A 144179-nucleotide genomic window follows, 5' to 3' on the forward strand; every position below is an offset into this window, starting at 1 on the left:
GTTTGCTACTAATGCAGGGGCTGCCGCAACTTGTTATATAATTATCTTCCAGTATTTTCATGCAAAATTAATCAAGCTTTAGCCCTCCACTGGCAGCTGCCTCTCCAGAGTCTTCCACAGAGTTAGAAAGCAGATGGAACACGTCATGTCCGGCCCCACCCACACTTACAAACCAAAATATTTTTCCTGACACCACTTTCAAGTTCGGCCAGCATCTCTCGACCAAAGATGTGCATGTCCAGCTCAAATAGGAAGTTATCGATCATCCTAGCAGAATCCAGGGCCGTGCTTTGCTGGTAATAGACCTGAAAGGGGCCTTCGCACAAGATTCCATCTTGGCCGATGTAGCAAGGTCAAATTGTGATCAGGACACTTATGATTACGTGAGGGCCGTTCCTTTTCGATCAAACTACCGCCTTGAGAAACCGAGATGTGCATTCTGAACCGATGCATTTTACATGTCGAAGCACTCCACAGGGCTAGGTGCTGTAGCCAACTTTGTTCAACGCTGCGATGGCTATAGTTCCTCTTCTACTGTCTAGAATTAATGATGTGCAAAATTCTCTTACTCCGACGACATCACGTTCTGGATTACGAAAGGATCGCGAGGCCACAATTAAGACAAGCAAATCAGCTTGAAACATTAAAGATATAGTTTTCAAGAAGGCATAGAGGTAACCCTGCAGTATGTCACTGAGCGGGCTGCAATGCGCGCATGAGAAAGTAAGAAGGGCTTGTTATAATTGCGCACGCGCGGATGCAAGTAGTCCAGCCCGAAAACATCAACCTTGAAGGTACTTCCATCCTAGAGTGCCATTCTAGAGTGGACACACTAAGGGTGCTGGGCCCGTATATGCATTCTAACGGCCAGTCGACATATACTATAGAGCTGCTTCAGATGCAATTCAGCAAGTAGCGCATTTCATTCGCGGCGTTTCCAACCAACGCGGGACCCCAAGAAAAGTGACACCGTGCCGATTATATAGGCGCTGTTGATCAGCCAGGTGATATCGCATGCATTCTATCAACGGCCGAATCGAATCGAGCTCAATCACCTGAAAGTCGTTCTCCGATCAGCGGTAAAAGCAGCCAGCGAGCTGCCCCTTCACGCCGCAAAACATTGCCTGCTCCAAATCGGCGGGCACAACACGGCAAAAGATCTGATGGAAGCCCAATGGACCGGCCAGCCTTATGCGCTTTCTAGACACGAGAGTGGACCAGGCCGTTGTGCGCCGGCTAGCCTACCCACAGCCGACCACTTTGTTGGTTCAGAGGCCCACAATTAACATCCCGCCCAAATAGACAGTTGGATTCAGAGTTGTGCCAGTTCCGAAAAACATGCACCCCAAGCTCCAGGTAGTTTTATTAATCTTGTTCAGCCCTTCCAGGACAGCCTCATGCTTTACGTTGTCGAAAGTATTCGTGAGGTCCAACCCCAAAATTGATTTTGTATATTTATACCTTGATCCTATTATGTCCTGTTTGATTTGGTGCATGACGTCCTGCGTACACAAGTAAGGTCAGAATCCGACCACCTCATATGACCACAGATCGCGCTGCTACATGAAGCTCGTTAGTTTTGTCTGGACGACGCGCTCCATTAATTTTCCCACGCATAAAGTTAAGAAAATTGATCGCACATTTTTCACTAGAGGAACCTTTCCTGATTTCGGTATTAAATTAATGCTTGCCGTCTTCCCTGTTGTGGGAACTCGCTTTTTTCTCAATATATCCCTGCATGTACCGTTAAATACCTAGTGGAGTCATCGTCTAGGTTCCTCAACATTTTGTTCATTACACCATCATGACCAGGAGCCGACTTCGTTTTAAATCTTACAATCCCCGCCCTCACTACCGCTTACGCAATGCGGGCGTCCGGCGCCTGGTTAGATGCTCCACCATAACCAGGAAGTGGAGTTCTCCTCGTACGTCTCAATTTGTTCATGAAATCATCATCGTTGCCTTCGAACACGCGTCTCACTTTTACCAGTCTTATACCGGATTGCGTCTTCGAGGTTTCGGAGTCCGACAAGTGCCGGAGGAAGCTCCATACCTTGTGGAGGTTCATGCACCCCTCCATTTCGTCACACTTGTTGTCCCAACTGTGTTCGTATAATTTCACAGTATAATCTTCGATTTCCTATTATGTCTCGCAAATCTCGTTCTGAGGTTACGGCTCCATTCATGCTTTTTTAGACGACGCTCCGTGCTTTTCTTAGCTTCCCACATGTGCAGAAGACGACTGTCAGCAATCCCCGGGGCGCTATCCCCTTCGAGCATTTTTGTCGCCTCTCTAACATCAGATTTGAGTGCCGTTCGATGTTTCTTATAGGGTCCAGTTCCTGAGTCCTCCTGATATCTCTAAATTGACCTCACTCAACGATGATTGGCGCGTGAGCCCTACACCTTGTAATGCCCTCTTTCAGTGTGGAAACAATTATGTAGTGGTCGCTGCCAAAGTTTTGATCCGAATTATGCCATTCTAGACCTCTTTACATTTTTCAAGGATGTCAAACCTGGAGAGGGTCCGTGTGTAGGGTGAGCCCAAGGTCATGCGGATCCTTCCGCAGCTTTTGGTCATTGGTGCGGGTACCCCGTTCCTGGTGATGTGCAATAAGTCCCCCACAAACAAAAGTGGCTGGTTGCTTGAAATTTTGAGAGCCTTGTGAAGCAAAGCCCTGAACCTCACCTCCCTTTGCTTGGGTGAGCTGTATAAATTTAGAAGGAACAGACTAGGGTCCTTTGTTTTCCGGCTAAAAATTTCGACAAATACGTTCTTGATCTCTCTCGACTCTACATCGTGCTCAGTGGCAGCGATATTTCTTTTCACGAGCGTTGTGACCGAGGCCTTCTCCCTCTTCCCCTGTCATATAGCCTGCCAGTTTTGCGCGCCTCGCAGCTTCCTGGAGAGAAGTCGCCAATGGAGTCTCATTTAATAGCAGAAGGGGTACTGTTGGAGTATCGGCTACTTGTACAGGAAGCCAGAATTGATTTTCAGTGGCGCGCCAGGCCATTTTGCAGATGCGAGACAATGTATTCCACATTTCGGTGCCCCCCTTTTATGGCGGCCATCTCATTCATAACCTTTGGCATTCCTCGGCCTTTTTCATTACTGCCCCGATGGCAGCTTGAATTTGGATGTTGATATGGTTCATAAATTCATTGATCTTGGTTTCTAACCTTTCCAAATTTTTCATAATTTTCTCCAGTCTTAATAGGGCCAGTGTCTTGAATTTTGCGTTTTACCGATTTGCGGAAGGGACGGTTCGGTGACCTCTCCAAGCGGCTGTTGACGTGCCGCTGGGGAAGTCGTTTGTGTAATGGGTTGTTGGGGAGAAGTGGTTGCCTGCCTCTGTGGTTTAAGTTTTGGATTTCTAACCGTCCCTATTCCACTATCCCTGTTTTTTTTTTTACCATTTGCTTTATTTCTCAATTTCTTCGTCCCGTTTCTCTTCGTGATTATTTCCTTGGAGACCTTGCCCGCAAAACTCTCACCCTTACTCTCCTTGCTCCCACCTCGTATCCATGGGTTGGCGGGATCCCTTGAGCCCCTGGACTGGCTCCTGGCATGGGGATCGGAGCGTCGTCTGGGATCTCGCCCTTAGCGGCTATAGGCATAGGCTAGAGATGGTTGGATAGGCAAGCTCAAATAATTGGACTCGAGCGCACGAAGCCTTCCCTGGAAACTAGGCTGCACACGAGCTGACTCGAGATCTCTACCACCAAGCTACTACAGGGCCCCTTAATGACCGGGGGAGCGGAGAGCGCATGCTAAAATATCGCGCAGCATTATAACTTGCATCGTAGACTGGTACCCCTGCCAGACCCGAAATTAAATAACAGAGAACCTGTCACGGGAAGGCGACTGCAAACTTAAACGTATCCGCCCACGGTTATGGCGAACCACATGTTCGCTGATTCCAGGAGCGGTAAGTTTAATCTTTGTGGGGCGAGAGGGACCCCGAATACTTAATAGGAAATACCCGTAGTTCTCCTGGGGGAAGCACAATAGAGAAAGTAGAGACGCCTGGGAGACCGCAGCTCTGACCCTGAGCTCCAGCTCCTGCTCGTTCAACTGGCTGAAGAGGTTGATGAGACCCAAGACTTCCCAGCCTGCATCTGAGGCGGTAGCACCCGCCTCTTGACCTGCGTTTCGGGGGTTGGGTAGACCACCTTATTTGCTGGACATTAAAGTTTATCTAACCCCGAGATTTACGCTGACCGTAGAGCAGAAAGAGCGAAGGCTCTCCTGCGGCCTTCCCAAAAACGTCCCTGTCGAAGCTGCGAAATATCAAACTGGCAGAGACGCTATGAAATTAGCGCTTATAGACACCAATGGTTCAGTTAGAATTGCTGCCTATTTCGGGGGAAAAGCCCAAGCACGACAGCTGAGGAGACCGCCATATTTGTGCTACTCGATGATTTTATACTTCATGTAGGCACACGCGACGAACGCCACACTTGTCTGACATACAGAATAATTACAGATTCTCAAACATGTGCCGCGCTTTCGCGAAGAATGCATTATATTAGCAGGCTGTGCGCGTGCTGTCACCAGTATGCCCGGACCAACTCCCCAGCGTACGCATCGTACGGACATTTGGTCACGCCTCCCTTACCGGCAACGAAATTGTGCACGTGCGTAGCGAGAGTGAAACGAGAGCGCGAGGCGAAGGAGGAAGTAGTACCAGAGGGTGCCTGCACGGCTATGCACTCTTAAACTACATCCCTCAATATTACTGCACACAAAAGCATACCCAATTACCTCACCCACAACTCAGCAAAGCATAGGCATTGGATAGGTGGCGCAGGTTGCGATACGTATGACACGTTTCTTAACCAGTACCGCAAACACTTGTTCTTCCGCATTCGCAACCCAGAGAAGTGCCCCAACTGCCAACAAGATAGTTACACTGCGCCCTTCAGTTTGGGCCTGCTCAGTTTCATCTGGCAGCATTCCAGCCAACAACTTCCCCACTCTTCCCTCTTGGGAACAAGCCTAAGCCAACACCGAGCCGGCCAACCAGCGTCGTCTGGTGCTAAGAAAACGGCGGTGGCGTATTGGCCTCTGGAATGAGAACAATCTTTTCCTGAAACCGCTCTCATCAGCACCAGCCCGAGAGACCAGCGACAACTGCTCTATTGGGCCTGCAAGATATCGGCGGCTCATACAACCCTGGACAGAGGGCTCCACTCAAGTAGAAAACGATAAAGCCTCCTTTCCTCTTGGGTGCTGCGTATTTCGTGCGACTATGTCATTCTGCAGGAAGTGGGACTAACCGCAACAAGGGAGGAGGACTTCTCCAAATGGCTCACCGACAACAATAACAGCAGGAGCCTATTCCGGTTCCTTACGAAAAATTTACACGGGCTTTTATAATATGCCTTATGGCAAGCTTGCGTAAAAAAAATGTCGGTGGCAGTTTATGATCTCGCGGTATGTTAGTAGAGAAGAAGATTCGGAGGTGACGGCGCGGGCGTCGGAATGTATGACCTCGAGTTATCCTGTTAGCCACGTCATTGCCCTCATGCCTTTGTGGGCCTGGATCCAAAGAAGAGTGACGGGCGCGTGTGTGCCTAAAGGGTGACTCCTCATGACGCAGGCCACCGCTTGCTGCGAGTCACTCATGATGGTGGTTATTTGCTGTGTGGTGTGAGCATGCTTGATTGCAATAGCGACCGCGACTTCTTCAGCGTCCATTATGCTGTTTCGGATTGGGACCGTAGCGCTGGCTGTCTCCTCCCGAGGTCAATTGTAACAGTTGCTAACGAAGTCTCCCGATTTTCGTAGGGGCTGGCGTCAGCGTAAAGAAGGTTCGCTTTGCGCCGTATCAACTTATGCTGCATTTGCTTGGCTCGTGCCGTTCCACTATATTGCGAAACACACAAACCCGCACACTATAACGAACCCAGCTCGACGTAATAATATTTGGCCCGCCTAATACTCCACAAATCCATGCCCCGCCTGCGGAGATCTTCGACATCCTCCACATGGCTTGCAACCGCCCCGAGCAACGTAAAGCTTACAGATTGCAGGAACTTGGGCCATGAGCAACATGGCCCAAGTGCGTCCCTTGTGACTGCTGCCCACACCCAGTTTGTTTTCTTTTAGCCCTAGCTGACCTGTGAGAACCCGACCTTTGCAGGTCATTAGTTGTTCGAAACTTTAAGCCCTCTATAAGGAGCACAGCAGGGTTAGCAGAGCCTCTTCCAAACGCGCCGGCTGATCGGTCAGGCCAGGAAGACCGTATTCGCCAAGGTTCCCAAGACATGGGTGAATACCCACGTGGTTACTTTATATTTATAAAGTTTATTCTCTCTGTTATTTTCCTCATTACGACAAATATGTTTATCTTACCGCTTTCACTACCTCCTTTCTCCCTTCCCTTACAGCGCGATTCAGGTGTCCGCGGAACGTGTGTGTCGGGTACTGCGTCTTTCATTTCCCTGCGAACCAATTATTATTAATATTATTACAATTTTTATTTTATGTGCTTGTATTATCTATTTTTCACATTTTTACAATTTATTGCTTGTACGTCATCTTTCAAGAGAGAGAACAATTTTTTGTCCAACAGAATGACTCTCCCGCTTGTTATCGGAGGACACAACTACAGTTTCGGGGGTTAGGAGGAGGAGGAAAAACATTTATTACGTAAACTTCCTTTTCTTCCTGAGTGGAGCCCTCAGTCCAGGGCTCCATGTGCCGCCTCAATCCTGCAGGCCCGCCAGAACAGCTGTCGCTGGTCTTGCGGTTTGGTGCTGATGAAGCGGTCTCAGAAAGAAATAAATACACGTCAGTCCATAAGCCCATGGGCCACGGCAATCCTCTCGGCCCGCTCGATTAGCCGGCGTTGTTCGGCCAGCTCCGTGCGGGACAAGGCATCTTCCCAAGATGAGAGGGTGGGGTGAGGTACAGGTGGAATGCCGCCGGGTGGCTTTGGGCAGGCCCAAACAGAATGGTATAGTGTAGGTCGGTGTTGTTGGCAGGTGGGGCATTTATCTGGGTAGCGGGTGGGGAAGAACAAATGTTTGTGGTACAAATTTGTATACGTGTGAGTCTGCAATTGTCGCCATGCCACAGCTTCGGCCTTGGTGAGTGTTGGGTGCGGCGGTGGCAGAGTTCTTCTTTGTGTGCGGTAATATAGTGTAATGTGGGTGTAAGACTGTGGAACTGTGCTGGGGTCCTCTGTGTCTACTTCCCCCTCCGCTTCCGTCGACAGCGCCCGGAAGGTTGCTGCTCGGGCGAGCGCGTGCGCACTCTCGTTGCCAGGTAGGGAGGAGTGACCAGGAGTCCAAACAATTTTAACAATGGGAAAGGTATGATAGTTTATAGGTGAGAGCACGCGTGAAGCCTCGAAAGATAATGTATTCTTCGCGAAGGCGCGACACGCAGCTTGTGAATCTGTGATTATTGTGTATGTCGGACTGGTGGGATGTTTGTAACCTGTGTCCATGTGGTGTATGAAGGTGAGTGCTACCGCTATGGCAATCTCCTCAGCCGTCGTGCTCGAGTTCCTGCCACGAACGGAGCCTGTAATCTTAATTGAGCCGTTGGCGTCCGTAACAGCTAGCGCCATAGCGTCTGTGCCCGATGGATATCTCGCCGCGTCGACATATAAAACAGTTTGGACACCTCTGTACTGGCGCAGGAGTGCCTTGACTCTAGCGGTCCTACGACCAGTGTGGAGTGCGGGGTCCATATTCTTTGGAACTGGCGCGACCCTGATCTTAGCCGCCAGTTTGGGCGAGATGGCATGGTACCTCTGTTGCTGCGGTGTTGTCGGCTCCGGGTAGCCTAGTCTACGGAGAACAGTCCGGCCCACTCTAGTGTCTCGAAGGCGCGTGAGTTGGCCATTCCTTTGGGCTTCTATCAGCTCTTCTGCGGTATTGTGGAGGCCAAGCTGAAGCAGGCGATGCGTCGAGGTGTACGGGGGAAGTCCGAGGGCTGTCTTTACTGCCGATCGTAGAAAGATGTTCAGATGATTGAGTTCAGTTCGATTGAACTTGTGATAAGGGGCGTGAAATGTCATACGGCTGATTAATAGCGCCTGCACGATTCGCATGGTATCTCTTTCCTTGAGCCCCCACGTCTGTTGGAAATACGGCGGATCAAGTGCGCCACCTGCGCGAATTGCTTCTTCAGCAGCTGTATAGTGTAGGTCGCTCTGCCGTTGCTCTGCAGATACATGCCCAGTACCCTTAGTCGATCCACTCTAGGGATGGGAATTCCTTCGAGATGCAAGTCGATTTCCCGGTTGACTACTTGGGTCCTCGCTCGTGCACGAATCACAAGCAGTTCTGATTTCTCAGCCGCGCATGTAAGCCCGCGCTCAGATGCGTACTGCTGTGTCATCTCAATTGCTTCTTGAAGGTTGTCTTGGATGTGGCCGTCAGAGCCTTTGGTGATCCATAACGTGATGTCGTCAGCATAGAGCGCATGATGCAGATCAGGAATTCTTGACAGCAGCGGAGGAAGTCCTGCCATCGCCACGTTGAACAATGTGGGCGACAACACCGAACCCTGTGGGGTGCCTCGACCAGTGAGACGTATCGGTTCAGAGCGTACGTCTCCGATACCCAGGGTAGCAGTTCGATCCATGAGGAAATCCCTAACGTAATCATAAGTTCGTTGACCACAATGTGAACTCGCTAGTCCCTCCAAGATGGCATCGTGCGACACGTTGTCGTCAAAGGCCCCCTTCAGGTCTAAGGCCAGGACACCACGGGCCTGGGTCCTGCCGGGATGATCGATCACTTCCTCTTTAAGCTGAAGATGAACATCCTGAGTAGAGAGATGCGGCCGGAACCCGAACATGGTGTCAGGGAAGAAGATGTTGGTTTCCAAGTGTGGGTGCAGCCGCCGGAGCACTACATGCTCCATCAGTTTCCCAACACACGACGCCAAGGATATGGGTCGAAGATTCTGAAGGGCGAGCTGCTTACCTGGTTTCGGATCGGGGGTTAGACCCCGAAGGTGATACAGTCGCCTTAGTTTCAGGCCGGTACCGCCTGGACCACGGCGGCATCTTCGGCCAGTTGGGCTCTTGGGTCTGAGCTTCTCAGAAGCGTCTCCAGATGTATTTTGTTATATTTTAGCCCTACTTGATGACCTCGCGCATTCCCATATTATGTGATCTAGTGATCCTCTTTCCTTACATGGTGAACATAGGTCTGATCTTAATTCCGGCCGCGTATGGTTACAATTAAGAGGATATCACATGAATTTACTTTTTTTTTACATTTTTTACTTAATTTGGGCATTCACGTGCTCAACTGCGCAGGCGCTCGTGCCAACGAAGCACAAGGCGGGCAACACGAGCCGACGGTAGCGCGTGCAATACCGCTGTTGTAAGTGCTCGAAGAAGAAAGTGCTTCATTACATCTCCAAGCCTACATGCTTGCCAAGATGGCTGCTTTCTTTTTTCCCAAAGTGCTCCACTCAACCAGACGTTCGCCAGGCAAGCAGGCATCACGAATGCAGTTTCTGCCTCGCACCAAACTCCTTGCGGCAGCACCTTCAGTCTGCAAGCAACTCTTCCTGCTTCTGAGTTCGACTGCTGCTCTGCGAGCCACAGCGTCCGCTGAACGTCGTGCCTCGAGTGCCAGTGACGCCGCACCAATGCACAGTGAATGGAGAGGTAGGTAAGGCTGCACACAGCAGCAATTTTTTTACGCTGTCGATTTTTTCTAAGCGCTTACAGCAGCTTTTTGCTTATAAAAAACAGCCGAAAGCCAGTGTGCAAAACAACCATCGCGATTTAATTCGTGGTCTTCAGGTTATCAGTGGCGGGTTGGTATTTTGCTGGTATCACCTTTTGTGAGATGTGCACTACGACTTGCTTTGATGCGTGATGTGTTGGTGCGAGCATCATCGCCCACCGATTCTAACGAGAAAAGCGACATGTCCAATTCCACAAGTGCGCAGGATAGGTGCCGCAAAAGGCAAAACGCGAGACGAGAACGCCAGCGTCCGCGCCTTACGCCGGTCTATTGACGTTGAGTGATCTCACAATGTGTCTGCTCGCGACTGTAGCAAGTGAGTGCGTGTAGTATTGCAGAAACAAAACTTCGGCTGTGGTTTAATTTTACTAAACTTAGGCGAAGCGAAATCATCGTTTTGCTTGGTTTTGCTTCAATTTGGCTCTGGTTTAGACATGGGCAGTCATGGTTTTGCAGCGATTAAACCGACAAGACGTGGAGTCAAAAGAGACCTCAACTGCAAGAGGGCACACGTGACGCTGCACTGCCCGTCAAAGGTCAAGGTCAAAGCTCAAGTGTTGGTACACCGTCGTTAAGCTTTAGAGCCACATGTGACTTCTGGCTCGTTCAAGGTCAAATGACGTCAAGACTGACCTTGGGTAATGCATGGCGTAGTGAAGCTCTTGCTTCAAACGATATGTAGTAATTAACAGAATGAATGGGCGCGAGTGGGGGTCCGAAAGAGCAATAGCAGATAGAAGCTACTAACGCTGCCGAGTCACACCCTTGACGACAGCCCCGCCGCGGTGATACAGTGGTTAAGACGCCCCACTTCTGTGCCGGAGTGCCCGAATTCGATCACGGCCGCCAATAGCTGCGTTACGATGGAGGCGAAACAGAGTGGCGTCCATGTAGTGTGAGATATCAGTGAACGTTTTAGTAAAGAACCCCAGGGGGTCGAAATTTCCGGAGTCCTCCACTACGGCGTTTCTCTCAGTCTGAGTGCATTGGGACGTTAAACCCTAAAAACCGACTAAACAAAACACCTTTGACGACAGAGTTCTGGCGTTCCCGAAGTTTTAGCGACAAGTTTAAGAATGCTGGTTCCGCAAAAAAATGTTAATTGGTTGACAGAAAAGGGAAAGCTCAGTATCTGACGCACTTCCCGGTGGACACCTAAAGCACGCCCGTTTAGAAAGAAAAGGAGGAAGGTTTGGTTTGTGGTGTTTAACGTCCCAAAGCAACTAAGGCTATGAGAGACGCCGTAGCGGAGGACTCCGGAAAATTAGACCACCTGGGGCTTTATAACATGCACTGACATCGCACACCACACGGGCGCCTTGCTTTTCGCCTCTATCGAAAAGCGGCTGCCGAGGCCTGGATTCGATCCCGCGTCCTTGGGAGCAGTAGTCGAGCGCCTAACCACTGCGCCACCCCGGCGGTGTTGGGAGGAAGGTGGAGGTTAAAGAAGATGGAGGTACCTCTGTGGAAGGCAGACTAATAATTTCGACCACATGAGGATCTTTAACGTGCACTGATACTCACAGCACGCGGACGCATTTGCGTTTCTCCTCCATAGACACGCGGCCACAAAATGCGGCTGCGTAGCGATCGAGTAGGAAAGCGTTAACGAGTCGGAAAGGCCGTTAGCAAGTATCAACGTGTATTTTGGCCTTTTATATCCGCTTCCGTTCGTATGGCATTGTGAAACTGCTGTCCCACGCCGCTGACTGTAGTGATGCCGCGCGGGCAATAGATTCACACTGCTCAATACACATCTCTTTGGAACGCTTCTGTGTGCCTTCAACGTTCACTGCTCGGAGGCGGCCTTCGTGCTATAAACTGTGCAACTTGGTTTGTTATATCAATGCGCAAGCTGTCTAGAGGACGATAGTACGCTATCACTTTATAGCCTCACGCGGAGCTGGATGCCAAGCTAGAGTTCTAGCTTAGGCATCAGTGCGATTTTGTATCGTTAGAGCGCTTGACTGCTGAACTCAAGGATGCGGAGGAATCAAATCCTTGCTTTGGCGGCAGCTTTTTCATGGAGGCGATAAGCAAGGCGTTTTACTGTGCGATATCGCAGAGCCCGTTATAGAAACACAGGTGGGCTAAATGTATATGCCTCTCTGTACGGTGTCCCCCGCCATGAGTCAGTTTGAGACAGAAGTTAAAATTTTATAAACCAAGCCAAATCAACCAGGAATAACCGGCGAAATCGGTCGTTCAGGTCCTTTCAAAGCGCACTCGAAAATTGCTCGATTTCTTAATATGCGCTACAGTTTAACATGCACCCGCCGAGAGAAAGCTCTATCGGCTGAACGCGCCGCTTGTGCGCGTCTGCGTTCAGGTCCTTTCAAAGCGCACTCTAAAATTGTCCGATTTCTTAATATGCACTACAGTTTAACATGCACTACAGTAATAATAATAATAATGATAATTGGTTCATAGGAACCCAGTCGGAAAATATTACAGAAAATTTTCTGATGTTACGACAGAATTTCTGTGCAGTTTTTGACGGGAAACCTGTTGTGACAACAGAACATTCTGTAGTAACATCAGAAATTTCTGTGGTTACAACAGAAACGTGTTACAGAACTACATAAAACCAAAATATACTACAGAAAAACTACGTAACTACAGAAAAGTACTACAGAACTACAGAAAACTCTGATGGTTACGACAGAACTACAGGATATTTTGTCGTATTTTTGACTAAGTTCTTTAGTTTTTTTCGACTGGGAAGGGACAGACGCAGTATCTATCACACTTTTTTTCTGTGGACACCTGAACCGCTCAGTAAGGGGGGTATGAAGGCGGGATTGAAATTGGAAAGAGAAGAGGAGCCGTATTAGAGGGCTCCGGAGTAATTTAAACCACCTGGGGATCTTTAACGTGCGCTGACATCGCACAGGGTGGCAGTTCCTGGCCCTACGGGTGGTTAGCCTGCCACAGAATTTGTCTGTTGTAGGCCGTCATTGCACCCGCCGCCGTTTTGGTGGTGGACGACGGCTGTTGTTGCGGCGCGGGTCTTTCTCTCTCCTCCTTTTTTTTCTTCTCTATTTTCCCTTCTGTCTGCACGAGGCAGCGGAGGTGGCTCGGCTACAGAGCCAGGAGCAGGCCCGTGCATTTTCTTTTCCTTCTTCCTGCAGCCACAACAACAACAAATGGCCCTACGGGGCTGGGACAGTAGGCCAACGCCGCATGCGGCAGGGGCTAGCCAGCCACCGAATTTGTATCTATTGTAGGCAGTCATTGGTGGCAGACGACGCCCGTTGCGGCGCGCGTCTTTCTCTCCCTTTTCTTCTCTTCTTTCTTCGGTTCGGCGAAGGAGCAAATTCGAAAAGAGCATAATCTACACTGACTCAATAAGCTTAATCACAGCACTACACTCTAGAAATGCAACGCAACCCTTGATAGGAAAAATAATACATTGCATAAAAACAGTAACAACACAAGGACGTGAAGTGAAGATCTGCTGGGTGCTCAGTCATGTAGGGATCAGTGGAAATGAGCGAGCTGATGTATGCGCCTCACCCGCTCGGAAAGCTTAGAAAAAGTAAGCATAACGCATAAAGATGTTCTAAAATTCATACAACGAAAACTGAAAGAGAAATGGCAGGATTCATGGCACAAGGAAGTAAGCAACAAATTACACTTAGTGAAGCCAGTGATAGAGGAATGGAAATCATGTACTCCCTAAGAGCGTTTCATCGAAGTAGTTTTATGTCGCCTCCGAATCGGTCACACACATTTAACACACAACTTCATACTCACAAAACGAGCTTACTAATTGGAGAAAAGTCACGCATTGATATTTCCCACGTTTTTTCATTCCTTAAAGTCAACTTTTTAATTTCAAACCTTGCTCTTGGCGCATGATGGCCTGAGTCGCCTATGTGCCATAAACCTCAACACATCACAACACATCTTGGGTAGTTGTTGGCAACGAATGGCGCGACAAGCAGTCAGCATCACTGTGGCGACGACCACATTTGTAATTGACAGAAAAGTCATATTCCTTCAAGCGTAAGGCCAGCACGTCAGTTGACCAGATGGATCACGTAGGCCTATAAGCCCGCATAAGGAATGATGAGCTATCACGGTCGTAAACCAACGTCCATGTAGGTATGGGCGGAACTTGTTGACGGCGAATATAGCAGCTAGGCATTCCAGCTCAGTTAAGGTGCAATTTCTTTCTGACTTTGTTAAGTGCAGCTGGCTACGCATTTGCATGCTCGGCACCGCTAGCACCACCCCAAGGCCGACGGCACTAGCGTCAGGGTGAATCTCCGTGCCTGCGGCGGGATCACAGTGGCGAAAAAGGGGTACTGAGGTGAGAGCAAATTTCAGCCGGTCGAAAGCCAAATCGGGTGTCTAACCAAACTGCGAGACGTTCACACGGGCGCATCGGTATTTGCCAATCAACGGACGAGAAGTACGACGCAGAGCGGCACAGACAGTCGACAGCGTCATCAACGAACGGCTGTGGGTAACCGTCTTTTTTTTTTACCCCATTCAATCTACGATAATTGACCCTAAATCGCCATGAAGTCTTTTTTCTCACTAGTATCACGGGTGTACGTAACCGTCTTTTTTTACCACATTCACGCGACAATAATTGACCCAAAATCGCTATGAAGTCTTCTTTTTTTCTCACTAGTATCACGGGCGCTGCCCAGGTACTTGAAGGCTCCCTAATGACTCCTTTCTGCAGAATCTCTTGGACTTGATCGCGAATAATTTTGCAGTCGGCTGCAGAGATTCGATACCGTTCCTGTCAGATTGTATCGGCATTTCCCTTGTTGATTGGATGTTGCATGCAAGAGTCTGGCACAGTTCTTCAACGTGCACTGACATCGCACAGCACACGGGCGCCTTGCTTTTCGCCTCCATCGAAAAGCGGCCGCCGAGGCAGGGATTCGATCCCGCGTCCTTGGGAACAGTAGTCGAGCGCCGTAACCACAGCGCCACCCCAGCAGAGTGGCACCGAAGAAAGAGATCATGTCCTGGAAAAGTCAGGCATAGAAGCACGAAACGCAAGAACGTCCTGCAGTGCACGTCGAGAAGTAGAGGATAGCGACTTGCTGATCCTCGCTCCTAACTCACCAGAATAGTCCGGGCATCTTGAGTGAAGTTCGGGGCAATCAGAAATGGCCGGGATAGTTTCGGTACAACAGTATTAAAATCAAGTTTCAAATCAGCCGGCAGACGCGCAGGCTGTGCGGACAGGTTCAGGGCTCACACGTCCATGCCACCGTGTTCTGCGTCGACAACAGCGCGAGGGACGTACACACTTTTATCCAACACATTGCTGGTGTCCGGTTCAATTCCAAGTTGACAATGCCCCAGTCGAATTCCGGAAGTCTGCGTGGGGACAAAAGCGGCGGTCTGAGCTGGCAAGGCAACACCTTGCGTATGAAAAAGTAAATCATCGCGACTTGTGAATAGGAGCGAAAACCTTATTAAGGTCTTACATGCTTTAGCAAGGTTGTACAAGATTTGATGGTGTGGATTAAAGGGAGAGTCACTTCCCTCTAAGACTAAACGTGATAGCGCCCTTAGAGCCGCCTTTTCTTTCCGTGATTCTTTTATATCGTTCGAGTGGTTTGAAGTTAAATGTCAAAGTGTTTCCTCAATGGCCAACGAAATTTGAAGTTTCACCCCCAATAAAAGAGCTTATACGCTCTAAAAACGGAGTTTGGACTAACACGTAATGTCGGAGCACGGAGGCGCTTGGAATATCTCAGTAACACACGTTTCCTTCTTGGTAATCCAGTAGTCTGCTGATGAATTATACCTGTTGCACAGTTATTAGTTTGCCCCCACACAAAGTTTCATTGAAAATTTTGGACGCTTTTTCTTCAGCAAGATACTGCACGCGCTGGGCAGACTGCACGGCGCAGAAAAACGTGCACTTACATTTTAGCGATGTGCAACTTGTCTTCGAGTTGTGCAAAAGCTTACGGTGGATGGAATCAAGGGCGTTTGTTGCCTTTCTTCCTGGAAATCGCGCTGTTTACCACTGTTGAGGTTTTTGAAGAATGCTCTCTGAAACATTGCTATTCACATTTTGTGGATAGCATACTCCTTTCAGCCGTCTCACTTGCGCCTCGAAGCTGTCATTAGTGTAAAGATCAAAGTGTCTTCTCTCCATACGGTAGTGCTCATTAGAGGCTGGTAAACGAGGCATAGTTAAATAGCCTTCAAGAGGCAAACTGCTCAATGTGCAACGGATATGGTGTACATGGTTCCTTTGCTTTGTCCCGATTCATATGTCGGGCAGAGAGACCGATGTGTGAATGAGAGAACGAGGGAGAACCGACTGTGTCAGCAATAGTACAGGCGGCCATTTAGCCGAACCTTGAAAGAAATGCGGATGTGAACCTTCTTATGATCCGCAATGCGATTTTCACTGTGAACCTCTACTCCGTAAGTCTAGATATAGGCCAGAGGGAGGTGATCGACGTATGGCTTATTTCCGAGAGTGGGGAATAGTGCGTTAGTTCAGCGCTTGCCCTGCGATCTTGTCCTCCCGTTTCTTCTGCACTGCCGCTTTATACTATGTTTTTGTGCCTCGTTATATTTTCCACGTGCTTTTCAATTATTTTATTATGCACTGCATATTTTGGTGCCCCGAACGCTGGCATAAACTGACACGCAACTGACGCCTTTTGATAACGCAGGCAACGAGCAAAGACGTTCCACTAGGTGCCTCGCTGGAAGGGACAGACGAAAGAACTGGGATGTTTGTCCACGCGCCACTCGTCCGTTCTGGTGGCAAACACCTGTGCACGGGCTGCAAATATCTGCCGTGGAACCCTAAGTCACGCTGTGCAGATGGTAAGGTACGATCGTGCAGACTGTCGACCCCTGCGGGTGTTTTCTTTCCCAGCGGAAAGCTTTTCAGCACACCTGTGAAAGATCGCGGCTACACATCATCGTGTCGGACACGAATAACTCTGAAATATATTCTTTAGTGGGACTACGATACGTTGAGATGCTAATTTTTATCAGGTGGCCACAATAGGATAAAGGCAGCGCCCAGATAGTTACCTCGGAAAGTTACCCCTAAGTTTTATGTCAGGCTGTTTTAGCAGGTTGTCCTGCTGCTGCTGGAATTACGTAAAATGAAATAAACAATAATGCAAAGATGGTGTTCAATTTAATTCACAAATTAGTTCCGCCAAAAAAGCAGGAATCTGTCATTCAGAAAACACTAAACGCCAAATAGGAATCGATCGCCAGATGTAATCGCGCCTGAAATTATGGTAATTTGTTTTTGTAATTTCCACCAGGAGGACCCGCGTTGCAACCGTTTTATCCTCTTCGTACAATTTATGAGCCACACTGTAAGTGGCTGTTAATAATAATTGGTTCACATTAAAGGAAAGGCGCAGTATCTGTCACACTTGTTTCTGTGGACACCTGATTGATTTGATTGATTTATAGGAAGGGAAAGGGGCGGTAACTGTCTCACTTGTTTTCTGTGGACACCTCAATCGCGCCGTAAGGGAAGGGAGGAGGTGGGAGTAAAAGTGGAACGAGAGAAAGAGGAGCCGTAGTGGAGGGCTACGGAGTAATTTCGACCACCTGGGGATCGTTACGTGCGCTGGCATCGCACATCACATGGACGCCTCTTCGTTTCGCCTCCATCGAAACGCAGCCGCCGAGGTCGGGTTCGAACCCGGGAACTACGGCATAGTAGTTAGGCGCCTTACCACTGCCCCACCGCTGTGAGGCATGTAAATGGCTGTTCATGTTCGAATTTCTGTCCGCGTATTTCGTAGCCTCTGGAGAAAACTAACCAAGCAACCTAAATCAAACCAAATGACAACAAAAATTAGATGGTCTCTCAGTTGTCTTTTCCTATAATTTGCCTCCCATCGTTTCCCTCTTATCGTCGTTCATTGCAGTGCTACATATAATTGGCTTACAGGAAAGGAGAGGCTCAGAATCTTGCACTTTCTCCGGCAAGTGCGCCCCGCCGGGGTGGTGCAGTGGTAAGACGCCCGACTACTGTGCCGGAGTTCCCGGGTTCGAACCCGACCTCGGCGGCTGCGTTTCGATGGAGGCGAAACGAAGTGGCGTCCGTGTGCTGTGTGATGTCAGCGCACGTTAAAGATCCCCAGGTGGTCGAAATTACTCCTTAGCCCTCCACTACGGCCCCTCTTTCTCTCTTTCCACTTTCATTCCCACCCTCCTCCCTTCCCTTACGGCGCGGTTCTGGTGTCCACAGAGCAAGTGTGACAGTTACTGCGCCTTTCCCTTCCTGTGAACCAATTTAATTTCTCCGGCATGTGCGAGTTTGGACGCTACATCATCCCTCCTGCCGCGTGGCGTTCATTGGCGCGCTTTCAAGTGTGGGATTGCAGATGGCAAGAACGCTTGACAAGAACTAATCTCGAATTTCTCGAGAGATGCACTAATCTCATTTCATGACTACACTAATCACTTTAAACTGGAAAGGCGTATATATCCTCCACCAGACAAGAAACTAGACAAAAGTCAAGAAGTAATCTGGCGTCGGCTCCAGACGCGTGCCTTCTTCAGCCCTTCTACATTAGCGCGCATGTATCCAGCACAATACAATCCAAATTGTAAACACTGCGGCGAAATAGCAGGATATGATCACTATGGAGCTGCAAAAAAGCGCCGCCACCAGCGGACCTACTACCAGTCCCTTCTTTTGAGCGGTGGGAGGCTATACTGGCCAGCTCAGACCCGTTAACACAAGTTCGGGCTACTGAGTCGGCTCAAAAGGTCGCCGAAAGCAACGGTCTTGAGGCCATCTAAGTGTAGCGCCCACAAATCGGTCATTGCTGACAATAAATGTTTTCCAATCGCAGAATCTCACCGAATATGACTGACCTCGTTCACAAATTTCGCGCACGGGACTTCGTTCTATGAGCGTAGAAAGGTGTTCGCCTTAAAAGTGGAGATTCTCTTAGATGTCTGGTGAAAGTCTACCCGTCCTCTCATATCATTTGCCTCTCCTTTTTGCTTCTTATTGGCACTTGTTGAATCGCTACATATAATTATTAGTTTACAGGAAAGTAAAGGCGCAGTATCTGTCACACTTTCTGCAGCAAGTGCGTTTGGTTGGTACATCATCGCTCCTGCCGCGTGGCGTTCATTGGCGCGCTTCAAGGATTGCAGATGGCAGGAACGCTAGAAAAGAACACACCTTGCGGAATCTCGCGCAGAACTCCCGCGCACAGGATTTCGTTCCATGAACCTAGAAAGGCTTTCTCCTTAAAATCCTTCATGCATATAGCGATAGTTCTCTAGAGCGTGTCCTTTGCCCAGTTGCATCGCGTATCTCCTGGCTCATACTATACGCGATTGCATTGCAGGATTCAAGGCAGCGGCAACTGAGTGGCATCACGGACTCTCCGCAGACCACCGATGTGCTCACCGATGCGCGGAAGACGGAGTACTGCACTCGTGGAAGAGCGTTCCTGCTGCTCTTGCGCGGCTGGTACTAAATTCACGCTGCGATTAATTTGGACAAAGTTCGATCTGCTGCATCAGTGTGATCTCGCCGACGTTTCTGCCATGGGCGAATCGCGTTTGAGTTACGAGCTCACGACGATGACGCCGCGGTAGGACAAATTCGTTTTTAAATACTACGAATAAATGTACAATATTGAAACGAAAACGGCATCTTGTTCCTCTTTCAGTTCACCCGCAATTCTCGAGTTAAGGTCTAGTTCAGGGCGTGAGTTCCCGAAGATACGATTTTTGAATAATAATAACTGGCTGACAGGAAAGGAAAGACGCAGTACTGAAAAAGAATGATTTATTTATAGGAAGGGAAAGGCGCGGTAACTGTCTCTCTTGTTTTATGTGGACACCTAAACCGCGCCGCAAGGGAAGGGAGGAAGGTGGGAGTGAAAGTGGAAAGAAAGAAAGAAAGAAAGAAAGAAAGAAAGAAAGAAAGAGGAGCCGTAGTGTAGGGCTGCGGAGTGATTTCGACCACCTGGGGATCTTCAACGTGCGCTGACATCGCACAGCACACGACGCCTATTCGTTTCGCCTCCATCGAAACGCAGCCGCCGAGGTCGGGTTCGAACCCGGGAGCTCCGGCACAGTAGTCGGGCGTCTTACCACTGCACCACCCCGGCGGGGCAGCGCAGTATCTATCACACTTGTTCTTTAGGCACGTTGTAAGGGATGGGAGAAAGGCAGGAGTGAAAGGGGCAAGAGACAAAGAGGAGCCGTAGTCAAGGACACTAACGTGCACTAAAATCGCACAGCACACGAACGCCTCTCCGCTTCGTCTCCATCAACCCCGGGTACTCCGGCATAGTAGTCTGGCATATTGATCACTGCATCACCACGGCGGGGAGAGATGCGTTTCTGTAATTCCAATTTCAAGGCAACCTCACCGCGGTGGCGCAGAGGTTAAGATATCCGATTACTGTGCCGGAGTACCCGGATTCGACCCCGAGCGCCGGCGTCTGTGTTTCAATGAAGGTGTGATGTAAGTACACGTTACAGATCCCCTGTGTGGTCGAATTACATCACCTTCCATTGTGGCACCTCTTTCACTGATATACTGTTTACATAAAAGTAAAGCCAGGAAGCGCCGTTAGGTGCAGTTAGTAAGTGCAAATGTTGTTGTTGTAGCAAGAAGGAAAAGAAAATGCAAGTGCTTGCTACTGGCTGTAGCTTAGCCGCCCCCGCTGCCTCATGCGGACATAAAAGAAATGAGAAGAAATGAAAGAGAAGAGGGAGGGAAAGACGCGCGCCGCAAAAACAGCCGTCGTCCACCACCGAAGCAGAGGGTGGTACTTCCCTGATGGGGCTGGGACAGGTAGGTCACCGCCGCAAGCGGCGGGGGCTAGCCTGCCACAGAATTAGCAGCTGTAGGCCGTCATATTGCACCCGCCACCGCTTCGGTGGTGGACGACGGCTGTTGTTGCCGCGCGCGTCTTTCTCTCTCTCTCTCTCTCTTCTTTTTCCTTTCTTCTCTATTATCTCTTCCGTCAGCACGAGGCAGCGGAGGTGGCTCAGCCACAGAGCCAGTAGCAGGCCGTGCATTTTCTTTTCCTTCTTCCTACAGCCACCACCACAACTAGCCCCCGCCGCAAGCGGCGTTGACCTACAGTCCCAGCCCTGCAGAGCCAGGAACAGCCACCATTCACCACCGACGACTGTTGCAGCGCGCGCCTTCCTCTCCCTATTTTTTCAAGACGAAAGCCTTCAATGGCTCATGCTGTTGTTGTGGCTGTAGGAAGAAAGAAAAGAAAATGCACGGGCCTGCTACTGGCTCTGTAGCTGAGCCACCTCCGCTGCCTCGTGCAGATAGAAGAGAGAGAGAGTACAGAAGAAAGAAAAAGAAGAGGGAGAGAAAGACGTGCGCACAACAGCCGTCGTCCACCATCGTAGTGGTGGTGCACGTCAAAGACGGCCTACAACAGATAAAAATTCAGTGGCTGGCTAGCCACCGCCGCAAGCGGCGCTGACCTACCGTCCCAGCTCCGTGGGGCCAGTAACAGCCACCCTTCACCCGCCAGTAAGTGCAAATGAACACAGCGTCACAGCAATTCTTTTTTTCACGCGCAAAACAAGCAGTTTTAAATATGCCATATCATTCAGCACTTGCGGGCAAACTGCACATACGCTTGTTTCTAAAATCCCCTTCCCGCAGTCACAGAAGTTGCTTAATGATCTTGCGTAGCGTTTCCCATTACTTTCTTGTGACAAAAAAAAAAAAAAAGAAAACAAACTGCGGGAGTGTGCTTGTCTGCTTACTTGCAGTAAGTAATGAAGCATTAGTTATATTGTTTGGTCAGGAATCCTATTTTATTGCTTAGTACCGCTGCTTACTTGCTATTTATACGGTCAAATTCTAGCGAAGTCAAATTTTGGGGCTATAATAATCGGTTCGCAGGAACGGAAAGGCGCAGCATCTGTCACATCTGTGTCTGTGGACACCTGAATCACGCCGTAATGGAAGGAAGGTGGGAGCAAAGTGGAAAGAGAAAAACGGATGCCGTAGTGGGGGCTAATGAGTAATTCGACCATCTGGAAATCTTTAACGTACTCTGACATCGCACAGCACACAGACGTCTCTTCGTTTCGCCTTCATTGAAACGCAACAGCCGGCAGTGGGGATCGAACCCGGGTGCTCCGGCACAGTAGTCCGGCATCTTAACCACTGCATCACCACGGCGGAGCTCAATGGAGCAAATTTCAGAAGTCGCTCATCTAAATTTGGAGGTTACCACCGAGTTGGCCATACTCCGATTGGATACAATTTTGGTATCCTGGTTATTCTCGCGGTCACACAGGGATTATAACTGCTGCGGACACGCTCTTTCTACAGCTACCGCCCACAGCCTAATACGCTAAATTAATAGGCCAATCATTTAAACCTTTGTGTGGTCGAACTATTCTTACTATTTACATACGCGCCTTATCAAATGATGTATTAATTACGCATGCAGCCGATTATTGCGAGTTCGTGCGGACACGCTCTGTGCATATTGTCCACGCCACCCACGAGCCAAGAAATATTTCCATAATTAAACATTAAGAGGTCCTGGTATATGCAATGTTTCAGAAAGCTGAGCCAGACAGTTGTGCCAAGGCTCAGCATATAGCTCATGTGCGCGGGAAATAACCCAGGCAGCACAAGCGTTTTGCGCAATGTTGGTACTACGATGGTAAAGTACGATCCTACTTAGGAACGGGCATGGCTAACACAGTTCCAACGCTGCTTCAAGATTTGTGGCGCCTAAGACGCACGCACGTTTAAAGTGAAGGCTTTACTGGTCCCATTACGCGAAAATCCGGTCGCCGGTCCACGAAGCGTTCTAGGGGACACTGGATCACTAAACTGAGATGAGGCGAAAGGTTTTCTGAAGCCCTCCACTACGACACCTCTTTCTCTTTTCCCTCCCACCTTCATCATTTCCCTTACGGCTCGGTTAAGGTGTCCGCAGAGAATTGTGACAGATTTTGCCCCTTTTAGAGCGCAGCTGTTTGGCGCTCGTTTCTGATGGTGGTGGTGTAAACTTTATTGGCCATTAAAATGCAGGTAGGGGGCAGAGCCCGCCCATGACCCGCGCAACGGGTCCTCCCCATAAATGGTGTACCAGACCCTGTAGGGCTAGCCTGTTAGTGGCACTGGTGATCGTGAGTCGTTGATCCCGTAGCGATGAACTCGACATGAGCTGTTCCCAGTAAGCGAGCGCCACCTTTGGGGAGGGAGGATGTCGGTATGTGGAACATGTGAGTAGTACATGCAAGAAATCGGCTGTCTTGCCGCATAGTCGGCAGGAGGCGGAGAAAAGGTCGGGGAAACGTCCGTGCATAACTATCCGGTATGGAAGTGTACGAGATTGTAGCCGCCGCCATAACGTTGATTGCGTGTTGGATAGCGATATGTGAGGAGGTGCGTATATCTGCCTATTGCAGCGATAATATTCAAGAATGTATCTGGTTTAGCCGACACTTCCCACCGACGGAAGTGACGTAGCGCTATCCCGCCCGGAGGGTAAAATCTCGGGCGATGGCGTGTGCCTCTTCGTTTCCGGGTAGTCCCGCATGGCCTGGCACCCAGATGATTGATTGATCGAATGTCCTTTATTGAATGGGAAGGCTTATGGCCATGGATGGGGATAAACGGGAGTAGACAAAATCTTCATTGTATAGGTCGTCACTCAAATCACATTGCTCTAATCAGGCCACTAAGCGAGTCATACTTGGCAAATATCATCTGTGTGTTAGCGCACGGCCGCTCAATGGAGGCGCACTTGGGTGCGGCCCGTCGCGTCGCCTAAAAGAGCCGTATTGTGCCTAGTTCTCATCGCCACCGCTGCGGCGCCACCGCTCCGGGACGAGTCCGGGCGGAGAGCTGCGCGCAGCGGCGGTGGCTGTGCTTTCGTTTCGGCGTCCGCGTGGTCGGCGGTTGCTCAATTTAGGATTATGAGCGGCGTTTCACACATTATGTGATGCTACGTGCAAGTTTGCTATTGATAAGGTGATAGCGGCAAGTCATCATCACTAGGCTTTTTCCAAGTCATTCGTGGTCTTCCGTTTACAACGAGAACGAGGCAGTCGTGTGCTTCGCTGAGTGCCCTAATCTAAAAACGTTGCTGAGTGCGCACCCATTTAGTTGCGTTTCAAACACTGTAATAACGTATTAGATATTACAATCTTGAAATCGGCACACGGTTTGGGGCCATTTATTCAGCGTGCACTTTTCTGGAAACTTACAATTCAGGACGTAGCGTTCAACATTATTGTTCAGCCTGTTCCTCCGTTTTCACTGGAAATAATATTCGGTACCACCACGAAGACATACTAGCTAGCACAAACTGTTGCAAAAGAAACAACACAAGACAGCCAGTTCAACGACCCCCCCGCAGGCTCAGGCAATTTTTTTCTCGTTTGATTATGAAGCCGCGTGATGCACAGAAGACACGCAAGCTTATTTTACAAGTGAAGAACTTTCCTCAAAAAAGATTTATATGCAAGCGTGATTTTTTCCACTGTCTGATTGATGTTGCCTGTCCAGTAGGTAAGCAGTGGTCGCATTAGTGTGGTTAGGTCCTTAGTGTGACTGCAGTCTTCTCTCTCGCAAATCAACTCTGGAAATTGCACAAAATAGGGAAGAAGGGATGAAACTAACATGTTGCATAGCTTGCTGCTTCTTATGACCTGCGGGCACTTCATCACCTTGCTAACAAAGGTGTACGGGGGTTTTCAGATACCTTAGGCGTCCATCATCAAGAATTTTGATAAGTCCAGGGTTTTGCAGGAATCACAAGGCACAAAGTTAATAAATGGATGGGGACTAATAAAATAAAATTATTGACACTATAAAGTAAGCACTAGAGGTTATTCAAACTTTGGTAATATATAAATATAGAAAACACAGGTAGGCAGTGAAACAGAATAAATAAAAATGTTTCATGAGATTCTGTAAAACTATTGATACTTTCTCTTCAAATGGACGTGCAAGGTAACCAGCCAAGAATGCAATCGGTGCTAACTCTATGTTAGCTGCTGGTTTACACCACAGCTGACATAGACTCGAAAACTCTCTCGCAGCAGGCGTGATATGGCAGTTGGCAAGGTACGACTTTCATAGTCACGAATGCCAAGTTTTATAGCTGCCTAATTGTTGATAGGTGCATTTGCAGACTTTGATGCTTGCAATATGCCAACCTGCACAAAGCATGGCAAAATGTGTATAATCTCAGTCGATATATATATATATATATTTCGCTAGTGGTACCTTCAGTATTTTCTCCGAGGTGAAAACTGCAGCCCTTGCCTCAACTTTATCGTTCCCGCCTTTGAATTGCCCTAGGCGGCTAAAAAGCGATACTATAGACCCGCTTTCAGAGCCTGCTTTAGGGCGTATCGGAAGCTGAAAATAAGATTCGGGTAAATGCAATGCGCTAGTAAGGCACACAGAAGACATTGTTGTAAGATACTTGATGTGATCAAGAAGGTCCTTAATTTGCGCCACTGTGGATCTGGTTGTCATGATTGTTGCTTCGTACGTTTGTTTGGTTAGCCTTTGCTTCGACGTGCCTCCTTGGACCTAAATGTCTTCGATATGGCAAAGTCCAACTCTAACCAAGAGTCGCTCGTCATCTGACAAATAGAACGGCTCCTCTTGGTGTCTCCATGGCTTCACTTATGCGATGTTGGACAAGGCATACCATTTTGATATCATCGTCATAAAAGTAATCGTGGCGTAGCCATCTTGAAACACACATGCTTCTGGATGACATGGGAGTGTCCAGGAGAAAATGAAGTGTAGCTATAACAAGTGGGGAAAATAAAGCTATTAACATGCGCACATTAATTTTTTCAAGGTTGTTTAGCTCAGCATGAGCCCGCGTGAGTAACTTAACTTTTAATGTGGGCAGTTCGGGAACACGGAGGGCACAGCTGAAGGAAGCAGGATCTTCAGCTTTATGTTCTTCCTGTAATCGTCAAGTGCAGTGAGTACACTAGTGACTTGTCACTCGGCTCCCACCGGCTTCCTTTTCCATCGTGGTGCACAGCGGCACACAGCAGTTGCCCGGCATGGTGCTGCATACGCTTAGGACGCTGTTGACACAGGCACCGATAACACGCATGCAGAACTATCAGAACCACGCGGTTATGCTGAGTAGTCAAAACGATAACACGCGCCAACATAGGCAGCGCGCTCCTTCCGCGTCGTCTGCTCGTCCGTGCCGGCGGCGCCTTGTCCTGGAGTGGTGGCGCCCCCGCGGAGAATGACGGCGGAAACTGTAACTTCTCCCAATACGCGCTTCACCAGCCATTGAGGCGCGACGCGATGGGCCGCACCAAGTGCGCCTCTATTGAGCGGCCGTGGTTAGCGTCAGTTCCTAGAAGCAGAGTTCCTTACACTACCTAGAGGGAAAGCTGAGGGCGCTGCACTTCAGCCACCATGGGCGCGCTAAGAATCATGGGCCGGTGTGCTACTTGCTGCGGAACAGTCGGGTTTTCTCGGGTACGTGGAGTGGCGTTACTGCGATGTTTCTTTTTCGTCATCATCATCATCTGAAGGTGCGTACATAGACCGCGAAAAGCCATAGTAGCGAAGGCGCAAATGCAGACGTCGTCAATAAATGTTTTCTGTTTCCCGAAATTCCACTAAAAACTTTCTTAAGTGATTGTACAACCATAAATATTTTCATAACGTTTTTTTTTTTATTTCAAAGTTTGGGTATTAGGTGCGAAATATGGGTATTTGTGCTGCTGAAAACTAAGCCAATAGGAGAAAGAGCCATCACTTCTATTGGATAAATCTCACACTGACATGCTGTTTCTCTCTCTTTTTGCAATTTATAGTCACAATATTTAATCTTATGACATTATTTACGGTCGAACAACGTTTATCTTTGGATTAGTTTTGGCCAAAAGTGGTTCTGCACTCGGTAGCTCTCCGGCCCATGATGCTTTGAGCGCCCATGGTGGCTGAACTGGCCGTCTGGAAACTCCATGTAAACTCCCATAGACGGCAGCACAGCTTTCCCTCTAGGTAAGAGTAAGAAACTCTATGCCTAGAAGGGAACGGTAGTTCAGGCGGTAGAGTTTGATCAAAAAAAGCAGGGCAATCCCAGAGTAGATGAGATATGCCGCCGCGAGTTAGAATCGTACAGTGGGGGCACGTAATCATTTTTTTTTGTATACTGACGCCAGCGGGCCATAATACGTGGCGTGTAAGCCGCATGGGCAATGAATGAGCTTGTTCAAAAAGACGACTTCGGGTGAGGTGGGTTTTTCTCGTAAAAGGTGGGTCTGGTGTGGCCACCTGCATGCGATGCTGACTGAGGCTACGAAGACTGGTCCGTGTATAGTGCATAAGGGCAAGAGAAGGGGTGAGTTGCCCGCCCAAGGTCGAGTAAGGATTAATCAAGGGGGGTGGAGAAGTAAATGTGGACATCCCACTTGCCAAGGCAGCCGCGGCGTGTGCCGCCGCATTGCCCCCTGATTCGTCCGAGTGACCTGGGGTCCAGTGAATAGCGACAGTTCTGGTCGCGAGTTGGTGGCGTTTAAGGAGAGGCTGTATGGCCGCAGCTGTTGCATCTTGTGAAGCCGGAGTAGCGATTTCCTTGTAAGCTTCATAGGAATCAGTAAGAATACGTATTGAACCATTTCCGGTGCAAGGCACTCCTGACAAGGCTCCCCAAATCGCGAGGAGTTCAACATGAAGAGGGGTACCTTGAGGTACGTGGCAGGCATAAGCGCCTGAAAGGAAAGGGTTGTCATCGCATACCCAGCCCATAGATGCAAATTCGCTTGTAATCGATGCGTCGGTGTATATGTCAGTCGTATAAGGGATTCGCTCTTGTCGGTGATGAGCAGAGCTCTCGGGGAATGACAAAATCGTGGTTTATAGGTCGGCTATGGAGGCGTGCGACTACTGGCATCTCCCAAGGGGGAAGAGATGCATATAGGGCTGGTGTTTTGTCGTTACGCTGTTCATCCCAGGCCAGCAGGCGACGCCCTTGGACAGTGTTCTCTAAATGTATTCGATGACGCGTCTGTGACTCGGTAACGATGGTAGTGAGCGGTAGAAGAGCGGCCAAACGCTCAAGTTCGGCTATAGGAGTGTGCTTAGGTAGACCGGTAATAGTGCGTAGTGTTGCGCGATGAAGGCATTCGACCTTAGCGAAGTGAGTCTTCGACAGTTGGAGGACTGGTGTGCCATAGAGGATTTTTCCGACCGCCGCTGCTCGGGCCATCGCACGGCAGGCATGTTGCCGCGCACCGCCGTGCCGGTTGGACAGGCGACGAATAGTGTGTAGCCGTGCTGGCCAAAGGCGTTGTAGCTAATGAACCCATCCCTGAGGATTGTTGCAGCTTGAGATGGGCAGGCCAAGAATGCGGATTTGCCCATTTGATGAGGTGATGGTGTTGCCTCCGATATGAAGATGAATCTGCATACTGGGGTTGGTTTTATGTTTTCCGTCGATAGTAATCAATTCTGTTTTACGTGGTACGAGTTCGAGGCCAATTTTGGTTAGTGTATCTTCAAGACAAAGAAGGGCCGCCTGAAGTTGTCTGCATAGAATATTTGTCTGCGTAATCCGCTGCCTCAGTCCAGAGGGTAATATCATCGGCATATATAACGAATCTTGCGCTTGTGCTGATTTCCAGATTCTCGGCGATGCGTGTCATGGCCAAGTTGAACAATATGGGTCCGAGAATGGAGCCCTGAGGCACACCCCTATCTAAGTAATAGGTTTTGGACACCCATTCCGGAGCTTTCAATGTAGCTGAATGGGTATAGATGTCAAAAAATTGCGGATCCAGATTTGGGCACGAGTACTAGGAAAGCGTTTGGCGAGTTCCTGCAGGATAATCTTATGGCGAACATTGTCAAAGGCTTTGTGTATATCGACAGCCAGGAGATAGTCAGGTAGCGCTTTACGATGAGCTCTATTCAAAACTCTTCGCAAAAGCCAAAGGCAGTCATGCGTTCCGAGGTTAGGGCGGAAGCCGGCTTGAGCTGGATGAAATCCAGGACTGACGTATTCAATGTAGTGACTAATTCGGGTATGCAGCAGGCGCTCGATGAGTTTACAGAGATGGGAAGTCAGGGCGATTGGACGCAAATGACTAGGAAGTCGAGAGTTTTTGCCAGGTTTAGGGATAGGAAGAATAAGAGAAAGCTTGAGAATATCCGGTACCGTTCCGGTCTCCCAGTAAGAATTAATGATGTCGGGAAGGGCATCCTGGGCTGCCGAGTCGAGATTGCGAAGCTCCTTCCAACTGACTCGCTCATGTCCAGGTGTGGCGCGAGCTCGGCCTCTTCCGAGGGCTGCTTGCAGTTCTCCCTTTGAGAATGGGCGATCCAGGTCTGGATCAGGGTTTCTGACTGGGAAAATGGAAACTGCTGGTGGAGGCGTTAGGCTGGCGTGTGGTGCTTATAACTTCATCTTCAACATCAGCCGGGTTTCCATTGAGAAGGAGATCGGCGAGAGGTGAGGCCCCGCGTGCCTTGCCATTTAGGCCACGAAAGATGCACAGTTGTGATAGGCCCGTAACTTGTCCAAGGACGGTCGCATGTAAAGTGCCAAGCCTCACTTTGCAGGTGAAGCTGGTATGCCCGGATAAGCATTGTCGTCGAAGAAGCGCAAGATCTTTGTGACGTTTTCCGCGTGTCCGAAAACGTTGCGTGAGGTGATCTGCGCGACGCTGTTAGCACCCAGATGAGTGTTACCTTCTTGTTGGGGTCCAGCGGCTGAGTATGGCGCTGGCTGGCCAGGAGGTGTGTCCAGGGCTAAAATTTAGGATGACTGAGAGTCGGATATAATTTTGGTGGCAACCGAGGAAGAGATGGCTCGAGCGATATCCGCCTCCTCAGCCGTGGTTGTAGATGAGGTCTAAATGGTTCCTGCTGTGACAGAGCAGCCGACGCTGCGAACAGCCACTATCCCTGCTTGTGCGCCTGATGTATAGCGAGGCATCAGTGTATACAAAATTGGGATCATCTCTGTACTATATGTGCAGTGCCAAGGCCTGGACCTTCCATTGTTTTTCATCGCGTTCTGGATGCATACATGTGTTTTGGAAGGGGGGTATCTGGAGTGCAGCTCGTGTGGACGTGAGTATTGGGTCAGTGCCAGATATTTCACCGACGGGCGATAGGTGAGCGACTGCAGAAGAGGTCGTCCCACAGAAGTTCGTATGAGCCTGGCTAGTTGTGCCATTTTTGTTGCTTCACAGAGTTCCTCGAAAGTTCTGTGGAATTCTAGTCGTAGGAGGCGCTCTGTGGAAGCGCTCGGGGAAGGCGTAAAGCGGCACGCGTGCTGCTCCTAATGAGGCCGTCTAAGCGTTCCCTATTTTTCGCTAGGAGGGGGAGGTATGGTAATGCGTATGTGATTCTGCTGGTAATTTTTCCGCAAGCCATTTTTCCTGTGCGCCAGACGTTTGATAAGCCTAATTGTATGTTGGGTGCGCTTTTGGATTATTTGAATTGTATCAGTATGAGATCCGTACGTCGTGAAAAACATGCTGAGATCAGTTCGCACAGTCCTAAACATTCGTTCGTTCCTTCGTTACGCGCCGTCTCCGTTGTCCCTTTTAGCCAGCTCCGCAGCAGGGGCAGCGCGCTGCTCTAGGTGTCCACAGAAATAAGTGTGACAGATACTAAGCATTTCCTTTCGTGTGAATTTTTGTCGAAACATGTACAGCATAGTAACAGTTCCATGCTGACTTTGTGTGTTGGTTTATAGGAAAAGAAAGACAGTGTCTACCACATTTTAAGGCGAACACCTTTCTTAGTTCATGGTCAGAATCTCGCGTCCGCGAGATCTGTTCGCGAGTTATGTTCTTGTCTGGTGTTGCTCCCACACTTGAACGTGCGTCGAGGAACATCCAAGCACATCTGCCAGAGAAAATGTGACAGCGCTTTTCCTTTCCTTTAAACCAATTAGAATTGTAAATAACATGCAATGAGTTGAGTTCAACTGCAACGAACGCACGCCAGGAAAGGAAATTTCCACTGTTCGGCACGAGTCCCCGCCTTGCTGTATAGGTGGCGGCGGATCTCGATATCTGCATCGCCCGAGCCGAAACATCAATGCGAACCCCATGCACTCCCTACGGCTTGCATTAATCGCCCATCGATCCACACCAATGTTAGCAGTGAGGGACTTTAATGTAGGTATAAATACAAACAGGAATTTCTTACCACTTATGCGGGAGAACATTCGGTTGCGGAGTACCCGGTTCGATCCCGACCGGGGCGGCTGCGTTTCGATGGAGGCGAAACGAAGAGGTTTGCTGTGCGATGTCAGCGCACGTTAAAGATCCCCAGGTAGTCCTCCCTAACCCTTCACTACGGCTCCTCTTTCTACTTTCTCTCCCACCTTCCTCCCTTTCCTTACGGCGCGGTTCAGGTGTCCATAGAAAGAAGTGACAGATTGAGCGCATTTCTCTTCCTGTGAACCAATTATTAAGGCGAAAGCCTTTAATGGCTCATGCTGTTGTTGCGGAGTGCCTTGTTATTGACGCGGTGTGCACCAGGAGCCGGTGGTGCGGAGCGTCAATAGCGCGCATCCTGCTCGGCTGCTCCGACCTGCAGGCCCAACGGGCCTTAGTCGGGCGAGCCCGAGCGGCGGCAGAAGCCACTGGGGTCCCGAACTAGGGACCTCCACCTAGTGTTTGTGAGGGTTGGCCCCTTCAGGGTCAGCTCATGCGTAACCTCCTGTATTTGTATCCTCTATAAATGTTTTCCACCACCACCACCATTTACCTCACCCAGGGAGATGTCCGCATCAACGTTGGGATTTGAGGACCCCGAGTAAGCAGGAGACGTATAGGGGGCCTGTGTAGAGGTAGCGTTGCCGGGCGACCACCAGAAACTCTATAACGGTGAGCGGTGACGAGTGAAGGAGAAGGAAGATTTCCTTGCGCTGGGACGTTTTGGTGCGTGTAGGGTCTAGAAGCGCCCTGAGAAGGCCCAGGCTGCATCCCATGCGGTTGCAGGTCTGGCCCCACTGTTGCCAAAGACGGGAAGAGCAGTGATCCTCCATATCCGACGTCAGCTGCGCCTATGAAGACGCAGGCGGCGATTGTGTTTTTGGGCCTGCCAGCAGCGAACAGCGTGAAAGGCCTCCGAGAGGTGCAGCAGACGGCTGTCTGCAGTAGCGGAGTTTGGTGCTGCAGGGAGTGTGGATGTGGCAGTGCGGACAACCGTAAGAGGGGTCTGAGTCCAGGCAGAGAGATCGGTGATCGGAGTAGAGGAAGAAGTGGAAAGGCATCAAGGAAGTGGAATCAACTACCTGCATGAGAGGAGTAGAGTTACATATGATATCGTAGCTAGTGATCGTTACCAACTGATGACAGTGGATACTCTGTATTAGCCCAGGTCGGATCGTAAACGTTTTTGGCAGCGGAAATGCCTGGATTGGTGTCTCGTTGAACAAACACTAAATGTGAAACGAAATACACTCGCTATGGATGAAACTCAAGAGTGAGTTGCCCTTGTGGATGTTTTAGGAATAACCCCAGCTGGTGTGGAGGCATTGAAGTCGCCTAAAACGATTAAGGCATTGCGGCCTGCGCAAGAAAGCGGTTTACGAAGGAGGTGAGGGGTTGAAGGAACTTTAGGGGGCTGTGTACAGTAAAGGTTTGGTTTGGTTTGTGGGGTTTAACGTCCCAAAGCAACTCAGGCTATGAGAGACGCGAACATAAAGCTTGCCTCAGTGCGACTACGGGGAAGGATTTCGAGGAGATTGAGAACAGTCCGGAACGTCCAGCTGATGCAGCATCGCAGCAAGAAATTTGCGATGTTCCAGGGTGGCAACATTTGGGTGGGTGTCAGAAGAATGAAGGGAGAGGTAGTCGCGCAGTCTCACAGGAGTTAAGGTTTCCTGGATTCCTAGGACGGAGGGGGGAGTCGGGACGGACGTTCTGGAGGTGCTGCTGCAGGATGCTTCGTCTGCCACGGAACCCCCGACAGTTCCATTGCCAGAAATTAAGGTGCGGGGGTTGTCTGGTCATGACGGATGGGTCCTCGGAAGTGTTTAGGAGAGGTCCCTGGATGACTGTGATAGGAAGTGCGAGGTGAGCTCCGGCGGGCCTCTAGTGCCATCACCCTCGTATCTAGAGCAGTGAGGTGAGATTCAATAGCGGCCACGCGGGTGTCGATACTGGCGACGCGCTCAAGTTGCGTGAAAAGCGTTATGATGCGTTGCTTAGACGCCTCAAAGGACTGGTGAAAAACGTCGAAAGCGTCGCTCGAAGGGGATTGGTGTTTTTGCATGGGGCAACGGGTGGGAGAGGAGGCACGGGATGAGGCAGCCGAGGTTGGCCGAGGGTGTTCATCGGCTCCTCAGCTGGCAACGGCTGTGGCTCTAGAGGCGCGAGAGCTGGGGAAGGAGGAGGAGGAACGGGGGAAGAGAGCGCTAGCGAGGTCTGCAGCAGATGCGACAGCTCATCTATTTGGAGCTGCTGGCACAATAGTGGTCTCTAGGGCCGTGATTTTGGGGTACCGAATGTCAGGCTACGATTTCCAGCTTACCGGTGTCTTCTTGGCGGAGTTGGCGATGAGGCAATGGAAGTCTCTGACCTGGGCTGAGGCGAGAAGGAGAATATATGAATTGCAATAACATTTAAAGCTCAACCCTACAAAGTTTACTTGACTGTTATACTAATACTTTATATCATGCAAGCATTTTGCAATTTACATTATATCTTTATGAAATTATTTTCATCTTCGGTGCTACATGAATGGTTTCGTATCTAGCGCTGAAAGAATGTTTTGCTGTTGCAGACGAGTTGCTGTCATGTTAGCCTTGAAGAAGCTTCGATGTGATCACTGCTCATTCAGTTTTTTTTTTTTTTGTTCCTATTCTTGTACAGGCTTTGGAAAAATTCGCATTAAAATGGACAAAAGTAGCTACCATGCCGCAATGTATGCCATGCTTGTCGAACATTTGTTGAACGACAGTGTTTTTATATCCGTTCACGTGTGTAAAACGTTGCCGACATGCCGCTGCGGCATCTACCTTCTGTGTTCTTTCATTTCGGGGCTGCACTCACCACGAAACTTGCGAGCGACAGCGCGAAACTAGGCAAAAGCCACCCGCCGCCGCTGAAGCAGACGCGGAGTGAACAGTGAGCAGGTTGCGCCCCTTGCGGCGGCGGGGAGTGCAACTCAAGGAGAAACGTTCCCATTGTTCCCGCGGCGATTGAGAAGGCCATAGAAAGAGAGCGCGCTCTCCCTCGAGACCGGCCGTGTGCGCGGTGGTGGATCACGGTAAGCTAAAAATATGTCGCGTCGAGGGAGCCGGCTGGTGGTACTTTGGCGCAGCCAGGCCAGGAAGGAGTCCCCGGTCCGGCCATGCTCACACGAAGCATTCACGGCTGCACGTGCTGCAGTGCATCCTCCTTTGCAGGGCCGCGCTTCAGCGGTACGCAAGCGTTACCAAAGTGATTTTTCTGTGCGCTGGGAGCCGGGACCATCGCTCGACTGGTTTGTGGTAAAATTGCAATCGACGCATTCCTTCATAGCATCTGTAATCTTCAAATTATAGCTGAGCTGAAGCATGCTGTCACATATGACCAAATCTACACTGGCATATGGGGATGCAGAAATTCTTGACATTGTCCAACACTTCAAATTAACAGAGTTCGTTGTGGTAGTACAGATCTCACAGTAGAGAATCATTTTCTGACTGTCTGATGCAAGTACTGGGTGTTTCATGTTTATCTGTCTGGGTTTCAAAACGTTAACACTTGAACTCGCCTGCGTATTCCAGATTCAGCAAAAAAACTGCAGCTAATTGCGGCAAATCTCTTCATTGTGGTGAGTGGAGCTGCAGATTTGACAGAGGCTGCAACACTTGGCAAACTGCGAGGATTACCGCCGCCCTGTTCTGGGCATTGGTTGCCACGCAGTTTGCCAAATAGTGTGCCATTTGGCAAACTGCACCAAATTCCTGTCAAATTTGACGAAACGTTCTGCGGCAGCAAACTGCAGTTTTTCACTGAATCTGGAATACGCAGGGGAGTTCAAATATTAAATTACTTATAGGAAAAGGCAGAACATTAACAGCTTACTCGTGGTCGGACTTTGAGCCCAAATGGTCCAGTAGCTTGCACAAGAGAATTTTCAAGAACCTGGATAGATACTGTACAGAACACCCTGTAGATTTTCAGTGCATACGGAGGGAGGAAAGGGAAGAAATATGCAGTTTTTCAGTTTCTTTGTCTTAGTCTTGGGTGTTAATGGTGCATGACACTCGTCCTCGGGTTTGCAACATGCAGAACAATAACAGCTTACTCGTGGTCGGACTTTGAGCCCAAATGGTCCAGTAGCTTGCACAAGAGAATTTTCAAGAACCTGGATAGATACTGTACAGAACACCCTGTAGATTTTCAGTGCATACGGAGGGAGGAAAGGGAAGAAATATGCAGTTTTTCAGTTTCTTTGTCTTAGTCTTGGGTGTTAATGGTGCATGACACTCGTCCTCGGGTTTGCAACATGCAGCCGTGGGGAACGGTCTCTCGGGTACATGGCATGTGTGAGGACGTGCGTGTGGCGACTATCAGTTGCACAGGCATTTATGGTGTTCTTTTAAGAGATTTTTTTCCCTGACCTCTTTGAATGGCGTAAAATGCGACAAGCAAAGCAAGTACTCCATTGTTTAGGCGGTTTTAAACAAATACAGACTGAAAGCTGGGAGCTGAAAAGATTCATGTGTTCTTTTTTCAGCTATGATAAAAAGGACTCAATCTTCAAACGAGAAAACACACAAGACATGGAGCTTTTCTTTATTCTTTTATCCCAACAAGTGCCAACCTAGGCAGCACAAACCCTCCGCCCAGTTGTAGCGTGTCGGCAATATACTGGTCCTATGCAGCGCCAGACATTGCCAACATACTTCCAATACTGTGTCGATGGTTTGTGCAGCCTGAGAAGCAAGTGAGAGGCAAGTCAGATGTGATGAAGGGTTAACCAAAGCCAAATTCGCAACTTTTGGTCCATCCGTAGAGGGAAACGGCCGAACAATGTGACTGCTTCCACCAAGCACCGAGCGGTAAGGAGTGACCTGCAAAGGGGACATTTAGAATGAAACTAGTGCTGCAGCGGGGTACAGTAGCACTATTATAGCCATGAGAAATCTCAGATGCCCAATGATGAAAGCCAATATCTTTGTTTCCTCTATGACACTTCAACTCAAATAGCATTATCCTTATTCTTAACAGGCTCCAATCAAAGGATATAGTTGAACTTTGCAATAACAAAAACTATGAAAAGTACGAACTTCTCAATGAAATGAAATATTTCAAAGGCCCTGGCCAGAGTATGCAAGATCCAATACATTTCATTTCTTTCAAAAACACAACCCAGTCAGACGTGAATCCTGCAAGAATAGAGGTTTCTGAAGTAGCAGTCCACAGCTTTTCTCCGTGCATAAGCCATAACCAGAAAGACAGACAAAAAATACTGGCTTGCGCTTACAGTTGAATCCCGCCACAACGAATACCGCCACAACGAAATTTCCGCGACAACGAATAATTTTTTATTCCCCGCGAGTATCCTATAAGAATTAATGGCCTAAATTTCTCTGCACAACGAACCATTTTTGCAGAGCGTTTCCGCTTCAACGAAATTTTCGCGTTCAAAATCGAAACCGAAACTAGTTTTATTGGCGAGAAGTCCAAGTCAAATCCAAAGCCACATTAAGCATGAAATCACGTGATTGCAGTTCCGCCATTTTGGCTTTGTGTCGTGGTCGCGTTGTTCACTCGCTGCCTTTTCGACAACGACGAGTTTTCATCCGCAGGACACGATGGCAACGCAAGTGAAAAAACGCAAAACTCTTTCCCTTGAGCAAAAAGCTCAAATAATCGCCCAAGCAGAAAGCGGAAGGAAGAAAGCGGCAATTGCTGAAGACTTCGGAATTCCTGCAAGTTCGCTGTCAACGATTCTAGGCAATAAGGACAGCGTGAGAATGGCACTTGCTTCAGGCACATCCTTGAAGCACAAAAAGGTGACGCGGCCCCTCCATGAAGAGTTGGACAAAGCAGTGCATGCGTGGTTTGTGGAAGCACGAGCCAGCAACGTCCCCCTGTCCGGAAGCATCGTCCAGCAGAAAGCCTTGAACTATGCATGCCTACTTGGCATTGATGATTTTAAAGCCAGCATTGGCTGGCTACTAAACCGTTTCAAGGCCCGCCATAACATCGTTGGAAAAGTGTTGTGCGGCGAGTCAATGTCAGCAGACGCGGACGGAGCAGCTGCTTGGAAGGCGAGTAACATGGCCGGAATTTTAAGCAACTTCGCGCCTGCAGACATTTACAACGCCGACGAGACCGGGCTATTCTACGAGATGTTGCCGGCTAGGACGCTCGACTTCAAGGGGCAGCGCTGTCACGGCGGCAAACACAGCAAAAAACGCATCACAGTGCTGCTTTGCACAAACATGGATGGCTCGGACAAGCGTCCGCCGTTAGTCATAGGCAAAAGTGCCAAGCCGCGCTGTTTTAAGGGAACTCGTAGCCTACCTGTGCAGTACAAGGCGAACAACAAGTCATGGATGACCCGCGCTATTTTCACCGAGTGGATGATGGCATTCGACCGCGACATGAAGCGGCAGGGCCGTAAAGTTTGCTTGCTTTTGGACAATTGTTCAGCGCATCACTCCGACGAAGTCAAGCTCACTAACACGGAGCTGAGGTTTTTCCCTCCCAATTGCACGTCTGTCTTACAGCCTCTCGATCAGGGCGTGATTCTTAGCCTGAAGCGCGCTTACCGCGGGAGGTTAATTCAGCGGCTGCTTTTTAACACTGAAACCGGCCGAGACACGAAGGTGGACTTGTACGTGGCACTGCAGATTATGTCTGCTGCCTGGAGCACACTGGGGCGCTCAGTAATTGTGAACTGTTTCAGGCACGCCGGATTTGCCGAAGGTCGACCCGTACACTCTGCTGGCCTAACACCAGGTGTTACGACGACGAAGAGGCGTCACCGGCTCCGGGGATCGCGGCCGCCTGGAAAACGCTGGGAGAAATAGGAACCGTGCCGCCTAATCTCGAGCTCGACGAATACATCGGCGCTGACGCTTGTGTTGTTGTTCACGAAGATGTGAGTGATGAGCAGATCATAAAAGCTGCCCGGAATGATAAGGACTCTTCCGATGAAGAAGACGACGACGTACAGGAAGCGCCGGCTGCGGCAACCGCCGTACAGGTGATGGACGCTTTTGATGTCATCAGGAATTTCGTTGCTGTCCGAGACGACGATGTTGCAATGGGTTTGCTGACCGAGTGCGAAAATCGCGTGACGGCGTTGCTCGCCGTGAAGCGTAAGCAAACCAAGCTTACAGATTTTTGGCATTAAACGCCTTTGCTGCTGCTTGGGCAATTCTTTCTGCGTTTCACGTCAAATTTTTGCGATAACGAAGTTCCGCGAGAACGAATTTTTTTTCGTGCACCGTGAATTTCGTTATAGCGGGATTCAACTGTAACACCTTTCAAAATTTTAAGGAACCCCAGGTGGTTGAAATTTCCGGAGTCCTCCACAATGGCGTCTCTCATAGCTTGAGTCGCTTTGGGACTTTACGCCCCACAAACCAAACTAAACCAAACCAAAATTGTAGCTACACCCACACTGCCAACAAGTCGGTGCATGACTCTCTACCCCGGTGCCTCAGTGATTAGTGCACTCGACTGTTGAACCCAAAAATGCAAGATGAATTCCCAGCCGTGGCAAGGTGTTGTGTAGAGTACGATGGCGGTGTGTGTTAAAACTCAGAAAATTGAAACTACGTAAGTCCTCCACTAACGTGCCTCTTTTAGACCAAGTCGCTTTTACGTGTTGAACTCGGCAAACCAAACCACATGACAGCTGTGAATGTTCGGAAAAAAAAATATAATTTTTAGTGGATTTTAGGAGGCAACCCCTTAAAGGGGGGGGGGGGGGGGGGAGCCTGGTTCAGAGACCAACTTTCTTTTCTTTTTATACATTTTTACAAAAAATAAGCAGACTTATGCAACTTTTCGCACTGATTTCATATATGCATTCAGTTCTTGCATAGATCAATTAGTTTTTGAGATAATCAGTAATTAATTACCAGTGTATTCAGGCTTAATTGTGAGAGATTAGATAAATAGAAATTTAATTTTAACACATGGTTATTAGCCCAAAAGATGATGAATGCAATGTTAGAAGTAGTTTTTTTATTTGACTGTATTACTTAATTTATGCTGTATCAAAATTCTCTCTCTGAAATGCAGAAATCAAGTGTCAAAAAAATCTTCCAACATGTCATAAAACACTCGTGCAGCTTTCTATTGCAAACTTTTTTTTTTATGTATCCACTCTAGGTGCTGAGATATTGCAATTGCAAGGTCAGCTGACACAAAATTTCAAAAAATGCATCACACACACTTTATTAAAGAAAAATGAAGGTGCTTTGTACATATTCACAAAAGCACCAGGGTCCAGGAATGTAATCATGTTGATGTTAAGCACTGCAGTGGTGCTTCTTTATTGCTTTTAGCACATTTTCGGCTTCTGAGTGCTTGCAAGTAGATCGGGTCTCCCACATCTTGTCCCTTTCTACTGATCGTTTGGTACTTTTTAAGGCAGAATTCAAGGAGAGCTGTTTCAAAATATTTTCAGGTGCCCTCAAATTGCCTGCATTAAAATGCATCACTGCCTGAGCCGGACCAGTCTGAACTGTGAAAAGTGAAGCATGGCGATGTTTTGGAGCCAGGGACTATATGAGAGCATGCAAAGTCTCATTACTGTTCTGTTTTGCCCCTTTGGCAATGCTCGATAAGCTTCCTATCTGAGAGCCTTTCATACACAGGAAGCAGGGCTTTACACACATAAGGCAGCACCACGAGACTGCCTCTGCTGGACAGAAACTATGATTCGAGGCTTTGTCATTACAGGTGATACGGTGGTAAGTGGCCATTACTGCCTTCTGAGTTGATACTTTATGGGATTTTACCCCGCCGGGGTGGCGCAGTGGTTACAGCGCTCGACTACTGTTCCCAAGGACGCGGGATCGAATCCCGGCCTCGGCGGCCGCTTTTTGATGGATGCGAAAAGCAAGGCGCCCGTATGCTGTGCGATGTCAGTGCACGTTCGAGAATCCCAGGTGGCCGAAATTTCCGGAGTCCTCCACTACGGTGTCTCTCATAGCCTGAGTCGCTTTGGGACGTTAAACCCCACAAACCAAATCAAACCAAACCTTTATGGGATTTTAGTGCCCAGCCATAGTCAGTTTGGAGACGAGGTCTGCAGTCAACTTTCCCTTGCCACCAAGACTTTCTTTGCCAGTTCCTTGGTTTGGAAGTTTGGAAAGCAAGGTGTGCAAAGCTGATCCCATTTGCTTTTGGACGTGATTAATACAATCCTCCTTCTCAATTTTTATGTAGCTGTACATATCTGCCTCCTGCAGGACAGGAAAGGTACGACTGTCACCATCATGAACTATGGTGTAGTGAAGGCCATATTTCTGCAGTGACCTTTCAAATAGTATGAGCCCTGCCTGCACTTGCATCTCTCCTGCCTTTTTCTCAGCATTTTTCTGGCATAGATGTTTGGTCCGCCAGGTTTGGTAAGTGGGGTCACCTTTCTTCGGCCCTTGAACACACCCAGCACAGAAATTGCTCAGGACAACAAAATCAAGCATAAGCCAAGAAAAAAAAAGTTCAATCACTGTGCCTATGCCGATATGAGAAGTATGCCTATGCGTCATCCATGACCCACTAAAGGATACTGCTATGTTTCTTCTGAGGTGCAATTCATTGTACAGATGCTTAACAGACTGTACGCTTTCCGCTGTTGGTTCCTCGGCAGGGGTCCCTGCAGGCTTCAGCTTTTTTTTTTTGACACAGCCCTGCCACATACTCTTGTGCAGTCCATGATGTGATATGTTCATCATCGCAAATACGTCATTGAGTGCAGTCTGCCGATTACCCACACTCAACACAGCACACGCAGCCAGAACAATTACGATAAAAAGGGTTTTTTTTTTTTTGTAACCAATAGACTTATGCATTTTGGATTTTCTTTGGTGCCCTTTTCTCTGCAACCAATTGCCATACAGGGTTGGAGGCGGCGGGAAATTTAAGAACAAAGAGGGCTGTTTCGAAAGAGACCGCGATGGGTCCGACGCAGTCGCGAAATGATTACTGTGCTTCGCTGCATGCATACCATTTCGGCGTCAAATTCTGCATGAATCCGATTCGCGCAGGCATTTTTAAGCACACCGTGAGAAGCTTGTAGCATGCGGGCTTCGCTGGCTGGCAGGTTGTAATGATCACCTCGCAGCGAACCGAGTTGCAAGAAGCGACTGCACGAGTCAAGACATCGTAGGAGCCGTGGCAATGAAACTCTGCCAGATTTAATTGACTTTGTTAAAGTCTCTCATGGAGTGCAACCTCTATTGGCTGCTGAGCATGCTGACGTGATGGTCTGCACCAGCATATTATCTGCTACGGCAAAGACAATCCCATTTTTTCAAGACGTTGTGCATAGAATCGTTGATAAACAATTAAAATTTGGTTAATGTAGCTAAAAATATGCCACTAAATTTGGGGCTGTGGCAAAATATTTCTGCGAGAAAATTTACAAAAAGGGCTTCGTCTTGCCCTGGCATAACTATCCGAGAATGACCATAACGAACTGCACTGTGTCGGCACATTTTGCAAATTCTCCAGGCCTGTCCACAGGGACCAATGTAAACCACGTTTTGATATACTCCACTAACTTTGGAACCAGCAAGCCCAGCTCCAATAAACTTGGCAGCTCTTCACAAGTTTGTGCTATCAGCCTACTTTGAAAATTTCCTTCAACTATCTCAAGATAAAATATAAATGGCTGGTGCTTAACGGTAAAGTGAAAGCAGATGCCTTTCAGACATTTCAGCGCCAACACTGGCCTTTTACGCCTACTCATATTTTTCTCCCTCACAACCACGATTCCTTTCCTCTGTGAGTACATACAAGTTCAGTGGAACCGCAGTGGTTTCAGGATGCTTCACCGTGCCAATTACAGTCTGTGCAGTGAAGCACAACACAACAGGGCCATTTGTAACGAGGCACCACTGTGTCAAAAGAGCTGCGGCGGAATTTGTGATTTCGGAGAAATTCTTCAGCATTTTTAAGTGTGCACAATACAATAATCTTTGCAGTGGCTTAGTTTTCCTATCAAATGTACAAGCAAATGTTGCAGGTGTTCATCAAATAAAGTTGCTGTGATGCCATCGGTTTTCGGCATAATCCAGGCCCCTTCAATAATTCGAAGATTTGGATCATTTGAAGGCCAAATTAATGAGATTTTACTGCATTTGCAATAAGGCCGCCACTTCCTTCTTTCATGTGATTTCATTCTTAATTGTTTCCGAAAAGCTGCATTTTCCTTTTCATGCAGTACAGTGCCTACTTACCGTATTTACTCGCATAATGATCGCACTTTTTTTTTTTAAATACTGACGCAAATTTCGGGGTGCGATCATTACGCGGGGTAAATTTTCTACAAAAAATTTTTGAGCACCGAAAACGCAAACAAGTTGCAGGTCAGACGTCTTAGAACATATATCTCGATTACAACCAAAAATAAAAGCCGAGTAAGGCTTACCTTCGCAATAAACACGCACATTAAGCATCACATGGAGTGCACAATGCCCATTTATTTTTTTTCGTCAGTACTCTAATCAAAGTCCGAATCCTCGCCATCCTCGCTTTCACTGCTGCACGACTCATCGGAAACGGCAGTGTCGTCGCTGGGAGCATCTTCACAATCCCACAGGAAGTGATCTTCCGTTCCATCCAAAGCGTTAGATATGCCTGTCTTCTTAAAACTCTTAGCCACTACCTCGTCGGGGATACTGCTCCACGCTTCTGTGATCCACGAGCACAGCATCTCCACGGATGGCCTTCTAATCTTTCCGCTCGGCGTCAAATCATGCTGGCCCATCGCCATCCACTCAGCATAAAGTCGTCGAACGTTGTCCTTGAACGGTTTGTTCAAAGACACGTCGAGAGGCTGCAGCAGCGAAGTCAGGCCGCCAGGAATGACTGCAATGTCCGTGCGCAGCTCTTTCAGCTTGGCACGCACGCTGTCCACAAGGTGACCCCTAAAACTGTCCAAAACCAGATGCGAGGGAAGCAGAAATGCTCCTGGTCTTCTTCCCCAAACAGTCTTGATCCAGTCGACCATCAGGTCTGCAGTCATCCACCCTTTCATCTGTGCACGCCTATGGATGCCACGGGGAAAGTTTCCCTTCGGAATAGTCTTCCGTTTGAAGATCACGTATGGTGGCAGCTTCCGCCCGTCGGCCGTCACAGCAAGCATGACTGTGCATCGCTGTTTTTCTGTGCCAGACGTCTTCACGAGGACGCTCCGAGCACCCTTCTCGTTTACAGTTGTATTCCGGGGCATGTCGAACGTCAGTGGAGTTTGATCGGCGTTTCCAATTTGCGACATGAGGTAACCGCATTTTTTGCGAAGCCTAGTGACGAAGTGATGGAAGTCTATCACTTTGCTTTCATACGCGGCTGGGAGCCGCTGGCACAACGACGTCCGCCGCCTCAGGGAAAGTCCATTCCGTCGCATAAAGCGAGTCGTCCAACCGGAGCTAGCGCGGAAATCCTTTGCGGCGATTCCCAGCTTCCTGGTAGTTGTGCGCGCCTGCGTCTGTATCATTTCTAATGACACTGCACAACCATCCTTGCGCAGGTCCCTCACGTATTCTAGGACCGCCTCCTCAACACGAGGGAACTTGCCCGTTTTGGGTCCATGGAAAGCCCGCCGTGTCTTGTTCGTAGCCATCAGCTTCTCGCGCTGCTTCTTCCAATAGCGTATCCTCATTTCGTCCACGCCGAAATGAATAGCAGCAGCGCAGTTGCCATGCTCCAGTCGACAGCCTTGAGCTTGAACGCGGCGGTGTAACTGGCATACCGCCCCATGGTGAAATGGCGTAAACTCGCACAAAAACACAAAGCACGCTACGACGCTGCCGAATTGCAAAATGGCGAACGCCGCAAAGCATGGAATCATAGGAACTCCAACGTTACTAGACTAGGTTGGGAACTCGTCGGAATGCATTCGCTGCGGGATGACTGCAGATCAACCACCAGGCGGCTCCATGTTCGGGGTGCGATCATTACGCGGGGAATTTAAAAAATGGAATTTTGACCTCAAAATTCAGGGGTGCGATCATTACGCGAGTGCAATCATTATGCGAGTGCGATCATTATGCGAGTAAATACGGTATGTGGCACGTTCACGCCTTCAAAACGCTCCACTTTCTCTCTTAGTGTGATTTGGGCAAGGCCAAATTAAACCAAGTACACTCTAGTGCTAGCACACATAAACAAAGCCAACAATCGATTTGGAGTAATAGTGCCATATTTGGCTTATGCCGCCGCTCACTCCATCCCTCCAATCCTGAAGCAGGTGTTTTGGTGCATTGCTAGCTAAGGTATGAAGCCAACCAAGCTGACAGGAGTCTCTTGTGTGGCTTGTCTTGCTGCCACAGGCATTTGGAAACCAACTAGTGGAACCCAATTTTGAGAGGACCGACAAATGAGCAAAGCTTGTCACGAGATTACGGTGAAAATAAAAATTTTTACCTCACACGGTAAGAATCAAGCCCTTCTGCAACATCAAAGAAAGGAGGATTCGCGATTTAATTAGCAATCAAAATTTCACAAAGGAGCCCGAAAATGTAAGTTTTATGAAAAGGGAGGCGATGAGTTGTAGGCCAAAAATATGGCGATACTAGTAGGAACGGTTTCCGGCATTGGGATAAAGCAGATTGGGTGCCTCCATTCACAGGTAGAAATATTCAACAAAATTTCTAAGGAGCCCACTGTGGCGCCAAGCAAACCAAAGATTTCGAAGGTTGTCGCACAAAGCATATTGGAAAGCAAGCTTTTTCGCTGCGCATTTCTGAAAAGACTGGGTGCTTAAAATTGTTAGTGCCTTCACTGCGGTTATCTTAGTAATGAGAATACGTCAATGAGCTTTCAGAGTAGTAAGCACAGCAATGCTGGAAGTGCAGCAAATCAATCCAACTAACCCTATTCTAGCCAGAATACGGGAGAGGCATGCAGTGGAAAATTAGCTCACTTACGAACAAATGGAGATGAACACGCAACCTTGTCTTTTACTGGATGGGCGCTGGTGCAGGCACACTCAGCAGAGGTGAATCCGACGACTCCGGCTCCACCACGGGCGGGGTCGTGTCTTTCAGTTTGTCTTGCAGGGCCTGGACAGCTGGCTTTAGTCCCTCATTGGCCTGCAAGCAATGAAGGCAGAGGCAGAACGCCAGAACTGCTCAACAGACACGCTGACCACATAGCCACGACAGGGTAACTAAAACTATCACTGTGAAATGTATAGCAAAGCGAAAATACTAGTTTTTTTTTTTTAGCATGCTCATAACTCTCTCGAGAAGTTTTGTGAAGCACCTGGATTTCTTTGCGTTTCTGTGCTTTATTTGAGCCCCTAAGTCCATGCATGCCTTTTGATCAGGTATGCTTGAGGAAAGAAAACGCTCCACAACTGCTCAAGTGGAATGCTTTGTATGTAATGTCTTGTACGTAATCTATCAACAAGGTTTTATTGAGTTTGACCCATAAATTGAAGGTTGAGCAGCTACAGTCAAACCCGGTTATAACGAACTGCGTAATTCAACGCAATTTGTTCGCTATATAAAGTATTTCGCTATAACCAAACCCGTTTATAATGAACTTCAGTACCAAATTCGTTATACACGATGCCCAGACAGCGCAGCGAAAACGCACTAACTAAAGAAAAACCGTGCCGCTCACCATGAATCTACAAAAGAAATTTATTGCAGATAAATGCTCACTTATTTGCAGTAGGCAGTGATCTTCGCCTGAACACTGCATTTAACTCCATCAGCGAGAATCGCACTTTCCACACGCGACATCATTTCCACAAACTCCAGTCCGCTTCCCTGTATTCCGGAGCAGTATCGGCGCAGCAGATCGGTAGCAGCGAGGGCGCCGTGCAACGTCGGGCGAGGGCGATCGTCCTCCGGCGGCGGCTCCTCGGTCTCCTCATTCGCACCAGATGCCAGCATGTCGGCAACAATTTCCGAGTCCAACGGGCTCGCTGTCACGGCTACGTTGTCGTCAACAGTGAGAAAATCCTCCAGGGCAACTTATTCGGGCACAGCGTCCGGAACATCAGCGAGTTCTTCCCACAGCGTGGCAACATCGCTGTCATCTTGCACAGTGCGCGCTTCACTAGCAGCTTCTGCATCCTCTCGACATAGTCCAGCATGGTGGAAGCAGTTGCGGATTGTGGATTGCGTCACGTCTTGCCAGGCACGGTTAATCATTTCTATTGCGGCCAGCAAATTAATCTTGAGCTCGTCGTTAACCCGCAATTTCACCAACAGCCGCTCAACGACGCGTTTCCTGTAGCCCAGCTTGAAAGCGCGGATGATCCCCTGATCGAGGGGCTGCAAAACCGCTGTTGCGTTCGGTGGCAGGAAACAAAGCTCGATGTTCTTGAGCGTGACGCCGCAGTGGTGCGCAGAAGAGTTATCGAGGAGGAGGCAAATCTTTCGTCCGCTCGTTGCAAGTTCCTCGTCCCAGCCACGCAGCCACGCTTCGAACAACGTTCTGGTCATCCAGGCCTTAGAATTTGAGTTGTATGTGACTGGGAGTGAAGTGCATCCTCGCAGGCACATAGGAGACTTGAACTTGCCTATGACAAGCGGCCGCAGCTTTGATGAACCGTCCATGTTTGTCGTGAGAAGAACGGTGACTCGGGCCTTATTCAATTTGCCGCCATGGCACTTCTCATTCTTTAGTGCCAAGGTTCTGCTCGGCAGCAGTTGCCAAAACAAGGCAGTCTCGTCGGTGTTAAAAATATTGCACGGTTCGTATCTCTCCGTGACAGCACGCCACACGTCTTGCACCCACTTTTCAGCACTCTCAGCGTCCACTGCTTGGCTTTCACCTGCAACCACCTTCCCGGTGATGGAGTAGCGGTCTTTAAATCGTTGGAGCCAACCACTGCCCGCTGTAAACCCCTCGACGTCCAGCACGAAGGCAAAATCTTTTGCCTTCTGTTGTAGCATGGGGCCAGAGACCGGCAGATCTCGCGCGCGAACGTCCAAGAACCATTGGTACAGCGCTTTCTCTACTTGGTCGTAAGCCGGCTTGCGGTGGCGAAAGCCGTCACCATTTGGTCGTTCCTGTGCATTGCCTCTGATGGCCGACTGGTTTTTCAAAATGGTACTTAACGTGCTCCGCGGAATCTTGAAATGCGCGGCAACGTCAGACTTTTTTTCGCCGAGGCCAACGCGGCGAATTATCTCCAGCTTGTCGGAAAGCGGTAGGGCACGCCGCTGCTTCGTCGTCATCTTGCAGGATGTAGCGCCGGAATGCAAGCCAGCAGCAACGTAGGCACGTCCGGAATCGTGAGGATAGCAGCAGCACGACTTGCAAACGCGAACAAAGAAAGCTCAGAGGATGCGGGAAAGTTCGCCACTGACGCGTTCGTTGTTCGGAGGCTGCCTTCCCTTCGCCCAAACTTGAAACCAGTTCTGGCCGGTGTTGCTTCTTTCTCGAAGCGCAATAGGTCCAGAGCTGCTCGAACGTCTTTGATCACATGGTAGGTAGCTGCCGAATAGGAGCGCTGCAAAGAGAGGCTGGCCGATGGCGCGGATTTTAAAGGCTACTCACGCTACTCTGGGCGACGGCCGCGCATGCGTACAGGAGGGTCCCTCGTGGAAGCTGCTGTAGAGAGCCCCTTCTGCGTTTTACGGAAGCGTGGCATCGGCGCAGAAGCAGCAGAAGCACCCTAGCGGGCGCGTGATGACGTATGCGCTGTGTGAGACCTTGGGGAACGGAGCCGTCGCCAATCCCCCTCCCATCTGACAACGGCATGCGCTAGAAGTATTGCGGCCCGGCAGCGTGGGCTGCCCGGAGAGAACTCGGAGCCGGCACAAAGGCCCGCCCGTTGGCGGGCGTTTGGCGACCGACCGCGCGCGCTGAGTTCGCTATATCCGATGTGTAGTTCGTTATAAAAAATACATTTTATATGCATAATGCTAGCGGAAATTCGAGTGTTCGATATAAAACATAATTCGCTCTATCTGAGTTCGTTATATTCGGGTTTGACTCTACACTGCAGATGGCGGCGGTCAGCCAACTGCTTCACCTGCGGCGCGTGCGAGAAGTTCGAACAATTTTCACCCCTTTTCGGGTATTTCGAGGCTCCTGTGGCATCTGAAAAGTCGATTTTATCACATTTCCCGACTGAATTCAGTGTTGACATTTTGAAGACTAGTGCTCGAAGGTACAAACATTCCGAAAATGTGTTTTTCTCAAAATCAGTTTTTCGCCCACTTTTGACCGGTGTAAGACCCGCGTCAATGTGCATCGGCCGGGATCGTGCTCCGATTTCAATTTATCCGAAGTTCCGAATAAATGGGGGTCAAAAGAAACATGATTTATACCCCTGTCAAGTGTGCAAAATAAAGTGCACTTATGGCGAGAGTCACTTACCAAAAGTGCACTCTGTTAAATGCGTAACATAAGTGCACTTGCCAAAGTGCACTTAGAGCAGAGTGCTTTCGCAAAACAGACTTTGAGGGCCGAGTGCGTAGCCTCGCCGGCAGAAATTTCTTCGTCACAAAATGTACTATGTAATAAGATATGCATACAAGTTGATTTTACGTGTTTTGTATATATTTTTGTTTAAAGAATCGTTTTACAATAGTGTTGTGTCACAGTGCTGTGTCAAGTGCGGGCCACACACTGCGCAAACGTGAAGTTTTCTTGTTATCTCGCCATGGTCCCCTTTTCATTCCCTCTCTCTCCTGGATTATATATAACCACCCTCTGTTGCAATAAACGCCGGGTCTTCCCTGCTTCGTTCCCAAGCGTGTACCTGTGTTCCGTTCTTGCCGTGGCCTATCGGCCGCAGCTATGCTACAGTGGCGACGAGGATGGGCAAAATATCACATAACAAAAACGTGACGTAACCATGTACACAACTTCCAAATTAAGCGCGGCGCACCACTGCGACGAAGCCATTTTCAGTTAGGTGGCGGTCGCTGTTGTTCATGGCGTTTGTTGATGTGGGATCTCCGAATCATGGCCCGGTGTAAAATTTTAAGCATTTTTTTGTTTTTATTACATTAAAAAGCAGTATTCTGAACTTTACGCCTGGATGTTCCAATTTCTTTTAAGGATATGCTTTTACTGTTGCCAATTTTGTACCTACGAGTGCTAATGCACATGCACTCTGTTTTCCCATTTAGCACTGGGTAGCATAAAATGTCTTTCGAGCTGCGAAGTGTACTCTCCATAAGCGAACTTTAACTTGCACGCTTGACTAGGGTATTACTTTAGTCCAAAGACTGCACAAACATTGATTTGGTATCCCAATGGCCAGAATTATTTAGGAATGCAATGGCTGTAAAGAATTTTGCTCAAGTTCATAAAAGAAAAATATACAAATGACAGCTATTGCAAACAGCAGTGAAATCGATTAGCTGCAATTATTTAAATTCCGAAAACTTGTGCCCCCAGCCTTTCGTGAAAGCCGCGGCGAAAACAGCTTTGTGACAAACACCATGAGTGAACTAAACTATCCCGAATATAGATGCGGCTGCATGCTTTCGAGAGAGTGCCCAGTGTTGCTCAACTGACGATAATACTTGGGTAAATTTGCCGTTTTATGTTTACGATTGTCAATTATTGCGTAAGGCACAGCTTGGTGCAACAGGTCAGACTGGCACAAAATGGCGCAACTGGTGCAGCACACCAACCCCTGCCTGGGCTGCGAGGATGCCATCGCATGAAAACAAATTTCAAACAACAGAACAAATCGGTCACAACTGTCCCCTCTGGCCATTATAAAGACCCCCCCTTGATTGCATATGCCACATCACTAAACAGCACCATGTGCCACAGGTGAAATTCAAATATGAGGGTATGACCAACAAAGGCAACTAAAGGCCAGAATCATGACAAAAAGAAAAAGCAGCGATGGCATAAGCTTGCTTGCAAAAGCAACAAACTCTTGCGTCTGCTACTTTTTCTTCTCTGTCTGAGACACCATACCAAACTTTGCTGGGGTCAGAGACTCTTTCAGCGCCTACAAGGGGTATGCGAGTATTAGAAACTTTTAATATGAATCGAATATGTTTGTTATTAGATGCGTACTTGAAAATCATGAAATAAACCACAGATTCACCGCACTGCACGCTTGACTGCAATCCTTTACTGCGTTGACTCTGCAGTGAAGCATCCTCAAAATACGACAGGTCCTTTTTGCAATGAGGGCCTTCCCTACAGTATGCGCAAAGTGAAGCACATGATGAAACAGAGAGAAAAATGCCTTCGCAGATGCAATTACTGCGACGCAAACAATTTTCGGCAGTTTTATTCAGGCACGTTCGAGCTTTCGGTTAATCCGGACATTTCTTCTGGGCCTTTGAAGGCAGAATTAACAAGTTTAGTGTGTTCAGCAGCTGCGAGAGCACCACCAATTTTAACGCAGTAGCATTAAGGAGCTCGGTGTCGGCGGCATTGGCCGTGAGCGATAAATCCCGGCATGCACTTCACAAATAAAAAGCAACTTCCAAGATGGGCTGGGTGGGAATCGAACCAGGGTCTCCGGAGTGTGAGACGGAGATGCTGCCACTCAGCCACGAGTTTTTTTTTTTTTTTCTTTATTGCCGACTTGGACATTCAAAACAAGACGATGAACAATAAAACGTGCCAGCACACTTTCCTACCGCTTTCAAGCATCGAACTCGTGGTTGAGTGTACTTCCACTCAGCCACGAGTTCAATGCTTGAAAGCGGTACAAAAGCGCTTCTAGTGAATGCGGTGTTGCCTTAGAAACGTGCCGTAGAACGTTATACTGCGGTGTATATCGGTAATTATGAGCATGCTACTTACAGAAGTCGCAGTTACATGAGTAGCGAAGTACGTTTCCCGATTTCCCGATCGAATTCAGTGTTAATAATTTCATGACAGGTGTTTGACGGTACAAACATTCCAAGAATGGGATTTTTTGGCCGTTTTTAATGTTCTAGGACCCACTCACCCTTTATAATTACGGCACTCCTCAAAGCCTGAATCACTCCGAGGCACTAAATGGTCTAAACCAAGGGTTCTCAAACGGTTCCGCGGAACACAGGGGTTCCGCGGGCTGTCTTCTTGTGTTCCGCAAGAATCCTCAGAGCTCAGGGCAAGCACTGCTCTCAAAGAGAAATTTAATGGTGAAGGCCTGGTGACATTTTGGATGGGGACTGCTCCACTGTTTCCATGCCTCTTTGAAAGGGCAGTGGACATTTTGCTTCCCTTTGCAATTACACATATGCACGTGAACAGGCATTTTCAGCCCTCGCCTGTCTGGAGGACAAGCACAGGAGCCGTCTTGACCCGGCAGCTGATATGAGACTGGCTTTGAGTGGTACTGAGCCACGCTTTGAATTGCTCTTAAAAGGGAAGCAGTACCACCCATCACATTAGTATTTGTATTAATCTGTGCAATAAACATTTAACCTTTGAAAATCTCTGCAAAAATGCACTCGACAACATTGCTGGTAAATGAAAGCAGGGGGAGGGGGGGTTTCCCTGGAACTTATGAAGGCTTTTGGGATTCCTCCAAGCAAAAAAGTTTGAGAACCCCTGGTCTAAACAAACTAAAACTAACTCTTGATACTATTTATTCTTGAGAATGGTTAGGAAAATAACCTGAGTACCTGGTGGGTCACAAATTCCTATTTTTGTTTCATTTTTGAGTGTTCTCGCGATGTTAACATTCCATTGCAACATAAACGAGGCACAACTTTGTTTCCTCGCATAAGATTTCAATCAACAGACCAAGGACAGACCGAGGGCTTTTCTACAAACTCTGCCAAGAAATTCTTTACAAGTAGCCAAGCCACCCGCAGTCATAAAGTCAAGCCACGGCATCTGCTTATCTCGGTCCCCACGCCCATCACATCCTGCCAGCTTCAGGCCCACAAGAAGAAGGGGAGCACCAACCTGGGCCAGAGGCTGGAGCGTCTTCATGAGGCCTTGCAACCTGGCAGGTGGCAGCTTGGGATGTACGTGCCACAGCAGACGCAGCAGATGCCTCGCAGCACTGTTGGCACACTGCAAGGGAATAGTAATACAGTAACAAGCAGAGCAGTTAGCACAACGGTGCCGGAGGAGGAGGCACAACTTGGCCAGGCACGTCTTGCCCAACCCTTTCTAGGGCAGTGGGACCAATGGGTCCCACTTAGCCTGAATAAAGTACCCCAAAAGGAGAATAGAGCAACCATGGACAACATTTTGACAAGGAAAATACTGTAATAAGCCAATCAGCAAGTTTTTATCCTTCACTAGTAGGCCAGCAGCTTTATTCACATAGACAGTGCATACACGTCGAAGTATTCGCCAACATTTATAGATATACTTGAGTTTCGAAACTCCCCGCAGCGCCCATAGGGAAAAGCCGGCCCGCCGCGGTTCCTGCCACCGCGGCGCTGCGGTTGAAGGTTGAGCTATGGAAGCAGGCGTCGTCTGCTAGTACCCAGCCTTTCGCTAGCACAGAGAGCTCCTTGATCGCTTGTACAACTGAATTTTGTTTACTAACCTTTTCGATTTGCAGTAATTTTATCATGCGGCGAAAAGTTCGAACTTTGCTGTCTTCGTTGGAAGAAGTACATAATCATGCTTACCAGCTTTCATCGTAGTGGAGTGCGCTCGATGCATTTTTCAGCGCGGTGGCTTTCGAAACTGCACTTCGATACCACCATGCGATAATACGCATTGTGGCATCTTCTAGAACAATTCTGCTTCTAACAGCGGCTTCAAAGCCGCGGGACACTTATGTTTTATCGGCGCAAAAAACCGTGTGGCTCATTAAGCGTGTCACGCCTGTGTAGGATGGCGGACGACTGCATCCGTTTTCGTTCCTATAATTAAAGTTCCGCTCTTGTGGCTAGCGAAGCGCCTCAAATTATATTATTTCCAAATGCGGTAGTTGTTATATCCGTTCCCACATGACAAAATGCACAATGAGCATTTCACATTAACATCTAGGGTGCCGGTGGCGGCCATTTGCGCTTACCGCAAGCGCGCACCTCGAGGCGAGGTAGAAGTCGGAGGTGAAATGCTTTGCAGCTGACGCTTTCCGCAGCCCACCTTCGTTCTGTAGCCTTTACTGTGCAGCCTTTTCCATGCTTTACAACACTAATATAATGTGTGCAATGCACCAAGAAGCGTGACACCAAGAACAGGGTGAATTAAGTTCCAAATGAAAAACAGTTTATTGAAATCCTTGAAGAAGCCTTCGAGAACTGTCACACAAGCTTCGCCTTCTTTCTTTCACGTTGTGCGTTCACTGCACAGTCATTCTCTTGGCACTTTTCACGTGCAAAAAAGTGCATGCGAGTGACTAAATAAAAATGTATCACTTCGGCAGTAAATTCATCACAGTGCTCTGAGCAGCCAACAGTATTCGTTCCAATTTCAGTTAGCCTGTCCAATACCTTCCAAAAAAGGTCACCAAATGCAGCTAGTTTGCTGGCTTTGCTTATGGTATTCTCTACAGTGTTAACACACGCAAACGATTTTTTAGATTTTTTAACAATTTTTTTAGTTAGCCTCAGGAGCAGACACACCATGAGCCACTCTGTTGTGTACCGGCGTCCACCAAGTGAATTAGCTGCTTACTGCATGACAGCGGCACGAATGGCCATCTTCTGAGGCGCAGGCAAATCTTTCACAATGTCATCTAAGGCAGTTGTGAAAGCATTTTTTAGCTTAACACTAAGCCGACTTACTTCTGCTTTCTTGCATTCTCGTACAGCAGTGGCTCGAATTAGACATTTCCTTAGCACACTGGCAGCTACAGGCACTTTCTTCCTGGGCTGTTTTGATGCAGCCTTTCTCTTTAATGTCTTCTTCATGCTGACATACATGGCACATACTCATTTGTCAGCATTTGTCAGAACTGTACAATCCTTGTAGTACACAGTTCCAGTTCTGTTTGACGAGTTTTTGGAACCACTGACATCACTCTGGGCACATCCAAGGCAAAACTTCATGTTGTGAACAATTTGCACTATTGCTTCCACGTCTTTTAGCGCGCGCATCGGCACTTCGACAAGCGATCTTTGTAGTAGTTTTTTATTTCCTGAGATTAGGTATGTAAGGTCCTCCCTTATCACGACGCTTTTGAGGATGGAGAACACACCTGTCTTCACGCCTGCTTCATAAAAAACCACTTGCCGAGGGTCTTCAGGCTTCTCTTGCACAACTAAAAATTGCCAGTTTTAAGGCACTTGCAACGACGTACCATTCTCGATAATGCTTGCAATGTCAGTCGTATCAAAATCATTAGGAAGCTCCTGTGGCTCTTCGTGAGGGGACTGACAAGCCACAGGCTCTGCACGTACCGCAGCTCTGCACCTCTTCTTCGATGATCGCCGCCTTTTGGGTGCTGAAGACAGGTAACTGGGCAAATTGGGAAATGGCGTAGGAATGGCACCACTTTTCAGCGCCCACGAACCGCGCTCTATCTCCACAACCTCACCGTTTATTACGTGCTTATACGCTTTGTCTATATCTGACGGCTGGAAATGAATGTCGCACACTTTGCATGTTTTGCCGAGTAGCTCGTCAGCGCGGGGGATCGCTCTAGCCCACCTCTCAAGAAGCTGCGGGTCCGATATGGTGGAGAAAAAAAGCGCCTCTTCTCGTGGTTACTTCGGTAACCGCTCGTACAGCCAGGCACGAAGCAGGTCGGCATGCTGGAAAACTGGAGCTCTTGGTGTCAAGAAACCAACGCAAGAAACGGCTGCCGCGCAGCCGGCTGGGAAGGTTGACGACTTCGCAGGAAAACGGCCGACGTCTAGCGAAAGTCACGAAGTATTCTTACATCCACAGGCATGAAATAAAATGAAAACAAAGCTGGGACAGCTGTACTACTGGAAAAAAACTGCGGCAACGCAGCCACCCGCACACACTGTACACACGACGCAAGTAACGCAAGCCAAATGTTGGCGCAAACGTCGACTGCAGCGCCCTCACACCCCCTAGGAGCAAGTCGCGCCCGGCTCCGGCGGGGGAGTTTCGAAACTCAAGTATATCTACAAACGTTGGTTTTCGCCCCGGAATCGGGTGCACAGATAGACAACTCCAACAACATGAAACTAGGCGCAGTAGGCTAATAAGGCTAGTGGTGCAATAAAAGAATAAACATATAAAAACTTTCGAACCACTGGTGGTAATCACACTACCTCTGTGGCGGGCAATGGAGCAGCAGCAGGAGTGGGGCCAGTAGAGGAGGCCGCAGTGCTGGCAGAAGAAGAGCTCAGGCCGGTGAGGAAGAACTCGTCAAAGACGACCGTGCAGAAGTCCTCCTGGGCAAAGTCGTCGGACATGAGGGCCAGGTGACCAACGAGTGTGTGCAGGAACGGGTCGTGGTAGGCACGCTGACCCTCAGCCCCTGCCAGGGACCCCAGCACCCGCATCACGCCCGTCCGGTCACGCTGACGAGCTGCACGCAGGAGGGAATGCAACCGTCGGGAAGCACACAGAGTGAGCGAGCAGTATCCACAAATGCATTCCAAAACAAGGATAAAAGCCAAAAAAAAAAAGCCCCACCGATTCATGTCAGCAACGTTACATAACGCGCATCCATCTTACACTGCTAGTAAGAGAGCCAATGTAAACTGAACGCTGCAGAAATGTGATTCGTGTTCTGTTTCAAGCTGTGAGTACTCCTATCACTGAGAAGAGATAAATTGTTACAAAGACTGCAAAATGCCTCCAGAATCAGGAAATCTGTAAGAATGAAGATGCTCCGAGAACCAAGCTATAATTTTTGTCTATTAAACTGTGTTCTATAGTTTGCCTCGTTGCCATGAACCGCCAGGAGGTGCTTGCTCAAGATGAAAAGCAACTCCAGCAAGAAAACGCTTTTCCACCCACATTTACAAAAAAAACCAGTAATTGGAAATGGTGTTTTCTTGCTGCAAGCAGGAGAGATTCTAGCTGGAGCAAGCTCGAAGTGAACAGTGGGAAGCGATAAGCACTGATGGAAGTCGATTGAAATGGATCTTTCCACCAGGAAGTGAAGCCATTTTTCTTATAAATAGAATTAGCTCCCAAAGAGTAAAGAGAGCAACAGGGGATGTGCTGACCAGTGTGAAAGGTGTAGTAGACCGCCAACATGCTGGCCACCGCGTTCTCTTGAACGTAAGCCTGGTACGCGTCTGGAGGCGGTCCCGAATGCTCGATGGTCGTGATGGCAGACTCCCGGTCATCCTGGGGCAGCCGAGCATTCAAGCTTCGCACCTGTGTGAAAAAGAACAACAGTCAAGACAGAATGGTGCTCATTAGGCCATCTAACCAGCAATCTGACACAAAGCAACCAACCACAAATGAAGGCACAGAGGTTTTCAAGTAGTGCCTAGCTTTTCAGTGAAAAAAAAAAAGAGATGATTGAGTGAAACAATAAGTCACACTAGTCTGAGAAAATGGACCCTCTCGGTTGCTTTACTAGCATTTTTCGTGCAACTTGAATGCACTCAACACAGGCAGAATGATGACAAGTGCAAAGGGACGACAAGCAGGTGTAACTATCAACAGCGTCGATGACAAGCAAGCACGTTTTATATGAAGGAGGAAAGTGGGTGCCAGCAGAAAGAGACAAAGGAAATACTTATGAACACAAGCAGAATGATGACAAGTGCAAAGGAACGACAAGCAGGTGTAACTATCAACAGCGTCGATGACAAGCAAGCATGTTTTATATGAAGGAGGAAAGTGGGTGTCAGCAGAAAGAGACAAAGGAAATACTTATGAACACAAGCAGAATGATGACAAGTGCAAAGGAACGACAAGCAGGTGTAACTATCAACAGCGTCGATGACAAGCAAGCACGTTTTATATGAAGGAGGAAAGTGGGTGCCAGCAGAAACAGAGCATTGATGACAAGCAAGCACGTTTTATATGAAGGAGGAAAGTGGGTGCCAGCAGAAAGAGGCAAAGGAAATACTTGTGAAATTGTCTCCTTCCACCACTGTTAGTTGCCATTCAACAACCCTGACCTCATTGGAATCAATGCTGTGGTACCATGATGCTGCAAAAACAGAGTTCAATTTTTTTTTCTTTTTGGTTAAACTTGCCTTCTTTCCTGATACTGTAAATGTAGCTGAAGGCGTAAATACGCGTCTAGCGCAGACAGAGCTAACATGCAGCCTGAGAGGGATGCTCAAGGTTGATTAAAAAATAGGCACCCCCTGAATATTTCAAGTGGGAAGAAAGTTTGCACTTCATCTTAAGTGAAGGCTCATTGTTTTCCAACTCCATCAATAAATTTTCAGAGTGTAGTTCTAGTGCGTGCCCGTTCGTTGGTCGGGCCACGTCAACATTGCCATTGCCATTGCCAGTGTAACCGAGAAAAACAGAGTGTAAAATAGGCATCAAAGAAGAGCCCCGAGCTCCGCATCTCTTGCTCGCCGGACCCCCAAGATGGCTTGCCGGGCAGAGTGCAGCTCTCACCAAGGTGGCATCAACAGTCTAGACACTCTTCCTTGATATGGCTCACTGCTTTCGCATTCTCCTATTGCACTCTGCTTGTTTTGTGCAAAATACTGGGACACTTACGGTCACCTCCTGTATGAAGGCGAAAGTTGCTGCATGTGATAGTTTGTTTGCTTCGGCCATGCCACTGATAACATTGCCTTCAAAGTAAAAACTGGCTATAAAGGCTAAGCAGTAAAATATTGTGAGGGTTTAAGCATGGCTTGAACATACCGTATAGACGCGTGTAATGGCCGCACGCATGTAATGGCCGCACCCCGAACTTTAGAAAGAAAATTGGGAAAAAAAACTTAAAAAAAAATTTCCCAAGTAAAAGCCGCACCATGAGTTTCAGGAAGTTGGGCAGTGCCGTCTACTGTGCGGTGCAAGAAATATGGAACGTTTTGTGGTTACTGCTGCCAGGTGGGGCCCAAAAATCAAGTGAAAGCCAAAATGAAGTGTAAGGTTAGAAGTAGAATTGCCAGTAAGAATTAAAAACAAAATATTTGAAGAAAAAAAAAAAGTCGAGCATGGGGGCAGCGGCCACCACCTCCGTTAGAAAGGGGGCGCTCCTAGCCGCAGCGATGCCCGCCAGTTACAAAGGGTCAGGCCAGCAAATCCAATCCAATCCCAAGTCTGTTCGCTCCTCCGTTTTACAACCATTTCCTCGATCGTCCGAAGCATATCACGTGCGATCTCGCAATCAGAACGCATCGCCGCCCTGATTTGTTCTGCGCTCGTGAGCTGAAGATTTTCTTTTTCCTCGATGGGAAAAAAATACGTTAGTTATACTGCTCACTTTAAGCTGAAAGTGATTCACTACGCGAAAGAAGGAGGAAAAAGAGCGGCTGGACGAAAGTTCGGCGTTGACGAAAAATGTGTACGGCGATGGTGCTCCCAAGAAGATGCCCTCAGGAAAACAAATGTTCAGAGGCGTGCTTTCCGAGGGAAGCAGAGCATGTTTCCGGAAGTTGAAGACTTGAAGACAAGGACGAGCCTGAAGTCCCGATGAGTTCAGAGGAGGAGGGGGACGACGATGAGGAGTGATGTTTTGGACACGGGACGAGCCTGAAATCCCGACGAGTTTAGCGGAAGAGGACGAGAAGATTTTTGACAATAATAACGGCTGGTACCACCGCAAATAATTTTTTTCGCTGTCTTCTTTCTCATGTAATCGCCGCACCCCTTGATTTTCACCCCAATCTCGGAAAAAAAAGTGCGGCCATTACAAGCGTGTATATGGTAGTTGAGTGTTGCAGCGAATTTTTCTGCAAACACCTGGATTTAATGTGCCGCCATCACAACGTTTGACCGAACCTTCTGTTCTAGCAACTCACTGTTGCCGTTCCTCTACCACCCTTATTCTTCTTCTTCTTCTTTTTTCCCTTCTTTTTCTTCTTCTTTCCTCCTCCAACTCCTGGTCCAGCTCTCGGCCTATATCACGTGACAGTTGCTCGGCACCGATCACGTGGCACGGTGCCGCACCGACAGCTTGAAAACCTAGCGCAGTGTAGCTGTCGCTACAAAAACAAGTCTCAAGTCAGTTCTTTCATAAGAATGAGCGACAAAAGCAGCACAAAGGCTTCGCCTGCTGCTGCTGCTCCACAAGCTGCATGAGCACAGGCTTAGCGCCACCGAAGCAGTGGCTAGGTGTCGCCACCGAAAGGACCACCAGGCTGTTTGCACTGCCGAGAAGGCCCTGCCATCCACACCGCTAAAGCTATAGAGCCGCACTCAAATTTCGCGTCAGGGGATATCGTAATTGACCTCACCTTTTCTTTTTATGCCAGCAACTGCACGATTAAGTCCATTCATGCTCCAATGAAGCGTACATACTCATTATTTCAAACTACACACCACTGCGCCTACACAGCCCGGGCACATGGCCAAGAGAAACACTTCCGTGACCCTATACCACCTCTCTCCAAGATTTGGGACCTCACAAACCACACAAGTGTGCCACATCAGCATTTGATGCCGAGATGCAGCGAATCAAGCATCTCACAGCGTCACGGGCATCTTATGGAAGAAACCCAGAAGAGCTTCATTGATGCTCACTGTGGGACATCAATCATGTACCCTAGAGAGATTAAAATCCAGCATGAAACCTATTCCAGACTTTTGCTGAAGACAGACGGTCGTGAAAAGCACGTTATAATAAACCTCCGTCAAAAAAAGGGAGCAACTGAATCAATACTGCCAATACTTGCCAGCCTCTGCAGGTTTTTCTTTTTTTCTTTTTAATTAGGGGCATCCAAACACATTGAAAACGTAAGAACATTTTTTGGATATAATTTGTTATTTGATTTGATTCTCACCAATTTTTGCTACTTGAACCTCATAAAAGTTGGTTACGTATTTCAAAACTTTGTCCCCTACAAGTGCTGCAAAACATTGTGAGATTTCCGAGCAGCAGTATCTTGCACTAGTAACGTAAGCTGAGCTGCTCTTTGCTCACATAAATGACCGTCACGCGGCAGTGAAAGCTTGCCTGCTGACAGCCGCCAAGAACCACCTCAGGGTGGGCGCTGTGCCGTCATGGGTCACCACCTCGAGGCATGCATAACGAGGCACAAATGCACGACATGCCTTGGCAGAAATGTAATGCAACGTTCCGAGGTCCGTCATCACGCCATGCGACGATGCAGTCGCTGACCGGTCGTGCATCGGAATGACCACGATCCTCAGTTTTAAGCCACCGGGATAGACGTGGCGCGCACCACCGGCTTTTGTTGGGGGACAGTGGACGGGCTGAAGCCGTGCTCTTTTACAACCCTTGACAACGCTCTTGTTTGCGCTGCCGCTCTCACAAACAGGGAGAACAGGGTAAGGAGGTTAAATCGTCAACTTTTCTAAAAAGGCGAAACTGACTGCTACAACGCCTGAAATCTTTGTTGCCAAGTAGCAGGGCCAGGAAGCAGACTTCTCCCGCAAGCACCCTTCCACACTGGGCTGCACTAGCCTTGTACAACAGACTTAACATCTTGATACGTGGGATCCCATACTCGTAACCACTTCAGGGAACATGAATAAGCGTCTTTGATTTGTTCTTCGGCATTGATGACAGCAGACAAAGAGGAAAGCCGTGCCTTTCAGCCATATCTATCTTGGAACACATGTTCTTGCCTGCTTCTGTTGATTTCTTCTTTACATATAGACATCACAAAGCAGCTGAAGCTACGGGGGACCTAGTAGTGGAGGGCTCTGGAATATCTTGACCACCTTGAGATTTTTAATGTGCACCAATGGTATATGGTAGCAGGGCACCTTGGCTTTCGCTTTCACCAAAACATGGCTTTGTATCAAGCAAACCTTCTGCTGCAGTGTCAGTGTAACACTTCTCTATTCTCATTCATTAGGACTCCCGGACCACTCAAAAAAAAAAAGAAAAAGATAAGAAAATAACACTGTAACCTATACCCTACCATGGCATGCAATGCACACATCCATGCCATATCTTGCGGAGGAAGAAGGGTAAATGGTGGGCGACGTTGAATTGAAGCATGTCTTCTGCTCGGCAAGCGCGCATTTCAGCTGTTTAAATTAACGAGCATACTGAGGGCGAAATGGCCCCTCCTGATGCAAGACTCGGGTCGTTTGAAACGACCAAGCAACAGAGCAGCGCCGAAGACGAACTGCGTTCCCCCACAATGTGCCAAGCAAGCATACTGGACTTTGTCCCAAGGTTCCTCTTCTCTCTCTCTCTCTTCACTCTGAGGAAAGCTTCGAGCACAAAACACATACTTCAGAAGAAATGGCCCCTCCTGATGCAAGACTCGGGTCGTTTGAAACGATCAAGCAACAGAGCAGTGCCGAAGACGGACTGCGTTCCCCCACAATGTGCCAAGCAAGCATACTGGACTTTGTCCCAAGGTTCCTCTTCTCTCTCTCTTCACTCTGAGGAAAGCTTCGAGCAGAAAGCACACACTTCAGAAACATTGGCAAGCCAGAAATGTACGCTGGACCGCAGCAAAAAGAAATCCAAATGAAGTATTATACGGAGGAGCAAGTTTGCAGAGTTGAAAGTGCGCAAAGTGCACAAAGCAGCTTCGGACTCACTAGAACACGTCACAACATGGTGAATGTACCCGATTGCAAAAGTTTAGGAGTGTGGCAACAATGAAAGTGGTCCACTACTGAATGTGCCACCTAATCGAAAAGAAAAACAAAAAAGCGCACCAAGCGCTGCTCACCTGGTCGTCAACCATGAGGGACATCAGTGCAGGCAGAAATTTCGTCACCAGCTGCACATCCTGTAAGAGGGAGCGAGTTCAGCCACAAGCCCTCAGGATCTTGAAACTATTTAACTAGCACTCTCAGTGCCTGCCGACTAATTCAAAGACAAGGCTAGTGGTTCAGTCCTAGAACCCAAAGCCAGAAGTCTTACTCAGACGAGTGGTCGCAGGTGACGGTAACAGTCGGCAGTCAAAGTTGAGGTACGCTACACTTAGGGGAACAATGCTTTCCTTCTCCACCAAGCTTGAATAGAAGCACCCACCATTTTGGGCTCCTTGTACTGCTGGGTGCTGATCATCTCCCAGGCCTGGAGGCCCAGGGAGAGCATGCGAAGTACCAGCACCAGCACCTGGTTGTCCTGCACAAAAGAGGTAGGGGAAAAAAAAAAAGAACAATTATATGAAGGTCGGTAGGGTTGGACACATGCAAAAACGTACTGGCATGTCAATGACAGTGAAGGGTTAAAAATTGTCAGGTCTTCCAATAACTAGGCAAAAGGTGTTTGCCCCATTTTTCTTAATGCTGAAGTGCTGTGGACTGCGCATGATTTGGTCATGCTGACCAACAGGGGCCGATAGACTAGTCGGCCCTAGGCATAGCCTCTTGACGAGGCATGCACAAGAGCACCTTCTGCTTGCGTGAAACTGTTTCTTCTGGGGCGAACACAGCTTTCAAGGACCGATAGGTCGTGAACATATGCGGACGCACCAAATTCAACACATTTTGCTAGTGAGAGCGCCAATCGAAACGCTTTGATGAAGCGTGCAATTATGGCTACAGTGGCAACTTGGCAATAAGCGAACAAGGTGACAACTGCAACGAATGTGCAAGGACAAACGTGGTCAGTTGGCCGTTAAGTGGGAACGTCTTTTGCACATTTCAGAAAATGAACATCGGTATTCTCAATTTGCCTAAAATTAACAGCTCCGCAACTCTTGCGTGCAACAGAAACCATTTCTGTGTATATACCGTGAGCTATAGCTAAAATCACCACCATACCCAGTGTCAACATCTAGCACCCCCACAAAGTTGTGGTTTTATATGCAGTGGCCAACAGGCCTAACTACCTGCCTTTTTTCTCTGTGTTGCGTTTCGTTTGCAGGCAAATTGTTCGTGCCATTTGCGCGTGTGAGCATAAATTTTTGCTGCAGATGATCTTACTGCGAACTTTGTGAGAGATCCGACGATGAATGTGGCCAGCCAGCGATGGCGCCAAGAAGCAGCTAAAATTGTTTTCAATGCAGAAAAAAGTAGCCATATTGCAAGAAATCGACTCAGGGAAAAAGTAAATCGACCTTTGCAGAGGGCTTGGTATTGCCCATCAAATGATGCAAACATTTTGAAAGACCGCGACAAGATTGTCAAACTTCAGGGAACACTGCCGATGAGGTCGCATCGAACTGTGTTTTACTGCAAATGAACAACGTCTGCACTTTCATCACTCGCCGCAATGACACACATGATGAGGTGTTGCGCAAAGTGGAACATGTAGAGAGTGTTTAATCGGTTATGTGTGCTGCACGCGTCAGAAAAAAATGATTTCTTCAAATAAAGCTGTTTTGCCCATCTGCACACGCATCCACCGCCAAGTACGTCATTTTCATAACTAGCTTTGGCCAATGGCTTACAAACGCAAGTTGTTGAATGCAACGACATTTCGAAACAACAGACGATTTTAGGCAGTCCCTTGCGATTCGTTATACTGACATTTGATTCTACTGAAATTCTTACCAGCTGAGCCTGCATCGCTATATTTCAGCTGTTGCTTGCTGAGGTTTACAGCCTTAACAATGCCAGCATGTGCACTACGGTGACACGGGTTTTCGACAAGGACTCATGAGCCGAGACCACACGCGGCCGTGCACTCTTCCCAACAGCTCACCGCCAACACCGACTTAGCAGCGTTGGTGCTCGCCAGTAACCTCCGTTAATGGACTCAAGCAATTTACTCGGAATACTTCGTTGCTTACTGCCTGCTTCCTGCCAACGCGGAACGGCACCACAATGCTTTTCAAGCTGCTACCTGCAACTCTCTAGTTCTTCACCGTTGATGAAATAATAATAAAAAAAAACAACGTTAACATTCACACCACACATCACACAAGAGCACGAGAAATTTCAGAAAAATGCTGCTTAGGTTGATGCTTCTAAAACTGGGTTCCTCAGAGTGCCTTTTAAGTCACTCTGAGGAACCCAAACCGAGAGGTATGGCCGAACCTTCATACTCCCTTTACCTGCTCAACCTGGGACTACAGATGAACCTTGATATAACGAAGTAGTACTTTTGGGAAAAAAGCTTTGTTATATCGCAATTTTCGTTGCATTGACATTTTTGTCTTGCAGGGTACTCAGCGATCTCTCGTTCCTGTTGGCCACTTTCGTCTTTCTCTCGAAAGTGGCTACTTTTTAATTCATCTTCGCTTCCAATTCCAGGGAAAGAACTTTCTTGTTTCTCGTAGCACCACTCACTGTTGCATGAAGGTGCAAAAATTAGTGCAACAGTGGGGAAAACTTTCATCTCAAAACACATATATAAAAAGAATATAGTAATATTTTACTTTACAAGGCGAAAATTTTTTCCAAAATTGTTTTTTTTTCTGTGTGCTCCCGAAAACTTTGTTGCACCGAAACTGTGGCACGAAACCATTTCGTTAAATGAAGGGACTAAATACATGCATTTCAATGGAGGCACGAAGCTGAAATGAAAAAAGTTAGTTGCACTGCGAACTTCACTCTGTTCAGGTTCAACTGCACTCCTCAAATGACTGCTTGCAGCCAGTTGTTTTAACTCCACAAGAAGCCACCAATTATGGCCCGTTCTTTCCGAGTGGCTGAGAGTCGGCACGCTCCTTTCTGAATGCCCATTAGTCAAAGAAAGGTTAGAGACCGAGGCACAAATCTCTCGTCGGCATTATTCAAAAGCTGCTAAGGCTTTATCTCCCCTTACCCATTGAATAGAACAGTGAGAACCTGCGGCACAGCTCGCAGCCAGAAGTAGTTGCAAAAGGACAGAGCACCACAAACGACTATTGAGAGTGTCTTAAGAGTCCAGCCCTGCCCTCACCCTGGGAAGTCCCTCGATGTTGATGAGGTGGTTGATGATCTTCATCGCCGACTGGGCCAGGAAGTTGATGGCGTACGGATCACACAGTGTCATGGACAGGTCACTGCAGTGACAAGCAGTCCAGTTAGGTAAGCCCCCTCCTAGTACATCTGGTCAGGACATAGTTTGGCCTCTTTCAAATACTTAACACAGTGCAACCCCAATCATTAAATTCACATTTTAGAATGATTCAAACTGTGACTTAGTCCAGCCAAGCTCTATAAAAAGCTGTGCATAAAAATGTTCGTTAATTTGAACGCGAGTCGGTTCCACCACAAATAATACGAACTACGCACCATCGCACCTGGGCAGCCTGGTGCCACGCATGTGGCAAGAAAGATGCCTTAGCACGACAGGGCAGTCTAGTTACGAGCCTGCATCGCCTACGAAATCGGAAGCAAAATGGTAAAGCCATGGAGGAATGGGTAAAATAAAATCGGCGCCCGAGGGTAGCGGGCACCCCTCCCCGACTAGCATGGCCTCCAAGACATGTGCCTAAAAGAAGCTCATTATTTTGGCCACAATTAATTTGAAAATATATACAATTCCAAATGGTGATGCAGTCCTAGCCAACACAAGGCCGTTTATGGTAAGGGTATGGTGTCGGCTGGACGCTAGGGGTCGCGGCCCTGTTAGAAAGGTCATACACGCATGACTTGCGTAGTAAGCAAGTGTTAAAATCATTATCATCATCACCAGCCTGACTATAACCACTGCTGGGCAAAAGCCTCTCTCATATTCCTCCAATTATCCCTGTCCTATGATAGCTGCATACACTTGACCCCTGCGAACTTCTTAACCTCATCCGCCCACCTAGCTTTCTGCCGCCCCCTGCTACGCTTTCCTTCCCTTGGAATCCAATTTGTTACCCTAAGCGACCGTCAGTTATCCTCTCTTCGCATTACATGTCCTACCCATGCCCATTTCTTCTTAATTTCCACTAGAATGTCGGTAACCTGAGTTATTTCTCTGACCCACTCTGCACGTTTCCTATCTCTTAATGTTACCCCTACCATTTTTCGTTCCATAGCCCTCTGGGTTGGCCTCAACTTAAGTAGAATCCTCTTTGTTAGCCTCCACGTTTCAGCCCCATAGGCGAGTGCAGGTAAGATGCAACTATTGTATATTTTCCTCTTGAGCAATACCGGTAAGCTGCTAGTCATAATCTGCGAGTGCTTGCCAAATACGCTCCATCCCATCTCCTCATTATTTCCTTTTCATGGTCCAGATCTGCGGTTACTACCTGTCCCAAATAGACATATTCGCCTACTACTTCCAATACTTCGCTACCTAATGTAAACTGCTGTTTTTTCCCGAGGCTGTTGAGCATTACCTTAGTCTTCTGCGTATTGATTTTCAAGCCTACCTTTCTACTTTTCTGTCTAGGTCATCAATCATTATTTGCAGTTCATCCCCTGAGTTACTTAGCAAGGCAATGTCATCAGCAAATCGCAGATTACTGAGGAATTCTCCATCTACCCTTATCCCTAACTCCCATTTCAAGGCTCTGAATACTTCCGCTAAGCAAGTTGTGAGTAGTACTGGTAAGATCGTGTCTCCTTGCTGAACGCCTTTCTTTATAGGAATTTTGTTACTTTCTTTATGCAGAATTGTGGTTGCTGTGCAGTCACTACAAACCGTATGTGCACGATTCTAAGGCGCACCATTTTGTCCGAAAATAAGCGTTCAAAAATACATGCGCATTACAATCAGACTCAAAACGCAAACTCCAAACCGAAACCTACATCTCAAAAACGAAAACGAAGCAGCTCAATGAACGATAGCCAGCCGCGTTGCCATCGGTATCAGCAAGCCGTTTTGAGGCGGATCCATCCATGGGCAGGTCCAAAGTTTCGATCGCCATTTTTCGCAAACGTTCCATTTCGCCGGTGTACCCAGAAGCTGTGTTGGATACGTGCATTCACCTACAGCACAGTGACAAGATGAAAAGGCAACAACGTTTTCATTATGAGTCGTCGTTTAAGTGGAAAGTAATCCTGTTAGCAGAAAAAGAGGGGAACCGGGCAGCGTCCCCTACATTAGATGTCCCAGAGACATGCGTTCGCAAAAGAGCTGTCTTACGACTCTGAGGACGAGTAGCCAATGATGTTCCCATCTCGTGGTTGTGTTCGTGTGTTCTGATTTGTGTTCCTGTGCTCCCATTTGTGTTCTTGAGTTCGATCAATGTTTTCAGCAACTTTCAGATGCTTGTTGACTGCGTTATTCCGTGTGCGCGGTAGAATCGGCGCCAAGTTATTTTTGTGGTTTCCGGGCCTTAAATATTACTGCACATTACAATCGAGGGCGCGTTAGAATCGTGCAAATATAGTAGTATATCTTCCAGTACTTTCACGTACGGCTCGTCTACACCCTGCTTTCGCAATGCCTGCATGACTGGACACCAGGCCAGGTACCGTATACAGGGTGGCCAGCTTTCCTAGCATGATAGCCCCTTCGTCCTTCAACAGATCTACAGTTACCTGACCCTCTCCAGTTGCTTTCCCCCTTTTCATACTTTCTAACGCTTCGTCAACCTCGTCCTTCGTCACTGGCAGACCGTCTGACTGCTTTTCTCTAATACCGATCTCATTATTGTCCTGACTACTTTGGCTACTGTAGAGATCAGTATAGAACTGCTCGCTATTTTGAATATCTTCTTCATATTCGTGATGACGTTGTCCGCCTTGTCCCTCAGCACATATGTCTGATTTTTGCCTATGCCCAATTTCATCTTCATCGCTTTAAGGCTTTCCCCGTTCTTAACAGCATGCACAATTTTCGCCATGTTATACTTCCTTACATCACCCACTTTGAGCTTTTTGATTAGCTTTGATATCTCTGCCAATTCTATCTGGTCTGTTGAATTGAAAGCTTTCATACTCTGGCGTTTCTTAATTAAATCTTTCTTCTCCTTAGACAGCTTACCGGTATCTTCTCTAACTATCCTACCGCCTATTTCTACAGCGCACTCAATAATGATATCTCTGAAATTATTGTTCATAGCTTTTAGGGCAATGCCGTCATCTTCAATTACAGCTGAATATCTATACTGTAGCGAGATTCTGAACTCTGCTGCCCTACCCTCACCGCTAATTCATTCATGGACTTCTTTCTTACTGATCTATTTCGTTCCCTCTTCAGATTTAGAGAAACTCGAGACCTTACCATCTTGTGGTCACTGCATCGCACTTTCCCAGTTACCTCTACATTCTGCAAAACGGCAGGGTTAGAACACAGTATGAATTCAATTTCAATTTTAGTCTCCCCGTTAGGACTTTTCCATGTCCACTTGCGGTTCTTCCGTTTGCTGAAGAAGGCATTCATGATTCTTAAGTTATTGCACTCCGCAAACTCAACTAGTAACTCCCCTCTGCTATTCCTAAAGTTCCTAGAGCCAATGCCATAGTCACCCACTGCCTGGTCTCCTGCCTGCTTTTTTTCTACCTTGGCACTGAAGTCACCCATTGAAGTTAGCGTTAAAATAGCCTAACTCAAACCCGAACTGCATGCCGTGCAGTCAACGGCACGCCTCTGATGCGCGTGCATGCAATAGCAAGCAGGATGAAAAACGAAGCTTGTGAGGGAAAAGGGCCACTACCTCGTCACACTGTGAAAGATGATGGGAAAGCCCATATCACTTTCAAGCAGCTAGACTTTGACCTTGCCAAGTAGTGCACACACAATAAAGCACTAATGAAAATTCGAACCGGATAGCAGGAGACAATTGCCAAGTATTCTATGAAATAAATTTACAATGGTGCGAATGGTTCTTATCAACTTCTCAGGGGTCATTTGGTAAATCGAACTCGGGTGATCTGCACATCTTTTTTTTTCACTCCTTTGAAGTTTCATTTAATGGGGCTTCTGCTGTACTACTCCACCGGCAGCCTTCATTTGAACAAGACCAAGTGCACCAAAAGAGGCTAGTGAAAAAGGCCTTTGCCCAGCAGTGGACACTGCTTGGCTGATGGCAATGGTGATGACTACATAACTCAAGATATTCAGCCTCAATGGAACATGAGCTACCAGGCTTAACCTTTACATGCCCCAAAAGGAAGCTTTGTTCCAAAGAAATAAGCACCTGACTGGCAAGTGCTTAGAGACGCTGACACAACTCAAGACACACGAAGAACAAGTCTGCCTATCTGCATGGTCCGCCCGCACTTTCCTCAGCCACACTGCACTTCAGAAGTTACTCGGTGTGTCATGGCAACAATTTGTTTCCATCCTGTCTCCATCCCATCTTTTCTTTTCGTTCTGCTTTCAACAAACTTTATTTGGCAGCAAAGAAGCAGCAGTCAACCCCCACTTGACAACATCTTTGTAACCGGGTGCTTTGGCTCGGTCACCAGTGGGGAGAAACAGACCTGAACCAGAAAAACAACAAAAAGAGAAAAATGCAAGGATTCCTAGTGCCACATGCAACTTAAAGCAATAGCAACAGCCAGATTACTTGTGTGGACATCCTGTTTAGCCAAGCGGAACTTAATACATACCGTTGCCTGTGCAAATCTGTGTTCTACGGAATGCTGAGGACAACTACATTGCAAAATGTTTGGCTCCCTACGGCTATATGGATGTCTGCAACGCAGAACAAAGATGCATATACCAGGGCAAAATTACGCCCGACAGTGAAATAAATTCACTTCGCTGCCACTGAACACCTATCCCTAACAACAGAGACTGAAAGGGACATTTTGATTGCCATTGTGACGGGAATAATCGCGTAACCTAGCCTTAAAGATCCGTGCAGAGAAATCCATAAGGTATGTAGAGACCTTTACTGAAGGCCGCCATAACAGGCTACACAGCCAGTATGAAAAAAAGGTATGCTCACCCCAGCACTTGCTCCTGTCCCCGCTTGATGCTGTCGAGGAAGCCCTGCAGCTCCCGGGACCGCTTGGTGTCAACATTCTTCTCCCGGATGCAGGCGTCCAGGCACCAGGTGAACTTGTGGCAGGGGTCCACCGCCGTGATGTCCTGGATCTGCAGCACACACCGCCTTCGTTTTTTTTTTTCTTATTCTCCCCCCCCCCCTCCCCCTTCTCTTTTGAAACGCAAGTCAAATGGAATATTCTAGCACCACTGTTCATACTTAGCCCTATTCTGAAAGGAACTCGTGCTAAATTCCCAAATTCAAGCAACAGGGAACATCATCAAGGAAATCAAATACACTTGAGCCAGCTCATAATGAACTCGATTGTCACACGGATGGCATTCAATGTATCCACAACTTTGTTGTAAGTGGGCTTCCCATACTACAGCCGAAAATATCAACGATGAAAAAAGTGCAGTCAAGTCCTTTAGGAAACAAGCGCAATGTGCACCTACTTCTTCAGTGCAGACACTATCGTGATGCATCACAAGCTCTCCATCACGGTCGTGTACTTTTATCCAAGACAGTTGTCCGCTTTAGGAATGCGATATAGCTAATGTAAAGAAGAGGAGCTTATGCTCGAGCCATGTGGTCTTCGCCTGTGCTCGCGCCTGACTGGTCTCGCTGATCTGTGACTGCTGCTACACCTGCTTCAGTTCTATAAATAAACCCCACCTTACACTAATTACAATTCAGGCGTTCTAAAGTCAGCCTCCCGAATCAAGTTCCTGGTGGCCAAGAAGTGCTCGTATTTGGTGCACAGAGAAGCTTTGTTAGAACATGCCTCTATAATGCTGGCATCAGCAAAACAAAATCATTGCATGAGGCACCTACCGCGCTGTGCATCTGTGCATCAATAACTTGTTAATACAAATTCATGCGCGTCTAACCACTTGTGCTTTGACAGCGTCACCTGCCACACCTGAGCCCATGCTAAGTCAAAGCTAGCATAGCACATGCACAGAGATAACTTACGATATGCGCTGTGTGCATGATTTCTGCACCCACTAGCAACAAAAATGTGGAGGACAGACCAGGCAAGCATGCCATACCATGCGACCAGCGAGGCATCCAAACTCTTTAATAAAATCACCCCCAATGGTTCAACCCCCATTGCAATGCCTACCATGCTTCTTCCTCCAGCTGGAACGTATCCAACCAATAATAGACCTTGTAGGAAGGCAGTCTTTTTTTAGTTTCTTTCTTTTTTTTTTTTTTGTTGGGGAGGTGGGGGGGGGGTGGAAGGGGGCAGTGCATTTACAAGGTGGGGGCATTTAGTGCCACTGCTGGCATTGCCCAAATGCAGATTCATTGACATTACCCTAACACTCACTTTAACAGAAGTGAAAAGCAAGGCACTCGTATGCTGTGCAGTGTCAGTACATGTTGACAGTTCCCCAGGTGCTCGAAATCGCTCCAGAGTCCTCCCCTACGGCGCCACTCATAGTAGCCTGAGCCAGTTTGGGATATTAAACCCGATGAACTAAACTAGTATTTTGACAGTAGGATCACCCTTCTGAGCAATAGGCGGACATTCTTTGTAACTGTGCCTGCTGCAGTGGGCTGAGCTACAATAGACAAAAAAATTAAACACTCCCTTAAACGCAGCCTCCTTAAAAAGTTAAAAGTTACATTATTTGCCAAATTTTCCCAGCCTGTCCCAGTGATCCAGTGACCCCACCTGCCTCACTACCACCTGCCTCACCCAGGTGGTCACCCTCAACGTTACCGTCAACTCAACCTCGCCTCTGCCAGCGCTCGGCCGAGAGGTCATCCGACGTCACCTGAAGGGCCAGCCTTTTGAAACGTCGAACACCACCTCAAAGACGACGCGCGGCCTAGACCCTTGCACTGAGTCATCGGCACCAAAATATGACCATGAACTCCGAATGCTTGAAGCCTATTACTGATGCAGTGTTGCGTGTGGAATTAGGCTTTGTGTTTTGGTGTTAGCGCTAGAAAATTAGTTTTTCTTAGTGCCTGTGTGGTGTAGGGTGTATTAAATCAGAGTCCACGTGGGTACAGATGGGGTCTGGTCCATTCTCTCAGCCCGAGCGTTCTCCCGGATCTGTGGCAAGAAACAAGTCGTGAGCCTGACAGGAATTCTCTGCCGTTTATCTTTTTTTTTTTTTCTGTGTATAGATCCAAAAGATCCGAGATCTCGCATCTTTCAGATTTATTGATGGCAGAGAGTATGGACTTGGCAAAAATGTGAGAGGCGGCTCTCAAGCTAGGTCTGGGCAAGGAAGGGGTGGTGGGCCTCTATGAGCAAGAAATGGAAAGGTAAGAGATTGAAAGAGCACAGGAAGACGGGGATGCATGTGATGTGGAAACGCTGAACGAAAGAAGAACGCCGAGTAGCACATGAAGAGGAAGAAGAATTAGAAATAAGAAGGATTGAAGGAGAAAACCAGTTTTTGTTGTGCAAGCAGCAGGTTACAAGAGGGCGCAAGGAGAGCACGGATGACGATCAGGGTTCTATGATAGGAGTAGAAGTCCGGGAATGCTGATGACTCCTTTTGACAACAAATGAGATGACATGCCCATTTCTTCTTCTTGATTTCCTCTAGAATGTCAGTAACTTGAGTTATTTCTCTGACCCACTCTGCACCCTTCCTATATCTTAATCTTACCCCTACCATTTTTCGTTCCATAGCCTTCTGCGTTGTCCTCAACTTAAGTAGAACCCTCTTGGTTAGCCTCCACGTTTCAGCCCCATAGGTGAGTACAGGTAAGATGTACCTAATGTATATACTTTCCTCTTGAGCGATACCAGTAAGCTGCTAGTCATAATCTGCGAGTGCTTGCCAAATGCGCTCCATCCCAATCTTATTCTTCTCGTTATTTCCTTTTCGTGGTCTGGATCTGCGGTTATTACATGTTCTAAGTAACATATTCGCCTACTATTTCCAGTGCTTCGCTACCTAACGTAAACCGCTGTTCGTCCCCGAGGCTGTTGAACATTACCTTAGTATTCTGCATATTGATCTTCCATCCTACCTTTCTACTTGTCCTGTCTAGGTCACCAATCATTTTTTGCAGTGCATTGGCAGAGCATTTAGTGCGAAGATGGTCGCCTAGGGCAACAAACTGGATTCCAAGGGAAGGAAAATGTAGCAGGGGGCAACAGAAAGTTAGAAGGGTGGATGAGGTTAAGAAGTACACAGGGGTCAAGTGGATGCACCTAGCACAGAACCGGGTTAATTGCAGAAATATGGGAGAGGCCTTCGCCCTGCAGTGGGTATAGTCAGGCTGATGATGATGATGATGATGAGATGACATGAATGCATATCTGCAAAGACTTGAGCGGGTAGCTTTAAGGCAGGTTGGGAGTGTGATGAATGGGCAATAGCGTTGAGCATGTGTTTAGTTAGTGGAGTGCTAAATGTGTCTGGTAGGACGCCTGATTCTGATTTCATCGATGTCCCAAAGTGACTCAGGCTATGATAGAAGCCATAGTGGAAGGCTCCAGAAATTTTGACCACCTGGCGTTCTGCAACGTGCACTGACATTGCACAGCAAAACGGGTGCATTGCATTTCGCCTCCATCAAGAAGCGGCCGCCGAGGCCGGTATTCGATCCCATATACTTGGGCACAATAGTCAAAGCGTCCAAACTACTGCGCCACCCTGGCGGGGTTAATTTCATGAATTACAACAAAGTCAAAAAAGCCCTCCTCCAAAGAAGGCACTGCCCCACGTACGTTCACTTTGAAAGTTGAGCATCCTATTCACTCACCTCGAGGTCATGCAGGGCCATGAGCAGCTCCACGCGGAGGGTGCAGTAGTGGACGTTGCGCGTCCGCAGGAATAGAGTGCGCACAAACTGCAGCACCATGTCGTACAGGACCACGTTGCGTCCCACCATGACCAGCAGCTGCTGCAGGACAGCGCCCTGGCGACGCTGCTTGGGCGACGACCCAAAGAAGGTGGCCGAGGACTCCCCTCCTCCTCCTCCGCCCCCAGCAGAGGAGGAGGAGGAGGAAGAGGAGGAGGCCAGGGGACTCCACAGGGCCTCCTCTTTCTCCCGGATGTACTGGGACAGCAGGGGAAGCACCTCGTCACCAAAGAGGCTCTGGTGCTCCTGCCAGATCTGGCGCTTCACCTGCACACCCACCACCACCACCACCACACGTGAGGTAGTGTCACTTGCGTCACAGACAAACACCTCAACGTGCACTGGTAAGAGCACTTTCGAACGAGCGAGCTGGTTCATGAACAGCACGTGAACACACAGTAAGTGGCGTTCGGTGTTTACACCCGTCACACTGGCATTTTGGAAGCCTTCGAACCAATAGTCGATCGATTCGTTAGCCAACTGAATTTTGCTACATAGGCAGCACCATAAACCATCGTGTCAATTTCTGTTGAGTCAACAGGGCAGCATGGAACTTCATCACCATTTCAAAGGCCTGTGAGCAGCAGTAATGCAGATTCGAATGTTGAGTGCCTGCAAAAACACATCCAGATGGGGAAGCAGAAGCACGCATAAAAACACCACCACACTGGTTTTCGTCTGTGCCAACCCGTTTTCATGTGCTTTCACACTGCCTTCTTCAGAATTCGTGGCATTATAGTTGTAGACCACATTTCTGCGGCTAACTTCCACTGCACAACCATAAGCAGTTGTTTATGACAAAGCATAGTCAATACAGGAATGAGCTATTTTTGATCCTTCCGTCATTCAAGATACTGCACTAGTGTTTAGAATTCCATGTATGTGCTTTTTGTTCCGTCAATGAGAAGTGCCTCGCATTGGGAAACTTGCAGCTCTCGCCACCCTTTACTTCATTTGCCTTCAGGTTACACGTGCTTCCTCACACTCCATCCACAAATGACTGTAAAAATCCATGCAACATGCCTTACAGACACCACTAAGACAATTACATCCAATTATTACTGTCACTAATAATTGGATGGAATTGCTCTAGTGTTGTCATTGATAATTGCTTTTCTTTCTCAGCATGTTAACGTAGGTCTGGCTAGAAAAGGTGCACTTATAGCACAAGAATGTATATTCTGAATATTTTCCTCCCTCCCGGCTCAGCCCTGTGACGCCTTCACTGAAGGGGACTGGCTGCTACAGCCCTCAGACAGTCTATATCAATGTATGCGACCTACTTACGAAATCATGCAGAAATGACGAGACCTGCATTTCTTTTTTGGGACTTCTGCTGGCTTATAAAAACTTCACTGAGGTGTACATAGGAAGCAGCATGGTTACCAACACTGCCAAAGCAAATGCAACAGAGAAATCTTCCAACAACATCACACCTTTTTTTTAACCTTTTGGATATACGCACTAAGACCGGCAGTTTTGCAGAAGACGACGGCAGTGTTGAAAGTCTGCAGAAACTGCGCGCCTTAGAAAAGCATTCTCTACGCACCAATAAAGTCCACTGTATACTAGCACCATGACAATAGCAACCGCAAAAATGTTGGGACTTCTTCCATGCTTTTGGACGTGAACTGAACATTCCGATTCCTGGTATACAAGGCCCTAGAACATCGAGATAATAAAACGTGTAGCAATAGTGAAAAAGCGGTCACAAACGCTTCAAGGCTCGGCATGCTTCAAGGATAGTGACCGCCACTTCTAATACCGGTTTCCATTGGAAGAACAGGAGCACTTTTAGCTGCACTAAAAGTGTTCTCGCGAGTTTCGGTGCCTACCAGTGTTCGAACAAGAGCAGTAGCGTTGTGTTCTATTGGCAGAGGAGGCGCGCTTTTGGGGTCCCGAGAGCAGCCGAGAGCGCAGTCCTCGGTGCTCCGTCGCCAGCGGCGGAGTACAGAAAGAACGGAGTCACGTGACCTTTTTGCAAAACGTCGGGACGGGATACGGGCAACGCGAGCGCAGGAAAAGTTTGATCACGTGATGTCTGACGTCACGCGCTCCCCCTCGCTACACTGTGCTCCGAGCAGCGTGAACGCGAGCGCGGGAAAAGTTTGATCACATGATGCCTGACGTCACGCACTCTCCCTCGCTTGGCTGTTCTTCGAGCAACGTGAATGTTCCGTTGGGGAGACGAGAATGCGCGTCCCCAGTGTTCTTGTGCGCTGCTCTTGCTCCTGTTCACCCAATGGAAACCGGTATGAGTTAGTCGTTCATTCGTATCTTATATTATGATACCGTAACCTAGGTTCCAGCCGTCTAAAGCCAGAGCCATTGCAGCAGCTACACAACTGTCTTTGCCATATATTGGAATGTTTTCTTTCTTTTACTACGACTTCTACCAAACAAAAACATTCTTCAATTAACTGCACATATTACATAAAATATTTGCACAAACACCAATCTTCTTTCCTCTTTCTCAGCAAGGAGGCAATCTACTTGCTGTTAGAGAGCAACAAAAGAAAAACCAGCCAAGCAAACACAATCTATACAGTGCAGCACGGCCATCATCATTACTGGAGCATCAACCAAGCATGTCATTCGTTCTCTATAGTCTTTCTACTATGTTGCCGCCGTGATGTGTTGTACAGTCCATGGTCACACATCAGCTGTGAAAGAGTTGGCGGAATGTTCAGGGTTGTCTACTGCTAGAGTGAAAATGCGAATGCGTGATAGCTCTATTCGGGGTGCCAGTACATTGGAAGCGATCGCACATTAAAACGAAGTAGCAAGAGATGCTAAGCACAACTTTCAGGTTCTGCTGTGCACATGCCGCATTGCTTGGCAGCAGGGCCATATCAGATGATATTAGAAGAAAGTGGCCACCTGGTTGCATGTTCATACTTGTCTGAATCTAGAGATGAGACTGAGCTCACATGCATTGATTTCAGGCACGCATTACAGGCCAGAAAATATGAGTCCAGTTACGCAACAGCCATTACATGCAAAGCCAAAGACGAGGCTGCTAGGCACACCACAGAGGAGAGCTCCATATTAACTACAGTTTCCCAAGGGTTCTCTCTACGATCAGCATTATTACGTATAGCATGGACTTTGGCTTTCACTTGAATGAAAAAGAAAAAAAAAATGCTCTAACACCCAGTTGTATCTAAAGGAAGGGCGGTAAGACGTTTATAAGAATAACAAGATGTTGTACATGACTACACAAAAGCGTCATTTGAAACATCTCGAGCCCGCTGCAGGTGTCAGCAATCAAATCGTCTGCGCAACACTGTCCACAGCGTTTTCACGGTAACGGAAACTGCAAGCGTGTCTGCTCACCTGGACATCGCACTCTTTGTAGAGGGTTTTATCGTTGACGAGCTGCTTCAGGTACTTTTCTTCCACGTGGTCCATGTTCTTCAATATGCACATAACCACCGGACGAAGCGCCGGTACCTGCAAGGGTGAGATGCAGATGCTTGTTCGATAACTGCATCGAAACTGCAAAGTACGCATGCTAGTCCATTACAACATCAGCATACCTTGATGACTGGAAAACTTTTCTGCAGCATCTCCTTGAGCTTTTTCTCCTTCTCTCGGCCCTCATGCTTGCCCAGGTTTTCGATCTGCTGTAGGAGTCGCTCTTTGAGCTCCTCCCGTACCGACGTGTGGAAGTCGAGCCGGCAGACGCCGTGCAGGTCCAGCAGCGGCAACATGGGTCGCAGAGACGGCAACAGGATCCCGTTCTCCTCTTGAAACTCCTCTATAGCGCGCAGTGGGTCCGAACAATTGGTCAGGGCTTCGCGAAGAAACTCCCGACCCGGAATGCCAACTTCTTCCAGACCGGCCATGGCGAACGAACTCGAACTAGACGCAGCAGCGTTCGATCAAGCTGGCAAAGAACAAAATCAAACACAGGTTACCCGGCTGGCCAGGCAACCCCCCAGCACCTCCCAACCCCTCTGTTTGCTGGCTTCTTAGACGGCCTGCCTCGGCTGCTGCGTTGGCAGCAGGTTGAATCGGCGCTTGATCAGGATCCTGTACTTGGAGTACTGATCGGCGGGAGAGAAACGCGATGGATGCGCCGAGACTGTAGGCTTTCCGTCCGGCGACAAGGACTTTAGCGTGTAGACTCGGTTGCCGTTGTCGTCGAGGTAATACATGAGAAGCATTTTAGGCGCTGAAGAAGTGAGATTTTGCACAAAAACACAGCGAATCAAAGGCCTACAGCTCCTCCGGGCTTCGTTTACCCAACCACGAGGACGAGGACCAGGCGTCGGATTTGGATTTGGATTTTCATCGAGAGCGGAGCCATGTCCTCCAAAGCGAAGCTGGCGGAGCTTCTTGCCACGTGACCTGGCAAAAGCGCGCCGGATTTGAACGCCTCTGGCAGGTGGAAAAGACATTGACACCAAGTTGTGTAACCAGGTACTTCCTTACACACCCCGTAAGGGAGGGGGAGAAGGGGGGGGGGGGGGGGTACTCTCTTTGTTCTGAAGGCGCCGCCTTAAAAAAAGAGAACTTAACTAGTGTTATTTCTTTCTACGGACTACTGGGAATTTTGTTTAATAGGGCCGGAAAGGGGGGGTGAAGGCACATATCGTCGCATCGTTTGAAGGAAACCAGCCCTTCAACAGGAAAAAAAGTACTGCGAATACGAAGAGCGCCCTTCGTCGTTAAATTGAAGCCCCCTTCTCCGTAACCACTTCAATTAGCTACTCAGAATCAACACAGAAGGCTGGGAACTATCATTAAAACTGCTTTCTGGGCGAGTTGGTGCATAAGTACATTATAAACTTAGCGTGTCGTTACTCTGTCTGTGTGTGGTTGTATTTTTGCGCTCTAACTTTATAACGTACAATGGGACCTACCAGACGCCTGAGATTCCGATGCAGATATGTGATTCTTCAGAATGTGTTTGAGAATACGCGCTTTTATTTCTGGCAGTTTTGTTCTTTTATTAGTAGGAAGTGCATTAGATGGCATGCCTTGGTTTACATTTCTTCTACTGTTTTATGTGCTGAGTGAACAGTCGGCAAGTGCAAAGAGCCTATTCCTGCACGTATTAAATCAATTCTCATATATGTATAGATTTGTGCACTGCAATGCAAATAGACCGATATTAAAGCTCAGATATGTGCACCGTCCGCGTCGTGCCTAAGAGAGCTGAACATGGATGCATTCAAATTTTTGGTTCGTGTTATTGGCTTGACCTGCTATACTATATTGCCACGGTCCAAGGAGCCGCAGATGTGCGAGTAGGAGTAGGGTCGTGCAGGCCGATCCAAGAAGCGTTCTTTTCAATCTTCGAACCAAGTTTAGCCCGAGTGCTCCTCACGCGACAACAGCCGTTTCGTCTTCGTTGCGGCCCAGTGCGGAGGCTTAAGGTGCGCTCCTTTTACAGCGTTTTCCACGTTTGCATTACGCCTGATATTGAAGAGCAAGTATTTCTTATGAGGCTATCGGTAGCCTGAACTGCTGCTTATTTTCTCGACACATTCCCTCTTTAGTATTTTTTTGCATTCATATATACGGCGTTTGTCTTTGTATAAAATTAAGTAATATTTGTAACGTTATTAATTGCCTCAGGGCATCAGTGGTGATTAAATGAATGGAGAAAGGCTGGCAGATTTTATGAAATCCAGGAGTAAGCGATTGATAGGCCAGCTATTGTCAGGTGCTGGATTCGTGTCGGTTTCAGTGCTGTGTCACAGAAAATGGTGAATATCGGCTTCAAAGTTTTCGTTTTTACATACCGGACACTCTGGGCAAGAATATAGGTGTCGGAAGTGAGACCACGTAAGAGTGACAGCTGGTGTGAGCTGGCAACCCCGACCCGGATCCTCATAAGCGCAACCTCGTCCGCCCGGGTGAGACCGTGGATGAGAATTACCGCACACCGAGGGATAAGAGCGCCTGTGCGGCGCCGGAGGTGTTCTTTTCTTGATGAAAGGAGGATAGCGTCGTCCACATCAAGGAGCCATGGCAATGATGCGTTGGGTCTCGAGGCGGGTTGATAAATCTAGTGTGACTTTGGGAAGGCAGGCTCCCGTGCACGTTAGACCCACTAAATACGTACTGACTGCGGGATACATGCCGTAAGCTGGTGGATGTCTTAACACATTTTTTGCGGAATGGCTGATAAGTCGGAGCGACCGTACTGCTTGAAGTGTGTTAGTTCGGATAACAACGTGGGCCGCAGGGAAGCATAGTTGTGGTGGCCGCGGAGCAGAATGCCTTCTTTATCTGCCAAGAGCTCAGCGCAGAACGATGTAGGTGGTTCCAAAAGTTGAAACATAGAGGTATTATTCAGGCTAGGTCTGCAGGGACTGTAGATGGCTGTTTTTGCTTCACAGCCTTGTATGCTTGCATCCACGTAGACTACAATGGACCCTTGATGCAGGTGAGCAATTGTTCTTCAAACCTCTGGCGAAGCGACGATGCCGAATTGGCAGACGTTGGTCTGCGGTTATCAATCAGTTGGCTTGTCTCCTAACTGTATAAATTTTCAGGAATGTGGAACTGGGCGCAGGTAGCTGAAGAATAATGTGTGAAGTTGCATATACGCCCTCAGTGCTCACGTGGAATGGGACAGAGGGGCCTTAAGTTTGCGAGCGTCACTGCGCTGCTGCACGCAGCTCATCGATTATAGCTGCGCATTCTCTTGTAACGTAATGACCCTCATCGCTTCTCGGTTCATGGCTTCAAGGCGCCCCCATTATATATGTTCTTGTTAAGACACTGGAACTGGGCTTGATAAACAATAATTATTGTTTATCAAGTGGCGTACGTGCAACAAACGAGGCAGCGCCACGTTTTAGGAGTAATTCTTCTAACCAAACCTAAAGTCTTAATAGCTAGCTTTTTTTGCCTGAGAAAGCCAAGCAGTCGCTGATACTGATTGATGAATCGTTCAGCCCAGAACTTTTACGCTCGGACTTTCTTGTAGTGGGGTGCTTGATAGACAAAGACGAATTGGACTTGCAGAAGTTTACGGCGTCCCCAGCAGTTGGTGGCCGACGTGTATGTTGTTTCACTCACGGAAATCTGAAGGTCAATAGGAAGCGTAATCAGAGGTAATATCTAATGCTGATTGGAGGGTAGCTTCCTGAGTGAACAGATCTCGAGTGCACCGTATACAGTGGTGAGCAGTCGAGCAGCCAATAATGAAGACACTGCGTTGCACTTGAATGAAACTCTTTATTCGTCTGACTTGCGCCCTCAAAATAACTGAAGAACTCGGAGGCGGCGATAGCAAACGTGCTCGCTGGTCGTCGAATTAAGAATACCCTCGCATCCGTCAACGCACAATTTAAAGGCGGCGCAGAAACACCTAAGATAAAGCCGCAAACAGTGACTAGCGCAAACATTGTAGAAACATACGTGAGGGGCCGTAGTCATCGGGACACATCTCGGGGAGCCTTTCGCCGAGATGTGCGCTTCAATCACTCTGATAAGGCCGCATGCCAGCGGCTGCATCAAATACAGATTTGGTATGTGGCAGAAAAATTCTAGGGGGCACTTTCGATCAGTAAACTGCGATGAGGCGAAAGCCTCTATTGCGCGGGTCCGAAGTGCGCCTCCACTACGGCACTTCTTTCTCTTTGTTTTCATTCCTGGCATCGCGAAGACGCATTAGCGTTGGTAAGCTACCAGCCAACGTATAAAGCCCCTATTTAACCGAGCCTTATGAACGTACCTGCGTGGCCTAGGGATAACGTGAACGCAAGGGCCTTGGCCAGCTGATTCTGATATTACCCTCCCATATGAAAGGAGACACCCAAGTTGTCAGTACCTGCCAAAATGTAATGTGAGGAAGCCCTACGTCCAGTTAGGGCTCGGCTATGCCTGCTGCCTACCACCTCCCATGCCACGAAAGCGCTACGGACGGACGGACAGACACCATCCGCGAGCGTGAGCCATTCCTTAAAAACTCGCCTTGATGCGAGAAAGAATGCACGAAGGCACAACGAGGGAGTATTGAACTCCACATCAGTATTTGTTCTGTCCTCCTTGCCGAGTTGTCTATTTCTGAATATTGCGTCTGTCACACTATCGACCGCCGTTCATTCCTGCCGCGATTATGGACAAATACGAGATCAGCCACAGTCCACCGCAAGGAAGCGGCAGGGTGCACCCCTGGAAATAACACGCTTCTTGTACAGAGTCAGCGGTGCTAAAGTGCGAAAGGTAAGCGCTGATTCTTGTCATTTTTATTATAACACTACTGCTACTAGCTTCAATGTGAAGCCCTGAATCGTTAGCTGTTAAATGAGGAATTCCAAAGGTGATTAATATGCAAATGGAGGGTGACAGGCATTACACATTGACGTGACATCCTTTTTTTTTTATTTTTTTATTCAAATACCCTAAAGGCCCTTTTACGGGCATTACATAGGTGGGTTACATAGCTGAATACAAGACAATATGTTCTACACTTTCTATACAATACCAACTCAAGCACATAGAAATGGACAAAATAACAGACTGTGGTTAATAGTAATAACAGAAATGCTAAAGTGACCTTGTGCTGAATGCGGCCTATCCACTAAAAATTTGTTTTCCAGAACGTCTTCAGTTTCTGTATGAAAGCATCATGACTTAATGTGGAAACAATATCTTGAGGCACTTTTTTCCAGTGGTGGATGACAAGAAATAATGGGGAGTGAGTAAGGAGATGGCTACGTGAAAACGTGGGTTCAATTTTGAAGTTATGTTCTAAGCGCGGAAATATCCGGTGGGCGGGTTTGATGTAACATGTAGAGAACGATGAGTGATAGAGCCTGTGAAAAAAAAAAGATAATAGTGATACCAGTCTTCGCTTTTCAAGTGATGATAAGTTAAGCGATGCTTTGATGGCGGTTATGCTGCAATGGCGAGAGTAGTTTTTCGTTATAAATCTGGTTGCTTTATTCTGAACCGACTCCAATTCGTTGATTAGGTACATTTGACGCGGATTCCAAATTTAAGAGGCGTATTGTATTTTCGAGCGGACGAGAGCCGTGTATGCCAAAAGTTTGGTAGCAGGATTAGCTTGGTGCAAGTGACGCCTGATGAAGCTAAGTGCTTATTCACGTGACGTCATTTCAGCTTTCCTGGCAACCATGGAGATTGTGGGCACTCCCAAATTATGTGGTCGATGGGAGTACCCACAATCTCCAGGTATAGGATAAAATATTACAAGTATAGTAGCCTGGGATACCTTGCTGCGAAGCGCGGACCCTGCGATCCACCACCGCACCGTCCATCTGGCGGAAGAGGCCGCAACAAGCCAAGGGCTATCTGCCAGCCTCTAATCCGCGGGCGCACGACTCCCCGTCTTCCCCGGCACGCGTGCCGGGGGCGGGGAAGAGGACGCCCATTTCCGATGGAATTAAAGCTTGTACAACCAACCAACCTGGCAACCATGGCACGCACAACGCAACATCGGAGAGGGGGAAAGAAAGAGAGAGAGAGAGGGTCTGCGGCGAATCATGACACGGCGCCGGTGAAATCCGAGCTCTGGTTGGGCGGCGTTGCAAACGGCGTCTCAAGTGTCTGACAAATGAACTTCGCGCAGCAGGGAGGAACGCCGGTAGTCCGGCGCCAACGCGTCACATTTTTTGCGTGCTTTTATTAGTTTCGAACTGGCCAACGTTATGGCGTCTCCAAAATACAGGGTTGCCACAACTGCCGCCTGCTAAACCTGATAGTGAATATGTTCTATATCATTGCAACATAACTAAGAATCGCGTAGCACACTGCGAAAATCTGCCAGAATATTTGCAGCGGCAATCTACAATTAATTTCCACTACATTTAGTTTTTAAAAAATTGATTTGGCTTCTCCGAATTTCGCAGATTCAGTCAGTTTTTTTGTGCTAATTTCGGCTTTATCTTAGACAAAGTTATGAATAACCTAAATAATTAACACTCGGTGTAATGCTGTATTTTGCATTCTACAGTAATCAACTTGAAATATTCTGAAAATATTTGAGCGATGATGAAGTATGGCGCTGTCTACTGGGCCGGCAACCGCGAGGATTGTATATCTAAAATTTATTTATTTAGCTGAAATTTGGTATGTCGGGTAACATGAACAGAACTGATTTATTTTTGCTGTGGTTCTGACTCTTTAGGAACTGCTTAATAGGAAACCTGCGGCAATGAACCTGGATTACAAAATTTAAAAATGTGGCTTGAAAATTTGCCTTATTCTGCATTGTGCGGCCTATGTAATTCCTGATTTGTGGAACTGTGTGGGTACATGTGCAGCTTACTGTGCACCAATCTTCTGGAGGACAGAAAATTGGGCGAGTTGGTTTGGATGGGTCTGGACAGGTTGGTCACCGCTGCTTACGGCGGGGGCTAGCCTGTCACCGAATTTTTATCTGTTGTAGGCCGTCATTGCACCCGCCACCGCTGGTGGTGGACGACGGCTGTTGTTGCGGCGCGCGTCGTTCTCTCCCCCTTCCTTTTCTTCCTTCTCTATTTTCTCTTCTGTCTGCACGAGGCAGCGGAGGTGGCTCAGCTAGAGCCAGTAGCAGGCCTGTGCATTTTCTTTTTCTTCTTCTTACAGGCACAGCACGCACAAATGAGACATGGTTAAACAGCGTGAATAAAAAAGAAATTTGAACCCGACATAGGCGGCTGCGTTTCGATGGAGGCGAAACGAAGAGGCGTCCGTGTGTTGTGCGATGTCAGTTGTTGTTGTTGTTGGTATGGTATAGTTTATTATAGTGCGCCATGGCATAGGATATTTAACTATATGGATGACGTCGTAGGGGTAATAAGTGATGGCACCAAATGTAGCATATCGCTCTAAAGAGAGTTTCTCTCGAAGGAAGCAGGTTATTTCTTATAATGAAGAAATAATAAACTCCCTATACCTCCCAGTGGCCACGAATTACAGACGCTAGCGCCAAACTCCCCATCATAGCGGGAGGGGGCGCGTAAAAAATGCACTTGACGGGGGAGGCCGTATAGCGGACTGGTCCAAAAAAACGGTGCTCTAAAGGGGGTGTCGGTAGGTTGCTTCAAGCAGCGCGGGTCGCGCGCTCGCGTGCGCCCGCACCCGAGAGAACGCTCTGCCCGTGGATTTCTATCGCATCATCGTTCTGCCGCGGCGCGACCGGCTCGCGGCAGGAACAGTGTGATGGAAAGAAAAACCACAAGCATAGCGCTCTCGAGGGCGCAGGCGCTCGCGAGCAACCGTACCCGACCGCAGCAAGAAATAGCACAGAGAACAGCAGATATCGTTTCACTTTTTTATTAACTGCACGTGAGACAGAAAATGAAAAGAAGCGACGAGGTATCCCTCACACACACGCACTTTACATAGCCAACAGTTTACAGTAGTGTTCTGTGTTCTGCGCTAATATTGTAATCTTGCATGCTTGCTTTATCGCTACAAAAGAACCCAGTTTGACGGCACTGCTTCTGTCAGCATGTGTACAGTTGATATGAAATTAAATAAATGCTGCACATATTCATTCTACGCATTCCATACCATCAAACCAATGTAGAAACATGGAGCAAATACCTGCGTTCTAGTAGTTGCCTAGTGGTTGGTATTTGATGCAAGTAATCACATGTCCAAAATGCACTTTACACTACCCTTCCTGGGAGAACCGTATTCTTCGAAACGCACTTACGGCTCTCCACAGCACATGAAGGTAACAAGTTCAACAACACGAAACACAGCAGATATCGCCGACTGTAATGGCCAGCACAATCAGCAGACGAGATGGGTCCACGCAACTGGAGGTGCACGCAGATAAGTCTCGTTTCACGAAGGGGCAAAGAGCCAGCAGGAATGAGATGCACAGAGTAAAAGAACCGCGACGAAAAATCGCGACTTCGGCCGATAAGCCAACACGCAGAGAATTCACAGCGCTAGGCTACGCAGATGACCGACGCAGATTGATTGATTGATTGATTGATTGATTGATTGATTGATTGATTGATTGATTGATTGATTTATAGGATCGGAAACAAGTCTCCGGCTTGACGGGCGGACATGTTTTGTCCATGCCGCTGTTGTGCTCGCGCAGTGTGAACCGGGCTTTAGAGAGCTGTTTAGTTCGAAGCCGCAGCCAACGTTATGCCCGCATAGTGTGCGCATAAAATGAGTACTGTGTAGTATATAGCGTTTTTAAAACGACAACTTGTGTGCTCGAAAAACTATTCAATAGCCGTGCATTATGTTCTCTACACACTTACTTTTTCATAGTCAACAATAGCTTTCTGCCCTCAGGTTTTCCGCGTGCGCTTTGACGCTTACTGACCAAGAATGCTTTTAAACGTTATAGGGGACATGGACACATGATCCGCCTTTAGTGATATAAGGTTACTGGCTCCCGTCAGGGCACTGCTGTTCATTGTTCGCGTACATGTTGTCTCTGCTCGCTTAGAAGCAATTCTTAAATTTTGCCACTAACGCTTCAAATCTCCTAATAAGCATACAATCCTAAGGTATACCATTAATTACTATCGGTAACCAAGCCCTGCCAGCCTATGTGCAAAACCTGTGCCTGACCAGACATCAGAGAGCCCTGATCCGTTGATTTTTAATCCACCCTCCCCCTTTCAATGAGCCGCCTGAGTTGCAAGCGTCCTACAGTTTTGTGAGACTGCGCTATCGTTACTTCGTACAACCCAACGATGTGCCAGTTTTCTGCCATGTCACCCCTGCATGTACCAGCTGCCAGAGCCACGCCGGTTAATTTTTCGGTCACAAAGGCGGACTTTCTTCAGATTAGGGCCTTTAACACTGCCGCGTGACAATACTATGTGATTACCTTAAACTGGAAGTATCGAAGCGTATCATCGTGAAAGCACGTCTTCATCTTAAAGGCCTTATAACACGACTATGACGAGCTAGTTGAAAGAGTAAGAACAAAGGGTTTCGGTTTGAGATTGCCCTGTATTATTTAAAGAGACATTTGTCCTGCCGCTGCGTCGTCGTAAATTCACAACTGAAACGCGAGTCGTTCATGGCAGGAACCTCGGCGTCATGGCTCAGTAACGCCGCAATACGGTTATTTCGTAAAAAAAAAATAAACATCAGGTTGCATTAGGTTCCTCATACATGCAGGAAGAGGAACTTTCCCCGAATGCAGTCCTCTGTCTTCAGCACTACTTGGAGCTCGCAGTCAGCGGCGGCACTCCAGTGACAAGGCCATGGTACCTGCGATGAGACGGCACAGGGAATCAAAAGTTTGGACAACGAGGTACATTATGGGACCAGGTAGAGAACACATTGTAGAGAACTACCGCTCAGCAATAGGATTCATTTTACTGGAGGAGTGTCGGGTATTTGCAGCAATAACAGTTGATTAGCAAGTCGCTCGCATCTATAGGACAAAGAGATAGACATGTCTGCAATGCGGTTTCCAGTATCTCATGTGTCTGCGTACTCAGGTATTGATTCATATTTACTTTTAGCGTTTCTGAGCGTTGAATAGATGTTCTCTTGGCAATAAAGTTAGTTTGCGTTCGCTTCATTTGTTTTTTTCAGTACCTGCATCACCACCAAAGCAATACAGCAGAGGGATTTCATTAAACTAAAACAGAATGGTAGATAAGATATTCATGCACTCAATGTATTGTTATGTCATCAACAGATCTAATTTGTGCCACACCAGGCGCAAGAAGCGTTCACGCGCGCTGTCTGTGAAAAAAGAATACCGCATAAGGTCACACCAAAAAAGTAAGTTAATTGAATTTGAAAGAGTGATCCTTTTCGTGCCATGCATCCGGGGGTGGTTTCACGCATTTGTAGCGACTGACGCCACTTTGGGATAACATTGGCTACACAAGAACATTTCAAACGCAGGTTTTTCCTGCGAGGTTTTAGGTCCGATCGGTGGAGATTGTTTTAGCCTGTGTCACGCTGCGTTTCCTGTCACAGTTTCCAAGGACAAACCTGGCAGCATTTTCCTATATATATATTTTTTTCATGTTTGTAATTAACTATAAGGTGTGAGCGCATTCAATACTTAGGTGTAATAGAGAGCTGACCGAAAGCCCTTGAACCTAAAAATGATGTTTCAAACCTTTCCTTAGAGCATTAGCGATCCGCCTCAAATATGCTTGGAAAAACGCAGATTTATTCGTCAATTTATTCATGTTGTTCCTGGCACTCTTAATTTGAGCATAAGAATAAAATTCATATAGCATTCGAATTTATTGAGTCGTTTCTGAAAATTCTGTAAAATATAGCTTGCCAAAAACAGAAATATACTACATATAAGGCGCCGCGTTCCGCTTTAAATTTTAGGCGCCGATTCACTTGCTCCAGGCAATGAGAGGGCGACAGCATAACAATGACTTCAAAAGAGATTCATGTTGTAAACACGTGCTTTAAAATGCAATTTATTGTATGTTGTATTGCTAGTAGCAAATCCAAATGAACCGCAACCACACCAACTCTTTCACTAAATTTACTACCTCCAGTCACGCTTGCGAAGTAGCGCTGCAAGGGTAGGCAGTGAAACAACCGCGGCCAGCAAAAAGCCCCCATCACAAGGAGTAGAAGGAATCGATCAGCAGTGCCGGCACGTACACTATTATTATTCATTACACTCTGCCATGCCGAAGCCTCCTATTCAGTTAAAGTTGACATTTTAGCAGTGAAAGAGCACTGAACAAGAGTTGAGGGGTAGCCTCAGTTTGCACGCCGGGCGAACGTTTCGAGAAGTGGACCATTATCGCTGGCGGGGTTTAAATAAGCTTTACGTGATGGTAACATTTATTAAAGCTTTCCTAACAATTTTGCTTGGATTAGAGAGGTATGCTTAATGGCACAAGATGCCGGACTGGACAAAACCAGAAATATGTCTAGACGAACGCCTTAAGAAAAATTTATTTCGGAAGGTAGTATGTGACTTCAGTTATGAGAAACCGGCTTAGCTTTTTGTGAGAACATTATACGCGTAATTTGGTTTCATTGCGAGTGACATGGAGGCCCGCACAAAATGCCCTTCTGCACATATGTGCGTAATTGTTGGTAAAACAGAATTCTCCTTTTGCCTCGGTGGCCAACGATTATTCGCAAAAAATGAACTCGCCCCGCATCTTTGGATTACATTGACGATGAGTCCTTCGTTTATTAAAATCTACATTATGGCGAAATCCTTTCTATGCTCTTGGAACGAAATCCCGTGTGCGAAATTTGAGCTCGAGATCTGTCACATACTGCGCAATTGCACGAGCTTATTTCTTGTCTAGCTTTGCTGTCATCTGCAATACCACACTTGAACAGCCGGCAAGGAATTCCACGTAACAGGAGTGATTGTGTACCGTCCAAACACTTTTGCCGGAGAGTGTGTGATCGATACTGTGCATTCCCTTTCCTGTAAACCCATTATAAATATATTTAACACTGCAATTAACGCCGATATGAGGCAAATATTGAGAGGCAAATGATAGGAGAGGAACTGCAGCCTTTCGCCATTCTCCTCTTAAGCGACATCTAAGAGAACCTCTAATTGTTTACATCGACCCTTGCAAAACAAACAATGTCCTTATGAAAGCCATTTAACATACGAGCAAAATATCTTGCTTGGCTACATTTCGAGGCGTAGGGGATCTGAGAGAGTGCAGTGACGGGGAAACAATATAGGAAAGAAGCATCCGCACCCAATGATAGCACAATGATATACCACTTTAGACTAGATACGAAATTCCTTATGCACAGCAGGTTACTCAGAGCATATCTTTGTCAATGAACCTTAAAATCTGAAATTCCACTGTTTATAAGAGAAAATTCTTACTAGAGCGCACTGAAATAGATAGTTACATGGCTATGTCTGTAAATGCAATGACATCGAGCCACAAAGGGAGTAGTTTTCTTTCGTGCACTTCATTTAAACAATGCGGCTGAGGAGGCTCAGAATTGGTGGATCCGTTGCATAATCAGTCCACACTGTAACTGTATAAGTTATAAGTTCGTCAACTGCACAAACGAAATCGTGGTAACTGGTTTGGATGGCGGTCAGGATAAGTCAGGTGGAATATGTAGAGATGATGCCCTAATTTACATACACTGCGCAACACGATCAGTTGAATGTTTACGGAATCGCTTTACCAAATTACCAACACGTCATTTGTGTCCGCTGGAGTCGTAGTCGATATTCTGGAAATATATACAGTCTCTTGCAGGGGCTAACGTTTACATTCTTGAGTGTAGTGGGGGGGGGGGGGGGGGGGGGGTCTTCCCCTGAGTGACCTGAATTTTATCATCGCGTTCTCCATGATAAAAAATAGGAAGTTGTCAAATTTCACGTTAAATATTTTTCAGCTGCACTGTACGTAAAGGAACTCAATGTCATCGCGACTCTGGCACCACCGTCGCATACTGGCACCGTATGCAGAGATGACTTATAGTCACGTGAGAGAAACGAGGGATACGATCAGTCACCACAAGCAGTGCCTGCCACCGATATCTGAAATATATGACGTGCGCACTGTGAGAAAAAATTGCAAATATTGATCTGTATATAATACACTGAATTTAATTTACATGGTCGACACATTTAGAAACAAGAGTTCCGCCGATGAAACAACACACGAAGGCACACCTTGACAAATTCATCCGTAATTAATCATATAGCACAATTCAAAACGCGCTGCATTATGTCCGTGCAGTTCAATATCGATTCTATCTTCACTAAAAGGCTGCATTCAACACAGAAGGCGAGCAGCTCGTAGCAACTGGTACGGTACGCGCACGAGACCTTATACAACTGTAAATGCAACTTCAACGCTGTAATCTTGTTTTTATGAACGCTGAATGAAGGAATGAAATGAAGGAAAAGGAATGAAGTAGGAATGAAATTTTGTCGTTATTTCATAACACACTTGGCTCTCAAAGCCTTTCTTTATTCCCCGCGGGGCGCAGGCACGGCGAGCCCCATTTAGTTTTACGCGTACCATTGAATTAGCTCCAATCAATTGCACGAAGTTTGTTGTAGTTTTGTTATTGTACACGTGTTTGTCGCCAAAATTACGTTCAGTCCTCCTCAGAACGCTCTTTTCCCCTGACAGGAACGTACTGGCAACAACAAGGCTCAAAGAAATTTTAAAATTGTTTTTTTATTCTACTTTCCATCTACTGGTGAAACAGAACTTTCTGCTCTTCTCTTCGAATGCAAATGTCGTGAAGAAACTCGCCTTAAATAGCGAACTATTCTTTTTAACGAATAATTTTTGGTGCTTAAGTGACACGAGCAATGCATATTACAGTTTGGGCCACCTGCTCTCTGCTGGCAACAGCTACCTCTGGAATATTTTCAGCCTCACCCATGGTTCGGAGAGATCGTAGAGGACGCACGTCAACCTCGATGGAATACTGGATTTCCTTCCGTGAGGAGGTAGTGTACCTGCTTTGCTCTGGTCAGCAGAAAAAATTCGAGCATCCCATAGCACTTATACCGAAGGCCATAACAGTGTGGACATTTCAAAGCGAGGGATTTTACAAGCTACTGAAGGAGAACACAGCGAAAAACGTGAGGACGGTAGTTATCCTGCTAAGTGCCAGAAGAGAGTTGCTGTTGTGTGCAAGAAGCGTACCGAGGCATCCCTTTTGGGTCTACCTTACAGACTGGATCCTGTTGCCCGTTAGGGAAATCAAGCCAGAGTCGAGAAATAATGTGCTATCCACATCAAGCTTCCAATTTGGAAGTCACGTCGCTCCGGCTTCGTCAAGGAATGAAGAAAAAATCTGCTTATCATTGTCTGGGGCGATAGCTTTGTCCAGGAAGAGCGGCTTTCCGAACAGACCTCGCGACACGACGTTCCTGGCGGCGTTCGCTGGCCATCGGGTTGTATTGGCTTGCACGTCTGAAAGTTCGATGCATCGGTACTGCGCCTCTGACGAGTTGAAAGGAATAGGAGACGCGCTTATCGCTTTGAACGCGACGTTAGAGTTGATTACGTATGCATCCAGGGCCGTCGCAACGCGCATCCTCCTCTACGGCGCCGCAGACGTGTTCATGGCGCTTGCCAAGATGGACGGAGACACTGCAACCTTCGTCCTCTTGCCTCGCCCCATACGATTCACATACGAGACATTTTACGTCTGGAAAGGGGGCCACAATACGGAAATAACTTTTTTCGAAGTACTGAAACATTCCGAGGTAGCCTTCCTTTTACTCTTGTTTGCCGTGCTCGCCGTGTGGCTCACATTGAGTATCGGTGACTACTCCAGAGAGCGCCTTTATCGAGCAGATTCTATTATGGATACGGCGCTGTTTTTGATTGCCTCTTTCCTCGCGTCTTCGGCGCCTCTTGAGACGACATGCAGAGAGAGTAGAACAGGCGCAGCAAGGCTAGCGCGCACCATAACGTTATGTGTGTGGATCCTCGGTATCATGCCCTTGTCTGTTTACTTTCGAAGTGAACTGACATCACGGCTTGCAGTGGCAGTCACACCAAACCCTGTGGACACAATCGAAGAGCTTGAGACGGCGCTCGACAGGGAAGAGATTAAGATATGCGTCAATGAAGGAGGCTGCGTGCACTCGGAGATCGATGGTACGCTGAAGCTGTTGCGCTACAGTAACAACACACTATACAAAAAGTTGAGGGAGGCGTTCGGGCGGAAAGGAGTAGGCATCGCTGTAGCTTCGGGACACAGCGGTGAATGCCTCCAGTGCGCACGTAGAGCCGGTTTTGTGTGTTTTTTATGCGGCCTGGATTATTGCCCCGCTCAAAGGGCAGCTAGACAGTACATCGCGTCAAGAGAACCGTTGAATCTCGCCTTTGCTTCAACGCCCGTGAGAAAGGACTATCGCCTCGCCCGAGCTTATGATCAACTCCTGCAGAGATTGTTCGAGACAACGCTGCGTCCCTACTACAAATGGCAGCCATGTGGTGTTGAGTCCGCTTTTAGTGGGAGCAGTAACGAGGAAGACGACCGGCAAATCTCTCAAATGCTTGAATTATCAGCGTTCTTTTTCACTTTTACATGCTTGACGTGCGTTTCGAGTGTTACACTTTGTTTCGAGTTGATTATTGGGTATCGATGCGGTACATTCCTGAATTGAGGCTAGAATGGTGCCACTGATTAAGGATCGTTGCATGCTGTTCGATTCAGGGGTCCGCAAATGTTTTCTGCTGAACCTGCAGCGCTGGCAGTCTGATTGCCAGGTGTGTAGTATCATAGTGAAGCGTGGTATCCAACGTCTACAGTAGTAATTTCTGTGACCGTTGTTTTATTTTCAGATAGCAGCAGTCCTAGGCTATGCTGTAAAAGATCGATCTTGACTTCATAAGTGTGCACTGTACATGAAACTACGCTTGGCATACAGCATACACCGGATATTTCAAACTATTCAATGAAGATTTGCCTTTTCGAAAATTGATTACTTTAGTAATGACATTTTTAAAACGACAGATTGTCACAGACAGATGATTAAAAATTCAGGGAGCACTTTGAAAATCTAAATTGTGCGAAGGCAAACACCCATTTGGCAACTGTGACGTCATAGTGTGGGCGCAGTTGGGGTGGCTACTAGATGTCGGTTGAGGTTTACGCTCGAGGACACTGCGATTGCGCAGTTTATGCGTTTAGGATATCTCAAAGCTTAAAATAAATAAATATAGATTACTAATTAATCAATTATCGTAACTAATAATCATACACCTACTACTTAAAAATCATTGATTGATTACTTGTAAGTACTGAAACGATCTTAATCTTTGTGAAGATGACAGCTGCCGCGGACGCACGGACGCACCCTCGAACACGCCGTCGAGTCATGAGTCATAAAAGGTTTTCGCCTTAATAGAATGATTTTATCAGCATTTTTGCCTTTGTCGTCATGTCACAGGACCCAAATTCGAAACTTAAGGCTGGCGAAATCAAATGCAATCCTAGTCGATCAAATTCCAGATTTGGCATCTTGGCTCACGCTATCTAGCGGTAAAAAACGGACATAGAATTTATACCTGTTCTCGGATAATTTCAAACACTCCGTAATTCAGGTTGTCTAACTTATTACGAATGGCTTTTAAAACAAAAGGGCCAAGAGTGAATGTACGGCCCTGATTATAAATGTATGATCCCATCATTTTCGTAGAAAATATAAAGACCCGTAGAAAAACACATAATCCAACACGTGCCTAGATAAAATGTGGTGAACAGCTATCGAGAAGCTTTCATCAAACAAGATGTATAATCGGAGGATGAGGTTGCTGTTTCTTGTTAGGTTTATATTGAAATCTTGAAATGAAAATTTCAAGGTTATGATTTGTTAGATATGGTTAATATTGAATCAAGATGCTTGCTTGGGCTAGTTCGTTTGTGGCAAAATAGTGAAAGAACAGCGACAAGCAAACGGGAAGGGAGAAACACGTGAACACCCGTCCTGTGTTCACATGTTTCTTTGTCCACGTTTTTTTCGCGCTGTTCTTTCACCATTTATTGTTATTGTTGCAGAGATGAAAACAAAGTGCAATGTTCTATGAGAGTGGGCTTTTGGGCGCCGATGAGAATATGTTGCAAATTTGATACTAGCATGAAAGAGGCAGTGTTCTATCACCACGTGCTGCACCAGCAGTTGGAGTTGAAGACAGCGCGAGTCACTGGAATGGGTTTCGTCTTGAAAGGGTGGGCAATTTGTCAAATGCCTAGAGCTGCCTGTAATCGCCCGTGCACGGTTCAACACCAGAAACTGGTGGCCTAATAAAGGGACCGTCGATGTTGCCGACATGTGGTTTAGAGTGGGGGAGGATGGCTGGCATCTGGGGACGCTCGCAGATCCTTAGGTAAACATAAAGCAGCTGAGATCCTTCGCAAAAGTTACAACTTCGAATCGTGTGGTCAAAATGAAGGACATGCCTGTCCTACGGCGAAAAAAAGGTGTCTGTGGTACCTTTGATATATGAAAACATCCACTCGATTGAAAGTGCGATGAAGTATGGGTGGGCACTCTGCTCAGGAAAAATGCGCTCTGAAAGTTCCCCCAGCTTCAAGCGGAACTTTAACAGTCCATTCGGCAAGCTATCTTCTTTGTTCGCAGGCAAACGCCTGTGGACAATAGTTCCCAAGGACACCTTAGTGCTGCGGCTCCCAGGCGACGTGATATTAGTATTTGGAAGCGGCAAAAGCAAAGCGCAATAATACGATATTGGGATACATTAGTGCTCGGAAAAGGCAGATACATTCAGAAGGAATTAAATATAAAATTTCAAGGCGCTCAAGAATAAGCGATATAAGCAAAGAAACCTGCGTTGGTAGATGCCGCGGTTTCGAATTCGACCGCCGGAAATTGTACTGTGCATTCTGCGACATTGCGTTCCCAGTGCATTTGTTCAGGGCCTTATGCAGTGGAATGCCCAGGCGCAGATGATTTAGAAAGGGTAAAAGGAATGCAGGGGCCACCAGGAGCAAAAAAAAAACCTTTTTAAATTGCACACCGGAACCTTGCCGCTAAAGGCATTTTTGGAGGGAAATGGGTTCTTATACTCTGAGGATCACACTGTTTAATATGCAGAAGACCAGAAACAATAGACCATGCTTTTTTATACTTTTGGGAAGGAGTTTGTTTTTGGGACGTGTTGCAAAGAACGCCAATGAAATCTTTTCCACTATACCCTTATGGTATCCGGCACTTATGCGCAGAAAGAGAAATGGGGTGCTATTTGATTTAATTATGCTCATGGGCCTCCATTGTATATGGCGCTCTAGAGTGTCTGGTTATCATTGAAATAAAGACGCACAGGCTGCCCGAATTTATTTTAGGGAAAGCGTGGATAGGTTTTTGGCGATTAAGAAGACGACTGCGTTTCGCTGGAGGCGAAATAGACTTTCGTGTGCTGTGCGCTGTCAGTGAATGTTAAGATCCCCAGGTGGTCGAAATTACCCGATACCCTCCATTACAGCTTCTCCTTCTCTCTTTCTACATTGACTCCCAACTTCCTTCCTCTCATTATATAGTGGTTCACGTGTTCACAGAACAAGTATGACAAATATGGTGCCGGTACTTCACTGTCAATAAATTATTATTACTATAGCATGGGAATCTACGGGAAGTTACGTAAGAACAAGGACAGAGGAAGGAAAAAAAGGAGCATGTATTCCTTGCTTGATGGGGATTAGGGTAGCGAGTGGAATGCTATCAGGAGAACATAGGCAAGATGGGTTTCCTTTCCAGAGTCCAAAGTCCTAAACGGACTCTGGCTTTGATGCGTGCCATGGCGGACAACTCGGCACAATTTCGGCCAAAAGAATTCTTCAACAAATACTGGAAGCACACAGTACCCTGGCGTTTTAATTTTCACCTCCATCGAAAAGCGGTCGCCGTGTCCCGCAGACTTGGGAACAGCAGTCGCGCGTCATAAGCACTGAGCCACCACCGAATTTCAGCAGGAGTTGAAAATAAATTTGTTCGCAGGATGTTTTTTTTTTTTTTTTTCGGATATCTGACGCCTTGCACTTGACGTTTGGAAGTTCTAAGCAGGATGCATCCCATGAGAACGCTCAGAAGACGTTTGGAAGAGCGTCATTGCTGTGCTTTAGCTGACTACAGACAGAAGGCGTTGATTCGATCTCATAGGAAGAGGAATAAATTCTGGGAAAGGAATAGGATTCTTCCTGTAGCATCCAGGTAGGGTGCCTAGTAGTACTCCAGTCACTGGTTCTTGCTTGGCACCGTCGATCAGCCTTCCGTTGGGCTGGCGTCTAGAAGAGCGTCCACTCAGGGGGAAGCGGAATAGAGAAGGGATCTGGCTCACCCCGTGCGGTCGCGGGGAGACCTGCTGTTTAAAATATAGATCGCTTGCATTCGATTTCCCGTGGTGGGCGGTATGCATGAATTTGCCTGTAGCTTTCTCATTGTCAGACCTTCCCAGGTGTGTAGCGAGCAGTTCGACCACGTCTGGCGGCGTCTATTCCGTCTATTTCGTGGAACATTACCGCTAGAGATGTCTGCATTCTGCAGTGTGTTTAAATCGCTTATGATAGCCTCACTCAGCAGCAGCGATTGTTGGGCGTAGAATCATGAACGCAATGGTGATACGAGAAGTGGATTTCCTCACTTATGGGGAAAAGGTGATGTTCAGTTTGCTTTAAACCCATTCCTTTAGCGCAAGATGTGTTAAGTAATCTGCGCTTCCTTCCTTTACTCTTTCTTGCTGCTGTGGGAGCATGTGTGGTGTGATTATCACTTGCCGATTTCGGTCATTGCTCCTGTGATTGACTGTCTTCTGCAGTACTCTCACGATGTGGGTTTTTGTAATCCCGAGTTCTTGCTGTGGGTTACAGATTTTACCCATTTATCGGACATGTGTGCTGTCTTGTCAGAATATGTAAAGGGTGGCCGGTTTTCGGAAAATAAAAAGGGTGAAACTGTCGCCGAGCTTTTGATCTCATCAGGGATGTCTTGTCTGCATGCTGACTATATTCAAGGTAAGTTTTGACAAGGTGACGAAGATGAGTCCTCTTGTCGATACGGTGGCCTAGCTTGCAAGCTGAGGCACCTCTACAAACATTGTTCTGTTCTATTTCATACTGTGCATCCATATATTCACTCTCTTTCTGTCGTGAGTACTTAATTTATTCTTTTCCTAAGTCTAACTACAAAAGTATATATTTTGTCGTTATAGGTTAAAGCTTCCAAATTCATTTTTACCCTGTTTTAAGGCAGTATAAGGGATAGTTTCTAATATTCCAATTTCTCTTACCTCTCTTGTTCCTATTTTCTCGTTCGTTCACCGTGCATCGCCAAAGACAACTTTGTCCCGCTTTCCTTTTTCTATAATATGCACCGTATACTGCACAGCTAGTTTTCTCATGATGCCGCACCTTGCTTCTATTAGTCTCTTTCCTTGCCTTGGCATACTTCGCCACAGGTTAGGTGACGAGGACTTCTAAAGAATATACGGTGCTTTTTCAGTGATTGAAACCTCAGATGGAAGGCCCCAGATCGCGCACTTTCCATCGATCACTATGATTTGGGAGAGAGTACTGTAGTATGATATTTTTTTGCCTCATTATCAGAGTCCAGCGTACCTAGCTGCGATGTTGTGCGTGAGCCTACCGAACGAAAAGAAATACTAACGTCCAATGATTCCTTCAGCTGGCCATGAAAACTCCGCGAGAATTGCGAGAAAGCTTGTTATCGAAGACTTCTGATGGGTATACCTGCGTCATATCCACGTTTTCGTGTGCGAGAATGGTATAGCAGTGCCATCTCGGAAGCAAACCTTACTTCAACCAAAATAAGATAAGAATTACCATAAATCCGCGAGTTATTGTAATGTTTATTTGCTGCTGCCAACAGCCGGAGGCAAGCGGCCTTCTAAGTCTGCTTGTAACACAAAGAATAGTCAATGCCGCAAAGGTTTTGTGGTGTTTATTTCTGTTCTCTTATAAGCATATGGCCTTATTATTTTCCTCTTTCAGGATGGCAAGATGCGCAAAGATGTGTCGCGAATCATTGTAGCCATTGGCGTCTGTTTCCACATTGTTCCAGGTAGTTCTAGTCGCCTTTGCGGCGTTTCCTAGATGTTTCTTCCCCGACTTTAAATTGGGCATTGGCAAAGGTAACGACATTCCAGTTTCAACAACCAGCGAGCATGTTTTGCGGCTGTCGAAGCTGCCGCATGTTTTAGTCCTCTTTGCGGGGCAAGTCAGCCCAATAAAGAGTTCATTGCAGTACTACTATACGCTTGTCTGCTCTTTTTTGCTTACGGCTTTATCACCACCATGTGAAATTATTCTTGTCGGGGAACCATAAATAAAAATTATGCCAGATTATCTGAGTTTTAGGAGAAGCTACTGGGAATTTTTGAAATTTATCTAGTCCCATCTCAGGATTGGCAGTGATGTCACCTCTTCTTGAAACATTAATTTCTTAAAGCTAATAAATTTTTATTTTCTAAATATTAAAATAACATGCATAAGAACATTGTGCGCAATGTTTCCTGCCGCTACGTACAGTGTGCGCAAGGAGCCTTCAGTGACTATGAATGTGTAGAAATTATGTAATCGGACGTGTAAATTTTTATTGCCCTTTCTTGCGACGGGCTATTTCACAAATAGTGTTGATTTAGCGTACAATTGCGATTCTGTCGAGCGGCGGAGTTTTATTGTACAGATATTTGTATTTTGCTTTCGTCTGCGTGTAAATGCAAAAATACAAGTTAGCGCACAAGACAGGAGCGCTATCCGTCGCATTTCATTCGTGACACCTTAACCGCTCCTGAAAAAAAAAAAAGAGCGAAAGGTGGGATTGAAAGTAGACGGAATTAAAGAAGTGCCGTATATAGTGGAGGGTTCCACTATAACTTGTGCGCCTGGGGATCTTTAATGTGCGCTGACATCGCAAAGCACAGGGACAATTTGTGTTTCGGCGCCACCTAAGCGTGGCCGCCGCAGATGGGATTGCACCCGGGTGTTCCGCGTAAGCAGGTGAGCGTCTTAACCTCTGAACCACAGCGGCGGGTTTTATGCGTGCCATTTTAAAACTTAGTTCCATATGTTACTTGCTTTCCTCTGATGTAATGTTTAGTTAGTTCTGTGCACAAAGTTTTGTCTTCTCTTCTATATATCCACCCTGTTCTATGAATTCTATTTATGTAAGGGTATTTGCCAAACTACGAGATTACACTTTGCTTTATTTCAGCTACCTCGTGCACTGAAATGAAGAGTAAACGTCATTCTTCAAGCATTTAGTTGCTTACATCTTTTGGATACGTAATTGAGCCCTTGAATAAAATTATTTTGTATCGATGTAGGAGGCTGCTTAACTTCCCACTCTTGGAACGCAGCCCTGAGGAATAGAACCGGGACCTCCGCGACTAAAGACTGGCGTATATACGTTGGTTCTTGTCGCCATCAGCCGCCAGGCGTTTGTTTCGTTGCTGGTCAGCGGGGACCTCGCTTCGAAGCAGAGTTTCTTAGGCTTCTCTACATTTAATGTAGTCCCTCTCGTCCGGGCATCTCAAGCTCCACCACATCATATCATCGAGGAACCCTTACTTCGCAGTTGAACATTTATTATATTTTCTGCCATCTATCTGGGTACTAAACAACCAGACATGGTTTCTGATGTTTCCGGTTGCAATCGCTACCAGACTACGGTCTCCTTAATATTTAAGGTAGGATCTGGGGTGACAACAGACAAATTCGTAATCTATAGTTTTAGACACTTTCTTTATAGGTTTGCAAACGTTCATTTATCTCCTAGCAGTTCGGCGGCTCCACGTTTGCCCGGAAGTAGAGACCTCGGTCTAAGTCATAAGCCGCCTCGCTGCCGAGGTTGGACATGTGGGCTAGGACCTAAGTTGTGGTGAGTTTGCAATTGATTTTAAATATGTAGAGAATTCGGGTAGTTTCTTGCGGAACCCTGCCTTTTCCGATATTCGAGATAGCAGTTTTGCCATCGCTAACGATCAAGATAGCCTTAGTTTCTACTCGAGCGAACGCTATTGAGACCTGTCTATGTTTCTTCTCATGAAGGTGGAGGCGACTGGTACATCGCAACTGCCGACTACCGAGGCGTCTGCTGCCCCAAATTGGTCACTTACAGCGTCTACGTAGGCGACGTCTTGTGATCTGAAATCTTATTCTTTTAACCAGCGCTGCTTCTCTCCTTTTTCTTCTCTCCTTATGTTATTCTGAGGGCATGATGCGGGAAAGAAGAGAGTAAGATGTTCTAGTGACATTGTAGCGGTAGGGCAATCTTTGAGGTCACCCCAGCACCACAATGGCGGTCCGTAGAGGACGATAGTAATAGATCCAGCTCCCTCTTCAGTCACCGCCTGATGAGAGCGTATATATTCTCTTTTCGTTCGTACTGACGTTAAGGAATGGTCTGGCTTATCATATTCGGTTTATTTATGCCTGCATCAGTGTCACGAGGCTTTTCTCTTTGAGACACCTGCCTTTCAGTGCGATCCTCCTGAAGATCCATGTTATTCTCCCAGCGTAATTACTAATCAACAAAGAGGGGAAAGTTTTCAGCTAGTTTGTTCGACATAGTTGTGGGAGAAAAGGAACCGCGACAAAAACAGGAAGAAGATGAGACTGTCCTGTCCACTTCACATCTTCGTTCTGTTTGTGTCGCGGTTAGTTTTCTTCCGTAATTCCTCAGTTTTTTCCTAGTTCTGCCGTGATATCTGTTCTCTCGAAGAAACATTCGAGCATTCCGATTTGGGGTATTTTTGTAGTTTTTCCCTCGACTTTAATTTCGAACTTAAGTCGCGCTTGCACCGAAGTGCTCTTAGGGTATATATGAAATGTTGGGATTTTTGCAGGGAGAACGGGAGACCCTTTTCGGATTAGCAGGAGAGCACATTATCTGCAGCCGATTGCAGGTATTCCTCAGTGTTGCTGTCGCAGCTGCCATTTTCCGTCCAGATATTATTTGCGTACATGCTGAATTTTAAATCTTTTATGACCCCGAGGGCCGCATCAAGGCCTCTCATAGCTACCGTAAAACGTAAGGGAGAGAGCACCAAGCCTTGAGGCGTGCCCTTACTTCCCAGGGGTGTCGTGAGGAAATCTAGGTCCTAAATGCTTAGCTTCAACGTCCTGTTTGTCAGGAACTGTATTATGTGATTATACGCCCTCTCATCTATTCCTAATTCCTGCAGTCCCGCGAGAATTGCCTCATGTTTTACGCTGTCAAAGGCTTTAGTTAGGTCTAATCCTAAAATTACCTTCGCGTCCATAGATATCGAGTTCACAATGTGTTTTAGTTTAAGCGGAGCTTCACGTTCTCCGTGCGCAAGCCCGGTCCCAACTCGATCATGTCGTGTGGCCACAGGTCGTTTTGCTCCATGAAGCTTCTTAGAGTGGCATGGACCACGCGTTCCATAAGCCTTCGAATTCACGAGATTAGGAAAATGGGCCTGAGGTTTCCAAATTTTAGCGGCTTGGCAGATTTTGGAATTAGCCTTACGTTTACAGTTTTCCACTGCTGGGGGAAATGGCCGCTACTCCATACTTCTGCATGTATTTGGTATTGCCGATTGGAAGCAACGTCTAGGTTTCTTAGCAGTCTGCTTGCTATCCGGTTGGGGCCGGAGGAGGATCGCGTCTTCAAACTCAGGATTTCTTGTCTAACCTCCACCTCTTGATGGGTTTCGAGGGTCTCCGTTGGTGGGCCCGCGTATTGCGTAAAGATGAAGGATGTTGAATCGCTGACATATCTAACTAGTTTGGTTAATAGCACCGCGTCCGTATACCCTCGAATGCGTGCCTTGCTTTTTACTATAGTGTTCGATTCCGTTCTCGAGCTGTCCAGATTCAGGAGAAATGATAGTAGGCTCCACGCTTTGTAAAGTATCATGTTGGCCCCCTTTTCGTCCCATGTTACACCACTTTTGCTTGCACAGTTTAAATGCATAATCCTCAATTTCGGTATTGTGCCTGGATATTTTTCGCCCTAGGTTTCAGTTCCATCTCTGATAGCGGAGGCCTCTGTCCATTCGCTTTCCACATGAGTAGGAGTTTGTTATCGACTGTTTTTAGTGCGTCCTCCCTTCAGGGGGCATGGTAGCGGTTTCAACGTGGCGCATAAGGGTTTCTTTCTCTTCGTCGGTATTATGAACATTTTCTTCTATGTCTGATGATTCCTTGATTTGTCTGAATTTGTCCCATTCGATTGTGCTGGGTTTCATTTCGCATTTTATTCTGACTTCTTGATTTAGCGTTATTTTGAGTACCTAGTAATCGCTGCCAAAGTTTAACTTACCCATTGCCGTTTTTTGTTTGGTCTGCAAGAAAGTACATCGTTATCTGACGTCATAACCTTCCTTCTGAATACTTGTGCTTGTTTTGATGTGGATTGTGCTCGTGCTCTTCGTATCATTTTCTCCTTCATACTTTTTGAGCTAGACGCTTCTTTAGTAATATTGTTGAAAGAAGAAATCAGCTTTGTTTTTTGTTTACTCCCATTTATTTACTCCTAGTCTTGTTGCTGAGATCAGAAACTAAGCATAGAATGCATTGCTGGAAAGGTATACTGGAGTCCTGCTCTGTAGTCAAAGGGTGTGGTGGCGGCACTCAGTATTAAGAACATCAGTTGTCAGATACTCTTCGTAGCGAGACGGCGTATTCAGCTTCCGCACAGCTCTTGGTGTCTAGAAGACCAATGAACCGGCGCTTGTGCACATGGCGCACCTACAAGCAACGCAGTACGTTCATATATTCGTCTCCTGCGTACACCACCACAACAAAACAACTGCAATTTGCTTTTTCTTGACCAAAGCCATTCAACATGGGTCACCGGTGAGCTATATGTATAGAGCGCTATTACAATACTGTCAATTAAATTTGCAATTTGGTATGCTTTCCGTTATGTTACTCAAGAACTCGTCTTTCGGCTTCAATGTCATTTGCAGCTGTGCCTCATTAATGTAAGACTAAAGAGAGCAATGCACAACTTTCGTTGGAGAACATGCACAACTCCCCAATTCTGGACCGTCTCGCAACCCACCTAGTTTCTATTGTTGTTTTGGGCTCAGTCCTAGTATTTTGAGAGCCCCTAGTATTCGGACTAAACCTCGGTTTGACGTCAGCTAGAATTAAGATGATGCAGCTAGCACAGGACCAAGTTAACTGGATGAATATGGGAGAGGCCTTCGCCATGAAGCAGGTATAATCCGCTGCTGCTGCTGCTGCTGGTTATTATTACAATTACTGCCAAGAGAAAGTGTTGCAAAACATCGCCCGGTGTCACCCCTAGAAAATTTTCAGCGTCTGACGCTATACCAATTTTCCCCCAGCTAGTCTATAAAAGGGACATTCTAAATGCCATAGCCGGTATTTGTGATCTATATATATTATGCGGTCAACATTCAGAGCTGCAATCGCTAGAGATACGGCCGTTTTACCCAGGAAAGAACCTACTCGCCCCTCCTGGGGCAGCAGCACTACGATACCATTCCAGTCCATACAAAAAAGTAACTCTGAACCATAATAAAGGCCGAAAGACCTCGAACAAAAAGCTCAAAATGACACTTCAAGAACCTTGCAAGTGCAGAGAATGGTCTGCAATGACTTCCTCATTTCTAAGGATGCTGTCCTGCGCTTCTATGATTGCATATCTACTTCAGGATAGCTGGCTTGCTTTCTGGGGTCCTTTTTCTGAAGGAAAATGACTCCACATTGCATTTTAGTGGCTTTTCTTGCATTTCAATGTCTGTGCGCGACTTTGAACATTGGATAACCTTTTTAGCTCAGTGATGCGTTAGCCTTTGGATATTGAAGGTTTTCCTTTCGAGTCAAAATACTGTCAGGGTGGAGCGTTATTTTTATGCGTAATTCAATTTTAGTCCCTTCTTAAGTTCGCAATATATCTCGGCGGAGAATAAATATCCTGATGCTATTAATTTGACCTGGTTATTGCTATCGCCTCAGAACTGGTAGCTCTTCGTTCAGTGAGCCATGTGCCATCGTACTTGAAGTTGAAGTTCAAAGTTTATTTTCGAATAAAAAAAAAACGTACAAGAATATACAGCGAAAGGTTCCATGGTGCAAGACCGCAGGTGGGACCTGCCATGGTAATAGATTTGGATAGGCAACAAAAAGAATAATATTATTGTAAGAAAATTTATGAAGCAACACTGAAAATAAATAACGAAATACATAGTAAAGAGTGCATTGCCGACAGATTTAGATACGAAAATAGAATACAGAAAAAACTACAAAACCACTTACGAATTCCGCGACACAAAAAATAAAGAAATCACAAATTAAGAAGAAAAGTTTCTTCTCTCATTTTTTTCTGACTCTCACCCATCCACTCGTTCTGCGCTGCGAATGTTTTCAAAAGCAATACTTTATTTTATGCTTTTGTGCACTGTAATATCTCAAAGGGACTAAAATTTTGACGGAGGTTTAGTGCAGTGCTTCGAATAATCACCTCCACCTCGGTAACTTTAACGTATCTTGTTTTCGCGTAGTACGCGCGCGCGCCTTGTATGTGGCATTTGGCAAAGCTTGTGTGTAATTTGAGGTGGCTGCCCTCGACTTGACACTCGAAATGAAGTCGCAGCTTCTACAGTAGCGCCCCGATGTCCATTGGCTACACTCCTTTTATAACGCAGTGCGTTCAATTTCTTAATGTTTCTTCGCTGATACGCACTGGCTTTCACCACATTTCAAAATCTATAGCGCATTCACAACTGTTTTGCTTCAATGGGAGCGAAAGGTCCCAATTACTGACTGTTTCATAGAGCATCAAATTATAAGTAAAGTGGTAAAAATTATCGAACTAACAAAATCTTTTTTTTTTTGCAGAATATTTCAGGCCTTGGCACAAAAACCGTCCGTAATAACGGCCACTATAGAGCTCTTGACGTGATGAATGTTGTCCCCGTCGCCAACTATTGATGCGAACTTGACTCAGATCCATTCAACACCATTTGCGAACTTCCTAGCACCTGCAGTGCACAAATTCATGCGGACATGCAAATTAATATGCCACGAGTCAAATTTGCGTCGCTTTTCATGACACATTCAGCTTCCGGAGGCTTCCCTTTTGTCATGTACGGAATTCAAAAATAAAGAAAATTTTCTATTCTGCAAATCGTTATTTTGCAAAAATGAGGTTGAATTTTTAAAATTTAATCTTCTGTAATTGGAAGCCCGTTGAGGAGAAACGGTGGCCTCTAGAATTGGGTTGTGTTCAATGCCTGCGAACAACCTGGCATATTCCACAGTTGCAAAGTGAAAAAGTTGAGGGAAATCCACCATGCTGTACATGTGTATGGGAAATTTAGAGTGGTTGCAAGGTGCCTGCGACAGGATCCTCTTCTAGTTAAAAAGCACCAATAAAGAGTGGCAAGTTGATAATCACTAATACATGAGAAAAAATGCAATTAATAGCTTAGCCAGGTCAGGATATAAATAGGAAAAGCCATGACTTCACTTGGTTAAACTTGGGTATCTAATATGTTAGGCTGCTCTGGTTAAGCAATTAGGATGCTGTCGCGGCTGTCAATGTGGGTAAATCACTTGTTTATTTTATGTTTCACTTTACAGGCACGAAGACCGATCGGTAGTTTGCAAAGTAGATTGCCACCATCCCATTTTTTGATACAGGTACCTAAACGTGATGGTCTCTTTTTGGCACACAACATCAATGGTGGTTCCGCATTGAGTAGTTTAAGCGCGAGGATCTGATGCCAAATTGAAGTAGAAATTCTCCTTCATACACTCACTGAGCTTCGACTTCTTGCTGTAACGTTGGACAGTCTTCTTGTACGTAGTTCAGCAGCGACTCGGCGTCTTTGCCGATCCGGGACTTGGCGCTGCCGCTTAGCGAGACGTTCTGCCCGCTACTCAAATTAAGCATCTCCGATGCTCGCTTAGCAACTCCCTTGTCTTTTCGCTTGTTGCCGAATGGCCTCGCCAGATGCGACTATTTTTTGGTCCACTGACACTTCTTCGAGTAGCCTTCGCTAAACCCATTCACAGCTTTTGCACTCCGCGGCCGCCTCTTCATCCATTACACGTCTATCAGCGAGCATAGAGTTATGCGAGCATAGAGAGGACTACATGGAGCGATAGACACAGCAGTGGACTAGGCGGCTGGTAGTGGCTCTCGTGCTCACCGCAGAACTTAGAACTACTAGACTACAACCCAAAATTGTCGAGGTGCGACCAAATATAATAATAATAATAATAATAATAATAATAATAATAATAATAATAATAATAATAATAATAATAATAATAATAATAATAATAATAATGTAGTGTGGTAATCTTCATCGATATAACCACTGACATGCGTCGCGTGCTGCCGCTCTCAAGGACGAAGAAGTTCTTCGCTGCCTTGCTCTTTCGCCACGCCTGACGCTCCGCTGCGAGTCTCTCCTGAGCGGCTGGAACCATCTGGGTTTACCGAATAAGCACACCCCTACAATTGGTGGAGGTGCGGGGTACGTTCCCATCCACCCTGGAACTAAGAAGCCGCACATTACCCTCTGCTTCCAGCATGCCGGACGACACTGCCTCGACATCGTCGCCCCTCCCAACCACCGTGCTGTGTTCTGGAGCTCTACGGCAGCGTGATCCGTGCCTCTTCAGTGGCACAGCCGACCAGGACGTCGACGATTGGTTATCGGCATATGAGCGCGTCAGTAGCTACAACAGATGGGACGACGCTATCAAGCTAATACCACCGAGGTTTGGGCCAGTTGGTAATGATCCATATTCAAACCCATTCACAGCACGAATAAAACAACGACACGAAGAAAACACACACGACAGGACGAATGCTGCACTTCCAACTAAAGTTTATTATGAAAAACCCAAGCTTAAGTACAGAGCTACTATCACCTTCTGACAGTCAAACATGTGTGTCTAAAAAGGCCACTTCATTATCATGTAGATAGAGGGATGGGGTGCTGACACATTGATCGCCTGCTTTTCTAATGTGATATGCCTCAATAATTTCTCTTTCTACCTGATCCCTTCCTCGCCCAAGAAACTTAGTTTTCCGAAAAATGGGTTTGCACTTACAGTCTCGGCAGTGAATTGCGAGATTGCTGCCTTTTCCTTCTTTCACCTGATCGTGGTGTTCTTTTGCTCTCTGATTAAAACAGCGTTCAGTTTGACCTATGTACACACGATTACAGGTGAGTGGAATACTGTACATTATCTTAGTAGTGCACCGAGTGAAACAAAGGTGGTGCTTGATCGAACAAATCGGCTTTTCTTTTCTCACCATCATAGGACAAATTTTTGAAAGTTTACTCGGCGCAGAAAAGACCACGTTTACATCATATCTTTTGGCAACTTTCTTAAGATTGTGAGATAATTTATGAAGGTACGGAATTACTTGAGTGACCTGCCTCTGATCTTGCTTATCTTTCTTTTTAATACCCTTTTTCTTCTGAAGCAGGCTCTCTGCAACTGCAGATAAAGCACCAGGAGGAAAGCCAGACAGAGACTGTAAGTGCAAACCCATTTTTCGGAAAACTAAGTTTCTTGGGCGAGGAAGGAATCAGGTAGAAAGAGAAATTATTGAGGCATATCACATTAGAAAAGCAGGCGATCAATGTGTCAGCACCCCATCCCTCTATCTACATGATAATGAAGTGGCCTTTTTAGACACACATGTTTGACTGTCAGAAGGTGATAGTAGCTCTGTACTTAAGCTTGGGTTTTTCATAATAAACTTTAGTTGGAAGTGCAGCATTCGTCCTGTCGTGTGTGTTTTCTTCCTGTCGTTGTTTTATTCGTGCTGCGAATAGCTATCAAGCTAAGCAATGTAATCTTTTATCTGACTGACGTGGCGAACCTCTGGTTTCGCAACCATGAGGCAGACCTGCCATCTTGGTCTGCATTTAAAAAGAATTTTGCAGAAGTGTTCGGCCGCCCTGCAGTTCGCAAGCTCCGGGCAGAACAACGCTTGCGTGAGCGCACTCAGCAAGTCGAAGAGTCGTTCACTAGTTATATAGAGGACATCGTGGACCTATGCAAGCGTGTCGATCCGCTAATGACTGAAGCGGATAAGATCGAAAACATCATGAAAGGCATCTCTGACGACGCGTGCCAAATGCTCTGGGTAAAAAATCCTGCCACGGTGAGTGACGTGATCAAGCTTTGCCAGAGCTACGACGTGCTTCGTAAGAAGCGCGCTTCTACCCGGCGGTCCGGTGTTAGAGACGACGCCATCTCTACACTTGCGCTGGGCGGTTCTACCCCATCAGAGGACAGCCCTTTACTTCAGCAAATCAAAGCCTTCGTTCGAGAAGAGGTCGCCCGCCAGCTATCGCTGGTCCCTCAGTTACAGGATAGTGGCCGCCTTGCTCCTGACATGGCTCCGTCTTTGGCCCCTACCATACGGCGTGCCGTTCAAGATCACATCGCTGATGTCCTTCCGCCCAGCTCCATGCTCCCGCCCAGCCCTGTGCTCCCGCCCAGCCCCGTGCCGGCGCAAGTAACGGCACCACTGACTTACGCCCAAGTTGCGGCCAGGCCGCTCATGCCATCAGCATCTCTTTCCTACCAGGCCGCTCCTTCCAACCTTCCTTCGCCTTTGCCTGGGTCTGCATTCCATGTCCCTATTCCAAGGGTACGCCAACGCCCTACGAACCCTTGGCGTACCGCGGACAACCGGCCAATCTGCTACTCTTGCGGGCTGCCGGGCCATGTCGCACGCCTTTGCCGCCAACGCCTTCCACCTTCTCGACCTGAACTATGGAACTACTCCTACAATACAGACCAGCCCTCGCCGAGAAATCCGCCCAGTTCCGACTTTGTATCTCGTGACAATCAAACGTACACAACTCGCCGATCACCTTCCCCTCGTCGCCGTTCCCCGTCCCCACTCCGACGTTCTACCGGCACTGTTGAGGGAAACTAGCAGTCGCAGTTCCCGGGGCAAGAACTGCGCTTGGTTCGAAGGAAGACGACGACGAAAGAAGAAGGAAGCAGCTTTTGGTGCTCCGGAATATTTGGTTTTATCGAGTCCTCAGGGTCTCGTTTGCAAGTGCGTTTGCTCGGAGGGCCCCTGTCGTCTTCCAGGGACCCTCCGGGGACCTCTACTGGCGTCCGTCCACGCTGCAGCGATACTTTGCAACCTTCAGGGCTCAGCTGGCAGCCTGGGTAGGCCTGACAGTAGCTCGAACAACCATGGCTGACACGGGTGCTGTTGCTGGCAACGCTGGCATCTTTGCTGATTCTACCGCGAACCCTCCAGCCACAGCGGACTTTTCCGACAGTAAGGCTGACCTTCCGGACGTTACTGCTTTCTTGCAAGATTCTGCCCCGGAAGTGAATGCTGATTGCCATTCGCATTCGCCTTCGGAGACGAGTTTGACTCATCTGACTACCTTACCTGGCTTCTCCCAGCATCCTGCGGCCATTGAGCCGTCCACAGATCTTGATGAATTTCCGCTGGGTTCCGACGCTGCCATTTTGAGGGCACACGAGCAGCTGATTTCTACGATCAACGCCAGCAAAAGTAAGATTGGCCCTGGAGTTCGCGCTGTTCTCGTCTCCCTGGTTTCGTCTCTTAATGCACAGGCAATGCACTTTTTTGGTTGTGCTGTACGGGACAGGGAGCGTATCCGTTCTTTACATGACCAAATATGTTCTCGAGACCGGGAAATAGAAGCTCTTAAGGCCCACAACGCGGAGCTTTCTTGTAGAACATCTGCTTGCGAAGTTAATCCGCTGAGGACTGGACGTAATGCTTCTCGGACCTTCGCAGCAACTTTGCGGGCCGCTCCAGATTCCGTGGCACCTCGCGAAGCAATTCGCAGATCCACGAATGGTATCCAGGACTTTATAAGGCCTCACGAGCATCATACTGTCGAACCTCACCAGATGGTCTTAACGTCTGCGGCCGCTACAAATCATGTGGGGCAGGAAGTTGCAACTCTGCTCAAGGCATCAATAGACCCAGAATCCGAGGGGATTGGCGCTCTCACCCTCCGGCCCACGCGTCGTGCCTTGGTAGTAACTTCCAAGGACCCAGGAGATCTTGAGCGTTTGAGGGCAGCCATCACCCGCATTGAGGCCACCAATGCCTCAATTAAAGTCCGGGTTCCTGCGAGGAGGAACCCGCACGTTCGGCTATCAGGTGTTGACCCGGACGTCCTCCCGGATGACTTGGTGGCGGTCGTCAACCGCAGGAACCCCGGATTATGCCTCGATCCAGAAACATGCAAGGTCAGACTTTCTTTTACTCAGCGATCTGGGCAGCGAGTGCACATCATTGAGGTCGACCCTCCCGCCTTCTCCCGACTTCGCGCCGCACGTAGGGTCACGATCGGTTGGACTTCAGTAGAAGTCCAAGAGGATCTACATGTGCCTTTGTGTACCTTTTGTGCACAGTACGGTCATGCCCTTCGAGCTTGTACACAAAAAACTTCCCCGGATAAGGCGTGTTGTACTCGATGCTCCGGTTCGCACCCCCTTGCACAGTGTCCCAGATCGATTAAGGACCCAAACGTAAAATGCGCCCCATGCGCAACGGCAGGTCGCCCTTGTGCGCATCCTGCTGGTGACGTCACCTGCACTATCTTGCAGGATCGAGAGGCTCGAATACGGGCTAGAACCAACTATGGCTTTTAGGACCACGGCTACCCCTCGTCCCAACCTTAATGTTAATTTCTTACAAGTAAATTTGGATCACACACGCTGCGCGACTGCCCCCATGGTTAAATGCATTCAAGATAATGACATCACAGTAACTGCTGTCTGCGATCCATACATTACCCCTAAAAAAGAATTTGCAGGAATTCCTCCTTCATTTCATAAAATTTACTGTACTGAAAATCCCCGCTGCGTTGTATTGCTCCACAATCCTAATTTTGATGTTTTTCCTACTTTCATTTCACCTGAGCTTGTTGCCATTTTGTGTTCGACATCGACTTATCAATTTCTTTTCATAGCAGTATATATACCACCTCGCGCAGATATCGAAAGCTTTCTTGCTTTACTGGCAACTTGTGTACAGACTTCACCTACAGATAATATTATCATTTGTGGTGACTTTAACGCAAAAAACATCCTTTGGGGCGGAAGTGTTACGGACCTGAGAGGAACTCACGTTCAAGCATTTGCTGCATCCAATAACTTGGTTGTTATTAATAATCCAAATTCCTTGCCAACATATGAAACTCCGTACGCTTCAAGTTGGATTGACATCACATTGGCTTCCCCAAACTTACTAAGCGAGGCTTATTTTTGGGACGTTTTGCCAGATTCATCCCTTTCAGAGCACAGATTTATTTCTTTTTCTTTCATTTCTCAACCTTCATCACAGTTTAAGAGGCTTACTAGAGCCAGCTCATGTCGCTTAATTTCCCAGTTAGCGTCTCTGAATTGGTTTCAGCATTTTTACAATCATCAGATCTATTCAGCGCCTGCCCTAGATAGCGTCCTTTCAAAATTTAATCAGATATTTATCAAACTCTACAACGAAAACCTACGTTCTGTTAAATCTACATTTCCTGAGGGATCTGTTTGGTGGTCGGTTGATTTGCGCATGGAGCGCTCACGTGTTCGGGCTCTTCGACGTCGTTTTCAACGTATTTCCGATCCTACACAGAGAATTTACCACCGCTCAATTTATTATAAAGCTCTTGCTGTCTATAGAGCTAACATCAGGCGTACACACGACAATTATGTAAAGGAACTTTGCTCAAATGCTACAAGGAAATTCCTTTTTGGCAAACCATACAAGTATGCTTTTGGAAAGCTCAGGACTCCTTCAATAATTCCTATGCTGAGATACCCTGACGGTACCTATACAGAGACGTTTCAAGACACTATAAAGCTTCTGATGAATACGCATATCGCTGCGGACGATTCTTCTTTAGATCTACCTTTACATACTCACGTTAGGGATGATATTAAGCAGCCTTATAATAACTCGATCCAGGATCCACCGTTCACTCTCGAAGAAATTGAGGCTGTTATAACTTCAATGGATTTAACGTCTTCTGCTGGCCCCGATCTTATCTCTCCTCGTTTTGTCGTTTCCTTGTTTAATGCTCATCCCTTCTTCTTTTCCTCAATTTTCAATTCTTCTCTGTTTTTGGGTCACTTCCCACAACCATGGAAAATAGGCAGAGTTATTTTTATTCCCAAACCCAACAGACCACCGGACCTTCCGAGCTCATACCGCCCGATTTGTATTAATTCTTCGTTTGGTAAAGTACTCGAGCGCTTACTTTATGGTCGACTGTACTACTTTTTATCAAATAATAACTTGCTTCACAGGAATCAGTATGGTTTCACTCACGGCCGAAATTCTGTCCAGGCCATTTATAAATTACGTGAATTATTACAGGACTACAAACAACAGAAGCACCCTGTGGTTTTAATTTCTCTGGACTTTAAAGGTGCATTTGATAGTGTTTGGCACCCTTTAATCTTGCGTTTTCTAAGGCAGCATCGATGTCCAAAAAATATATATTCCCTTATAGCTTCCTTCTTAGATGACCGGCGTTTAACATATCAATCTCCTTCTTGTTCTATTTCGGCTCCTTCTACTCTTGGTAGTCCGCAAGGTTCACCTCTTTCCCCATTACTTTGGAACATTGTCCTTTATGACCTCCTAAATATATCTCTCCCTTCCCCAATTCACATTCAGGCATATGCCGACGACACCATTATCCTTGTACCTGGTAAGACAAGTCGCGAGTTATCTACAAGGGCAACCAGCGTTCTGACTTTAGTCCAGCAATGGTGCACCGAAAATCGTGTTCAGTTAAACGCACAAAAATGCTCTTATGTTTTGTTTCATAATGGAGTACCAGCATTACATAAGCGTAAACCCACCATCCGTCTTGGAACTCACAGCCTTAAGTGCGAGCCAACTATCAAATTATTAGGGGTCGTTTTTGATTCGTACCTTACCTTTATTCCCCATGTAAATCACTTGCAAATTAAAACTTTGGCCTCTACCACTAAGCTCCTTAATTGGTTTAATTTACACTTTCGCGTTTCACCTTCTCATTTGCGTCAACTTTATCACCAAGTCATTCTCCCCTCGATTACGTATGCTGCCCCTGCATGGTGGTATCACTGTCCTCTTTCTAGACTAAGAGATCGCGTCCTATCACTACAGCGAATACCACTCCTCGCTCTTACTGGCGCCTACGCTACCACGCGAACAGCCGCACTTTGCGTGCTTGCAAATGTTGTTCCGTTGCCTATTCATCTAGACCAGTTATGTGCCGAGTTCAAGCTTTTTACACTCCGGCAACCTATAGTTTATGGCAACGTTACATACAACCCTGCTGAAATACAACCATTGTTCAATCCCTGGGCTGATCATCCCTCAATCAAGTTTAAATTTCATTTTATTAAACTCACCTACCAGGAAGCCATGTTTTGTTCTTCCCAACGCGCACTGCATATCTATACTGATGGGTCCTTCACACTTCACTCCGCGGGCGCAGCTTTTGTAGTACTTAACTCAACCCAAAACATACTATTTGTTCATCGCCTTTCTTTGCAGCCACCTTCCAGTGCGTATGAAGAGGAACTTGTAGCCTTTAATTCTGCGGTTGAATATGCTCTTAACAACCCTCCCACTATGCCTATTCATTTCTATACAGATTCTCTGTCTCTGCTCTCTGCCATCTCTTCAGTAAATTCGTTTAACCCCACAATTCTTACCATTAAAAAGAACCTGTCGCGCTTATCGTCTCTCGCTCAATTCATGTTATTCCATATCCGGGGCCACTCCGGCATTTATGGCAATGAGTTAGCCGACCAAGCAGCTGGTACCGCAGGACAGTACGGCTGTTTACATCCTTCTACTCTTTCAAAACGTTATGTCCGTTCACGCTTACATCGTTCTTCCCTTGTTTTGTGGAGCACATATTGGCGCGAAAATAATGGCGGCACAGAATTATTTAATTGGATACCCGATACCCTCAATATACCACGCATTTGTCCGCCCCGTAATGCGATTACAACTCTAATTACAGGGCATGGCAGATTTCCTTTTTATTTTAAAAAAGTACGTCTATCCTCCTCTTCACTTTGTTCCTGTGGCAAGATGTGTAATGACGTCCGTCACTACTTCCAAGACTGCTCCCTTACTGCTCCTTTTGTTTCTCGCCTGAAGTCTTTTTGCTCATCAGATATAACAACGTCTCAATACCCGACGTTGCTTCGAAATCCTGTCGCTTGTGCAATTTTAATTCAAATGGTTAAACACATAAGCAGCACTATACCTGACTATTGTCGCTGACATCATTCTGTTAAGTAAACTATTTGCTTGTTATTTCGCATTCTTTAAATTATTATGCCGCAGGGTTTATTTTTCTACGTATCTCCTCTGAAAGGTTACCTATGCGTTTTCTTTTTCTTTTTATTTCTGTCTTAATAATTTATATATATATGTATATATATATTCTTTTCAAAACATGCGTTCCAATTATGTACGTAATCATTTAGAGTTGATTTCCTTCTCTCTAATATTTTCCTTGAATTCTTTGTTTTTCTTCTCAGGTACCCTTTATTTCTCTCTTTTTTTTTTTTTTTTTTTTTTTTTTTTTTTTTTTTTTTTTTTTTTACTGGCTGCCTTATTCCTTGGGTGCAATTTTGACCTGTTTCCTGTTGTGGCGTGCACGCTGCTGCTGCCAACAGCCCATCTCTGGCTCTACAAGCACCAGTGGATTTCCGTTAGATCCGTACTGTACTTGAGACTGGGGATGAGGGACTCCTCGGAGTTTCCTGCCGACCCCCAACCACGCTCAGTACAGAGGAGGAAGATTGCTCTTCCTTTCAGCCTGTCTGATACGGACACGCCCACGTGCCTGCATGGAGGCGCCTATGGCTGTAGTGCGCAGGTCACTTATGCCTACTGGATCACGTTTCTACGTGTCCATTGGTATTTCGTCGTGGCGTGCCCTTCGATGCCGCCAACTCTCCATCTTGGTTTTTACAAGCACCAGCGGATGACCTGCTGATCCTGTGCTTGAGCCTGATGGTGGTGGGGGCGAGGGTCTCGTCGGAGGGTCCTGAAGACCACCTGCCACGCTCTGCACAGGGGAGGGCTCCGTGCTCCTGTGTTGAGCAGAGTGCTTAAGGCATGCCTTTCAGTTTTCCTGGATGTGCTCGTGACTGCAGGCACTCTTGCCTACAGAGCCAGGTCCGTATGGGCAGCATGCATACTGCTATGAAATGAGTAGAGTTATTTTTTGTTCTCTTGTTCCTCTGTGATATCTGAAATTTTACTTATTTTGCCTTTTCTGCTGCGGTTGTCACACGAGTCCGGTATAGTGGTGCTGTAATTTTTTTTTTTTTTATTATTATTATTATTTTTTATTATTTTTTTTTTTTTATATATGAACCTTCCTCCATCGTTTCTCTTACCCGTGCATTTTGCGGTTGATATAATCTGGCATAGTGACGGACGTCTTTTCGCATCAGACTAGATTTAATAATTTTTTTCTCTCTCTTAATGTTTTATCTAGGTTTTGCCATTCTTTCTCATCCCCTACCTCTTGTCTGTGGTGTCGGAAGTTAATTTTTTTTTTCTTTTGCTTGATTCTTCTATTCCTAACATCACTATTTTCTCTCTTTAATTCGTGGACCAACGATTACAATGCCGTAGGAGACAGCAATTCTCTATTGTTCACCCGATTTTATTTCTTTGTTGGGGACTGTCCTGTTTACTTTTCTACCCCAGTCTCTCTTTTTTTTATGCTTTGAGTTTCGTACGTCTGCCTCTCTCCCCGTATTGTTTTGTCATTTTGCGTGATGGTGGTTTTGCTGCTGTTCTTTCTGGTTCTGGTTCGTGTTTTGTTTCACTTGCAGGTCTGGATGCTACCTTCTGGGGTTTTCCTTTTATTCTTCTTAAACCAGCGTGGACCACCTTTCGACATGGACTTCGTCTTTTTTTTTTTTTTTTTTTTTTTTAATACCTTCTATCGCTTTTAAAAAGTTTTTTTTTTTTTTTATCTCGAGCTGCTGCTCGTTTTTATTTATTTTTAATTGGTTTAAGCCTGGCAAAGCTTTTGCTGGTCCAGGCTCCCCCTCAATTTTTTTATGTTTTTTTTTTTCTCAGTTCGAGGGGGCGAATAAAATGGTAAAATGGTTCGAACTCTTCAAGTCCTCGGTGTTCTCCCACTAACGATACAGCGACCGCTTCGACACCACCCGATGTTCTTCAACAAGCTATTGACGCAGATCTCCCACCCGCACAACGCGACCAACTCGCTGCTCTTCTACAGAACTTCACTTCTGCCTTCGACCTTCCTCACACTGCTCTGGGTCGCACGTCTGTCGTTGCGCACGCAATCGACACTGGTACAAACGCACCTTTACGACAGCGTCCTTATCGCGTGTCGGCTTCTGAGCGCCAAGTCATTGCTGACAATGTGGACGACATGCTTCGCCGGGGCGTCATACAGCCATCTAACAGTCCATGGGCTTCTCCGGTTGTTTTGGTTACCAAGAAAGATGGTTCCATCCGGTTGTGCGTCGATTACCGTAGGCTTAACAAAATAACGCGCAAAGATGTCTATCCTTTGCCGCGAATCGACGACGCCTTTGACTGTTTACAGGGAGCCGAGTATTTCTCCTCTTTGGATTTGCGCTCCGGCTACTGGCAGGTACCGATGGCTGATAATGACCGCTCGAAAACTGCCTTTATAACACCGGATGGATTATACGAGTTCAACGTTATGCCCTTTGGCCTCTGCAATGCCCCAGCTACTTTCGAGCGCCTGATGGACACTGTTCTTCGTGGACTGAAGTGGCAGACCCGTCTTTGTTACCTGGATGACATCGTAGTTTTTTCTGACTTTTCTTCTCACCTTCTCCGCCTAAAGCATGTCCTCACGTGTCTCGCCGACGCTGGGCTTCAGTTGAATTTGAAGAAGTGCCACTTTGCCGCTCGAAAACACAATTTTAGGCCACGTAGTCTCTAAGGAAGGCATTCTTCCCGACCCCACCAAACTTCGCGCAGTTGCAGAGTTCCCGAAGCCAACCTCCCTGAAGCAGCTTCGAAGCTTTATCGGCCTCTGCTCCTACTTTCGACGTTTCATCTTGAACTTCGCCTCTATCATCGCTCCTCTGACCCAGCTCCTTGCCGGCAGCTCCGACCTTTCCGCCTGGACTCCAGCCTGCGATAAAGCCTTCGACACTTTACGCCGCCTTTTGGTTTCGCCGCCAATTCTACGCCACTTTGATCGGCTGCGCCTACGGAGATCCACACTGATGCCAGCGGTATTGGGCTTGGTGCCGTCCTTACCCAACGTAAGCCTGGTTACAGCGAGTATGTTGTGGCATACGCCAGCCGAACATTGACAAAGGCAGAATCTAATTATTCAGTCACAGAAAGGAAATGTTTGGCCATTATTTGGGCTATCGGAAAATTTCGTCCTTATGTGTATGGTCGAACGTTTTACGTTGTGACCGATCATCACGCTTTGTGCTGGCTTGCCTCTCTGAAAGACCCATCCGGTCGCCTTGCTCTCTGGGCTCTTCGTCTCCAGGAGTTTGACATTCATGTCATTTATCGATCAGGCCTGGATGCTCTTTCCCGCTCGCCATTGCCTAGAGATACTTCGTCTGACCACGTCTGTGCCTACGATTTGTCGACTCTTACTACTATCGACACGGCTACCGAGCAGCGGAATGACCCCTGGATCAATGCACTTTTGGATTTTCTCTCAAGTCCTACTCCCGGTCATTCATCCAAAGCGCTCGTCCGCCAAGCCCACCACTTCTCCATTCGTGACGGTCTTCTCTATCGCCGCAATTATTTGCTTGATGGACGGAAGTGGCTTCTAGTCATCCCGCGTCATCTCCGTGCCGACATTTGTGCTGCGTACCATGGTGACCCACAATGTGCTCACGGTGGCGTATTGAAAACCTACACGCGCCTAAGTCTGCGATTTTACTGGCGTGGAATGTACCGCTTCGTACGACATTTCGTGCACTCTTGCGAATCTTGTCAACGCCGAAACACTTCTCAGAAGTCCCCTGTTTCGTTGCAGCCGTTACCCTGTCCTGCTCGTCCGTTTGACCGCGTTGGCATAGATCTCTATGGCCCTCTTCCTACTACTCCTGCTGGAAACCGGTGGATTATTGTGGCAGTAGACCATCTGACTCGCTACACTGAAACATCACCGTTACCCTCTGCCTCTGCAAGAGACGTTGCTTTGTTCATTCTCAACAACTTGATTCTTCGCCACGGGACTCCGAAGGAACTGCTCAGTGACCGCGAACGCGTTTTCTTGTGCGACGCTCTCGAGGCCCTACTGAAAGAATGTCGCATCATTCATCGCACCGCTACTTCTTACCACCCTCAAACGAATGGCCTGACAGAACGCTTCAACCGTACTCTGAGTGACATGCTGGCCATGTACGTCAACGACGCTCATTCCAACTGGGACCACGTTCTTCCCTTCGTAACCTACGCCCTACTACGATCCGTCTGTCCTTTCGGCACCATGAGTCGCCAGGATGGCTCCTTCTCTGCCCGAGGGGAAACTGTAGTGTGGTAATCTTCATCGATATAACCACTGACATGCGTCGCGTGCTGCCGCTCTCAAGGACGAAGAAGTTGTTCGCTGCCTTGCTCTTTCGCCACGCCTGACGCTCCGCTGCGAGTCTCTCCTGAGCGGCTGGAACCATCTGGGTTTACTGAATAAGCACACCCCTACAACAACAACAACAACAACAACAACAACAATAATAATAATAATAATAATAATAATAATAATAATAATAATAATAATAATAATAATAATAATAATAATAATAATAATAATAATAATAATAATAATTGGTTCACGTGAAAGGAAATGCACTGTATCGGTCACACTTGCTCTGTGGACACTTGAACCGCGCCTAAGGGAAGGGATGAAGGTGGGAGTGAAAGTGGAAAAAGAGAAAGGGGAGCCGTAGTGGAGGGCTGCGGAGTAATTTCGACCACCTGGGGTTCTTTAACGTGCGCTGACATCGCACAGCACACGGACGCCACTTCGTTTCGCCTCCATAGTAACGCAGTCGCCGTGGTCGGGTTCGAACCCGGGAACTCTGGCAGACTAGTCGGGCGTCTTACCACTGCACCACCCCGGTAGGGCGCAACCAAATAGGAGAATTCGATGTAGTAGTAGAAGAAATGTCCATACTAAAGGGAGACCGAATACGAATCTTAGGGCTATACATTCAAGAGAACGGGTACAGCGAAGGGAAACTAAAGAAACTGGAAAGCTACGCTACACAAATATTCAGGAGAATAACACTGAAGGGCCGAGGCATGGATGAAAGAAGCTTGATTAAACCTAAGCATGGATATGTGATAAGCCGCATAAGCTACGCTACGCCATATTTAAACCTCAGAACAAGGAAAAAAGAAAATTAGAAGCACTCATTAGACGATGCATAAAGAGGGCCTTGGACATACAAATGAGAACATTCATAGAGAAGCTTATCACTATGGAAGTACACAATACGTGGGAAAAAACAGCAGAGGCAGTCTGAGTGTCGCAACTCGAAAGGCAAAGCCAGACAACTACAGGAAGAGCAATACTAAATATGGTAGGCCTGCAAACATAAAGAAGGATGCAACAAAAGTCAAGCATCCCACAGATATACCGGGATAACCTATCTTCCCTTGCTCGAAACATGCACCCCCTTTACAACGCGGAAAGGAGGCAAAAGAGAGCAGAATTAAGCACTCAACAAGCGCTTCGAGTCACTGGACAGCAAGGCAGTTGCGTACATAGATGCGGCGAGTGGGAAGTCGGGTGCGGCGGTAGCCTCGTTAGTCGACGGCCGAGGCGGCCCAGTACCGGCAGCCACTATCAGAAGGCGCAACTCCGAAACAGCTGAAGAAGTTGCAATAGCGCTCTCTTGTGTACGAACGGAAGCGAAATTCATAATTAGCGATAACAAAGCAGCCATCTACAATTACGCAAAAGGCAGGACGCACCGCAAGCAGTGGGAATCCTGACTGCAAAACAGCATAATAGAAAAGTCAGCTTAATGTGGACTCCAGCGCACGCGACTGTTCCTGGTCACAAGGCGACACAGAGTTAAGCCGAGCTCTCTGCTTCTGGGTAACTATGGAGCCGCATGACTGCCAGAACATATACGAACGTCTATAAAAATGTACAGAAATAGTCGACAATTATAGACAAAGCAGAAAGCTTGTGCCGTCACCCAGATAAGAGTCTGAGCAAGAGACGACCGCATGGCGGCGTCTACAAGCAGGGAATTACGTACACCCGGTCTGTACCTATCACGTCCAGAACGATGAGAGACAGGACAATAAATGTAAGTAATTAGGGGAGAGGCAGAACCTCAGCCACATATTTTGGGAATGCGCTAGCTCCCCAGGAGCTAAGACAAGAATAGATAGTACAGAAGCCTGAGAAACTCTTCTGCGGAGCGAGGACCCAATTCTGCAGAAGTAAGCCACGCGCCTGGCGGAAGGGGCCACGAGGTGCCAAGACCTATTTGCCTGCCTCTAATAGCGGAGGTCCCGGCCCCCGTCCCGTCCCCTAGGCCTGCGTGCCGGGAGCGGGGAATAGGGGTCTCAATTCAGGTGAAAATAAAAATTGTTCTCTCTCTCTCCCTCTCACACACACACACACACACACACACACACACACACACACACACACACACACACACACACACACACACACACACACACACACACACACACACACACACACACACACACACACACACACACACACACACACACACACACACACACACACACACACACACACACACACACACACACACACACACACACACACACACACACACACACACACACACACACACACACACACACACACACACACACACACACACACACACACACGCGCGCGCGCGCGCACGCACAAACACAAGCAGAAACACGCAAACCGCGGGGAAACAGACACGGCTCGGCGTAACAGGTTGTCATGTCAACGGCGCATGCGCAGTTCTGGCTCAGGTTGGGCATCGCGAAATGCGCTTCTGCTAGCCGAGTGCAAGTTTCGCTACAAAATGAAAATAGCGAACACTTAACAATCAAAAACACATCCCGGGTATTTAGCCCTATACTCAAAAACCTTCACAAACGAACCTTCAATGAGCACAGCAATACATGGTAAATACAAAACCATGATGAGAAAATAAGTATAGAAATATTAATTCAAACAAAAAAGAAAAACTTGATGTTGACGTATCTTTGTCATAAAGGTAATTATGTGCCATTGTAATTTCGTTTCTACTTTTGAGTGGTTCTTTCATTGGAACTATTTCACGATATTTTTAGAAGGCTTGTTAGCTAGGAACAGAGTCTAGAAAACTCATAATGGAGCCGAGTGATTGCAGTGAAACGTGCTTGTCTGCAACTAGAATTTCCGAAAGAACAGCCACTGCTATCTTGGAGTGAAAATTCTGTAAAGACAAGCGCCAGAGACTAAGTATCAAGATTTATAGCTTGTCTTCACTGATGTCCACGGGACACGCTGTGTGCATCCTCTGCTTTCAGTCTTTTCCTCTTTTCCAGCAACAGCGACCTGCATTATGGTACGCGGAATCCTGTAACGTGTACTCAAACGGCGTTCAAACTTAGATATAATTCAAAGACGACGTGGCTTTCGCAACTCGTGAAATCAATAAACGATATAAAACTCTCAATATCCCGAGTGATACCATAGGCTTTGAAACGCTGTGTACTTTTCCAAGCAATTGCCTTCACAAACGGATAGGAAAAAAAATCTGGAAAGGCGTTTAGGCTTAGCGTCATGGCATTTCTTGACATGGCCTTCTGATTCTCTTTTCATGCTTATGAGCCTCAAAACGCCACAGTTCTCATAACAAAACACTGCGCTGCTCCGCCTGCCTTGTGCCCCTGTCCTCGGCCCGCTTCCGGCGGGTTACAGCAGCTGTAAATAGCCGTTTTGGCGCTGCTTAACCTTCATAGCCACGCCACGCCTGGCCTTCATCCCTGCATTCTTGATTTCAGTCTTATGCGGGGGGGGGGGGGGGGGGGGGGGGGGGGAGGGGCGCCATCGTTGTTGTTGTAGATGTTATTTATAGGAAGGGAAAGGCGCGGTAACTGTCTCACTTGTGTTCTGTGGACACCGCAACCGCGCCGTAAGGGAAGGGAGGAAGATGGGAGTGAAAACTGAAAGAGAGAAAGAGGAGCCGTAGTGGAGGGCTACGGAGTAATTTCGACACCTGGGGATCTTTAACGTGCGCTGACATCGCACAGCGCACGGACGCCTCTTCGTTTCGCCTCCATCGAAACGCAGCCGCCGAGGTCGGGTTCGAAGAGACAGAAGAGAAAATAGAGAAGAAAGAAAAGGAAGAGGGAGAGAAAGACGCTCGCCGCAACAACAGCTGTCGTCCACCACCGAAGAGGTGGCGGGTGCAATGACGGCCTGCAACAGATAAAAATTCGGTGGCAGACTAGCCCCCACCGCAAGCGGCGGTAACCTACATGACCCAGCCCCATCAGGGGAGTACGAGCAGGGGCGGCACAGGTAGCACCATGCGTACTCGAAGAAGACGGCTCGTACTAGTAGCACGGGTAGACGGCACGGCATTCATCAGGGGTGGAATATAGGAATTATATTCCATCGAAAATGATTCCATGTCGGCACACTCTCTGCGATTGGTCGGTCAAATTTTGAAAATGTGTATAATGAGGTTGCGTTGCATGACGTCACAGTAATTTATTATACATCTTACTGCCAGTATACCTATTAGAAAATGAACTTTTTTCAACAACAAACTCGTCTTATGGGCATTTGTTAAGCCAAAAATACAAGGCAAAGCGATTGGGCATGCCTGTTACTTGGTTTGGTTTGGTTTGTAGGGTTTAACGTCCCAAAGCGACTCAGGCTATGAGAGACGCCGTAGTAGAGGACTCCGGAAATTTCGACCACCTGGGGTTCTTTACCGTGCACTGACATCGCACAGCACACGGGCGCCTTGCTTTTCGCCTCCATCGAAAAGCGGCCGCCGAGGTCGATGCCTGTTACTATCTCATTGGCTCTTTTCGAAAAACGTCAAGCCTTGACGGCATGGTACGCAATTTCGTCGTCATCACCAGTAGAATGGAATCGATTTTGGCGCCGGTATATTATTCCCCTCCCGCAGAGGTTCCAGAGATTGTCTAATTAGCTTTATTATTTGGCTGATAGGGATGATGCGGTGGAAGTGGGGGCCAGCCTGTTTAAAGCTGGGACACACGAAATGCCTCGCAATAATTAAAGTGATCACATACGTTTGACTACTCGAGCGTCGTCTGTTGTAATGGCGCCGTATCAACGCGGGAGTTCCCAGTGAACGGCGCATGCTGGACCTAAACTGGAGGTAAGAAAAGCCGAAGCCGAATCAAAATTTACAAAGCTACTTGCTTAACTATTACTTTCGTAATTCATCATCATCATCATCATCAGCCTGACTCTACCCACTGCAGGGCGAACGCCTCTGGCATAGGGCCTTTGGCATAAACTAATTACTTTCGTAATTAGTTTATGCCAAATGGTGCACCTGCTCATTAGCTGACCTTAGTAATAAAATGAATTACTAGCCTACCCCTTTTCTAAGACGAGCAACAGAGCTCGCCGCACTGTCGAAACTGGCCAACCAGTCTTCAACTTCTTCGAACCTATTACCGTTGAACGAAGGTGCCGAGCGAGATATGTGAAGGACAAATGACAGTACAGTTCCAGAATGCTTAGTAGTGTTGCTGCCCGAGGTGAGAGTAATCGCTTGTGCAGGCGCTGTCAGGACATTGAAATAGGGCCGTATGCCTCACAGATGAAGGTGCGTCTTTCGGACCTATCTTGTATCCACGCACAAAGAACTGACTTCAAAGGTGCATGCCTTTGAAGTCAGGGTACATGGAATAATGCCCGCATGGCGCTACCAAATATGTTACAGACCAAACATCGAAGCAGCCAACATTGGTTCACTCAGGGGGCCGGAGACATGTGCCAGTCAAGTCCAGTACAGTCTAACTGTGCAAAGAAGGGGGCTAGGGATGGTGGTCAGCATGCGCATCCGAGAGCATGAAGATTCTGGGCAATAGAAGCCCATGCAACGGCTTGGAATCTGATTTCCAGACAGTCGATGACCATTACTTCATCCCACGTGTCAAAGGAGGTACCTGACATGCGTTATCGGTGAGACAGACAGGCCCAGCAGTGACAAGTTATGATTTATTAAGGCGAAAGCATTTAATGGCTCATACTGTCTTTGTGCCACACTTTGCAGCCACCCTAGGTCACGTGATGCGTCCCAAGATGACGACCGCCATAGATAAAGGTGGGCCGCCCTGGGCCCACGGCCCCCAAAGGAGAACATATTAAGGTGTAAGCCTTAATACGCTTTCTTTACGTAGGAGGCGGTAGCTGGCAGCTGACGTAGCCGAGAACTAACTGGACGTAGGGCTTCCTGACATTACGTTTGGCAGGCTCTGCTAACTCGAGCTTCTCCAATCATATGGGAGGGTGATATCAAACTCACCTGGCTTGCATTCACGTTATGCCTAGGCCACGCAGGCACGTTCATACGGCTCGGTTAAAGCGAAACTTTATACGTTGACTGGTAGCTTACGCTATCGCGTCATACCGAACCAGACTCCGAGCGGCGCCTTTCATTCTGGCGCTTCCTCGAACGCCGCACCACACAGCCTACAGAAGCAGATGCAGTAACACCAAGAATCAGCGATGTTTCAAACAAAGGCTTTCGTCTTATCGCACTTTAGGGATCCAGAGTGCCACACAAATTTTGGTTCTCTCTTTTTGCAGAAGGCCCAGGTCCTAGTCGACGTCCCCAGATCGGCCGGCCTGTACTGTAAAGTATGTTTTGGCTGCGATGTTGCACGGTTTGTGTATGTGGGCACCCATATCACATCGATTCTCTTATGTGTTCACTTAGGTCAAGGTTGAGTCATATGTCCCTGGTGGTGCAAAAAATTCTTTCATAGTTGTATATAGCGTGGTCGCGGTCACTGGAGCCTCAGGGAAAACTGTAACCATTGATTTGTCCGCTTCTTCCGCGGAAAGGAAGTTGCAGGTTGTTTCATAGTTACAGCGCAAAAGACGAGACGAGAAAGGACCCAACACAGCGTTATTCAGCGCTGTGTTGTGTCCTCCTTTCTTGTCCCGTGTTTACCGCTATAACTATGACAATCGTCACCAACTCGGCCAGCTTGTTTTGCAGGTTGAGATGGTTTCAGGCATGGTTAGTCCTGCTGGTCTTCCTATCTTGGGTTGCATGTTCACACAAACAATAATGGAGGTCATATCTTTGTTAATGTGGATGTGTATATATGGCATCTTCGAGATTTTGTAAACTTGTACGCAAGCTTTAGCTCTTGCTTCTTCCTGGTCTTGTGTTTGTGGTTCACGGTTTTAAGTAGCAGTTGGACTCTGACCCGTTTCCTTACGTTTTCTGGTACTGGGCTTGTGGACTACACCTTACCTTCAGTTCCCCTTCCATGCCCAATATATGTAGGATGGATCTTCCTGCCCAATATATGTAGGATGGATCTTCCCGGAGGGGTTGTGCGTAGCATTTGGATCTGCATTCTCCATTGCGCTTCCTAGAATTCATCAAACGTGTTGAGAACTTCGAGCGCAAATAGCTTCTTATTGGTTGCGTAATTAGGCATGCGTAGAGATGCCTTGTAAGCTGATCTGATCATAGCATCGGCCTTCCTAACCTCGATCTTAGGTGCGTGAGTTATTCTACTTAGAATGATCTCTTTAATGACCTGGAAAAATCGTGCTTTCTTTCCCGTCTTCTGATTCGCAATGCGCCTGATTATTCTTATCTGCTGGACATATCCTTTTTCGCCTCGAGCGTGGTTGCGCTACCCGGATTATTTGGTATTGTTAGTCCAAGAATCTTGACTTGTTGACTCCTCTCACCTCGTAACGATGCAGGTTACCATAATCGGTATTGCGTATTCTGGCTTCTATCATCGAATGACCAATACTTCTGATTTCCTCTGTGAGCACTTGATTCCTGCTTTCGTTGCCTCTTCCTGAAATGCCCTGGCAGCCTTCTGCAGGACTTCTATCAGTCCTGAGCTTGCTTGATCCAGGTAGTAACGCCATCGGTGTACAGGCTATAGTGTACGTTGCCGATGGCGTTAAAGTTGGTAGCGATGAGAGGAAGTTGAAAAGGAAGGGAACTAGAACCGACTCTAAGGTGTACCTTTACTCTCGAGATTTTCCGGGTTTGATTTGAGTGCACTCAGATGGAGCTCCACTGTGCGGTTCTGTACAAAGGCTCTGAGGTAATTAAAGGTTATCTATCCCTGGTCGAGGTCGGCCAGCTGCTCTAGTATTGTATTTTGTGATGGTGGTAAAACTAGTCTTCAAAATATAGAGGATATGAGTCAATCTATCTACCTATTGGGCGGCCTGGAGCCCTTGGACACAGCGTGTTCGGCAAGTCAGTTTAAATTTAGCTGAGTTTCAGAGCGTGAGCTGAATAGCTTTCTCACAAAATTCAATATTTTCGTCTCTTGATTAACATTTTCTATTTCTGAACACGTCCATGTTTATGTACCAGATCAGCCTTATCCTGACATAGTTCGCACCTATCTGACGACTTTTCCGGGCACTACTGGCTAAGAGGAAATGAATTCCGAAAAGTCCTTCTTTGTAAGTTCCTCCAGAGGCTTTCTTGGCTCTTATTTAGTGTCCTATGTGCGTGTGAGTATTGTACCCTTTTTAGCCGATAGTGCTCAGTAATTCTGACCGGCCCCCGTACACAGCCCGAGATCTCTACCGCAGGGAGTGCACCATTTATAAATGGTTCTAGCATCCGGAGCCCACTTTACGTAACTGTAACACACCTTTAATTTTTTTAAGTCAATAAATATTAAAGCCCAATCTTTTGAACTGCTCTTTCCCTGCGGCATCCGCTAACTGATTCGGTCCTGAAGCTCTGAAGATGAGATGAAGTCGCTGCTCCCTTTGATAGCTGGATGAAAGTGGGTTAGCAAGTCCTTTACTGTGTGGCGATGTTTGTAAGCATGTCTGCCTTCGAAGTTAATTTATTGAACTTGAAACAAGCTGACTCATTCTATCTGAACAGTGTCTATATATAATAATTCCCGATTCAATATTATATTGAAATTGCACAGAATCGTTTTGCATAACTGAGTTTGCGTACTGTCGAGTTTCCTACGAACATCAAATGAGGATTACTCTTGAACGCCCTTCAAACACGCGCCGGGATTTCAGTTGCCGCAGGTGCGAAGCAAGCGGCGCTGTGCATGAAACACACGAACGTACCCTTAGCGTGGTCACACTGGTTTACACATGCGGTTTTAGTTTGAACTCTTTTCAGTTTTCGTCCTTCATACCGAAGCTAACACGCAGCCCACAGAACCTGTTCTGGCCGATTTAAAACGCTGTCGAGCCGTTTGCAATTTCACCCGCTGTTAACTTCATCATTAAAATCGGTACGAAATTGTACCATGCTCAATATGTCTATGAGGTTGTGTGGATGCTTACTCGGACCGCGAACGGTGAAAAAAATTTAAAGACAAATGCATGGCGATTGAACGAGTCGCGTAATAAATAAACTAAAGCAAGAAAAACGTGTCAGGCTCTAGTTGCGAAATGCTGCCTTGCACTCTGGAATATTTTACGTGAAGCGTATACAGTTCGTTCAATCGAAAGTCCGCCGCCGTAATAATAACCCAAATTGGTGACGGAGCAATTTCCTTGCGCTGTCATGTCGTTTCGCTTCCCATTTATAATAATAATAATAATAATAATAATAATAATAATAATAATAATAATAATAATAATAATAATAATAATAATAATAATAATAATAATAATAATAATAATAATAATAATAATAATAATAATAATAATAATAATAATAATAATAAGATGGCGCCCAGTAAGGACGCATGTGCGCTGTGCTCCCGCCCGTTTTTTGGCAAGCAGCAGTTTTTACGATGTGCCGACTGTGCGAAACGTGTTCACACGAAGTGCGTCACCTGGGCGGATGACGAGCTGCAACTTCTGAAGTCCGGCTCTCGGCCATTCTTGTGTAATTTGTGTGCGTCGTCGTCGTCTGACGGTGTTAGGCTTAGCGACGGTGGTGCTAGAGTCCCTGGTGCCCCGCTCCTGCCCAGCCACCCGACCGGTTTTCCCCCTTCAGCCGCGACCGGCGAACATGGCGGTGAGTTTGCCTCGCTACGGGCTCTCCTCCTCGACGCGCTTGAGGGAATCTCTTTTCTGAGCGATGAGGTTGCCCAGCTACGGGAAAAGAACGAGCGCCTTCGTGTAGAGAACTCGCGGGCTTTCGTACAACAAGCCCAGGTTATCGCCTCTCTACGTGCCGATGTTCACGGCCTACGCCAGGAGCTTGTGCGGTGCGCTGCTTCGCAGTGTGAGCGTCCTCTCGTCGAGCGTCCTCTCGTTGTCTCCGTGGGCAATCCTACCCGTGAGGAGCAGCCATCTGTGGACTACTCCGCCGCTCTTCATCGAGGGATGACTACTGGAGATATTACCTGTTCATCTTCTGCCTCTGCTCCTCGCCGTGCGGTTGACTTACCCAGTGCGATGAAGAAGCACCGAAGTCGAGCCATTACTGGCGCATCCAGCTCATCTGTCCTGAACGTTGCCATTTACCAAAAGAAGCGTCCGAAGACTATTTTCGTCTCTAAACTCAGTCCCGATACTACATCGGTAGACCTTACCAACCATCTAAAATCAGTGAATATTACCCCCCTTTCCTGCCGGCAGCTGAAAACAAGGTACGACTCCTACTCGTCCTTCCATATTGAAGTTGATGAAGAATCCTACAGTAAGCTTGTTGAGCCTTCGATGTGGCCGATGGGCTGCATATACAAGGACTTTCGTGGGAAGCTTTACGACGATATGCTTCATCCCTCTGAACTGACGCAAAATTGCAGTGGCCCCTAATTTGGATATCTATTATCAAAACGCCCGAGGTCTTCGGACTAAGGGATCAGAATTTTTTTCTAGCGTCTTGTCCTCTTGTTATACCGCTGTTGTGGTTACCGAAACCTGGCTGTCAAGTGATATTCCTTCCAATGATTTCTTTCCAAATAATTACTCTGTTTTTCGTAGCGACCGCCCTGAAACAGGTCCTAAATCAAGAGGAGGTGGAGTGCTCATTGCTATTGACAGTTTTGTGAAGTGTGTTCGACGTTCCGATCTGGAAACTGTTGAAGAATGTGTGTGGCTCGAGCTCACTTTAAATCGATATGAAAAACTTTTACTTGCAGCTTTCTACATTCCTCCGAATCTACCTCCTTCAGCCTATGATGATGTTCTGCTCTCAATCGAACATGTTATAACCCGTCATAGCAAACACAAACTTCTTATTTTAGGTGATTTTAATACTCCTGGTATCAACTGGAACTCACTTATTTCTTCTCACAACAATCATTACATATTAAGTAAGTGTAACGCTCTACTTGATTTTATAGCCTTTAACTCTTTGCAGCAACACAATTTCATTGCACACTGTTGCGGTAATATTCTTGACATCTGTCTATCGAATTTTGAAAGTGTTCGAGTCTCGAGTTCAGACATACCGCTGACTCGCTGTGACAAATTTCACCCTCCGCTTCTAGTTACTACTGCTCTCTCTGCCTCACCTTCTACTAATTCAGATCGGGTGGGGAATTCGCCCCGTTTCGCGTATGCACGTGGTGATTATGTCGGTCTTTTCAATTTCTTCTCTTCCGTCGACTGGTCCCTTTTAAATGACATTAATGATTCAGATAGACAAGTCAGTCGCTTTACAGAAATAGTTCTTGATGGTATGCGTCGGTACATACCTTTGTATACTCCTACGCGTAGGAAGTTCCCTTCCTGGTTTTCAAGGGAACTAATAACGGCGTTAAAGCTCAAGGAACGGGCCCATCGTAAAGCGAAACGCCCTGGGTTTCACAATTGGGCAGATGAGTTTCGCCGTGTGCGTTCTCTTTGCAAACGCTTATACAAGCGGGACTACGACTCCTATCTTGAGTCTTTAGAGAGGAATGCCTCAAATCGTCCTAGTCAGTTCTGGCGTTACGTTCGCAAGCGTTCCATTAAATCAGATTTAAGTATCAGCTTAGTTGACTCTCAGGGTTCGGAAATTCGGGATGTTGCCGACAGTTTTGCACAACATTTTTCCTCCGTTTACAAACATCCAAATTGTGATTCCGTTTGCCTCCCATCTGGTGCACTATCTAATTCCATTCTCTTTGACGAGGAGTTGATAACTGAGAGTCTTAAGCGTCTGAGACCATCTTTGTCTCCTGGACCTGATGGCATTCCAGCTGCCATAATAAAAGCCTTCAGTTATATCTTCGTACCAGTACTGACTGCCATATTTAATAACTGTTTAAAAAATGCTGCCTTTCCTCGCGTGTGGAAAATGGCACGCGTGTTTCCTGTCTTCAAGTCTGGAAACAAATCTGATGTTTCCAATTATCGTCCGATTTCTCTTCTATGTGCAACCTCTAAGCTGTTCGAATTAGCTTTGCACAGCGTACTTTCCTTCCATCTCAAACATATCATAGTACCGAATCAACATGGCTTCATGTCGGGCCGCTCTACTTCTACCAACCTTGTCACGTTTATGACGTATGCCTCTGCAGCAGTCCTTCAGAGGGGTCAGGTTGATACTGTGTACTGTGATATGAGCAAAGCTTTCGACGTTGTTACTCACTCACTACTTCTTGAAAAACTTCTACTCTCTGGCGTTGAAGTCTCATTCGTAGCCCTCCTACGCAACTATCTCCTTGATCGCTTCTGCTTTGTCAGTGTCAATGGACAGACTTCTTTCGTTTACCCTGCAACGAGTGGAGTTCCTCAAGGTTCAGTACTAGGCCCGCTTCTCTTCTCCGTTTTTATTAATGATGTTTCCGCGGCGATAAAGAACTCCTCGTTTCTTCTTTATGTTGATGATATAAAAATATTCAAGGTAATACATTCTTTTCAAGATTGCGTGTTGTTGCAATCGGACATATCTGCTTTTTCTGATTGGTGTGCGATGAATCGACTTACCCTCAATTCTTCCAAAACTAGGGTTGTGTCCTTTACTCGTAAAACACATAGCTTTCTCTACCATTATTCTGTGAATTCCGTGCTGTTGGATAGGGTTGATGAAATTAATGACCTTGGTGTACTTTTTGACCGCACCCTCAGCTTCTCCTCTCACATTAACCGCATTGCTCAGCGGGCTATGCGCACACTCGGATTCGTTTGCAGACTTTCGAGAGAGTTCCATACTCCACTTCCGTTCCTAAATCTGTACCTGTCCATATGCCTGCCGGTCTTGGAGTATGCGTCGGTTGTTTGGAATGGCACTTGCAAATCGAACTTGGACAAGGTTGACAGAGTACAAAAAAAATTTTTACGGATATTTCATTATCGCTTTCCTTGCGCAACTTCCCCCTCTCGCTCCACCAGGAGCGCCCAACTGAATCTTCCTACCCTTCACTGCCGTCGTATCAGACTTGATATCATATTTCTGTACAAACTCCTTCATGGCCACATTATGTGCCCTCAGCTCTTAGAGTACATCCTACTGCGCGTTCCGCGAAAGAGCATGAGGGAATTCAGACCATTTCAGGTTTCTCCTCTTCATTCCCACTCCCCTCTGGACAGGATGCAGTGGTTATTTAACTCTTTTTGTCCTCACCTTGACATCTTCCAAAACTCGCTCTGTTCATTTACATTGGATGTTCGTAGCGTTGTATTCTAAATAGTACTTTATCACTTAAAACTCCCACTTTCTAGCCTTAAATTGTATTTACTTCACTTCTTGCTTTTTCTCCTGTTCACTGCTGTCTGTATCGTGAACTACTTTTTATCCGTTTCTTACTTATATTTCAACTTTAAACTTTATATTCGAATCTTACTGCCCCTTGTTCAATTTTACTTCTTTATTGTATTATTCTGTATTTCTAGCCTGTGTTTTAAGTACCATGCACTTGTTGCGCCTGGAAGGGTTGTTTATTTTATGTATATTTCTATATTACTATAATCAATGTCAGTTATTTGTTGTTGTTTTTTTTTTGTCTTCTATCTACCGTTCGTTTTTTTTTTTTTCTTTATTTACTGGTGTGCTAAAAAATTCTCTCACTGTGTATATAAGTGATGCTACTCATTGTTTGCTTACTTTCCGTGATACTTTTCGTCTGTTTCATTTCATGTATTATTTATTTCTTTTTTTGTGTTCTCTTTGTGTGTGTAAACATGTTTGTGCTTTTTCATTTTTGTTTCTTTTTTTTTTTATTTGTGCTGCAGCACAAAGACCACATGGTTGTTCCTGCGCACATTAAATAAAGATTGATTATTATTATTATTATTATTATTATTATTATTATTATTATTATTATTATTATTATTATTATTATTATTATTATTATTATTATTATTATTATTATTATTATTATTATTATTATTATTATTATTATTATTATTGTTGTTATTATTTCCATCACTGTAAGTTGATGGAGCAGGTGGGAAAAAGCAATTACGTTTAACTAAGTTCCCACCCCCTTTTACTGCTAGTGAGCAGCGGCATGCGACGGCACTTATAGAACAATAACAAAGTGAGTGCAAAATAAAAACACAAAGTTCACTTCAATTTAAGCATAACAAAAGCAGTTCGTGTAAAAACAAAAAAACACACACACACATCAAAACAACAACGATTATTGTAACTAAAACCATGTTTATAAAGCACTAATTATACAAATGAACGTTTACACATGCTTAATGAATGGGCACCAAGAAAGGAAAGTTTCGCGAAGAAAGACGTCTAGTAGGTCAGTGTAGCTAATGAATTCTGTTTCTGTATTCACATCAATTAGTTTATTAAGAAGTAATGAGAGTTGGAATGCAATCATTTGGATGGAGGCGAAAAGCAAGGCTCCCGTGTGCTGTGCGATGTCAGTGCACGTTAAAGAACCCCAGGTGGTCGAGATTTCCGGAGTCCTAGCCTAAGTCGCTTTGGGACGTTAAACCCCCAAAACCAACCAACCATATATGTCATCACATAATACGATACTCGATCACAGCAAATTGTTTGCAGCAAAGTTGAATGTCAAATTGAGACTTCCGGAATAGTGCAAATATTCCCTCATACACTTGAAAACAGCAGGAATATTTTGAAAACAATTGCCGGAGTAATTGGAAAAGAAATTCTATTTTGCTCTTTTGAATGTACAACGAGCGTGTCGTTCGTTCAATAAATTATCAAATAAAATACGCATCACAGAGCACAGCGAAGGCCTGCTGCGATGTGCAGCAACACTATTCGCAAACATGCCACCAAGAAAATTTTCTTCATCCGCTCATGACGCCCAAACTATTGAATGATGCATCCTACGTGCTGCAGCGGTACAGTGGTTGTTTTGTTTGTTCTTGGCTCAGGTCACCTTAGGTTTTATAGCGCACACACAGGAGACAAAGTACTGCTAGGAAAGGAATTTACATCACCCACAGACGCCATCGACTCCCCTCCGCACCTGATCAGCACCCACCTACCTCTACAAGGGCGCCATCCAACCAATGCCTTCCGAACTCTATTTTCTTAGTATGCCATTCACAATTAACTTTATACCTACACCCTCTGCAATATCCCCAGCCACTATATACCCCACGCATGAGTGGAAGAAAAAAAACCACAGTGAAGCCGAATTCAGAGAGGCATCGTGGAAAACCAGTTTCTCACTTAAACAGCACTTAGAAGCCATTATTAAATTTCCAGTCAGAAACACAAGACAACAATTAGCATATCCTGAAGATTCTTCTTTACGATTGCTAGAAGGAAATGGCATTGTATTCACCTCTTCCACTTCATGTTACAATGCGCATGATACATGCGAATGACATGACCTACTGTATCGAATCTGACGCTGAAAGGTATAAGCGCCCTACGGTCCAAGTCCTCGATGCTGAGACATGAGATGTGATATCTGAACTTCCACCAAAACCGATGCTTTGCTGCAACTTAAATCGTATGTGGCATTTTTAGAATAGAGTAGCTGCGCGCAAAAACGAGACTCTTATTTTTTTCGAAATATCCACACAATTTTAGAGCGGATGAAAAAGAATATGGCAGAACATTTACTGCAACAGGTTCGAAATACAACAGTTTTTCTTTTTTTTTCATAAAACACATAAAACAGTCGTAGCCTGAATTTCACCCGTATAGAAAGAGGAAACAGGAGCTGTCTGGAACTAACGCACGTATGCTGTCGTTAGAGAGAGAGAAAAAGTGAGGAAACCACATCTGTTGTTTCTTTTTTTTTTTGTTCTTTCTTGTTTCCGTGCACGAGGCAACAAAGCTGTTCATGTTGCAGTGATTTTTTATGGCCCAGTCTCCTGCGAATGTGATTGGTTTATTTACCCTTTGACGTCAAGAGCGATTGCTAGCGGTGCACATCACCCGTTCTGCCATATAAGCTAGTGTAGGAGGATGGCCAAGGAAAAATACATTATAGGGAAAAAAAAAAAAAACGGCGCCATATCCTGCAGCCGTTAAAGACGTCTTTTCTTTTTTCACTCAGTATATGAAAGCAATTGTGCCCCCCCCCCCCCCCCCCTCCGTCTTGCATAGAGTATATCTATATCTATAGATAAGAGATGCCATAGCGGTCATCGTCCTTTCGTTTTCACAATGGTGTTGTTTTTTTCGTTTAAAATGCTTCAGACCTTGTTTTCCGACCTGCACTCATTGAAAGTATGATTGAGAAGCAAAAGTCCAACTCCACTCGAGCATAGCCGCAGCAGGTGCCAATGCTGCAGGTGCCACAACAGCAGGCAGAAGCACCGCGCGCACCCATGCCGCAATTTACCGAGAACACCGAAACACAGGACCGCATTACCCGCTTGGAAAACACAGTCAAAGATCTCATGGAGAATAAATTACAAATTATGATCGAGACGACAATCAAAAGCATGTTAGACTCAGTCATTAAGCCCATGATTGAAAAACTTGAACCAGTTCTAATCAGGATGTAAGCGCAGGGGATTAGAATTGACCGAAAAATTCAGGAATTTTCGGATGTTTCTCACAACAAGGGCACAAAACTACAGGGCAAAATGGGAAATCGTCGCTTAGGCATCCCTGAACATGATAAAGAATCTGAAGATTCACCACAGGATCAGACACACATTTCTAATCCTCAACATGGCGCCACAACCAAGACCTAAACTCACCATTCTACAATGGAACAGCAGGGGACTAAAGCGTAAGAGGGAATCATTACAACAATACATAGACTAATATTCTCTTGCGCCGCAAATAATAGCCCTGCAAGAAGTGAATATGGAGGCTAAGATCAGAGGATACTCAACTCATCAAACAAACCCCTCGACATGCACTTTGGTCCACAAATCATGCACAGCAACCACTGTAAACCTTGATCTACACAGCGACATTGAATAAGCCTTCATAAAGTTGACACCGTAACACCAAGGGCACCTATATACTCAATATATACAGTCGCCCAAAACACCGCCGCGTAACCTTTGACGCTACCTTTATCAAAGCAGTAAGAGAAGCTCATATAGCTCCCCTAGCTATAGTCGGCGACTTTAACGTTTCTAGCCCATTATGGGGATATCTAAAGAAAGACACAAAAGACAGGAAACTAGCTTCCGCCACCGCTGACATGGCACTTACCTTGCTTCCCTAGCGAAAAAACCCTATCAGTCACTATAGCCACATACAGATTTCTCATACTAAACTCATAGTAAATTCGTATAAATCTCATATAATCTCATACAAATATCATTCAGCGTATGAGAAATATATGAGATTGTATGAGATTTGTATGAGCTTAATATAAGAAATCTGTATGAGGTTATTGTGACTCATTCAGTTTTTTCGCTAGGGTTACTGACCCGCAGCATCCTACTCAAGTCGGTACCATGCATAACTCGGGATAACACCCCCGACCTCACGTTCGTCCGCAACGCCCGCAACTATGAGTGGCTTAATACAGGAGAGACCTTAGGCAGCGATCACTACGTGCTGCAGACCATCTTTGAAAGCAACAAGCGCAGCAAACCACATAGGCATGCCAGAGTGACAGACTGGGAGAAATTCAGGAAGGACACTAAACTAGTTACATCGGAACAAATAACTAGTTACGAAGAGCGGCCGCATCCATTCTCAACCTTAAAGAAAACCTCATCAAAACCCTTAATGCCACCACGGAGGACCATACAGCTGTTGACAACCATCTCCTACACCTTTGGGAAGCTAGAAATAGTCTCATAAAACGGTGGAAGAAACAAAGGCACAATCGAAAACTCAGGATTCAAATAGCGAAGCTAACTACTCAAGCATATGACCTCGCTCGCACCAATTGGCTAAACAGGTGCGAATCCCTTAAAGGTCGCCTAGACAGCAAGACTACGTGAAACCTTCTCCGATGCCCAATTGATCCACCGAAATCGAAGAGTGAACAACGTAGAAATTTGCATCGAGCCTTACACAACTTTCAAGGCATGGATGACGAACTCGTGGAAGAACTCACGCGTCGCTATATCTGCACTTCGAGAGACGCAGAACCCTCAAATCCAGAATACCGGGGGGAACCGAACGAAGACCTAGATAAAGACTTCACTTTAGAAGACGTCACAGCAGCACAAGCAGATATGCGCCGAGGTACAGCCCCGGGAAAGACAAAATTACGGTTGGACTTCTAACCAACCTCGGCACGGAGGCACTGCAGCAACTTACGGATTACGTTAACGAATGCTGGCGTATCAGCACCATTCCACAGACATGGAAAACAGCCAATGTACACTTTATCCCCAAACCCGGCAAGAAGATCAGTATAGCAAACTTTCGCCCCATATCCCTCACGTCGTGCCCAGGCAAACTCATGAAAAAGGCAGTCCACGCGCGTCTCTCTAACAATCTAGAGAACAACGAGCTACTGCCACACATGATGTTTGGATTCAGAGCGCAACTGTCCACCCATGATGTGCTTCTGCAACTCAAACGCGAAGTCGTTGATTCAACACGCAGAAACAATGACCGAGCACTTCCATCCCTCGACCTCAAAGGAGGGTTTGACAATGTCAAACACTCCACAATCCTCCAGAACCTCCATACCACGAACTGTGGTCAGCGAGTCTGCTCATACATCTATGATTTCCTTAAAGACAGAACGGTCAACACCGGCATTGGCACTAAACAGACAACGCAAGTGAAGATGGGAACGCGAGGCACTCCGCAAGGGACAGTATTACACCCACTTCTGTTCAATATTGCACTCCGAAATCTACTTTTTCTAAATCAGATACAGGGCATACGACACGTCCTGTAAGCTTACGATATAACCATCCGGACAACCACCGGTAGCATGGGAATGATTGAAGAAAAACTACAGACAGCGGCAACAACTGTCCAGAATTATGCACGATCGTGTGGACTAACCTGCTCTCCCGAAAAATGTGAACTCCTAGTCTTCCGCCAGCACAAAAATCAGGCCACGATCGACATCCACGTTGACAACTCACCCATCAAGGAAGTTCAGACCGTCAAGATACTGGGTCTGTACATCAATAACAAGGGCAACAACCACCTCGCCATCCAGAAACTCCGCCTCGTAAGCGAGCAAGTCGCCAGGATGATCGCCAGAATAACGACACGGAAATCAGGGATGCGCGAAGAAGATACTCTCCGACTGGTGCAAGCTTTCATCGGGAGCCGCATCGTCTATGCAGCACCCTACCTCCGTCTCAAGAAGTTTGACATCAAGAACATCGACGTCATAATTAGAACAGTCTACAAGAAGGCCCTGAGCCTCCCTCCTTCGACATCCACAGACCGGCTTTTACGACTGGGCGTCCAAAATACGGTAGAAGAGCTAATAGAGGCACACCTCACGGCTCAGGTGGTACGACTTTCCACGACTCTGACTGGCCGACAAGTCTCGCCTTGAACACTAATTGCTCCCGACAGCTAGACCCTAAAAGCGACATCCCAGCCTCGTGGAGAGGATAATTTAAGGGAAGTCCATTGCCGAGGAATATGAACCACGGTTTTAATCAGCTAAGACGACAAGCACGAGCGGAAGTTATAAAAAGGCACTACGGCGGGCGCGAGGGCGTGTTCTATGTCGATGCCTCAACAGGGAATGGTGGCCGTTGCGATAGTGCACCAAACTCAAACAGTGGATGGACTAATATATATTGCCCAGTCATGACACACTGGCTGAGGAAGAAGTGGTCATTGCCCTAGCTGCAACACACACTACCTAAGAGCACATTCTTACAGATTCACAGACAGCAAATTGCAATTACCTCAGGAGCAGGATTGCACCGCTAGCAGCTAAAATCCTGCAAGATAGTTACACCCGTGGCTACCAACCCACGCATAAACACTTAGTATGGGTACCAGGTCACCAGGGCATCCCAGGGAACGAGAGCGCACACGCCTCAGCCCGAGCATTTCTCCCCCGGGCACCCAATACGGATCTCGTGGAACCTCCTACTCACTTGCTAACCTACACTGAAATATTTCAGCACCTAAGATTATCTCGCCGGGTCTACCCTCCACCGGCAAAGACACTAGACAAAGGGGAGGAGGTACATCTCCGCAAGCTACTGACCAACACTTTTACCAACCCACGAAGACTACACGCAATAGATCCAGAGCCATTGACTCACAATGCAAATTCTGCTGGGAGAAGGCGGACCTGTACCATATTGGTGTGGGCATGCCATCGAAATGAGACTCACTATTAATAAACAGCCAACGCAGGAGGGGTGGGAGGCAGCTCTGACCAGCTTGGACGCAAGGGGTCAAAAAGAACTCATCGAAAGAGCGCGGACAGCAGCCTACGCCCATGGGGTTCCGGACTGAGGACTCCAACCAGTGCTGCAACCTCCGGAACATTTTTAATAAAATATTTTTCTACCACCGCCACCACTCAAGCATACGCACTTTTCGTACCTCCAAGTGTATCCAAGTGCGACCGCCTGGGAACTGATGTGTGTGTGGATCTCCCCTTAAAATCAACATTTGTGTCAAAATTGAAGTCAACTCGTTTAAGATACGGAGTTTTGAGTGCGTAAAACGAATTCGCGCCATATATCACGCAGAATTATTTTTCGAGCGGAATCGTAGCATGCAGGAGGGATTTGCGCAGACGGCCTGTGTTCCTCGCAACCGCGAAGGTGAGCGACCGTCGGGAGACCATGGCGGGCGAACCAATGGTCGTAGAACAATTCAGGTGGTATCAAACGAATTTTTATTTCGCAATATACGTTTTGGTACAAGAATTGAGGACCTGGGATTAAATTTTGTGAAACCCGAGCTAACGCTCTTAATCGTACGCCTTGGCGGTCGAGCTCTTATTTTGTCAGTTTTTCTTGCGAGAATGAAACGTACTCTGATATTCTTGCGTTCATCACCGTCGATTTACGCGTAGCAAAAGAGAAGACAAAGCTGAAGGAACCGCTAGACAGATTATTCACCGCCAAGCATTGCTCATCAACAGCCTTCAAGAACCGTTATATGAACTCTGAATTCGACGTAAGAGGGTAAACAATGTGGTGTCCGTGTGCTGTGCGATGTCAACCAACGATAAAGATCCTCAGGGGGTCGAAACACTCCGTAGCTCTCCACTACGACTCCCCTTTCTCTCTTTCCCTTCCTGTGAACCTATTATTATTAGCATTATTATTAATATTATTCCCGGAACACTTTTTTCATCATATCTGGCACCGTCAAATTTAGCCTTATTCTATGTCCACTTCTTCCTACACATCGGCCTATACCAGCGATGAAGGACACGACATTTGAAAGGTTGAAATAACGTGTGGATGGTAAAAACCGTTTTCGCGGCGAGAAGAAAAATAGCCTCGAACCGCAGCGCGCAGCCCTACTTCTCCTCTGTGGTAAGTGTTAACCCGACAGTGGCAGCGGGGGGCACCAGGATATTCTGCGCAGAAAGTGCACGCGCTGCCCAACCTTTGGCATGCAAAGCGTCTCTAACAGACGCAAAGCGTTTAAGCTCCTCCGTTGATATGAGCAACGCGCTATCTCTTCAGATTTTTTTTTAATGTTTTGTACGCTTTCTTGCATAACCTCCACTTCCCTATCTTCTCTTAGCCGTCCTCTTTCCTTCTTTCGCGGTTTCATTTCCGCCGGCCGCAACTCAGCGGCAACAAGTGACGCGACTAGCACAATATATTTTTCTACTTTGTCTTCTGTATTAACAAGATAACAACAACCGAAAACTGATAATTAACCGTACATAAAAATATTAACAGCGGTGGTATGCCGTACGCAATTCCAGTTGTAACTTTTCCAGTCGGGAAGAAGACGAGCGGCCTCTGAATTTCAAGCATCAAGCGAAATAATTTCACCTTGGCAGCCTTTCTTTCAATTTCCGAACGCTGTGTTTGTAGAGGAAGTACAAGAAATGCTGAATACCCGTGCAACAACGGCAGCCGTTGGGGTACAATTAGGTGATATTTTTGCGGTAAACATTATGAGTTGCGGTCTGGCGAAACAAAACTATTAGGCGCAATCAACTAAAATTAATGAATGTATGAAGCAAGATGAATGTCCCTTCTGAGGCTTAATAAATGTCGCCTGTCAACTTTTTCAGTGGCACAGCGCTACAATGAATAGACTTTTTCTTTCTGAATACATGGATCCTGCCATGTTTTGGTGTCGATAATGAATGTAATGAAGTCACGGGAACAACAGCCATTCTTTAGCTCGAATTTCGGTTTTACTTCAAAATAAACAAAATTTTCAACGCCAAATAAGCTATAAAATAATCGCTCATAAAAGCTACGTTCACCGAGGTAATTATGGGACATTATTCTTTGCGGTCACTATTGCACGTGGATCAATTCTCCATTTTCTGTTTCATCTGGCCGGACGTCAGAATGATGGCAACATGAGACGAACGCAGCTGGCGGCCAGTGACTGAAATTCCAGGACGGCAGCTCCCGCCGTGGACGACAGTAATTAATCACCGTTCGCCGCACTCACAGCGAACCGGTTGTTCAGACATGCAGACAATGCTGCCGTCCGATCTCTAAATACCCAATGCTACGGACACTTGAACGCCACGTCTTTACCACCCAACAGAATTAACCTAGGGCTGCAGTAAATCAACCCGAAATGGATAATGGATCCTAATGAATATAATCCAAGTCGAGGTTCGAGAACTGCGCGCAGTAGCAGCTCAAGCAGTACATAGGGTATAGGCATGAACGATGGGCCAAAAAATGTAGAGTGTTTTACTCACAGGAATAATACGCTATAAACTGTAGCAGCTGAAGACAGGCCCTTACGCAGTACAGAATTTCCTGGTTAACATCCCTGCCTTTCATCCTCCTCCCTATGCCATCCTCCTGCGTGAAAAAAAAAAAAAAAAACATTAGGCAGCAGAAAGTTCTTTCCGTGTAGCCGACGCAAACCTCTACATGAGCTATTTAACACATCGTTATTGTGTTGCACCCCTGAAGGACAAAAATGGAATAGCAAAAAAAAAAAAAAATCAACCTCATATTAAACTGTCGACACTCAATGATTTTAGCTGCACTTTGCGTCATTTCAGGCAAACTTCTGACAGCTGCTTCAGCTTAAATCATTCTGGTGTCAAAAATTTTGATAGCGGTGTTTGTGTACTTTTCCCAAAAGCGCACTAAGCATTGCTCCTTTGCAAAGTACCATGGTGTTCTTCTCAACGTCAATCATCATCATCATCATCATCAGCAGCAGCAGCAGCAGCAAGCAGCAAGCAGCAGCAGCAGCAGCAGCAGCAGCAGCAGCAGCAGCAGCAGCAGCAGCAGCAGCAGCAGCAGCAGCAGCAGCAGCAGCAGCAGCAGCAGCAGCAGCAGCAGCAGCAGCAGCAGCAGCAGCAGCAGCAGCAGCAGCAGCAGCAGCAGCAGCAGCAGCAGCAGCAGCAGCAGCAGCAGCAGCAGCAGCAGCAGCAGCAAGCAGCAGCAAGCAGCAGCAGCAAGCAGCAGCAAGCAGCAGCGGCAGCAGCAGCGGCAGCAGCTGCAGCAGCTGCAGCAGCAGCTGCAGCAGCAGCAGCAGCAGCAGCGGCAGCAGCAGCAGCAGCAGCAGCAGCAGCAGCAGCAGCAGCAGCAGCAGCAGCAGCAGCAGCAGCAGCAGCAGCAGCAGCAGCAGCAGCAGCAGCAGCAGCAGCAGCAGCAGCAGCAGCAGCAGCAGCAGCAGCAGCAGCAGCAGCAGCAGCAGCAGCAGCAGCAGCAGCAGCAGCAGCAGCAGCAGCAGCAGCAGCAGCAGCAGCAGCAGCAGCAGCAGCAGCAGCAGCAGCAGCGGCAGCAGCAGCAGCAGCAGCAGCGGCAGCAGCAGCAGCAGCAGCAGCGGCGGCGGCAGCAGCAGCAGCGGCAGCGGCAGCGGCGGCGGCGGCGGCGGCGGCGGCAGCAGCAGCAGCAGCAGCAGCAGCAGCCGCCGCCGCCGCCGCCGCCGCCGCATAACCCGGTCCTGTGCTAGCTGCTTGACCCCTGCGAGCTTCTTAACCTCATCCGCCCACCTAACTTTCTGCCGCCCCCTGCTACGCTTTCCTTCCCTTGGAATCCAGTTTGTTACCCTCAGCGACCATTGGTTATCCTCTCTTCGCACTACATGTCCTGCCCATGTCCATTTCTTCTTCTTAATTTCCGCTACAATGTCGGTAACTTGAGTTATTTCTCTGATCCACTCTGCACGCTTCCCATTTCTTAATGTTACCACTACCATTTTTCGTTCCATAGCCCTCTGGGTTGTCCTCAACGTAAGTAGAACTCTCTTGGTTAGCCTCCACGTTTCAGCGCCATAGGTGAGTACAGGTAAGATGCAACTGTTATATAAAATTATATAAAATTAATTCATATCTTCGCCGCTGTTTTAAGCGTTCCACTTTTCCATTGCTATCAACAAGCTTCACCACTGTGCTTGCTTTCATCGCAGAAGCCGAGCGTACAGGAAGCGCAAGCGGCGGTTTTGCATGCGACTGGAGGTGTAGTGATCCTGTCAGTCTGCTGGCGGAAGAGTGGTCCATGGTGTCGGGCTGCGGGGGCTACCTGTCTCCGCTACGGGGTCAGCTGTAGAGTATAGCTCAGTGCTTCGAATTTTTTTTAGCATGAACAAAGAGGTGACGGAAAATTGACCGTCACCTTCCTAATCAGTTCTGGAATTTATCTCAGTGCCAGGGTTTTTCTTTATGATTCTGGAAATATATGCATTACGTGCATCATTTCCATCCAAAAACGCAGAAACATATTGTTACTGACGACAAGGAAGAAGAAGCGGGCAGTGGCGCGGGCAGGAGCGCTCGCGCTAGGCCCGCGAACATTCATTAAACGTCATCTACCATCGTCATCCGTCATGTTCTGTCTCCTGTCTTCATCGGCTTGCCGCTTCGTAACATTTGGTTGGAGGTGCGGCGTACGGCATTCCCATCCTCGCCTTGGAGCATCGACGCCGTCTTCAAGCCGGGACCATCACCGAGGGCCCAGGGACATCGCCGAGCAGCTTCGCCCCAGCCCTTCAAGCGCAGACCTGAACAACTACCACCGCCCAGCCCCCAGCCCGGACCTGAAGACAAGGAGAACAGACGTACCAATAAGAACCAAGACGAAGGACCCGAAAGACCCGAATGACCCGAAGGAACCGATGGACACGAACACGCAACCCCCGCCCAAGCTGCCCGACGTGACCTCGAGCCATCGGTCCCATGGACTCTGGTGACGGATGGTTGACAGCTCCAAGGGAGGCGGATCACCCACGCATCAGACATCGTACCGGCAAGCCGTTCTATTCTTCCTTCTTCCTCTTCTTCTTCAAGCATCCAGACACGCCCATCATCATGCCATAAAATCATTAATATCGCTAAACTTCTTCGTCCACGACCGGGACGATCGCTCGGTGGCTCCGGGTCATGTTACGGATGACAAGGAAGAAGATTGCGGGCAGTGGCGCGGGCAGGAGCGCTCGCGCTAGGCCCGCGAACTTTCATTAAACGTCATCTACCATCGCCAATCGTTCATGTTCTGTCTCCTGTCTTCATCGGCTTGCCGCTTCGTAACAATATTTTTAAGCTCAAGGAGAATCAACAGAAGTTTAACACAAGTTTGCCTGCAAGAAATAAAGCTTTATGCGGTATTTCAGAATCTATTTATGATCAACAGAACTAGATTACTGGAAAGCGGGAGAATGTTCTCAGCATTGCATGTGACGTAGAATGCAATGCTGTGCCGATGAGTTCCGGAAGTTCACCTTCATTTTCGAGGTCCAAATGCACATGTGGAATGGACAATAAAGATTATGGTCTCTGTACGTAGTTTAACACAACCAGCTAAACAAATAAACAAATTTCTGAAAATATGAGGACCCCAAACCTGGTAGAGAAAAAATATAACGGAAATAATTTGGCAATAGGCCAAAGTAGGTTTATAAAAAAGAAATGACACAACTAACCGTAGAAAAATCCCA

At 47.1% G+C, this 144179-nt stretch overlaps 2 protein-coding genes across 2 annotated transcripts; both read right to left on the reverse strand.

Moving 5' to 3' along the window:
- Positions 1–35457: 35457 nt before the first annotated feature.
- Positions 35458–77149, reverse strand: NELF-B (negative elongation factor B). Its single transcript, XM_084603926.1, has 12 exons — positions 76841–77149; positions 76638–76754; positions 73203–73568; positions 69426–69574; positions 64550–64652; positions 61748–61843; positions 61443–61502; positions 55866–56019; positions 54960–55219; positions 51715–51825; positions 44799–44963; positions 35458–35750 (listed from the first exon to the last, which is right to left on the reverse strand). The coding sequence occupies exons 1-11, from the start codon at positions 77147–77149 to the stop codon at positions 44832–44834; spliced, it is 1857 nt and encodes a 618-aa protein (XP_084460052.1). The 3' UTR covers positions 35458–35750; positions 44799–44831.
- Positions 77150–77275: 126 nt separating this feature from the next.
- Positions 77276–77606, reverse strand: LOC146188849 (H/ACA ribonucleoprotein complex subunit 3-like). Its single transcript, XM_084603928.1, has one exon. It carries the CDS (start codon positions 77468–77470, stop codon positions 77276–77278), a length of 195 nt encoding a protein of 64 aa, XP_084460054.1. The 5' UTR covers positions 77471–77606.
- Between the last annotated feature and the right edge of the window lie 66573 nt (positions 77607–144179).

The sequence above is a fragment of the Amblyomma maculatum genome, chromosome 5 (assembly GCF_055883805.1).
Source record: "Amblyomma maculatum isolate TAMU_Amacu chromosome 5, ASM5588380v1, whole genome shotgun sequence".
In the NCBI taxonomy this organism is placed as follows: Eukaryota; Metazoa; Arthropoda; class Arachnida; order Ixodida; family Ixodidae; genus Amblyomma; species Amblyomma maculatum.

Bases quoted from the DNA above. Each gene is read 5' to 3' on its own strand.
- LOC146188849 (XM_084603928.1), bottom strand. From the start codon at position 77,470: ATGCTTCTCATGTATTACCTCGACGACAACGGCAACCGAGTCTACACG.
- NELF-B (XM_084603926.1), bottom strand. From the start codon at position 77,149: ATGGCCGGTCTGGAAGAAGTTGGCATTCCGGGTCGGGAGTTTCTTCGC. The intron at 61,503-61,747 runs GTGGGTGCTTCT...TCCCTCTTACAG, and splicing joins AGTACAAGGAGCCCAAAATG to GATGTGCAGCTGGTGACGAA. The intron at 55,220-55,865 runs GTCAGCACATCC...TCCTGCGTGCAG, and splicing joins CTACTACACCTTTCACACTG to CTCGTCAGCGTGACCGGACG.